The sequence below is a fragment of the Ailuropoda melanoleuca genome, chromosome 6 (assembly GCF_002007445.2).
Source record: "Ailuropoda melanoleuca isolate Jingjing chromosome 6, ASM200744v2, whole genome shotgun sequence".
NCBI classification, from domain to species: domain Eukaryota; kingdom Metazoa; phylum Chordata; class Mammalia; order Carnivora; family Ursidae; genus Ailuropoda; species Ailuropoda melanoleuca.
The window spans coordinates 115,477,405-115,578,844 of NC_048223.1; the positions used below are offsets into that span (position 1 = coordinate 115,477,405).

General features: G+C 36.8%; 1 protein-coding gene across 1 annotated transcript; it reads left to right on the top strand.

Annotated features, from left to right (window-relative positions):
- The first annotated feature begins 25,242 nt into the window (after positions 1–25,242).
- CCDC172 (coiled-coil domain containing 172) lies at positions 25,243–79,133 on the top strand. Its single transcript, XM_002917528.1, has 8 exons — positions 25,243–25,321; positions 25,492–25,577; positions 49,017–49,133; positions 50,265–50,430; positions 59,713–59,814; positions 60,174–60,276; positions 78,172–78,259; positions 79,098–79,133. Exons 1-8 carry the CDS (start codon positions 25,243–25,245, stop codon positions 79,131–79,133), a joined length of 777 nt encoding a protein of 258 aa, XP_002917574.1.
- The last annotated feature ends 22,307 nt before the right edge of the window (positions 79,134–101,440 follow it).

Sequence of the window (101,440 nt, forward strand, 5' to 3'; positions counted from 1 at the left end):
ACACACACACACACACACACACACACACGAGCTCTATACATGGTGCACTGAGAGCAACGGGAATCCTAGATCTCATTATGCCCAGGAAAGTACTGATTTGTGCCCACTGTCCCTGCATAATTATTAGAAGTTCTCCCCATCACTCCAACCACAGAGCCAGAACTTGGGGAATGGAGTGAGGAATCTGCCCAGGATGCAAAATTTAAGGGGCACCAAAAACTCAGGAACCAAAATAAATCACATTTTAAAGCAATCTTCTTAAAAACCTAAGTTAATACCAAAAAATCCATGGTTAACAAAACACCACCATTTTAAATAAAAGAAAGATCAGCATTACTGAGTTTTCCTTTTGCCTCGGGCTCCCATATGGCTCCACATGGCACTACTCAAAAGCCTCCCAGTTCAAACAATAAATTACACGGTTCCTTAATTGAGAGCACTTCATAAAATAATGGCTAATGCTCAGTAGCTGTTCCCGGAGGCCAAGTACTGCCCTATACTAATGTCGAGACGAGTACTGTGATTACCCTGTTCACCGTTGAGGACGCTGAGGCTTGGAAAGGTCAGGGATTTGTTTATGGTCACGCACCTAGGAGGCAGAGGGGCCACGTCTGGAGTCCAGAAGTCTAGCTGCAGGGTCCAAACCCTTACACTACACGGCTTGAGAAAGAGCGTAACGATTGCCACTGTGTTGAATGTTCCTGACGGTAATGAAGAGGGAGAGGGCAGTCTGGGAAAAGGAGGAGGAAGGGAAACAAAGTCTACCTCTTCGCAATGTGGCCTCAGCACGGCCCAGAATGCAGCTGTTTGCCGGCTGTAATTTAACCTTGGTGAGCCACTGCTTCCTGTCAAATGGAAAGATTAGATGCACGGATCTCTGAGGTCTCTTGCGTTCCAAATAATAGCCTTTCATTCCATGAATCCTCATTACTAGCTAGCATTTCTCTGGCACTCGCCAGTCTTCCAAAGCACTTTTTTTCTCCTTGTAGGTTCAATTTCCTCTGGGCTTTTCCCGGCCCTCCCTCCATATGTTTTTCCTGGTGGTTCTCATCGATGCTCGGGGCTTCCACGCTCACCTCTCTGTGGCTGCCTCCCAGGTGTTTATCTCCTCTCCATCCTCTCTCCCAACCACATTTCCAGATGTCTGCTCGACTCTTCTCCTCAATCTCAGGCCGGAAACTTCAAGTCAATGTGTCCAGAATGGAATTCGTCATCTCCTACTGCCCTGTTCTTCCCAGGGCTCCAGCCCTTGCCTCAGCTCTTGCCTCCCAACTCTGGCACTTGCTGAGACCTGACGGTTTGACCTCTGGCACATCTCCCCTGTTGCTCCCTTTCTTTCCATCCCAGCTGCCCACACCCCACTGAGCGCCTCACTGCCTTTCTCCTGGACAGCTCCTCCAGTCTGTCCTCATCCTCCTGTGCAAGAAGAATGGTGCTGGATAGACCCTCCCTGACCCTAAGGAGGACCCTGGCTCTCCTGTCCAACAGTAGTGGCCTCCCGGTATCTGCAGAGGGAGTCCAAATTCTGTTTTCATCATTAAGACCTGTCCTGCCTTGGGCACCTGGGTGGCTCAGTCAGTTAAGTGTCTGACATCAGCCCAGGTCATGATCTCAGGGTCCTGGGATCGAGCCCCGCAGTGGACTCCTTGCTCAGCTGGGAGTCTGTTTGTCCCTCTCCCTCTGCCCCTTCCCCCTGCTCATGCACACTCTCTCTCAAATAAATAAATAAAATCTTAAAAAAAAAAATCTGTCCTGCCACAGTTTGCCCCCGATCTGCTTTTCCAGTCCTGCCTTCCCCTTCTCTGTTCTAGATATTTTATAAGCCACATATACTGAACAACGTTTCCTGAATATGCTAAATATTTTCCTGCCTTTTGCTTATGTGATACCCTTTGCATAATGTTCTTCCCTCCATCTCTCTTTACTCACCCTTCATGATTCAATTCAAATGCCCCGTCCTTTATAAGTCTTCTCAAATCCCCAGGGCAGAGATAGTCCTCCCTCCAGTGAAAGTATGTGCAGCACTTTATCTGTATATCTCTGCAGGCGCTGGTCTCCTTCTACCTGGTCTTATAGTCTATACATTTGCTTTATACCCCAGCATACCAGAGGCCTTTTAGCTGCAAGGGTCATGTCTTTCATTTTTGCCACCCCCATCCCCACCATGGTGCCCATCACATCATCCCATAGGAGGTGCTTGATAAAAATGCAAGCACTCAAGTGTTTGGTGTAATTTTTAAAAAATTATCATGTCTGCAAAATAAAGGAATTGACCTACACTTTTGAGTGAGTGAAAGGACAGAATCCAGATTATCTCTGTCCCAGAGGGTAGCTATCCTCTCTGACGAGTGTTCCTCTCTGGCTGGCAGCAATCCTTCGGGGACAAGCTTGCCTGCCTGGCCAAAATCCCATATCCTTTCTAACACTTTGACAACCTCTCATCCCTTGTGAGGAACCTGAAATCTTTCTTCTTTCTGAAGACGCGTCGCGGATTCTTGGGGGGCAACTCTTTGACTTCTCTTCTCCTTGAGTGTGCGGAACTCAAGTGTTCCTTGAAAGGATCATTACTCAGCTATTTCAAACCCCAAACCTACCCCGCGTGTGCGGGTAGGGTGTGGGGGGAGTGTACTTGGGGAGGGGCAGAGAAGGGCTTTGAGTTAGACTGCTCTTTTGATTACTAACTAAAAACAGTGGTGACACTTAGAAATGGCTTAAGATAACTTTCCACACTACATTTATATTTGGCTAAGATCAAACACAAGAAATGAGTAAAGAATTTCTGATAGCAAAGTTCACTCATTCTTAATCTAACAGCTAAGAGACAACATTTTTTTTAAAAAAATGCATTTCCTGCTCGGGTTTGTCCTTGAACTAACAACTGATTATGGAATTTTAATTTAATATTACAGCATATGTTGTCTTTCTGAATTTAAAAATCCATGACTTGACTCCAAAACGTTTTCAAGTTCTGCAGAAGAATATTCTCACCAAACTAAGGTCATCAGTGGTATTATTTATAATAAATTTACAATTTCTGAAAAAAATGGAATCAATATATACAATTAATATTGCAAATAAACGTCAAAATGATATACTTCCCACCGTATAAATGAACCTTGTTTCACACATAAATGTGCTCTGTGGCAATGGTTCAAAATCCTTTTTCTTCAACAGTAAGCAGATTGAATGAAATAAAAAAATGATGTGCCAGGACTTAAAGGTACAAATGGTACAAATTTCAAATTATTGATTGCTGACTGTGCTTACAGACATCAAACAATACTTTTTCAGGCAGCTCTAATAGTCCACTTCAATGGAGGTATGATCTATTACAGGAAAATTGAAAATGTGAGAACTATTTGAGTGGTCAATGGTCATTTTAAATTATTAAGGTTTGGGGTTTTGTTTTGTTTTTAGGTTATAGAAAAAACAATGCAAACTAAGACAAATCTCATTAACTTCAAACCTTTCTTACCAAGCAGCTTTATTATAGTTTGAAAAGTACCAAGATACTCAGAATTCACTCTGTGTTAGAGGAAGTGCACAGCCGGACTGAATCCAACTGACATCCCTGAGTGGAAACCCTAGAAGGCCAAAGCAGTCACTCTGAGGGACCCGGATGTATTTATGCAGGCAAGAAATGTTACTGGGGACTAACCTCAGATGCATAGGTGACAATAGAGTGCTCTAATAGAGTCTGATTCTGAATGCTCTCAACCTGCCCACTCCTTTAAAATTGTCCTTGGGTAACGTCTTCTCAAGAGTAACAAATATACCATCACAATGAACTCGGTGGTCCTCTAGCCTTGCTCTTCAAGGGCTCTGCCCATAACCTGAAAACGAGAAGCAGATTTGTACATTAGAAAAATGTATTGGTCAGAACTCTTCCAGTTGTGGGGCGCCTGGGTAGCTCAGTCATTAAGCATCTGCCTTCGGCTAAGGGCGTGATCCCAGCATTCTGGTATCGAGCCCCACACCAGGCTCCTCTGCTGGGAGCCTGCTTCTTCCTCTCCCACTCCCCCTGCCTGTGTTCCCTCTCTCGCTGGCTGTCTCTCTGTCAAATAAATAAATAAAATCTTTAAAAAAAAAAAAGAACTCTTCCAGTCGCAAGTGAGAAAAAACAAACTCAAGCTAGCTTAGTCTAAAAGGATCATTTATTGTTGCATGCTATGGCGAGTTCAGATAAGGCTGGATCCAGGTGTTCAGATGATGTCATCAGGAATGTGTCTGTCTCTGTCTCTCGTCTGTGCTTCCTCTGCAAAGGATTTATTCCCATACTTGCTGTAACCGTGTGGAGATCCCTGACAGGCAGGGCTGCTGAGAGCAGGCGTGGCCTGGAGGAATCCTTTCTTCCGGCATTCTGGCAAGGATAAACTGGTTACAAATCTTTCCACTGGTTTGCATGGATCAGTACATGGAGGCCCAGAGCACTCTTCTGGCTCTCTTACCCCATAACGTGTACTATCTTCTCTCCTCCACACTCCCGTCGTCTCATCTCATTGGTCTAGTTCAGGGGCTTCCATGATGATTTCACAAGGTAAGAGGCTCCATCCGTCTCTGTCTTACTCTGTTTTTATTTCACATTCTCTCTTCCTCCCCTCCCCAACTCCCAACACCCCTCCCAACACATATCTAATTTTGAAACAGGACACCAACTGGTTCTGCCAAGGTAACTACCCCAACCGACCAATCGCTGTGCCCAGTGGAATGGAGTATTCTGATGAACCTAGGGCATGCCCAACCCCACTGGAAGCAGAGCAGCGTATCATGATGGACAGCCGCACCGACTCTAGGTGCATTTGGGGTAAGGGAAGCAGTCCCCAAAAGAAAGTGTTCTACCACATGCAAGTAAGAAACCAACTCCACCTCAACCATTGCAACCACTGAGAGAATCAGGACTTGTTGTTTTATGTGATTTTCTCTGATCTCAGTTTCTGATTCAGCTGACACCCATAAAGTCAGTTGAAATAAGTCCTATCCTCACCCAAAGCGTGTTGCTCAAACTCATTTGAGTGTACCTAGGCTTTAAAATGTAGACGTGGTGCTGGGCCATGGAGCAGTGAAGGTTGCCTTTACTAAGAGGAAATGGAGGCATTAACACGGGGAAAATTCTCTTCCTCTGGAATTTGGGTGAAGTGGTGTATTGGCCATTCTGGTGCAAACATGATCAAATAAAGATGTACTGTGCACCTCTACATACCAGGCATTATGGGGGCATATTGGTGGATTTTTTAAAAATTCCCTGCCTTCAGAACATTCACAGCTTTCAGGGGAACACAGAAAAGCAAAGAGCTAACTATAACACAAAGTGATTAATGTTATGGGAATGGTATAACGAAGTGTTACAAGAGCAAAGGGGAAGAGATGATTAATTTTTCTGGGGATGGAGGGAATGAGCAGTAATGAGGGAAGTGGGGAGAAAGGGATGTTGGTTGAGGTTTCCCGGGGGGAGGTGACATCTGACCTGAAGAATGAGAGGGAGTGTGATAGCTTAGAAGGGGGAGAACAGCATTTTAGGCAGAGGAAACACTAAAGGGAGGGAGGGGGAAATCAATCCGACATCTCTTTAATAGTTGCTGGCCGAGTTCCCACGGCTAGCGCAAGGGGGAGAATTGAAGCAATTATTGAGAAAACTGTCTCAATCTTTCCTTTTCTCCAGGCTGTGGAAATTTGGCCATTGCTGCCTTTTTTGTAAGAAAAAGAGTCTTGATTCCAGAGACCACACAATGTTAAGTGATGGAAGAATTATTTTTTCGATACGATAGAGAAAAACCAGAGCACCTGAGTTCAACTGGGGAAAACCAGACTTCCTAAGGAAGGAAAACAAAACCCTTTCTTCTCTGTCTCTCTGTCCCCCTCCTCTTCCCTCTTCCTTTTTCTTTGGAGGGAGGGAGGTGAGTGGAGGAGGGTTTTACTTCAAAGAGCAAATCCATTGAGCAAACACCATGTGTCCGCTGCATTTGATGCCTTGTGAGAGCTTAATAAATAGTTGTAGTAGGATGATGGTAATTATTCAAATAATTTTTCAAGAATTCCCTAACATCAAAATTAAAATAAAGTGCAACTCCAGGAATTGATTCCCACGCCCTCCCTTCCCTTATCCCATCTCCCAAAATGCCTGAGTAGCTTGTTAGCATTCAACACATCCTTTGAAGATTAAATAGCATTAAATTTTTGCCTTGCAAGGGAAGAGATTATGAATTTATGTGAAAACAAGTCTTTGGGAGGAATGTATGCAGAAATCTAAACAGGGATGAGATTTTGGCTTAAAGTCCACAAAATGCACCACAAACGAGCAGAAACTGACCAAACACACCTCAGTTCAAGGTTCAGCACCACTACTTATTAACTGTGTGACTCTGGACCCACGTCTTCATCTCTCTAGACCTCAGTTTTAAAATGGGAATAATGACAGTATCTATAGCATAGAGTTATTCTGAGCACGAAAGGGGATAATTCATGCAAAAATGCTTTACACAGTGCATGGCACATAGGGTTATCTTGAAATCAGCAGAGCAATGAATCACAAAAAATTGCCTTCTCAGTTGCTATTAACCACAAAAGTAGATATTATATCAAGATTCTAATCTGTTTGTCCTTTCATCGAGGTGTTATACTAACATGATTTGCAAACTGTCCTTAGGACATTAATCGGTGTTGGATATCACCAGAGGACCTTGGGATGATCTTCAGTGCTTTTTACCCTTCCTGAAAACCTTTCTGCCTGAGGAAAGCATTGAATTCTCTTCCCTGAATACCTTGGTCATTTGGTGCTATATGAGTTTGGCTGCAGAGAAGGGGCAGATCTTAAGTCATAGTCACACTGAGCTCCAAAGACCATGACACAAAGGCTTTCCCCCGTCCCACGTTCCCCTGTCCCCTCCTGTTCTCTGAAAATACATTTCAGAAACAACATGTCATTCCATCAAGTCTTGCAGTTTGCTAATATTTAACCTTTAAGCTTGAGCCCCATATTCTTTCTAAAAAAACAGAAGGTAGCATACATAAGCTTCTAATGGAAGTGTAGTATGGGTAAGACAAGTTGTCTATAGCTCAAAAGTGAGTGTGAACATTCTCTTTATGTTACACGTAAGAAGTAGGAATGTAATTCAGTGCTGCAAGTCTTCAACCCAATAAATAAATAAATAATAAATTAAAAAAATAATATATCTGCTTGTTGGACTCTTGACTTGGAATTGGTCTCTTACAAAGGAGCTAAAATATAAATTTGTGTGGAAACAGAAGTCATGGCAAAATTTTCACTTGGCTGCTTTGTCAATTAGACCTTTTTATACCTCGCTTCTATAGTTAACTGCTTCAAACACTATTATTCATCTTATTTAATATACAAGGACTAAAGTATGACTGATTACAGGTACCAAATTGAAAATAAACAGGTGGAAGACAGTGCTTAGGGCTATTCACTTTGGGGACAGACTTTCCCATGACTTTGCTCACAAACCTGCCATTTAAATTCATTTTTAGCTGGATACGTACGCCGAAGGGATGTGTCGACTGTTTGTGATTTATTGAAACAGCTGAACAGTTGCGAGATACAGCTTCTTGTGGTCATCTATCATTCCAAATGATGAGTAAGTACAAAAGGAAGATCTGATTTAGGAAAAGAGCTACGTGAAGTTGGGATAACAGGAATGGGCCGCACCATGGTTGTATTCAAAATAAAATCTGAGAAAAAAAGACTTAATAGGAAAATCACAATAGATACGTTACATTTGGCAAAATCAAACAAACATGACTTTGCAGAATGGGTAAAAACCATGATTCCTATTCATAATTAAATACTGGTTTCTTAGGTCAATTTTTCAAGTGACATTGTGATGGTCTTTGGCTATGCATACAATGACTTCTCGCCTGTCTTTAACAAGTGTGAGGTTGAGAAAATTTTTTAATTTGGGGGGTGCCTGGGTGGCACAGCGGTTAAGCGTCTGCCTTCGGCTCAGGGCTTGATCCCGGCGTTATGGGATCGAGCCCCACATCAGGCTCCTCCGCTGGGAGCCTGCTTCTTCCTCTCCCACTCCCCCTGCTTGTGTTCCCTCTCTGGCTGGCTGTCTCTATCTCTGTCAAATAAATAAATAAAATCTTTAAAAAAAAGAAAAAAAGAAAAATTTTTAATTTTTTAATGGAGAATTTTTTAAAGAAGCTATATACATCAAGGCTGCTCAGTTCAGAAAAAGTCAACCACAAGTGGGGGCTTTGAGTCTAGAACCAGTTCTTTTTTTTTTTTTTTTAACATTTTATTCATTTATTTGAGGGAGAGAGAGAGAGCGAGCACGAGTAGTGGGGGGGGGTGCAGAGGGACAGGGAGAAACAGACTCTCACCACGAAACATGGAGCTCTAGGCCTGGCTCAATCCCATAACCCTGAGATCATGACCTGAGCGGAAGGCAGGTGCTTAACCACCTAAGCAACCCAGATGCCCCCATTATGAGTATCTTAAAATCAATTAATTTAAAGAGAATTACAGCTCTTAATTCTGCTACAGTGCTTACACGTAGTCTTGCCTGGGAGCAGGGTGACATAAGACATTATTTCCAAAGGTAGCTATTGTCTTGAAAGTGAGATGGTGTTGTGCTATTTGTTTTGTAATCCTATTTTTATTCGCAGGCTGCGGAGACATAAGGAAATATTGGTCGCACTTAGAGGTCTGTGGGAATGAATGTGCATAGATGAGCCCACCAATGCATTTGTAAAAATGAGCATGTGTGTATGTGTGTGTGTGCACATGTATTATTAGCCTAATAGCTAATCCTGGGATTCTGGGACCAGGTAGCTTAAATTTGAATCCTACTTACCTCCTTATAACCTTGGCAAGTAACTTAATCTCAATCTTGCTGTGTCTCAGCTTCATTATCTGGAAAAGAAAAGAAGTATGGGTATGTTCGTACAGATTAAATGAGTTCTTCCCCAAAGTACTGAGAATGGTGTCTCTACATGTCGTAAGTCCCTAATACATGTTCATTATTTTTATTATCAGGAGGACCTATATTTTAAGCAAAATTATCAGAGGATTTACTTTGTTCGAAATATACATTCATGTCCTGTCTGCCTGGTGACCAATAGTTGATCAGAATGGTAACACAGACCAGGATCTCAACTTTTGGAAATCCTTGGCAAAAGAAAGCTGAGTGGCCTGTGGACAAGGTCTGGTAGCTACCTAAACAGAAGGCCATACCAGGCTTTGAACCACAAATTGTATTTTGTAGAACATCGTTGACCCTAACATGGTGAAGTATGCTTCATGAAGAAAGGGTCATGGACAGGAACGTTTGGGAACACTGTGTTCAACTCTATAAATCAGGTTTCTTCATGGCGGGATGTCTCAGAACCTTTACTAAACTACTGTGCATTCTGAGTCTCCAGGGGACTACAGAATACAATTTCTCAACCTATTTTCATACAGAATCATTGTTTCTGTCTTTTTTTAAGGAAAGCCTATGAAATCATGAGGAATATTAGGAATGCCTTAAAACACAGCTTGGGAAATACTTCTTTAATTAATTTTTCTCGAATTTAGATATTTTTGGCTGGTAAAGAACCCAAAGTACTCAACAAAATACTCTATTGATGAGGGGGAGTGTTCCATGGACTCTCCCACTGGAAGGTCTTGGGGTTGTCATTGTTGATAATGAGTTAATAATGGCTTGTCAGTGATTTAAAAGAACATCTCCCAAACCCTAGAGATTTCTGTGGAACATAGAACAACATGCACCATGAACACTAGACTCAAGTGCGATCTTTTGGGAATCCATTTGTACAATTTAGAGATGATGAGAATTTCTTTTTTATGGGTTAAAACAAAATTGCTAACTGCAGAGCAGAAGTCGGGTCAGACAGATGTACTGCTCTCAAGAATGTGCTGATGATGATTTGTATTTTATGGTAGCTGAAGAGTTTGAGCTGCTTGTTAATGAGATCAAGCACCATTACATATATTATTGACATCCTCAGAAACTGCAGATCTATTTTGAAAAATCTTTCTGCTACATTTGTTCAAAGCATTGTCTTTCTGTTAAAAGAATTCACCTGCACACTAAATTTCCTCCATAATATACTATAGATAGCTTAAAGAAATATTTCTCTCTATCTCTTTGTCTGCATTTGGAAGCTATGTATTTTCTTTGAGTTCCATTTCTTCTGAAAACTAGTTGTTGACAAATACGACTGTCACAATGATTGTAGGACTGAATTATCCTGTTGATTTCCTAATTCGTTGCTTGAATTGTAATGACTCAAAATAAAAGCAGTCTCTCTAAAATATTTTGTCATCTTACACGGTTTGAAAGATAAATGGTCTTAAACAAAATAGTTGCTGAAATTCTCTGCGAGGATGAAAGTTTTAGCATCAAGGTCTATATTCAAGATAATGTAGGTGGCAGGGGTTGCTCTTTTTAGGGGGTAGGTTTTTCTAATCCAAGCAGGGGGATTGAGTCAAGTCTAAAGTGAAGGAAAGAAGATGAAAGGAGATGCATTTCCAAGTCAAAAAGAGAACTGGAATGTGTATTAAAAAGAGTACAGGGTTTACGTCTAGATCTGAAGCCTTGGATAAATCAGGTAGCTGTCCAGGTGTCAATTTCCCTGTTTATGAAATGAAAGGAAAGGACATCAGTAATCTGGAAGATACAACACTTTTCTTTGGAAATTGGTATGGAAGGGGAGGAAAAGAAGGAAAAAATGGAGTTCAGCAAATTACTATAGAATTCTTTCCTTGTGTTAGGCATGGGGAAAAAGTCATGCTATTAGGCCTCATGATTATGTATTCTTTTGTCACCATTTTGCATGTAGATTAGCAATGGCTTTGTTTTGGGGATCACAGCGTTTCCAGACCCAACTCAATTTTCTGCCTTGAATTTTCTATGTTGCTGTTATATGCCTAGGATGTTTTTTCCCCCACTTCTCATTTGAAAGGCTTTCACTTACTATGCCTATAAGCTATGATATTTAAGGTTCAATGCCAGCAAAGTTTCAGGGAAAAGAGTGAGAAAATTATTTAAAAGGACTACTTTTTGATAATGGCAGTGTTTTGACAGTTTTTGACAGGCAATTTGGAATAATGCAACCTCCTGGATTACAGCCAACCTCTGAAATGGGCTGTAATTTAGAATGATGGCAGCTTCTATGACCTCTATATTGGAAAGTCACCGGAATTAAAAAAAAAAAATCTCCAAACAGTTTAGGTTCATGTTTGAAAATCTGGCTTAAGTGTTCTGACATCTACCCATTTTATTTAATGAAAAGATTTTCTTCTCTTATGCATAGCTCCAAATACTGATCCTAACCTGGGGAAAGATTTTTCTGCCTTTTGCCTTTTTGTATGTGGTAAAAATTGTTCTTCTCAGATTCCACTCTCAACCAGATCGTGAACGTTCTATTGAGCTGGCTGTGGGCACATCTGCCCCTTCTCCCTGCTGCGTGAAATCAGATCCACGTAGACATGGGGAATTGTACGATGCTGTCATCCTACAGGGAAGGAGGTCCTGGGCTGTTCCAGCTTCCAGCTTCCAGCTTCCGCCTTTAACAAAAAATGTGTTGTCTCAGGTTCTAAGTCAGGTCCTCAAGGCCCCCTTTGAAAAATAGATTCTGTTACCTCCTTAATTCCGAGAGTTAAATGCTTTTTAAAGAGTTGTATAAGTTTAATATGAGTGGGGAGTGCAGCGTCGGGTTTGTAACAGAACCGCCATTCTCCAAACATACCCATATATTCCAAAATTGCCAGTTGCAGGCCATAAAATATTTACATTATGGAGTAAATAATGTATGTTTAGTAAGAAATGATGAAATATTTACAGTTTTTCTGAAGATTCTGTATAGGTTTTCTCCTCGACCACAGCTATTTTTCTTGAAGCAGGCAAAATAGGCAAATTTCCGAGCTCAGAGAACAACATGGAAGCATCCAGGAAGGAAGAGAATGTTCTGAAGCACAAGTGGAAAAGTCTCCACGAGGAGAAGGAACAACAGCTGATCCCAGATATCAAGACACATATTTCATATTGGTTATAGGTCTAGGGAGGCATTAGCAAACACTTTTGGTATTTTTACCCTGGAACTGAAGAGTTGCTGGGCCCGGCTCATGTGACACGCTCTTTAGCCAGAGCCGTTGTATGGGAGTATTCTGAACCTCAGACATGGTAGGACCTTCCAAGCTTCCAAACCAACCCATCTTTAAAACCTCCCCCATACACTCCTTGACCCTGAGCATGATCCAGAAAACCCAATCACAGTGTCATCAATTCTCACTGCGTGTGTTTGAGGAAGAGCCTGACGAGCCCTTAACAGAAGTTTTCAACCAAAAACAGAGAGAGGCCGACAGAGAGATTTCCAGGCCTCTGCCCACCCTGAGAAATTCTGATAGGCTCACTCTCGTATAAGGCCTGGCAATCTTTATTTTTGAAAAGCTTCCCAGGTAATTCTGATGATCACCTGGGTTTGGGAACTACAGTAGAAAGAATAATGGCACCTGAAAATATCCACATCTCCATCCCTGGGACCCGTGGGTATTACCTTAAGTGGCAAAAGGGAGGTGACAGACGTAGTTAAATTAAGATCCTTAAAATAGGGGAGATTATCCTAGGTTATCCGATGGGCTGTAAATGTCATCATTTCTTTTCAGAGGGAGTCAGAAGGAGATTTGACAACAGAAAAGGCCAAGCGAGGGTGGAAGCAAGATGCTAGGCTGCTGGCTTTGAAGATGGAGGGAGGGGCCAGGAGCCAAGGAATGTATGAGGGCCCTGGAAGTGAAAAAAAGCTGGGAAAGATCCCTTCCCAGAGCCCCCAAAAGAAAGCAGCCCTGCTGACATCTTTTTATTTTTTTATATTTTTATTTTTTAATTTTTAAAAATATTTTATTTATTTGAGAGAGAGCGAGCGAACACATGAGAGAGAGCATGAGCAGGGGGAGGGCCAGAGGGAGAAGCAGATTCCCCGCTGAGCAGGGAGCCCAGTGTGGGGCTCCACCCTAGGACCCTGAGATCAAGACCTGAGCCCAAGACAGACACTTAACCAACTGAGCCGCTCAGGAGCCTCCGCTGACATCTTTTTAGCCCAGTGAAACAGATTTTGGACATTTGGCCTTTGGAATTGTAAAATAATAAATCTGTGTTGTCTTAAGCCACGATTTGAGTCATTTTTCCAGTAGCAGTTGGAAACTAGCACATGAACCATTGCCCTTAACCACCTCAGTTTTAGCAGTCCTCTGTTGCTAAACAATTCTTCAAGCCAGACCTTGGAGGCCCTACGATTTAACCTGTTTCCCAGCACAAATGCAACCTTGCCTCCAGAAAACACTGCCACTCCCCTTCCCATCTGTGGTGGGCAATTCCCTCAGAGTCATATGCCCTTGAGGATGTCATAGCTGCCCCAAAAGAGAAAAGGCATCAGTGTGGGACTGTGGCCAACAACTGCATCCCACAAGTTTGGACATCAAGCCACAAGAATTCATCATACCCCTCCTGCGTACTCAGCATTCTGTAGCTCCCGTGGGCAATTCAGAGAACCAGGAGAGGTCACTCCCTATTCTCGTGCTGAGTACACACATTGCAGAGTGATTGTGGACACTTAGGGTTGCATTTTCCAGGAATGTCAACACTGAGGCTCCCTTGGCTCCAAAGGATGTTGTCTCATTTTGGGATAAGAGAAATGCATCATGCCATTTAGGGGAAGAAGATGATATCAAAGCATGGGCTTCCCAGTTATATATACTTTGATTAAAAGACCTGGAAATCAAGTCATTTTTCCATAGGCTTAGACGCTCCATTAGCTGAGGGACACATTAACAAATTGTCTATGCAGCACTTGAAATGTAGCTCTGTTTTCCAAGGAGGGGGAGAATCTCTTTATTTTATCAGTATTTGCTCCTATCAGAACTCCTCACAGTGAAAGGGGGGGAAAAAAGATGGCAGCTGCGTAGAGCTGGGATAGCATCTTGTTTCTATGACAACCGTGTCTGCTCTGCTCCCAAGCTCCATCTGGTATTTTCAGGCCTAACAGCCAGGTAGCATCTAAATGCCTAGTGGGAAAAAAAAAAAAAAAAAAAAAAAAAAAGTATCGGTAGAGATTCTTCAGATCAGGCACAAATGAATACAGCAACACCATGTCCTTTCTGAGAAAAACAGTGAATTACTTCACCAGCAGCAGGGCATTATGAAGGCAAACCACTTAGTCCGTGGAACAGGCTCACTTCTATATTATGGACTAAGCAAGCACAACGTGCACATAAAATAAAGTGCTGTTGGGGCAGATGGGGACTTTTTCCTACAAGCGATCTAATGAGGCTCGCATGGGATGATTCCTTCCCTCCTCTCATGCTCCCTTCCCGTCCTGCTTTGCGGAGCTTCGTGTGCTTTAGGTAATACGGATGCAGCCGCTCTTACCAGCCTCACTGACCTTCCCTTCCGATTTTATCCTTGTTGATTATGTTCCCTGGTAGCTCTGCAGAATTTATGAGAAGCCGAATTTCAGTCCTCCTCCATGGGCACTCACTCACAGAAAAGCATGCTTTTAAAACAGCATAACATGACAGCTGGTTTTTACCTTCCCCTACCCTCGTATTGAACATAATCTAGTGAGGCACCTACTTTTTCTTCCTTTACAGTACCATCGTTAAAAACATTTTTACCAAGTCATAATTTATCTGAAATATGATGCATTGCAGCTTTATAGGTAGGTTGTCATGCAATACCTGGAACACCCTTATACTAAAAAATTACTCATTGTTTATCTGACATTCAAATTTAACTGGGCATCCTGTGTTTTTGTTTGCTAAATCTGGCAACCCTATTTATAGGCAGGAAGGCAGGCCTTTGCAATTCACCTGATCCCTTAAGCTTTGATACAGTGTATCTCAATGTTAGCACATCGAACTGAGTGTTGGTTTCCAACATTTCCTGGCTATTACAACAAACATTTAAATGTTGGTTGTTTACACCAAAAAGTTTATTTACACCAAAGTTTATTTACACCAAAGTTTTGCATACATTCATTTTTCTCTTTAATTTATTCAATGCAGAGTTCCTGGGCACCTGCGACTGGCCTGGCACTGTTCCAGAAGCTGGGAATCGGTGGTGCACAAAACAAACGGGTGCTTCCTCGTGAAGCCAACATTCTATTGTGGCTCCTGGCTTTGGTTTCGGGACATTTACTCCCATTGCATACAAGGCACTCTGATATACAAAGACCCCATCACACATGGTCCTGCCCCCAAAAGCAGCTAAACCATACTAGACTCATTGTCCCTTACTTTTCTTAAAATTTCCCCCAGCCTCAAGTCAACCCCAAGTCCTTCCATGAGCATTCAGTTCCCAGAGAAATTTAAACTGTCATTTTTCACTTCCTTTGCCCCTCAGTATCCCAGATTCAGAGAGAGCTGACCCTGGAAGAGGGGGCATTACCTGGTGTCACCCTGCCATCTGTTTCTAAAGTCCTCTCTTGTCCTCCCTGGGATCCATCCCCTTGAGGGTCCATGCTCTGTCCTTTTCCTCTCTTGAGCCCTCACAGGAGATTCAGACAGATGAATGGCATTTGCATTCTTCCTCTGTCATCCTCACTCCTTCTTCCCTTCTTCGTGTACTGCCCCAACTCTTTTCTCCTTTTAACAATTTCATCCATCTGATACTGTCCACTACTAAACCAGAGAGGAAAATTAAAAGTCTGACGTATTCCAGAAAGTTCTTGAGCTATGGACCTGGCGTAATTTTTTTTTTTCCTCTATGAGTCAGATTCTTCCCCTGTATCTCACATTTTGACTGTGACACACTCGGTTTTATTTTATGAGAAGTCTAGGTAGGGCATTATATACACTCAGGTATAATATTTAAAATGTACAACCACCACGGTAGACAAAATAATGGCCCCCAAAGATATTTGCATCGTCATCCCTGAAACCTGTGATTATGTCACCTTATGTGGCAAAAGTGACTTTCAAGATGTGATTAAGTGAAGGATTTTGAGGTGGTCTGAGAGCATCTTGACTTATCCAGGTGGGCCCAAAGGAATTACAAGCACCCTTATAAGAAAGTGGTAGGGATATCAGAGAAGTAGAGAAATATTAGGGGGCTACTGTGCTGGCTTGAAGATGGAGGAAGAAGGGGCAGGAGCCAAGGGATACAGGTAACTTCTCTAAGCCGGAAAAGGCAAGGAAACAAGCTAGGCTCTAGAGCTTCCAGAAGGACTGTGGATCCTTTGATTTTAGCCCAGTAAAACCCACTTTGGACTTTTAACCTCTGGAACTGTAAGATAACAAACTTGTATTGTTTTAAGCCACTAAAGTTGTGGTGATTTGTTATAGCATCAAGGAGACAACACACAGATAGACCCCGTCACTGAGAAATCAGAACAGACCCTGAGCAGGCTCCTTGAGGCTCTTTGCGAAGCTGAGTGTTACCTTTTGGTTGCCAGGCCATGGGAGATCTGGATAGCCGTGGAGTTGAGAGCGCCCGGTGGTGGCAGTTGGCCGTGGAGGACTGGGGTGGTGGTTATTTACCAACCACTGTGGGAGTATCTCAATATTTTTATAGTCCCAATGGGTGTACTAGTGGATTTCTGTTGTACACACACTTACACACAGCTAAATCTGGATGGATATAGAGTGGATTCTGGCATGACTCTTGAATTTTTCTTCCCTAAGGCCCTGATATCAACTCTTTTTTTTTTTTTAAAGATTCTATTTATTTATTTGACAGAGACAGAGACAGCCAGCGAGAGAGGGAACACAAGCAGGGGGAGTGGGAGAGGAAGAAGCAGGCTCACAGCAGAGGAGCCTGATGTGGGGCTCGATCCCACAACGCCGGGATCACGCCCTGAGCCGAAGGCAGACGCCCAACCGCTGTGCCACCCAGGCGCCCCCTGATATCAACTCTTAATCAAAGTGGCCATGGCAACAATTCTGATAGAATTCTATATTCATTTCTATGTGTCCCACACTGTGATTTTCCAGGGTGCCGACTGGGATGACTCTTTCTTCCTCAGGAGCTTTTAAAAACGAAATTCTTAATTGTTTGTTTGATCGTTTTTCCAGCTTACTATCTGCACTTTCCATCTCTAAGTATTGAGAGTTTCTTTTTTCCTTTCATCTCCCTTATTTCCTCTTTTCTTTAACCCTGCCTCTTCTCTCCCCATTTGAAAACAAGTGAAATAAGGGGAAAAGAGAGTCAGTGACTTGCTCAAGGTCACCTAGCTAGTCATCAGCCACCCTGAGCATTGGACCTGGGTCAACACCCCATCCAGTGATGTGAAGTCACACCTCCACAAAGGAACAGTGTTTAGGGGTCATCCTCTAATTCTTAAATTGCATCCATCTCCTACAGATCAGTCTATGGCCTTCTACTGCATTCTGAATGCAATCTGAACTGCTTCCATTCCTTTCAGGGTCCTCCGTGATGCAGTCCTGACCACTTCACCAACCCGGTCTGTGCAGTGATCCCACCAGTCCTCTCCATTCTCAGACACCAGTTCTGTTCCTGACATAGGATCTTCGGGGGAGCAGGAATGTGTTGTCTACACTTTCCAAAGCAGGTGCTTGCCCCATGCTGTTACATTTTACACTCAGACTTACTCTGTGTGCCTTGAGTTAATGAATGTGTGTACTTTGTTGCTTGTTGCCCTATAGGCTCCATGCATGCCGAGAGCTCATTCATCTTGTTTCCTGCTGTGGCAGAGCCTGGTACGCAGTAGTTCTTCAATGAACACTCTGTGGATGATGTTTGTGGTCATTCTTCGTGGCCTCACCACTCTCAAGGCACAGAATTCCTAAGCTATCTCATAAACCATCAACACAGGCTGCCAACTAGAGTTGGGGGGCCGAATAAAAGGAAACACAGAGTGTCTGGTCATTTATGTAAAATATCATAGTTGGCACTTAAAGGAAGTGGAAACTAGCTTTCTGACCTCTGCAGTAATCAGCTTAGACCGTGAAGCAGGAGATTTGAATCCCCTTATCTACTTCTAGATGAGAATATTATGTCTCATTTACAGTTACAGCCTTCTGGACTGAAATACCATATTTTATGAGTAATAGCATCTGTAAGTAAGATAAAAGACATCACAAAAGAAAATGAAAGCATTTAAAATACAACAATTACTGAAATAAAATCATCTTTGGGACATTCTTCTGACAAGTTCTCTTAGGGTTTATTAATTTCTTCTAAGAATATCACCATGAATCTTTTTTACGAGTGTTTGGATCCTGTGTGCACAATCTTTGCATTTATCCACTTGAGGCTAAGGCACAATAGAGTTCAGGATCTCAGCCTTTTCCTGCTTTCCTCTGCATTAACGTCTTGAAAAAGGAAACTGTAAAGGTAGATTGTGAAACAGTTTAAGAAACCTGTTCATGTACACGTTTCATAAGTAGAATAATGAGATATAGCAGGAACAGAATTACAAGACCAAGTTTCAAATGATGATGCATATGCAACTTCAGTAATTCTAATATTTGCAATATTTCCTTATTTGTTTCCAGATATTTAAATTCCTTTCACTCTGTATGCATTCCCTTCAATTCTCTTCCACAACTGCTTACTATTACCTATGAAATAATCAGCTTATTCTCTGTTTAAAATGTTTCTTACTGAGCTCTTTTATTTCAATGCTAATTAATTGTTTCCTTTAACCATCTTACAGAGTTTCCATATTCTATTATCAACACACCTGCAATGTCAAATAAAAGATAAGGTTTATGAGCCATGTAAACTATGATAAAACATTTTGAACTGTCTATGGCATCGTGAAGGGAAAATAATGACAGTGTCTGGCTTTTATAAGGTAATACTATTGTACTAAGGCCACTAAGTCATTTCAAACATTGGAAGCCTAAAGCAATTTTATCCTGATAAATGAGCAATTTAGCAAATTGTTTTAAGAAGAAAAAGGATTTACGATTCACTCTACCTGTATGTATATGTGAACATTACATTTTTTCAAACTTTCCAAAGAGTCGTAGAATAGTCATGTGAATAATTCATAGAAGGCAGTAGAAACATTAAAATACATCCCAAATTTCCAAATAGTCACTATGACTAATTTCCTGAAATTAATAGCAATCTTCATAAAAATTGTAATAAGAGAATATGTTAATTGTTGGCTTAAATTGGAACGTATTCGACAACTAGAGTCATTTATTTGCTGAGTTAACCATGTACTTATTAGGTAGGCAAAGACTATGTTAATGATGAAAACAAATAACTGGTAAGAAAAAAAACACCTTAAATTTCTCTTTTAATTCTTTCTATGTTATCCCAAGCAACTTAAATTTATTGTCATGAAAACTACAACTTCATACAACCAGAGTTCAAGGCCCTTGTTTATTCATCTTTGTAACTGAAGATTCTAACTTGCCTTAAATATAGTGTCCACCCAATAAATATTTATAAAATAAACAAATGAATTATATATGGTGAGGAAGAGTGGTTTCCAGGTTCTGTTTTGTTTTTGTTTTCTGGAGCTGACAGGCTAATCTCCTGGGTAGGGGCACCTGGGACAGCTTTCCTGGACCCTGTGCTGGGTTCCTAACTCTGACCAGTTGCACTACAGCTTTTTAATTCCAAAGAGTTTGCTATTTCATGACTCCTTATTGGAATGTTTTCATGCAATATATTTCACACAAGTTTGCTTTTCTCAATCAATAATTAAGAATTGACAGTTTACTTTCATTTCTATTATAGAAGTGTAAGACTGAAAATAAAATTGATACCTTTAAGTATTTATACATACATATGACTTTATCATATATATAGTGTGTATTTATATAGATAAATGCGTGTGTGTTTTCTCTATATGTACCTATATTTATCTACCTCTCTCTCTTTATCTATCTATCTATCTAACTACCTACCTATCTACCTAATCTCCTTAATGGAGAAGGGCCTCTACAGTAGGTGAATTGCCCCAGGCCAGCTCTGAACCCTAGCTGTTACACCCTTTCTTCAAACTCTTACTAAAAGTTCAATACAGAAAAAAGATAAAAGAGGAGTTCTTTTAACTGAAGTAGTTGAAAGTCACTGCTGAACAAAAAAGATCTTTCATTGGAGCAGAAGGAATTAAGAAGGAGTTCTAGACCCGGCTCTGTCATTAATTGCCTGTGCCTTGTCGGGGAAATCCATCAACCTCCACGGCCTCAGTGCTAACGTCTATTAAAAAAAAAAGGATTGTGCAAGATGTTTTCTAAAGTCTAAAACAAACACCAAACACTAAAATACTTTAAACACGAAAAATACTTTGATTGTATTCTAAATAATCAATCATTTAAGTTTTTTTTTTAATTTTAACTATTTCCTGCAACTTAACTTTTAAGATCTGTTATATGCACTGAATTGTGTCCCCCCACAAATACATTAAAGTCTTAAATCTCTGGTAGCTCAGAATGTGACCTTATTTGGAAATAGGGTTATTACAGATGTAATTATTTAATATGAGGTCATACTGGTGTATGGTACGTCTTTTATCCAATATGACTGGTCTCCCTATGAGAAGAAGGAAGAGAAAAAGAGGCAGAGACAGACTAAGAGAACTCCAAGGGACAATGGAGGTAGAGATTGGAGTGTTGCATCTACAAACCAAGGAACACCAAAAATTACCAGCAAGGACCAGCAGCTAGAAAGAGGTAAAGACCAGATTGTCCCTCAGAGGGCCCAGAAGGAGCCAACCCTGCCGACATCTTGATTTCAGACTTCTGGCCTCCTGAACTGTGAGAGAATAAATTTTTGTTGTTCTAAATCACTGAGTTGTGATATTTTTGTTATAGCAGCTCTAGGAAACTAATATAAATATTAGGAATTGAATATAATACTTAATATACAAATTTCTTCTTTAGTTTTACATGTTAAGTATACAGCTGGTTAAACAAACATTTACAAAGCATGATCCATTCTCAATTATTTTTCTTTCAATCACATTTGATTTTAATTGGTTATACATGGATTGAGTTACAAATCCAAATTCCATAAGTCCAAAAATGTCTTCCAAAAAGATATTAACTTGTTGGTGATAAGCATTTTTTTTTTTTTTTTTAGGAAATGTATCTGCTTTGAAATGAAACACAGCTGCTGAAACAGTCTTATTTTCTCCCGCTTCTAGTTTTTGGAGGCAGGAAATGAAGTGGTTAACGATCTGCCTTAAGATTTTATCAGGGTTTAAATCCTGATTCTGCTACCATATGTGACCATGGACAAGTTACTTAGTTCTCTCTGCCTCACGTCTCCAATTATAATGCGGAAAAAAATAAAAGCATTGAACTTATAAGTTTATTGGGTTGGTTAAGAGAATTAAGATGTGTCAAGGTCTCAGACCGTGGTTGGCATGTAGTAAGTCATTAATACATGTTAGTTGTTATTCTCTTCCTTTCTAGTGCTTCAAACCCACCGCCACAGGTTGGCTACACGGAGCAACACTGACAGGCCACTCACCTGCTGGAAAACATGACATGGTCCCCCATCATATATACGAAAATGTTAAAGACCGTCTAGATGTTGGCTTCATCTAACTTTCTGCCTTTTTTCTCCTTTACTCTCTATCTGTTGAAGTCACACCCTCCTTGAAAAGGTAGCTCATATTCTATCCCCTACCGGTAAGTCTTCCTGGTCACCTACGTCAGACTTATTCTTTCTCCTTCTGGCCATAGTCCCTTAACACAAGGGTGAAGCTCTTGTATACAGTCTGCTTAGGAGTTATTTGTGCATGCTATGTCCCATTTGATAGATGAAGACCTCCAGGAGGACAGGGCTTGTACCTTTCAATTTTGTAAACTCCATAGTACCTAGCAGAGATTTTTTATACTTAGTAGATACTCAATAAATGGTTGTTAAACTTGGTTGAACCTCTGTTTTGTTTTTCTTTTTGGCAGATGCCCTAAGAAAAACATAAAATAAATGAATTACTTTTCTTCTTTTCATTGCAATATATATGCCCTGGGCTAGTGGGTATTTGCAAGCCTGGTTTAGAACCTAGGGGAGTCATCAATCTAAGAATGGAGAGGAAATGCATTTTAAATCACAAGAGCAATATAGCCTTATGTAAGGCCTTCTAGCAAAGCAATTATCAATGGCTCAATAACCCAGGTGCTAGAGTTATTATGAACAAAAGTCTGAGGTTGAGAGACAATGAGTGATCTTAACTTTCATATTCCATAGGTATGCAATTCAATGAAACATGTACAGATGGAAAGTTTAGATCTGAGAATCATATGTGGGTATCATAATGCAAATAATTGGCTTTCTTTCTGAAGAACATCTGTTGAAACATCTGAAAGCAGTTGTTTATACTGATGCCAAAATGCTGAAAAATATAATAATTCTCCAATGAGGTTAGAAATATCCGGGGGAAGAAAAATAGTTTTTATGTAGTTCTGTTTTTATTAAATCCTGTTGTTGTTTCTCTAATATGGCACATAGGAGATGCTCAATAATATTTGTTGAATGAATGTTGAACGAATAGCAGAGACTCATTAAACAGTTGTTGAATGAATCGTTTTTTCAGACTTCTAAGATAACATTTTCAGAAAATGGTATGCCCTAGTTTTACCATGCCATCTACCATTTTTATTTGGCATAAATTGAAGAAATGCTACTCTTGCTCTGAATATTATAGAATGTAATCGGCATGTGTATCTATAAGAACAAATATCTTACTGAAGAAAATACATGAATAAAGCTAGTATAGAACAATAATATTTCAATATCTTAACATGTTACTTTTATTCATTATTATAAAACACTTTACATTTAGGGCACCTGGGTGGCTCAGTTGATTAAGCATCTGCCTTCAGTTCAGGTCATGATCCTGGGGTCCTGGAATGGAGCCTGCTTCTCCCTCTTCCTCTGTGCCCCCCCCCCCCAGCTCCTGCTCTCTCTGAAATAAATAAATAAAATCTAAACCAAAAAAACCCCACAACACTTAACATTTGAATTGTGGGCTTGCATAATCATGTTTGTTTCAACAAATAAAAGAAAAGGAAAAACCCTGCTAATGTCTATAGTGGTGATGCCTCTAAGAATTGAACTTGGGATTTAAAAGCATCAAAATATTCTGTGATATGAAGACTGCAGAAGATGAAGAAACCATATTTCTCCCCATAACCCCATTCGAGAATTTCCAGCAGTTCTCTCTTGCATACGCCTGTGTGAGTGAGGCGACTGGGCTCCCCAAAGGCTGCCCAAATTCCACTCGGCCAAGTTTTTAGTACAGAAAGAACATGTTAAATAATAAATGTGAGTTTGAGTGTAACTAATAAAATTGGAATGTTAAAGAGCAGTATGCTTTTGAAAAGCAGCCTCCTTGTGAGGATGCCCCCTGTGCAAGTCCACGGGAAATAATTCTGAAGGGAGTGATATTAATTAGTAATATAATTTATCTTCTGGAAGCCCTTTCCTTTGATAGTGCCGTGGCACAGTTCATAAGCTTCCAAACGAGTGCTCAAAGAAAATGGTTTAAACCACAATTTCAGTTTTGTTTTCCATCCTTGAACAGATAAAAGAGTCAAATTTATTTCAGTATATCTAAGTTTTACACTTGCATCACATGATGGAGGATTATGAAGATATAAAAGTGTATTTATGAAGAGTTTTCAATGAAATGGTAAAATGCTTATGATGTAATCAAAGGAAAACAGAGCAGTATCCAAAATTGAATTCATGGCCTCTGATCTCGGATTTCTTGGTTTCAGCTCTAGCTCTGACATATACTAGGTATGCCACCTTGGCAAGATACTTAACTGTTCTGTTCTCAGTTTTCTCATCTAATACTATGAAGGTAATAGTAAAAATCATTGTATTCAGAATAGTGCCCAGCATATATTCAGTAAGTACTATTAATTGTAATTATTACTACTACTTATTCACCATATTTTCAAGCTTGTAAAAGAAAAATGCAAGGTGGGGAGAGTTAGCTGGAAGATAGTAGTGAAAATGTTATTAGTACTTGCTTCTGAGTGGTATGTTTATGGGTAATTCTTTTCTATAGCATTACATTTTTCTGTATGTATTCTTTTGTAATACTGTTCAAAAATTAAGTTTTATGCATACATGGCTTAATGGAAACTGAGGTAGAAATTTGGAATAGGTTAAAACTTATAGCCCCAGATACTACAGCATTAATGAAATATTAATTAAGTCTCTTATACAGATGATGTGACAGAATTCACATTTACCTTCTTTCAATTCTAATACAATCTAACTAAAAATTATTTTTTAAAGTTTAGCCAATGTCAATTCTGCTTTCAGGAAAAAAGTCAAATGTTTATTATAATCTTACAATTTTGGCCTACTAAAACTAAAAATGCTTTATTTTTTAATTTAAAAATCCCATGCAAAAGTCCCAAAGGTGCCTTTCATGTTTAAGCTTTAATTAGCAACCGCTTTGGTCTCTGACACATATTGTGCAGATATTGAAGTGTTAATATTACTGAAGCTTGATTACAAAAGGCAATGATTAATTTTAAAGCAGACTAAAAAGATATGCCCTGATTACAAAGGAATGATTAAGGCTTAATGTCAGACATTGCACATTTATAGCAGTCTTTGCCACAGTCAAAGGATAAGACGTTGCAGTTTATATTTAGAATCATGAGTACTTAGTTCTTTACAATGTTGGGTGTTTGCGCCTCAGAGAAAGATCACCGAGTAAGTCCAAGTTAGGCCTTAAGACCTTTGGGGCCACATGGCCAAAGCAAAACACCTGAACGCACGCAGACTGGGCCCAACGAGACGCCGTAGTTCAGAGCCCACCAGGCAAGGCCAACCTCGAGGACGGACCTGCCGCAAGGTCTGCCCACGTTACTGTGAGCAAGTACGCATTGTGGGACAGAGGTTATGAGGACCTTCTCCCTAAAAAGAGAGGGGGTGGAGAGGAAAAGGCCAGCCGCACAGAGGGGTGCTGGCGGGGCGGCTCAGACGCCACGGCCCGGGGCCTCCATTTTTATTAGGCACCAGGACAAAAAGGAAACCCGAGAGGGCCCGGGTCCTTGAATGAGGGGAGCTGCGTTCAGCCAGGGAACGAAAGCAGAGTTTCTGTCCCAGGTGGAGCGAGGGTGCCAGGGGGGATAAACGGTTGTCCTTTGTTAGTGAACGGGGGAAACAAAGGCCGGGAGCCGGGCTGGCGCCCCGCTTCACGCGTCCTGAGCCGAGGCCGATCCGGGGAAAGCCCTGAACAGTCCTCCATCCGCCCTGTGCTTTCCAGGCTCCTGGGACTCCGCTCGCAGGTTTTGAAGGGCGTCAGCGGATCCGCGGGAGCCCGCCTGAGATGAGTTTAGAATCCTTGTTTCAGCACATCATCTTCTCGGAGCATCAGGCCGAGGAGAGTCGCCGCATGATCCGAGAAGGTCGGTGCCTCTGTCACCTGCTGGGGCCTCTGTCTCCCCGAGGTGGAGCTTGGAGCAAAAGGCAGCCCCCCAGGCGTGGTCACAGCAGGGAGGGGGCTCTGCTGGCCATGTGCACAGACATGGGGACTTTAGAAAGACAGAGGTGTTCAAGGATTTCATTTGTATTCCAGTAAGGTCAGAAATAAACAGATGTCGTGAAGAAATGAAGAAAGCAACAGAGGAGCTGAATGAAGAGAAAATCAAGTTGGAATCTAAGGTAGCTTGACCTGTAGAGCACGCCTATTCTCACTTGAAAAAAATCTATTCGAAGTTGGCTTTTTGAAGATATTTTACTATTTGACTAGTCCTTCAAGTAGGAAGCACACTACTGGGCTGGTTAGTGCAGTGCCATGTTGCTGGGTGATAGTTCAAACTTCAGGTCAGAGACACTCATTCTAATAGGCACTTGTCCTAAAGAAAACAGATTAAGTAATGAAGAATTGATTGTCCATGTTGTGCGATGGTTAACTTTTTAAAAGAGCCCGATGTCACTGGAAAAAAATAATTGTTCAATAAGTACTTGGTGCAGTGTATACATTTTGAATAGTAAATAATTTAAGAAGTGTACTGTGTTGATGTAACAGTTGGAATGTAACTTTCCAACGAGTGTCTGCCTTTTTTTTTTTTTTTTAATTCTCTACCTCATTTTGGACATATCTTTTATCCCAAAGTGTCATTTTTTCACTAGCATTTCTCTTTTCTGCATCATTTGAAAAGTTGTGTTATTTTAAATAGAAGCAAGGAAATCCGATGGCTTCTTGAAGGAGGATTTTGAAGGGTGGGTAGAATTCTGGAAAGGCAGAAATAAGTAATAGGAGAAAAGCATTTGGGGCAGAGAGAGGATATGAACAAAAGGGAAATATGCCCAAGGCGTATTGGGAGAGAAATCTAGTCAAAGCAGAGAGCTGATATCTGGGAATAGGAGGAAACCATTCCAGGCTTTTGATCAGGGAGTGTTGTGATCAAAGTGGTTTTAGGAAGATTTCTCTGAGCCCTGGGAGGAAGGGAGCTAAGAACATCATCCAAGTATGCCCTAATGAAGGCCTTGCCTATGGGGAAAGGGGGACGACAGTCATTCAAAAATATTTATTCAACACCTAGAGATAAACTAAGCAAGCCATGTGCAATGGGAAATCTGTTTGAGGAAGTCTGGTTGCTTAAAAAAATGTCTATTTTAACTTAGCTGTGAGGAATTTCTAGTTTTCTTTGTGAACAAAGTAATCATAGATCTCTTCTCTACCTGGTGAGCTTCTGCTCTTCCTTCAAGTCTTACTCAAATGTCACCTTTGAAGCCCTGCCTTGGACAGCTTGGAAAATTTTTTTACTATAGTTCAGGGTACCATGTTATAATTAAAGAAGAGTACTTATTTGCATTTATGTTTGTATCCCTCGCTGTTTTGGGAGCAACATATCTGGAATTTTTTTTCTTAAATCTTTTGTTTCCACAGCTTGTATCCAATGCCTAGCACCTAGTTTACTTCGGTGTTTAAATGAATTAATGAGTACTAATAGTAAGATAATAGGGAGAGTGCTTTTATAATAGATTTTTGGACTGTTACTCAGTGAGACCCTAGGTCCTGTTTTGCTTGTGAGTAGCAGATAAAGTAGCTGCTAACACTATAAGCTGATGGGAAGGGCAGAGCATTAAGAACGTCATGATGTAGCTTTCTTTTTCTTTAAAAAGAATTAAGATACTTTAAGGACTGGTAACTGGAAGCTAATAGAAGTAATAGGCAAAACATGCAATTAGGTAATGCTTAGCTGACACTTACTGAGCACTTACTGTATGCCGGGCAGTATTCTAAATGCTTCACCCATATTAACTCCTTTAACCCTGCCAGGAATCCTGTGATAAGGCACCTTTATTAATCTCCCTTTATGGGTGAAGAAACACAGAGGTTAAATGACTTGCCCATGATACATAATTAAAAACAATTAGGCTACCATAATGAAAGTAACAGTTGAGTAATGACAGCATATTTTATTAAAACAGATTTCACGAGTTCATCTTAGATTTTTTCTTCATGCAATCCACATATGATAATGTATCTGAAGCTTTTGCCATTAGTTTAGGGCAGTTTTTAAAAGGTTAGTTATGTAAGGTTTTTTTTTTTTTTTAAAGATTTTATTTATTTATTCGACAGAGGTAGAGACAGCCAGCGAGAGAGGGAACACAAGCAGGGGGAGTGGGAGAGGAAGAAGCAGGCTCATAGCAGAGGAGCCTGATGTGGGGCTCGATCGCATAACACCGGGATCACGCCCTGAGCCGAAGGCAGACTCTTTTTTTTTTTTTTTAAAGATTTTATTGATTTATTTGACAGAGATAGAGACAGTCAGTGAGAGAGGGAACACAAGCAGGGGGAGTGGGAGAGGAAGAAGCAGGCTCCCAGCAGAGGAGCCTGACGTGGGGCTCGATCCCGGAACGCCGGGATCACGCCCTGAGCCGAAGGCAGACTCTTAACCTCTGTGCCACCCAGGCATCCCTAGTTATGTAAGTTTTTATACAAAATGTATTTTTCCTGGGTTGGTGAAGATATTGACCTGACAGATAACAAATGTTAAAAAAAATTTGTTCTTCATATGTTCTCTTTGAAAAAAAATAGGTTTACTGTTTGTACTATTTTCTTTTTAGAAGCTTGTTTTGTTAAAAATGGAAATGTAATTTGTTGCTAAATACACATACATAAAAAATGTTGACTCAAATATTTATACTTGAGAAAAGACAGAGCAAATCCTTAACATTGTTTAGAAACATCTGCTGAAATTACTAATTAATATAGGCTCTTAAATGTGCATTGTTTTTTAATCGGCTCATATACATGGGTAATAGTGTGATTATATCTTACTAATAAAATTAACATATGAGGTTCACAGTTCGTATAATACTAATTTGTAATTGAAATAATTGGATTTATAATATAGTCAGAATGGTGTATGTGTGTGTATGTGTATGGATAAAGATTTTAAAAGGGGAACCACAATTATAATGTAAATGACTAATGAGAAGAACGGAAGAAGTAATCATAAATTGATTTCTTGTATCTTTTATTCTCAGAGTTAATTATATGTCTGCCAATAACAATGAAAATATATTTACTTGACTATTTGACTTGGCATTTATTGACCAATTTATCAAGTGGAAGCAGCATCGGGAGAAACTAGAACATAATTTGAGTAGGCCAGTGCTTGAGCTATTTGTACAGTGATACATTCAGACAATATTTGGGGCATTTATTTTGGAAGTTGCTTGTGGTTAAAAAATGTATTTAGGAAGTACAGTACTCATTTTTTTTTTTTCTGTTCTGTAAAACCCAGGTAGCATGTAATTAGAACTTGAATGATAGCATTTGCCTTTCAGGGCTCGATGAGTCCTTTAAAATATATGGTTGCAAAAGTCTCAGATTACGTAGTACGAGTACTTCATGAGTTGGAGAGCTACGGTATGGCTGGTTAGGTTTGGTAATATGAAGACAGAAAGACAAGACCATGCCCTGGATCTGCATTATGGCTTACCAATATACCTAAAGCTTCTGATAGTCAAGGAAAGGTTTTATAGTGTTGATGACAGAGCGAATCAAAATTAAGGACTCGTAGAACATTTGTAGTTTCTTCAAAGCATCTAAAATTTCTTTTTTTTTTTTCCTGTTTTAAAAATAGTATATAGTTAAAATTTGGGCATTTACTCTGTAAAGACATATTATGTGAAACCTAACCTAATGCCATACTGTCTTGAGAAGAAGTAAATGGAGGAAAGCTGTTTTGTTTAATTTTTCTTCTCCCAATTTTAACTTACTATATAAACATTATAACAATAATATAATAATACGGCATGAATTCTTTTAAAAGTTTGTTATATTGAAATAAACAAGTAACTTAAGGTGGCTTTTTTTACTTCAAAATGTTCACATTCCTTTTTTTTTTTTTTTTAGTTGATAAAAACCCTCCCAGTTAAGGGACCCTCCTAGTTAGGAACCCTCCCAGACCAGCAGGCAAAGTCTTATCTGTTAGTACTCCATTACCTAATTAGGGAAAGAACAAAATCACAAAATTGTTATCATGTATAATATTGAAATGGAGTTTTGTTATGGAGGTTTCTCTTTTTGTAAAAGTTGCATCAATAAAAATTTATATCCTTTTTTAATTTTATTAATTAAAAGGTTCTTAAAAACATAAATAAAAGGACATTATTTCTTTCCTCTAACATTGTTTAAATAGCAGTAAATGTGAATTATTTAATCTTAATTTTAGAAAGTAACATGAAATTCTGTTTATCACAATTTAACACATACCTACATTTAAGTTCATTTACTGTGACCAGGACTCTTTTAGGGGTAGTTACACTTAGTTGCTTGCATTCTCTCTGACTTTTTCACATGAAAGTCTTTTAAGCAAAATCCCTCCTGTCCTAAACACGTACAGCTGATTTTTTAAGAAAATTGTAGTATAGAATTTTGGTATATTGTCTCTTTTACATTCGCTTTGGTCATATGTACAATTCCATAGCCGGTCAATGTATTTCTGAGTCTGGAGTCCATTCTACAGAGGACTTTTCTTTTACACTCAAAGTACTTCATAGAGCTTTGGTGGATGTTTTCTTCACTCCCCAGTGCTACTTTCAGAACATTTCTCTACCTGCTTATGGTAGCTCATGCTGTGTTCGACCATCTTTTCCCTGCTCTTTTCTGTTATCCTACTGACTCACTGGGTACTCTCCCTTGCTCTTAGAATTTGGTACCTGGTCTCAGGTCCCAGTGTTCTCTTAATTTATTAGGATCTAGAGTCCACTTCTGTCTTCCTCCATTTGTACTTGCCTGTGTATTCATTTCCCTCTTTATTCTTAGATGTCATGGTTGTTGGTCATTCCATTCTTCTTCCTGACTCCTCTCTCCTTTTTTCTCACCCCCCTGGCAAGACTCCAACTCCAAGTGAACCAATTACTTGCTACTGTGTCAGCGCTTGCTACTGTGTCAGCACTCAGCACCCAATTCCAGGGGAGATTGGATCCAGGAATGTGAGCCTCGGCTTCAACTGAGACTTCCACACTGCCTGGAAACACTACTGCATTCCTTTCTCACTCTCTGAAATGACTATTTAAACCTTCACTTTTCTTCTACATTCTATTTTCTCTTCTGAACTATTTAACTCTCAGGCGGTAATTTTGCCTTTTGTATTAGAGAAAATAGAAACCATCCACCAGGAAATTTTTTATTTTCCCACCTGCCAAACTCCAAACCTGCCATTTTCTCCCCTTTCTTCCTGTTATGAAGGAGATGCCCTTCCTCCTGACAAAGGACAATTCTATCTATGCTTCAAATCACGTCATCTCCTGTATCATTATCATCATCATCATTATCGTTGTCATCGTTGTCCTCATTGTTATGCATATTAATGTGAAGGGGCGTATAGAGAGAAATTGAAGATTTAAAGACTAGATAGAAAAGATTATCGATAGTTAAAAGTCCCTGAGGAGGTAGAAGGAGGTTGGGTGGGATCCAGAGCGTAAGGTAAGAATTAGCCTTAGGCAAGAGAGGAGGGCTCCCTCTTCTGTTGTAGAGGCTGAGAGTAAGGGGCACCTGGGTGGCTGAGTCAGGTTAAGTGTCTGCCTTTGACTCAGGTCGTGATCCTGAGGTCCTGGGATCCAGCCCAGCACTGGGATCCCTGCTCAGCAGGGAGTCTGCTTCTCCCTCTCCTTCTGCTCTTCCTCCTGCAGGCGCTTTCTCCCTTGCTCTCTCAAATAAATAAATAAAACCTTTAAAAAAACATGAAAAGTAATAAGTAATATTGAGCAAACATTACTATATATCAGGCCTTACGCTAAACATTTTACAAACCTTAGCTCAATTAACTCTCAAAAAACCGTGTGAGATTGGTAGAATTATTCCCCCATTATTCATTTGAGAAAATTAAGACTCAGAGAAATTAAGTACCTTGCACGAGGTTGCATAAGTGGCAAGTAATAGATCTAAGATTTGAATGTATATGGGGTTAACTAGAGAGCCCTCACTTTTTTTTTTTTTTAAGATTTTGTTTATTTGAGAGAGACAGAAATAGAACAGGAGCAGGGGGAGGGGCAGAGGGAGAAACAGACTCCCTGCTGAGCAGGGAGCCTGATGCCAGGCTCCATCCCAGGACCCTGGGATCATGACCTGAGCTGAAGGTGGGCTCTTAACCGACTGAGCCATCCAGGCGCCCTGAGAGCCCTCACTCTTAACTGCTATAGTATACTGTAAAGAATGGAATAAGGAAAGGATGAGGATATAGGAAAGTTTGTAGACAGTGACAGGAAGCTAAAGGCATGGTTCACACTAAAAGCCACCTAGCTTTGTTCAACAATTTTGATGAGTATGTGTCATATGTGTTTAATGAAATTATTAATAAGAATATTTCATTTCTTTGTTCCTCTGCCTTTACAGTTGGGTGGCCTTATGCAAGCAAGGTAACACCACGAGTTTGCAGAAATTTCCCTGTAATGATAGGGGCTACTCATTAGTAAAGATCTATTTTAGTCAAACAGCAGGTTAGCCCCTGAGGGTTAAGAGTCCAGTCGGAAGTACCACCCCTTCCTTAGAGAGAAGGCTCTATCAGTTTAGGGTGCTTTTGTTTGCAAATAATAGAAATTCAGTTCAAAATGGCTTAAATAATACTGAGAAACGATTGACTTAAATATTTGAAAACCCAACCTTTGATTCAGCAGTTATATCAGTTGGAATTGCATCAGATTGCTTATAACAAAAATATAACCATGGTGGCTTTACCAAATAAGGGGTTATTTTTTTTTTCTGTGTAACAAAGTCTGAAGGTAGGAAATCCACGGCCATTTATTAAAATTGCTCAAGGAAATCTTGAAAGACCCCAGCACATTATTTCTGTTCCACTATCCTTAGCCATGTGGCTTTCATCCTTACAGTCGCAGTACTGCTCCATCCGCAGGTATCACATCTGAATTCCAGCTGGAAGAGGAGAGCATGAAAATCAAAAGACTTGTCATGTGGCTTTATCATTGTTTTGGTGGAAGGGAAGTCCTCTCCAAGGACTTAGTCCTGCATCTTAAGGATTAGAATTTTGTCACATGGTCAACCCTGGAAAACGGAGCCTGGGAACGTAAATACTTTTAACTGGATGCGTTATTGCTCTGAATAAAATTGGAATTTTGTTAATAAAGAAGAACGTCAGAATGCTGATTGCCCTTGTGTTCCCCTAAAAGTAGCTAACAACTCCTAGAGTCGCATGTTTTCTCCTTCTAAATCAGGGAGAGAGAGAAGCAAGTTTGTAGAAGCTTTCTCTGAAAAGCAAAGAAATTATCCTCATCGGATACCTTCTTCCATCTCGTATCCACAAATTGTAACATGTGACTATCCCTGAACCAATAACTGTGGTTAAAGGTAGTGAATTCTCCCAAATTCAGTGGGCTGTCTAGGAATGGTACAGGTTTCCAAAAACTAATAGTTAACCAAGGAAAGGAGGAATGCATGTTTGGGAGGCAACCAGTGTCTACAACAAATGTTTTAGTGGTTAAAGCCGGACTGACCATGTAGAGAGTCCTTGTCGTTGGTTGAAACATGTGAGGTTAATTATGTTTATCATTTCATCTTAGTATGATTTATCATATATGAAAGAATATAATGCAAGGTTTTCTCTTGTAAGTTACCCCTCAGTCAAGCAAGAGTTGTTTTATGTTGGAGTCCTTAAAAAGCCTTTATGTTGTTACATGCACTTAAAATTCCTTTATTTTGAACAAGAGCTCAATGATAGTTTGAGATGCTTGAAGGAATCACCTGATTGAACTGATTTTTAAAAAGTAGACAAAGACATTTAAGAGGTTTAGTTATTATTCCTGGGAGTATGACCTCAGAATTCTAAGCGCTGTTGTGAAAAAGCCACTTATTAACGACCCTCCCAAAAAATCCATACATCTCTAAAACATAATATTGTGATAAAAAGCAACTTATAGAAGGTACATACGTATGATACCATTTAAAAACACACACAACATCTATGAGGGATTATAAATATATAGTGAAATATAATGACATGCATGGAATGGTAAGTAGCAACATCAAGTAGTGATTATCTCTGATGGGGGTGGAAGATAAATGTAATCAGGGAAGGGTATATAGGGCACTTTAGCTGTACACGTAATGTTTAATTTCTTAAGCTGGGGGTGGGGACATAGCTGTTATGTGACTTTTAAAAATAAAGACACATGTTAAAAGTTACAAAGCAGTGTTTTTTAGTCTATTCAAAAAGTTATGCAACCATCACTAATTACAGAACATTTTCATCACCCCAAAAAGAAACCCTATGCACTTAGCAGTTCCCCTCCATTCCCCTCAAATCCCACCAGCCCTAGGTCACCACTAATCTACTCCTGTCTCCAGACATTGCATATAAGTGGAATCCTGTGATAGGTGGCCTTTTCTGACTGGCGTCTTTCACAGAGCATGTTTTCAAGGTTCATCCGTATTGCAGCATGTGTCGTTACTTCATTCCTTCCTACGGCTGAGTGATACTCCATTGTATGGATACCAGATTTGTTTATCCGTTCATCAGTTAATAGACATCGGGTTGTTTCCACTTTTTAGCTATTATGAATAATGTCACTATGAATATTTGTCTACAGTTTTTGTATGAACATATATTTTCAGTTTTCCTGGGTATTCCATCTAGGAGTGGAATTTCTGGGCTGTATGGTAAGGATGGGTTTAACTTTTTGAGGAAATGCAGACTGTTTGCCTAGCAGCGGCACCGTCTGACTTGCCACCAGCAGTACCTGAGGGCTCCAATTTCTCTATATCCTCACCAACACTTGTTATTTTCTGGTTTTGTATTTGTCTTGTTTTTATGTTATAGCCATCTTAGTGGGTGTGGGACAGTATCTGGTTTATACTTTGGTTTTGGTTTATATTTCAAGTTCCTTAATGACATTAATGCTGAACATGTTTTCAGGTGCTTGTTGGCCATTTGGCACATCTATTCTCAAGATGAGCTGCTTGATTAATGGTTGTGTGCATGGTTCCAATTCTTGTATTGGGGGGGCTGGTCTCTGAGAAGTAGTGATCTCTCTTCATGTTGATAGAAATGAAATGATTATATTTCTTAAATGAAGTGAAAAATATTACATATAGCATTTATTGAATTCCTTTTTCTCAACTTCGTTTTCATGATCTTAAGAAAATCCAAAGAATATTTCATGGTAATAGCAGTTTAGAACAAACTCTATAACAGTATGCCATAGCCTTTCTATTTGCAAGTGCTTATAAATCAAAAAAGTTGCATACTTCCTGGCTTGGGTCCACAAAGTGGAAAATCTACTTCACTGTTTCTAATTGTATAAAATCTACCACCAGTGTGCCTATTTCTTTCTTTTCTTCTTTTTTCTTCTCTTTTCCTTTCTCTTTTCTTTCTTTTTTCTCTTTAAAGAGCTACTCTAAGTAAATCGTTTAGCCTGAAATGTTAGAAATGTTCTCAACAGGATAAAAAAAAACAAAACAAAAACAAAACTGCTTTTCCAGGAACTGAGAGAAAGTTTCTCTAATTAAAGAACAGTAAGTTTGTGGCTCAGTATGCAGAAAGCATGAGATTACATTTAGTTTGCTAACCTCCTAAGACTATACAGCACAAAAGGTTGCCCTTTCAAAAGTTTGCCTTTTTGCGTTTTGTGATTTCTTAGAAAATCAATTAACCGTGTTCCTCATTTCTAAATATCTCCAATCGCACCTTGGATAATTATTCATTCAACATTCATCAGGCAACTTCTACATTGCACTGTGAATAATTGGAAATAAATTACGTAACGCCTTTCTACCTTAATTTGAGAGTTGGCATCAAACAGCTTCAAGTGTATACACTTAACTGTAAACTCAAAAGTCTTGATGTTTTCCTTTCTAAAAAATGTTTGTAATAACTTTTGATGTTTTCTGCGCAGTTCTAGAAAGAAAACCTTTTCATCTTTGTCACGAGTATTAGAGCATAAAAATAGGTGAGGCCACCAGGTGTCCTTAGAGTACAGCACTAGGCACTTTTGTGGGGGTAATCTATTTTTCTAAGGGTGTTTGCCTTTGCAGTGGGTTCTTTTGTTCTTGAATATGCCAACCATTCTTTGACATCAGGGCTTTTTGCACTTTCTGTCTGCACTGCCTGAAATGCTCCTTCCTTCAGCTAGGGGTATTTTATTTTGTGTACACTCTTTTCTTTTAGGTCTCTTAAAGCATTCCACTGGAATGTGAGACTTTACATCAAGACAGTCAGTCATATGCAAATCTTGAGGTTGGTTACCTGATGTTGCAGTTGCTGCTTCAGAGCTATGGTTGTTAAAGTGTAATCTGCAGCCATAGGTATCCCCAAGACTCTTTCAGGAGGTCTGTGGGGTCAAACTATTTTCTTGATGCACAGGCATAATTTGCCATTTTCGATGTGCTTGCATGCACAGTGATGGTAAGTAAAGGCAATGATGAGTAAAACTGTTAGTGCCTTAGCACAAAGCAAATCAGTAGCCCCCAGCTGTACTAGTAGTCATTGTATTCTTCCCTGCCATAAACTCCCAGTAAAAAACAAAACCTACCAGTTTCACCACATGCCTTGATTGTTTTCAGGTTGACCATTGTGTATCTGAGTTTTTAATACTGCATGGTGATGAAATGGGAAGTTCACATAAAGTACTTCTGTATTCCAGAGTACAGTGATTGTCTTAAGGGAGAGTACTTATGTGATTGAGTTACAAAATGAACTAGCTCTTTTTTTTTTTTCTGGAACACCATTTTTACTTGAATAACTGATAGGCTGTAGTTATTTAAACTTGAGTACTTGGGAAAATTTTCTCAAAAATGAGGTGACCCTGGCATTTCAAGGCAAACAACTGATAGTAGTAGTAGTATTTTGCGAATGATAATATTTAACCTTTCAAACAAAAGTTAGAATTTTGGAAGACCCCTATCTGTCACTATAAACTTGACAGTACTTTTCCCAATACTTAAAGATTTGTTTGGTGAGTTTATTGATGATATTAATGAATGTTATTTTTAAGTATAATATTATGAAATGTATCAATATTTGGAGGATCAGAATAGTTCAGTGAAGCACTATTTCCCAAATGACCAGCACATAATGTTACGAAACCATGCATGGGTAAAAGATCCTCAGAAAGCACAAGATAGTCCAACAGGGGGCGCCTGGGTAGCGCAGTCATGAGCGCCTGCCTTCGGCTCAGGGCGTGATCCCGGCGTTGTGGGATCGAGTCCCACATCGGGCTCTCCCACTGGGAGCCTGCTTCTTCCTCTCCCACTCCCCTGCTGTGTTCCCTCTCTCGCTGGCTGTCTCTCACATAAATAAATTTAAAAATCTTTAAAAAAAAAAAAGACCAACAGATTTTATTGTAACAGAAGGTGAAAAGTTCACTGAAATGGTTTCAGATTCCACATTGCAACTAACTAAGGACTGCCACTGGTTTAGTTTGGGTGCAGTATCCAGCACCCACAATCATTTGAAAAGGGTATTAAAAGATATTGTGTGAGGCCAGATTTTCTGCATATACTACAACCAAAAAACGTATTGCAAAAGATTGAATAAAGAAGCAGATGTGAGAATCCGGTTGTCTATTATTAAGTCAGACATTAAAAAGATTTGCAAAAAAAATGTAAATGCAACTCTTACTGTTTTTTTTTGGGGGGGGATACTATTTTTTCATAAATATATATTTTTAAACATGCAGTAAATTTACTGTTTTTTTTTTTTTTTTTTTTTAAGATTTTATTTATTTATGACAGAGAGAGACAACCAGTGAGAGAGGGAACACAAGCAGGGGGAATGGGAGAGGAAGAAGCAGGCTCACAGTGGAAGAGCCTGACGTGGGGCTTGATCCCACAACGCCGGGATCACGCCCTGAGCTGAAGGCAGACGCGTAACCGCTGTGCCACCCAGGCGCCCCTACTGTTGTTATTCTTAATGAATTAAATGTTTCTTAAAATTTGTTTCAGTATTTGATGCAGAAAATATTGATAGGTCTAGCTTACAAAAACAATCAAACAAAAATGTCTTCAGTAATTTTTTAAGACTATGAAGTCCTAAAGACAGAAAAGTCATGAGACCAAAAAGTTTGGTAATGGCTACTGGAGAGGATCCTCCCTGACCTCCAGTATATAAAATGTATCACCCCATCCCATCTCTCTCTATTCATGATCCTTTATTTTGTAACACTTACTGCCTCTTGACATATTTTATATTGATCTGTTTATATTTGTCTCCCCCCAATGGAATGTAAGCTCCACCAGGAATACAAATTTATCTAGTTTGTTCACTACTGTTATTCCCAGTATCTAGAACAGTGCTTGAATTGTAGTGGGTGTGTTAAATAAACATTACTGAGTGAATAAATTAAAACTTTTCTCATGGGATTCTGTTTTCTGTTCTCTTCTGTGAATACTGCTTGTTTCATCTGATGGCTTTCTTATGTAATGGTATATTTTCTTAGGAGCTTTAAATTTTTCTATTGTGAACTTATCTTCAGCAGGGCTTATGTTTTCTAGGGGTACCACATATTCCCTTGATAAAAAAGACATCCCTACGGAGCAGTTTCACCCCTGCTGCTGGGACCTTACAAATTTTACTTGTTCAGAACCAGTATTTATGTTAATTTCTGAGCTTAGGATTTCTGCAATACATAAATGAGAGATTTGTAAATCTCATATCCATGGACTGTTCAAGCTTGGGGTTGGAGCTTCTTGGGGATGACTCCTTCCACTCATGGCTTAATGGTGGCAGCTCATTTATATGCTGCTTCTCTAAACCAATGAATAGAGGTTTGTTATTCCACTTGCACAGCTGGCATAGACACTTCTCAATTCCTGATTTTATCCAGTGAGCCCAGTTCCAGCTCCCTCCAATCTTGACTTTTGGTCTTATGTAGGCATTTAAAACCCTAGCCCCTAACACCCATACCCAATCTCAAGGATATCCCTTGGGCTTAAATTCTAGCACACCATTTTTACCCTGAGTCACCTCTTTGTTTCTGGCACGACAATTTCCCATTCTTGCTTTCAGGCTGGCTATGTAAACGGTGTCTATTTTAAATGTAGTTCTATTTTATATAGCATTTCTCTATATTTGAGTAGAAAGTGGGTCCTTCCCACATTTGCTCAGACTGCCATATTAACCAGAATTCTTAACTTTAAAAATTTTTAATGCTTCAACTTCCTCATTCTTGGGTTCTTATTTCTTTTTTATCTTTTGGTCAATCTGTATAATTGTTCAGTAATTTTTCAGGGAAAATATGTGCATGATGGATTTTCTAAGCCATTAAGATCTTAATTTTCTTTCTATTGTTTTCACACTTGAATGAAAATTTGTAGAGAGAATTCTTGGCTCACACCTGTTCTCAGAGAACTCTGTAGATCTAACACTACTGATTTTTAAAAAGTTTTTATTTAAATTCCAGTTAGCTAACATACAGTGTAATATTAGTTTCAGGTATATGGTTTAGTGATTCAGTACTTACATATAACACCCAGTGATTGTCACAATAAGTGACACTACTGATTTTTGAAATTTATTAATGCAGAAGAGAAATATTGAAATCAGCCTGGTTTTTATTTTTTTATTTTTATTTTTAAGGATTTTATTTATTTATATGAGATAGAGCTCACGTGCGCGTACAAGTCGGGAAGGGGGGAAGGGGGGGAAGGCAGACGGAGAGGGAGAAGCAGACTGTCCCCGATGAGCAGGGAGTCTGATACGGGGCTCGATCCCAGGACCTGAGCTGAAGGCAGACACTTAACTGACTGAACCAGCCAGGCACCCCTCAGCCTGTTTTTTAAAAGTCCTTTTTAGGTAACCTGTTTTCATTTTTCTTCCCTGGTCGGTTGTGCAGATTTTTTTTATTCTTATAATTCCAAATGTGTTCACAGATGTACCTGTTAGTTTCGTCTAGACCATGGGTAAGCCTCCCATTTTAACCTCAACTATTACTTGTGATTTCTTTTTCAAGTACCCCTAATCCTTTTAAGATTAGATTTTTTTTTCTCTGTTCTCTGAACCTGTGATCTTCTCAGCAGCCTTGGAGAACTCTTTATACTTTATGTTACTGATTCCATCTTTTGCAGTGTTGGTTCTGTTATTTAATACTCTGTAAATTTAAAAGCTGTGCTGGGCTCTTACTTTTCTTTTTTATATTTCTTTCATTTCCTGTCTTCCTTTTTATCTCAAGTTGTTTTGTTTGTTTGTTTGTTTAATCTTACTGTCTTATGTCCTTACTTGCTCTTGTTTTGGGGGGGATATATATACCTTTGCATTCTCTTGAGGACATCACATAATTGATTAACAAAATTTATCTTTTTATACCCTGTAGCAGTAATATATTACAAAGATTTATAGTATTCTTTCTCTGTAAGCTTTTGGGTATTTCTTTTTTATCTTCCATTATGGTTTGTTTTTTTTTTTTTGGTGGGGTTTATGTTGTTGCCATATGAGAACTGTCCAGACTTACAGCTCGCCAACAGATACAGTATATATGTTGTTCTTTGTCCCATTCCTGTTTGCTCGATTTCTTAAAGAATGAACTGTCTTCTTAAAGCTAAAGCTGCTGGTTGACAAGTTGATGTGAATGTCCCCCTCCCAGTTTCTTGTAGTATACTTGACTGAGGTATGATCTTTTCATGCTCATGTGCCACGTTTCTTACTCTGAGGAGGAAAATGTATGTTTTAAAGAATCTGTGACATTTTATGGTTCTTCCATTAAATGCAGTACATGAAAAATCACTGCCTGCAGCATTCCATTGTTTTATATCCTGACGTTCTGTAGGAATGATGTAGTGATAGCTAAGATAAGGTACTGCCTCCTGAATTGTCAAATAGCATAGAAGTCACCTTATTTCAAAGTCTCTCCCCAGTGAGTCTTTCAGAGTAAGAAGTATCATTACACATGTTCTTGGCCCATCAGTATTTGTGGATTACTGCTCTTTCTCTAATCATATTAGTGTCTAGCTGAATCAGCAGTTCTTTGGAAATGGAAGTTTTATTTGAGGAAAAGGGGAAGAATAATTTTGGAGTATGGGGGTTATTTTGAGAAGTGAGATTTAGGTTGGCTAGAGATTTTGTAACACCAGACGGGTTCAAAAAAGGTGAATGGAAGAGGTCAAAAGCAAACTGGCTCCTTGCAGCTGTGCCTGTGATCTTGATGTTGCTCAGAAGAATATCTCATATAGCCTTTGGTACTTATGTGGTCTTATGAATTGTTATTGCCTGAATTAATATCTCAAGATAAGCTGAAAGGTTGCCTACCTCAGCTTCTTTGATTCAGTCTAGTTTCATGGCTTTAAATATAGTTCAGTTTTTCCTGGTTAAAATTCTAATTAATTCCTCCCCAGAGAAGACAGAAAAGAGGAAGGAATGGGACATATGTGACTGCCACTGTAGGAAAATGGATTAGATTGTTCCTCCAAAATGGTCTTTTTCTCTTCATTATGAGCTCCTCTTCCTCTCCATCTTTATTAGGAACACTTGCTTATGTTGCTACTAGAAGAGTGGGTTATATTATCAGGAAATATGTGGGCCTTCTATCATTATTTTTGATGAACACACAGCAGACTCTTTTTTTCTGAATTGAACTTGCTTTGTTTTAATTCTTCATAAAAGTAGTATGTGTTTATTGCAAATTATTCCAAAAACAGAAATAGGCCAAACACAGAATGAAAACTATCCATAGTTCCACTGTAGAGTTAATATTTTCGTAGGTCTTCTTTCAGAATTATTTAAGTGCATGTATTTTTTTCTGAAATGATTTGCTTTTTTTCCATTTACTGTATCCCACATATCTCAGCAGTTTTTAATGATTACATAGTATTCCACTCAATGGCTGTATCCTTTTAGTTAACTACTTTCCCATTGATAAATATTTACTATTACTATTAATAAATTACTATTATTAATGTCACTGTGATGACAATCTTGCACATGCATCTTGCTGCACTTAGTTTTTTTAAGATAAAGTCCTAGAAATCAAATTGCTCTATCAATAGTTATATACTGTTAAGGCTTTTGATAATTTCCAAATTGTCCTCCAGAAAAGTTGTTCCAGTTTATTTTCCTACAATTTCACCACTCATATAATTGAAATTATCAGTTCTTTTGGCAAATATAAGAAAAAGTGGCATCTTTTTATAGTTTTAATTTGAACTTTTTGTTTACTTAAATTTTAATTTTTTTCATTGATTGCTAATATTTATTATGTGTTTTACCAATTCATATCCTTTCTTTATATTTTTCTTATTGACATCTAGCTTTTATATGTTACAGATACTACCCTTTCTTTGTCATTTGTTGCAGATTTTATTATTTGTAGCTTGGTTTTTTATGACGTATTTTATCTAGTCAAAGTTTAGAATGTTTGTGTTGCTAGTATTTTTAGTATTTTTCTTAATTTGTTTGTCCCTGAAATCCATCTCAGGCTTGGGAAAGCCTACCCCACTCTAAGATTTTAAACAGTGTGTTTTTCCAGTACTTTTCCAGTGTTTTTTATTTTTTCTTTAATATCTTAAATAAAAATGACTCTTCCTCTGTTTTTGCCTGGGCAAATGTCACATGATCTTCATTGACCAAAAGCACCATCTTTATGATACAGTAATGCATATATATTTGTTTCTAGATAGTCTATACCCTTCTATTAATCTGTCTGTTTTGGCACCGGTATCATATTTACTTAATTACATTAGCTTCTAAATATCTTTGATTCTCTGGGAGGATAGTTTCTTTTTTAGAATTTTCCTGATTCTTTTCAGGTTTTTTGTTATTCTAGATAAATTTAAAATCATTTTGTCAAATTCTAACAAACAAAACAAAATTATTGGGGTTTTAATTCAGACTATACTACATTTATGTGATAATTTGGGAAAAATTGATGTATTTCCATCTCTGAATCTTAGCATTCAAGGACAAAGCATATCTTCCTATTTATTTGGATCTTTTATGTTCTTCAGTAGAGTTTTTTTATTTTTTTCCATAGGTCTCAGGTATTTTTTTAAGCTTATTTGTGTTTTCTTTATTTGGTTGCTGTTATGAATGAGATCTTTTCCATGCTTTTTTCTATTTATTGTTGGTAACTAGAAAAGATACTTAGCTTTTGGTATTTATTTGGTACTAACCTTTTTACTGAATTCTTTTTTTATTTCTTACAGTTTTTCAGTAGATTTATGTGGATTTACTAGGTATGTAACAATAGCATTTGCCTAAACAAATGAAAGAGAGTTGTGTACTAGTTTTTTTGATAATTGTATCTCTTATTCCTTTTTCTTGCCATATTGCGTTAATAAGAACTTTCAGAACAAACTTAAATAGCAGTGGTGTTATCTGGCATCCTAATAACCTTCAATGAAAAGATGAGAGATGAGCAAAGACTTGACTAAGGTAAAGGAATGAACCAGGGGGTATCTGGGAAAAGAGATTTCAGGCAGAGAGAACAGCCCGTACAAAGGTCATTAAGTAGGGAGTGCACCTGGTATGTCCGAGGAATAAAAAGGAGGCCAATGTGGCTGGAGAAAGTAAATGAAGAGGAGAGTAGTAGAAGATAAGGTTGGACAGTGAATAAGGGAGTGCAGATCAAGAAAAGTCTTATGAGCCATTGTAAGGATTAATATTTCCTGATATTGAAGCTTCCTGTATTAGGATTCCTGTGTCATAGTGAGTTTTCCTTTAAGTACTACATCTGGGTGTTACACACAGCTGATATATTGTGAATGCTACATCTGAGACTAATGATGTACTGTATGTTGGCTAATTGAATTTTTTTTTTTAAAGATTTTATTATTTATTCGACAGAGATAGAGACAGCCAGTGAGAGAGGGAACACAAGCAGGGAGAGTGGGAGAGGAAGAAGCAGGCTCATAGTGGAGGAGCCTGATGTGGGGCTCGATCCCATAACGCTGGGATCACGCCCTGAGCCGAAGGCAGACGCCTAACCGCTGTGCCACCCAGGCGCCCTGGCTAATTGAATTTGAATTAAAAAAGAAATATATTTATAAAAAATAGATCTTTTTCTTTTACAAAACCTTAATATCTGTTGTTGATACAACATTCATTGATGTACTCTAGCATTTAAAATGTCTTTTATTATAGTCATAACACATTCTTTCCCCCAATTGCCATGAGCTTACAAATGTGAAATCTACATAACTTTCTTATGTAAAGTTGCCTGTGCTGTTGGGTAGATCATTTAATCAGCAAAATGTCAGTTCCTAAAGTCTGAGAATATTTTAAACAACAGCAACCACAACAAAGAGTAGCTTTGTACTTTGCTTACTTGGACCTAAACATTAATTTAGAATCCTCAGTCATTTTCAGTTTTCAAGTTCTTCTGGTAGAAAAATACCAAAGGCACCCAGGCAGCAAGAGTAGTGAAGAGTCACAAATCATGGCTATGCTGAAAACTGACCTAGTTGACCAGATAAGTCAGCTCACTGGGAAAACTATAAGCTCTGTTGAAAAATCAAATATCCCAAGAGGAATAAAACAGGGAAAGAAAAAAAATCTTTATTGCTGAGGGAAGCAGAATTAACCAGAGTGTTGGCACTGCTATAAATTAAAATTTTCCAAAACAGCAATATTTTCTGACAAAGCTTGGCTATTTGATTCTAGAATATAACTTTAAGGCTGCATGCAAATATTTTCTCTTAGTTTGTAGTCAGAGGAAGAAGAGAGATGAGAAAGAAATTTGTATTACTACTTCTAGGAACCTTCTACCCTTTTGGTTGTCATAGCCCCTTGCTATAGGGTAACTTAGGATATAGAGTTAGTAGTCTCTAAAATGTTGATTTATTGAAAGATGTCCAAGCTACCATGCATATAAGATTAGTGCCTCAATTCAAACCTGACTGAGAAAGATGTGTTCAAAAATATTTTGGTAGGTGGTTCAAGATGGCAGCATAGGAATATCTGAACTCATCTCCCACGTACACACCAAATCTACAGCTATGTATGGAAAAATTCTCTCTGAAAAAGACCTGAAAACTGGCTGAAAAATTCATCCACAACAAAGGATAACAAACGGGGCCACACTGAGATGGGTGGGAGAGGCAGAGATGTAGTCTCACCAGAACCCCTTCTTACCTTTGCACAGCAACCCATAATTAGGAGGGAGCTCACAAATATGGAGCTTCTCCCTGAGAAACATACCAACGTCAGGCACACCTACCCTTGAGACTTACATGGAAGAAATGAACCCTCAAAACGTCTGGCTTTGAAAATCAGTGGTGCTTGTTACATCCATGAGATCCAAAGGGCTGTAGGGAACTAAGGTTCTGCTCTTAAAGGACTCGTGTGGAATCATTTGCCCCAGAACTAGTACAAAAACAGGAGTTTGAAAAGCACCTAGACTATGTATATGTGAAGGAGAAATGTATTTCCTAATCTTAAAGCATCTGCCAGAGGGACAGGGGCCTGTTGGGACTCTCTCTAGAGAGGGAGGCACAGGTGGGTGCCATTTTTGCGCTCTTCCTCCACCTTGTGCCATTTTGCTGGCTTGCTAGAACCGTTTTTGCACTCTCCCTTTGTCTTGCTAGCGCTGGCACATGCGCACAGTCAGCACTCTCCAGCTGCCCTGCTAACACCAGTGGATGTGCCCCACCCCTGAACTCTCCCACTGCCTTATTAAAGCTGGCGGGCATGCACAAAAAAAAATCTGATTTAAAAATGGGTAGAGTATCTGAATAAATATTTTTCCAAAGAAGACATACAGATGGCGAACAGGCACATGGAAATATGCTCAACATTACTAATTGTCAGGGAAATGCAAATCAATACCCCAATGTGATATCACCTCATATCTGTTAAGATGATTATAATCAAAAAGACAAGAAATAACAAGTGTTGGCAAGAATGTGGTGAAAAGGGAACCCTCTTGTGCTGTTGGTAGGAATGCAAATGGGGCAACTACTATGGAAAATGGTACAGAATTTCCTCAAAAAATTAAAAACAGAACTACCATATGATCCAGCAATTCCACTTCTGAGTATTTATCCAAAGAAAATGGGAGCACTAATTCGAAAAGATAAGTGTACCCTATGTTCATTGCAGCACTATTTATGGTAGCCAAGATATGGAAACAACCTGAGTATCCATCAGTGGATGAATGGATAAAGAAGAGGTAGGTAAATATATAATGGAATACTGCCACTCAGCCATAAAAAATGAAATCTTGCCATTTTCAATAAGATGGATGGACTTTGAGGGTATTATGCCAAGTGAAATAAATCAGATAAAGACAAATACCATATAATTTCACTTATATGTGGAATCTAAAAAAACAAAACATACAAACAAAGGAAAACCAAAATAATAGATACAGAGAATAGATTGGTGGTTACCAGTGGAGAAGAGTTTGGGGTTGGGCAAAATGGGTGCAGAGGATCAAAGGCTACAATCTTCCAGTTATAAAATAAGTAAGTCCTCAGGTCATAATACATAGCGTGGTGACCATAGTCAGTGATATTGAAAGTTGCTAAGAGAATAAATCTTAGAAAGTTCTCCTTACAAGAAAAAAAAAAGATTTTATAACTTTGGTGACAAATGGTAGCTAGACTTGCTGTGGTAATCATTTGGCAGAGTATGTAAATATCAAATCATTTTGTTGTACACTCAAAACTAATATGTTATGTGTCAATTTTAACCTTAGTTAAAATTATTTTTAAGTCTCAGTTTTACGTTTCTTCTAATATCTTTTCAATTCTGATCCCCACCCATCATTTTTATGACAAAAGAGATGTTTCTGATGATAATTTATTCTGTGAAATGACCTTGTCTTGTGATCATAACAATATGTTTGGGGTTATGTCTGGAAGTATTTTCCTAAATTTTACACATCAGTAGGTCTGGTTTTCAAACACAAGAGTGTGAAAAATAGCTTAAGGAATTGGTTCTGATAAGAGAAAGAACAAAAGGAATAATGAGAAACACATTCTGCAAATAGGTGGCCATGAAAAGCTATTTCACTTTTTAAGAGTAACAACTTACACTTGGCAGAGAGGAGCTGGGAAGATCCAAAAAGTCTTTGTCCTTTCAGTTTCCTTAAAATATGAAAGAACCCTATTAATAATAGACCCATGTAGCTTCTGCAACCCTAACTTACTGCTGTCTTCACCATGTGAATCATCGTATTGTGGGCATCTGCTCTTTTTAACCTTACTGACTTGAGATTTCTCAAACTCCTGCCTCTTTTTCTATTCTTTTCCCTTTACCTGCCAAGTCCGTTTTTTATTAAATGTGTCCATCACAGATCCTAAGTGAATTTAAAAATTAGTGTTACTGTAATTTTTCTGTAGTTATTGACCCTGGAACTTTTCTGGTTGATTTAAAGAGGAAAATGTGGAAATAAAAGACAAAGAATATAAGACAGAAAATGGGAATGATGAGGAGATGCAGGCCAATAATAATAAAAACAACAACAACAAAGAAGCAGAAAAGACCTCAAAATGATAATTCCCCATAGAAGTTTAGGGGAAGAGGAAAATTATAGATATACCTTTCTTATAAAGCTTTTGAGTAGCTCTGTACTTTTCATTTGGCATATATAGGTTTCATTTTTCAGATTATGGTAAAATATTCCAGTTAAATGACAACTTGTCTAATAGCTCTCTTTAATAATTATTTTCTTTTTTAGGAAAGAGGACATGAGTTCAGTGGTAATTTTAGGTCTTTGTTGGTGATAGCTGGAATGGGACACCTTAATTTTTTATTTCTTACCATAAGGCTTTTCTGAACCTGAATAATAAATTTGGTTATGTTTTATTTAAAAATTTCTTAGCCTGATAAGTACTGTTTTCTTCATTTTTGGGTTTTGATATAGGTCTTTCACATAGATCAGTGGTGGGAACAATTAGAATTCAGTAATTTTGATTCATACGTGACATGCCTTATTGGTTTAAACCAAATTTATCCAGCTCAATATTTGGTCTCAAAGGAGTTTGCAAGCATTCATGGTTGCTGTCCAGAATAGCAACTCTGAGAGCTAGGTATATACTGCAAGCAACCTTCTCTCATTGAGTTCTGGTAATTTTTCTCTCAAACTTATATACTTTCATCTTCTGCTTTTATCAGAGACTAAAGTCCCTTTTAGTTCCAGAAGTATCTCTATTACTTTGAAATAGTTCTAGTTCTAATTTAGGAGAAAGGAAGTCAGAAGAGCTGGATTTTAGTCCTGGGTTTGCCCATAATTAATTATATAATCTTTGTTAAGGAATTTCACTTTTCCAGAACTCATTTTATGCTCATTTATATAATAAATAATAAATAGCTCTGAAGTATTTTCTTATTCTAAAAAATGTGATAGAATTCATGATCATACTCTTGTTTGCTGTTGTTAACCATTTTCTATATGATTTCATAAATCTGGCCATATGTGTTCTAATTTCTGTCGTCTTAGACAGTAAAATAATTAACTGCCCCATTCTTCCTTCCCCCAACTTGAAAAGAATTTTCTGAGTTTCTTTGGTCATGAAAATTGCATCTTTCATCATTCTCTGTTGATGTCTTTCTCAAGATAGAGTTGATGAGAACAGCACCAAGTACTGAAGGTGTGAGCAGATGTGCCATGGTATTATATATATATATATGTATGCAAGACCGTATTTTCTGTTTTATTTCCATTACTTTTTTTCTGTTACTTTTTTAATGCCAACATTTCCAGGACTCTTTAGCCATATCATTTCAAAATATCTTTCAGGCCAACCCTTTGCCTCTGGACTAGACTATTCTTAAGCTCTTTACTATTCAATATCTTTTGGGACAGAGATTTCACACCCTGTCTCTCACCTTCAGGAAGTTCTTATGGCTAACATAAATCTTGCTTTCTGCAATTTAAATTGAACTTATTTCCTTTTTCTTTTCACTGTGGAGATGGGAACAGCCCCAAACTAAAAGTGATGCTTTCTTATGAGGGCCAGTACTGAATATAGAGGAAAGATTATTCCCAGTCTGGCATCAATTTTAGCTTTTATATATTAAAGCTTCCTGACTTTTCATTTCAATATTCGTGGTCTCAGGAGATGCTACTCTTTATGGCCCAAATGAAATAATGGTTACATATCCAATATTAATGTTTATTATGTCTTTTGCTAACTAGAACCAAATGAGGTACTAAAATAAAAAATGAGTTCTCAAAAGCATTTGAGGACTTTAGCAGATTTGTGTTTTTTTTAGTATAACTATAGCCATGGGACTGGGTTTTTGCCTATGGTTTGTAGATTTTATCTCATTTTATTAATCATACTGTATACATGTTTAATTCATCTATATCTTCCTTATAAGTGATGAGAATAGGAACTTGTTCTTTAACACATGCTGTCTTGAAGCAGAGTGTAATATGTGTAGTCAAAAAGCTTTTGATACCTAGGCTAAGAAATGTGTTAGGTATTGTAAAGAAAAAGGAAAACACATTTTCTGCCAGTGAGGGGCCTATAGTCTTATTGGGGGAAAAACTATAAAACTTGTGATGATAGAACACTTATAAAATAATATATGATAGTGCATATAAAGCAAGATGTTTAATGTGAATTTTATTTTGCATTTAAGGTTAGTACAGAAAATATCTTATACTATGCAGATATATTCTGTTAGCTAAGGTACCCTAAAATGTTTAACTAATTGTTTCATTCTGATTTCTTTTTTTTTCAATTTAAAGGTTCAGCAGTTTTCTGAAAAAACCTTCCTCTTACAGCTTTGGAAAATTCATGAAAATGCCTTAGAAAGACAGTGCAGTGAAATTACAAGCCAGAGGAATATGCTTCTCCAAACCTTTGTAAGCCTCCAGCCACTTAGAAATATCTATTTCACTAACTGTATTGAAAAGTATTTAAATATACTTAGGTGTACTTTTAGAAAATTATCTGTATGCATATTGGCAGATAGTCCTGTTCAAATATGGAAAAGTATTAAGTGCTATTTAAAACCAGTTGGTAGGGTAATATAGTTTGAAAGAATTCTATTGGCAGGGATGCAATATAGAAATTATTTGCAATTGTAATAAGCATTAAACAACCCAGTGAAACTGATTTGAATTGCTCAGGCTTTGAGACCTTGGTTTTAATGCTTTTGAAAGGCAGAGAGGTTCACACTTTAGGCATATTCATGGATCTTGGTGAAGTGATAGATTTTGTTTATCTTTTTATCTTAAGTCAGAACCAACAGACTCAGTAGTTTTAAATGACAGAGCCAGTTTAGGAATGTGACTTATAATTAATTGACATTTCAAAGAAAATACAGTTTAAAATATTAAAAATATTTATCTGAAGTCAGAACCAACAGACTTTGTGCTTATGCATGACATGGCCAGTTTCTTGTTCACAATTAGTTGATATTTCTTAGAAAAAATAGAAAAATACAGTTATATTTAGGTTCTATCATTGCTCAGAGTTTTGGGAAATTCTTATTTCTTCTTCATATTGATGTTTCATAAAATGTAAACTATCTTATAGCACTGAATTGGAAATAAATATATAATTTTACCTCCTTTGTATCTTAAAAGATTTCCTTGGATTTCTTTGTTTTTTCTATAGCAGTAATTCCTTTGAGTAATTCCTTTGGACATTTAATATTTTACTCAATTTTATATTGCAATGACAAAATGGCAGCTATGGCTGTAAGTTTAATACATAAATAAACACAGATATAATGATAAGTAGTAGAATTTCTATCTCAATACTCCCAAAACATTAAGGATGAAACTTTCATGTGGAAATAGTTGGTTATTAGTATGTAATAACTTCACTTTTTTATTAATATTGCTGGGGGAATAACACATTTTTGTGATAACACCAGGAAGTATAATTTTATATTTTTGTTGTTAATAATTCCAAATGATTGCATTTTAAATCACCAGAGAAAAATTACAATTAACACCTGTATTTAATCTTTTGTTTCTGTTTTTCAGGGGGCTACAAAGAAAAAAGTAACAGAGGAGGAAGAAAAATTTATTAAGGAAATTACAGACTTCAATAATGAGTATGAAGTAACAAAGAAAAGAAAGCTTTTGATAAAAGAAAATGTCAAGATGGAAATATCTGACTTAGAAAACCAGGCAAACATTTTGAAGAGAGGTATGAGTATATAGTCCCACCTCATTTATCTGTCATCAATGAAAATAACTTATTTTGAACAAATGAATTTTCCAGAAATTTAACATTTTCATAAGTAAATTGGCTATTCCATAGCTATTCTTTTACCTTTATCTTAATTATCCTAATGGAAATGTATCTTTTATTGTGAACAGTCTCAAGTTCTTTAGTAGTAGGTGTGACATGAGCATTTAGTCATTCATTCAATAAACAAATATCTATTACTCTCTGGTATGTGATAGGCATTGTTCTAGGTCATGGGAATATAAAACTAAAAAGTGGAGGAATCAAATATGTAAGCAGATATTTATAGTACAATGTGATAGAAGCTATAATAGGGGTAGGACTGGTGCAATGATCCCCATTTTACCATCAGTACAATTTAAACTAGGAAACAAGGTTACACAGTGGGGTGGGGAAAATTTCATTTCAGGAACCCTAGCCTGCAGGTTATTGCAATCTGTGATAAGATCCTGAACTAAAGAAATTGCCAAAGAGAAGAGAGGGCATATTAAAGAGATTTTTAAGAATAATGATAGGACTTTATCACTGATTAATGTGAATAAAAATAGAGAAAGTGAGGGATGAATTATAGTTTTCATATGTCAGAGATTGGGTAGAATATGGTACCAGGAGGAAGAGCAGAGGTAGAGAAGCCTGTTGGAACTATAGCCTTTTCTAGACAAAATGATTGAGTTTTATTTCAGGTATTTTTAGTAGGAGATGTCTATGGAATATACAGGGGAAGATGCCCAGGTGGCAGGGGAAGATTTGGTTGTGAAGCTGGTAGGAGAGTTCAGAGCTAGAGCATTAGGTTTGGGACTGAATCCAGAGGAGTTGGTGACATCATTCAGAGAAAACGTGTAGAAGGAACATAGATGAGGAGCAAAAACCAAAACCAGAAACTGGGAAAGCATTACATTTAGGGAAAGAAAGAAAAAGAATGGGACAGAGTAGTCAAAGAGGGCAAGAGGAGAATCAGCAGAGAGTAATATTTTAGAAACCAAAAGAAATATGTTTTCCTCAAATTAGTGGAAAACAAAATATGATATTAATTTGACAATCAGAAGATGTCAAGTGCAGTAGCATAGAGTAGTGCAGTAGAACAAGACTGGTAGTAATAGATTGGAGTCAGTGGGAGTTGAGGAAGTAGAGAATGAAAACATAAATGATATTAAATGGAAATTAGTTTTTAATGGAAGCCTTTCTAAAATGTACTGTTACTTTGATGCCTTTAGTAAATGGTGAATAATAAAAACATTTAACTTTTTTATTGACTTGGAGCTATCAGTATGAATAATTTATTGTTTTGCTTTGCATATGACAACTGCTATTTTAAGTATTATTCATCAGGCTTATACTATATAATGACCACCATCCTAAAGATTATGAATGCTAATGTCATGTTAATTTCATTTAAATCTTAATTTTACCATTTAATAGTTGTGTGATTTGGGGAAAGATGCTAAACTTTTCTTTGGTTCAGTTTCCCCATCTGTAAAGTTGGGGGTTAGTTGTAATGACCTTTACAAAGGTAGTTGTGAGGATTCAATGAAATAATGCTGAAGTACATAGAATGCTGCCTGCAACATAATTAAGCCCTCAAAAAATGTGGGGATTATACTTTTTAGTCTCATTTCATAGATGAAGGAAATAAGGTTCTCAGAGATAAATTACTTTGGCTAGAGAGTGTAGGACAGAGGCACGCAATCTGGAAAGCTTTAAAAAATATTATATGCTTGAATCTCATTCAAGACTTATTGAATCAGAATCTGTGGGAGAGGATAGGGAACATAACTTTTTAAAAAATCCCTTAGGTGATATTGATGTGTATTTTCAATAACAAGTTAGAATACAAAGTTACATAGGTACATACTTTAAAACTAACTTTCTGCAAAAAGTCATAGATATCACCACTTCAATCCAACTTAGTATTAGAAATTTTAGCCAAATCAATTAGGCAAGAAAAAGAAATAAAAACATCTACATTGGAAAGGAAAAAGTAAAATTGTCTCTGTCCCCAGATGATACGCTCTTATATATAGAACACCTAAGGATACCACAAAAAAACCCTGCTAGAACTAATAAATAAATGTAGCAAAGTTGCAGTATACAAAATCAACACACAAAAATAAGTTGCATTTCTATGTATGGGCAATAATTAGTGATTCAAAGAGGAAAAAATTTTTTAAATTCCATTTATAACAGTATCAAAAAGAATAAAATACTTAGGAATAAACTTAACCAAGGAGGTAAAAGACTTATACATTGAAAACTATATAAAACGTTGCTCAAAGAAATTAAAGAACACCCATGTAAGTGGAAAGACATCCCATGTTCATGGATTGGAAAACTTATTATTGTTAAGATGACATTATTACCCAAAATGATGTACAGATTCAGTGTAATCTCTATCAAAATCTTAACAGCATTGAGAAAACCCATCCCAAAATTCATATGAAATCCCAAAGGATCCCAAAGAGCCAAAACTATCTTGAAAAAGAAGAACAAAGTTGGAGGACTCACACGTCCTGATTTCAAAACTTACTAAAATGCCAAAGTAATCAAAACAGTGTGGTACTAGAATAAGGACAGACATATAGAAAATCAGGATAGAATAGAGAGCTCAAATATAAACCCTCATGTATGTGGTCAAATGATTTTTTTATAAGAGTGCCAAGACTATTCAATGGGAAAGGATAGTCTTTTCAAAAAATGGAGCTGGGAAAACTGCATACCACATACAAAAAAATGAAGTTGGACCCTTATCTTACACGATATACAAAAATTAGCTAAAAACAGATGAAAGTCTTAAACTTAAGAAGTAAATAAAGCTCTTAGAAGAAATCATATAGGAAACACTTCATATTAGATTTGGAGATGATTTCTTGGATATCAAAAACACAGGCAACAAAAGAAAAAATAGGTAAATTGTATTTCATTAAAATTAAGATCTTTTGTATATCAAAGGACACTGTCAAGACAGTAAAAACACAGCTCACAGAAAGAATGTGTTGTGTTTTTTATGGAAGAAAATATTTGCAAATCATATCTTTGATAAGGGATTAATATCCAGAGTATTTTTTAAGTAGTCTCTGCACCCAGTGGAGGGCTTCAACTCACAACCCCAAGATCAAGAGTCATATGCTCTACCAACTGAGCCAGCCAGGTGCTTCTAATGTCCAGAATATATGAAGAACTACAACTCAACACCAAAAAAATAACTCAGTTAAAAAATGGACAAAGGACTTGAATAAACATTTCTCCAAAGATATGGCCAATAAGCACATGAAAAGGTGTTCCACATCAGTAGTCATTGGAGAAATGGAAACCAAAACCACAAAGAGAGGGCACCTGGGTCGCTCAGTTGGTTAAGCATCTGCTCAGGTCATGATCCCGGAGTCCCAGGATTAAGCCCCACATCTGGTCCCTGCTCAGTGGAACGTCTGCTTCTCCCTCAGCCCCTCACTCTGCTCATGCTCTCTCTCTCTCTCTCTCTCTCTCTTTCTCTCAAATAAAATAAAATCTAAATAAAATATAACCCGCAAAGAAATACCACTTCACACCCATTAGAATGGCTATTATCAAAAAAAATCCAAAGTCTCCACAACATGACATTCACAATGTTCAGGATGTAATCCAAAATTACTTGACCCCTGAAGAATTGGTGAAATGTGACCTGGTGTCAAAAGAAAACCATGAGATGCCAAAAACACAGTGATCTAGATATTGGAATTATCAAATACCTTATAGCAGCTATTATTGAGCTATGCTCAGTGAGTTAAGGAAGATACACTTGCAAAAGATGAAAAGATAGTTAATCTCAGTGGAGAAATAGAAAGTGTAAAAAAAAAAAGAAAAAATATATTAGAACTGAAAAATACATTATCTGAAATAAAAATGTCACTGAATGAGCTTAATACCAGAATGGAACTGATAGAAGAGCCCATGAACATGAAGATAGATCAATAGAAATTATTCAATCTGAAAAAGAGAGGAAAAATTTTTTAAAAATTAAATGAAACAAAAAATTAGAAACTTAGGGACCTGGGGAACAATTTTAAAAGGTCTAACATTCAAGGAACTGGAGTCTTTGAAGGAAAAGAAAGAGAATTGACAGAAAATATATTTCAAGAAATCATGGCAGAAAATTTCTTAAATTTTCTAAAAGACATTAATTTGCAGATTCAAGATCAGCAAACCCAAATAGGAAAAATTCGAAAAAATCCATGCCTAGCCACTTAATAATAGTCAAACTATTAAAAAGCCAAAGAGAGAGAGAAAATCTTGAAAACAGGCAACAATAACCTTAATGACTATGCACCTGTCACTAGAAATTATAAAGTCAAGAAGACAGTGGAATAACATCTTGGAGGTGTTGAAAGAAAATTGTCCATATCCAGTGAGAATATCCTTCAAAAATTAAGTTTAAAAAAGACATTTTCAGATAAAAATTAAGGGAATCCATTGCCATCATGCCTGAATGACAAATTCTAAAGGAACTCCTCCATGTAGAAGCAAAATGATAACAGAGAGAAACTTGGATCGTGTTTAATGAAACAAAATAAACAGAGATGGCAAATATGTGGATATTTATAAATACCTATTTTTTCTCTTAACTTTAAAAGATAGCTATGATTGATTAAAGCAAATAATATATTGTCTTGTGGAATTTATAATGTATGCAGAGGCAATTTGTATATGCATACCATATGCATATATGACAGCTATCACATCAAGGACTGGAAAAGAGGATTGGTAAATGGATCTATACAATCCTATATAACTCTTAGAAAACCAGGAATAGAAGGGAACTTTCTCGACCAGATAAAGAACTTGTTTGAAAAGTCTACAGCTAATATTACACTTAATGGTGAAATATTGGATACTAATATTATTCGAAATGGTGATGTATTAAATACTTTCCCCACAAAGATTGAGAATAAGGCAAGGATGCCCATTCTTATCACTTCCATTCAGTACAGCTCTGGATGTTCTAGCCATTTTAGCCATTTCAATGAGACAAAATAAAATTGCCTCTATTTATAGATTACATGACTGTTTACATAGAAAATTATAAGGAATTTACAAAACAATTACTAAAATAGTAAGTCAATATGGTAAGGTTATAGGATACAAGGTATATATTTAAAAATCAGTTGAGGGGCACCTGGGTGGTTCAGTCGGTTAAGTGTCTGACCCTTGATTTTGGCTCAGGTCATGATCTCAGGTCTGCCCGGCATGGAGCTTGCTTAAGATTCTCTCTTTCCCTTTCCCTGTACCCCTCCCCCACCAACTCTCTTTCTCTAAAGAAAAAAAAAAAATCAGTTGAATTCTTATATACTAACAGCAAACAATAGAAAAATGGAATAAAAATACCATTTAAACATCATCAAAAAACAAAATAGAAACAAATTTAACAAAAGACATGAGGGACTTCTGCGCTGTAAACTACAGAGCATTGCTGAGAGAAATTAAGAAGACCTAAATAAATAGATCTATCATATTCATGAATTAGAAAATTCAATTTTGTTAATAGGTCAGTCCTCTTCAAATTGATCATAGGTTCAACAGAATCTCAGTAAAAATCCCATTAAGTTTTATTAAGCCTTGACAAGCTGATTCTAATACTTATATGGAAATGTAAATCACTTAGAACAGCCAACATTTTTTAAAAGTACAAAATTTAGGGATTTATACTCCCTGATTTAAAATTTGGCTAAAAAGCTATAGTAATCAAGATAATGTGTCCCTGGCTTAAAAATAGGCATATAGGTACCACTGGAATGAAAGAGTCCGGAAATAGTCTTATACATGTAGGGTCAATTGATTGTCAACAAAGCAAGGCATTCATAAATAGCAAGGCAATTCAGTGTGGAAAGGAAAGTCTTTTCAGTAAATGGTGCTGGAACAATTGGACATCCCTTGCAAAATGATGATTCTTAAATATTTCTTCACACCATAGTAAACATTAACTCAGAATGGACATATACCTAAACATTAAAGCTAACATCATGAAACTCCCAGAAGAAAACATAATAGGAAATCTTGGCCATCTTGGAGTAGGCAATGATTTCTTAGATGGGACACAGAAACATGAACCGTAAAAGAAAAAAAATACATTGTATTTCAAGTAAATTAAAAAAAAAACTATTAAGAAAATCAAAGACAAACCACAGACTTGGAGAAAATATTTCCAATATATATATCTGCTAGTGTACTGTTATCTAGAATATAATGAACCCTTACATCTTAATAATAAGAAACAACAAAACTGATTCTAAAAGGGGAAAAAGATTTGAACTTCACAAAAGGGCATATACTGATGACCAGTGAACATATGAAAAGATACTCAATATCTTTAGTCATCAGGAAAATATAAATTAAAACCACAATGTAATATACTGTACATGCATTTAATTAAATAAAAACATTGGTCATATCAAGTATTGGCAAGAATGTGGAGCATCTGAAATTCATATGGTAGTGATGGGAATATAAACTTAATGGTACATTAATTGTTTGGAAATTGTTTTGCAGTTTCTTAAAACATCAAACATACATTTACCATATGACCCAGCCATTCTACAACTGGATACACCAGAGAAGTGAAACTCTAGGGTCCACACTAAGTTTTTAGTAACTTCATTCACAGTAGCCAAAAACTGAACATAACTTAAATGTCCATTAAGAGGTAAATGGCTAAAAAAAATTGGTGTGCCCATGCAGTGAAATACTCAGAGATAAAAAATAACAAATCTGCTCACACACAGCATGGATGCATCTCAAAATGATATGGTGACTGAAAGAAGCTAGACACAAATAAAACATACTACATACAGTGCAAACTGTGTGTGACAGCAAGCAGGCAGGTGACAAGAAGTGGACCAGTGGTTGCCTGGGTCAGAACGAATGAATTGCAAAGGGGCAGAGGAAGCTTTTGGGATTGATAGAAATACACAGTTTCTTGACTGTGGTGGTGCTTTCACGAGTGTATGTGAAAGCCAAAACTCATTGAATTGTGTGTTGTTAAGTGGATGTACTTTATGTTAAATTATTCCTCAAAAAAAGTGGTAAAGAAGAAAGTCCTTGAGACCACAAATACTGTAGGAGCCCTCTATTTTGTATCATTTCTTCCAGAAATATGGATTTATTTTAATAGATTTGCTTCCATAGTACCTAGTACTGTTGGTCTTTGTACTTTCACAAAACCCATCCGTCTGAATGTATATAATAACATTTTCATATGAAACTTTAAACTCTGTAATGGCAGGACTTTGTTTTGTTTAATGCTCTGTCTCCAGTAGTATGAAAGAGATAATTATGAATCGATGACTGCTTCAAAAGGAGAAGTATAAAATGAGGTGAAAACATATAATAAGGAAACTTAACCTGGACTAGGAGTGAAGGAAGATCTCCCCTAACAAGTGACCTTCAGACTGAGGTCCGAGGGGGTGATAGGAATTAACCAAATGGCAGATTTGAGTATAAATGTCAGAAAGTTGGGTATAAAAGTCAAGAGCTCCGAGGGAGATTTGGGCTGGAACTGTTAAATTCGGGAGTCACCCAAGAAAAATATATTGAAAGAAGATAATAGGACCCTGAGGAATACCAGGATTTTCAAAGCAAGAAGAAGAAAAAGGCCAGTGAAGAGTGTGAAAGGTAGGCAGGACACATTACTGTGTGAGATGGAGATCACCTTTGGGAGAGTGTTTGAGGGAGTGATCAGCCCATGTTAAATTCTGCCAAATTGTCAACCACGAAGACTAAGAAGCAGTCATAGGAGGTCCCTCATGATCTTTAGGGAAAGCAACAGATAGAGGTAGGAAGTGAGGAAAGGCAGAGGCCAGGTTGTAATGGGTTGAGCAGTGAGAGCAGAAGAAATGGTGATCATAAGCGCCCACAAGGCCTTGAAGTGAAGTTTCTCTGGATGACGAAGTTCAGTAGCCCAGGGGGATATGAGGTCAGGGGAGGGCTTTTAGTGGGTCATGTATTATACTTTTTTCATTTCTGTCTTTTGAGACAGGAGATATTTGAACATATTAAATGATGATGAATCAGAGCCCATGGAGAAGTAGAGTTGAAAATTCAAGAGAGAAGTAAAGTTCCCAGAGAAGATAGGAAATGGTGCACAGGTGGAGGGACTGGTTGTGATTTCAGAAAACAAAACAAAATAAGAATAAAAATCAGGAAACAACCTACATGACCATCAATGGAGGCCTCTAATTGTCTGAGTATATATCCCTCTATACTTTTGTGACTATATTTGGGTGGTAAAATCTACTAATAAAACTGCTAGGTCAGAGGAAAATATTAAGAGACTTAATGCCAAATTAGACTCCTTAAAGCACTGAATTAATTAATTTTCCTACCAACTCTATAGGAGAGTGACTGTTTTCTTGTATTTTAGCCTATACCATTGCCAATCTAGGCATTAACACTGACTTTAATCTTTGCCAATCTGACAAGCAAAAATACTATTTTTATTGTTGACTTAATTCACATTTCTTTGATTTTGCATTATGTTGAATTTACTTCTCTGAATTTATTGATCACTTAAATTTCTTTTTATTTTCCTGTGAACAATCTGTTCATATTCTTTGTTCATCTTTCTACATTTTCGTTCTTACTGATTTATATGAGTTCTTTGTAAATTAAGGAAGTTAGCTAGTTATTTAGTGTCATGTGTTACAAATTTTGTGTCCTAATTTATTGTTTACCTTTTGAAAAATTAGGAGATGAATCTTAAGAGATGAATTAGAGTTTGTTGTGGGGATAAAGAGAGGAAAGATATTCTAGGTAGAAGCAGCAAAATCAGCAGTATTGTAGAAGTTTGCAGCCATAGAGAGTACTGTGCAATGTCATTTTAAATATGCTTTACTTATGAAGGATGAAGTTTTCTTATTATCTCATTGGGAAGCTTGTTTTACTAAGTGATGTTACATTATTTTGAATTCTCTCTAGGTAGTCTAACCATCAAGTAACTAATTCTTCTGTACCTCATTGTTGCTTAATGAATCCTGGCTAGTTTATTAGAAACAGTTTCTAGATGGCCAAAGGAAGCCTGTTTGGACTTAAAATTGACCGTATGAATTACTTTTAAGCCTTTTGGCTAAGATCAAGTATAATTTTGTTCTTACCAGTTTAAAGTTGACCATGTGCTGCTTAAATGTTTACTACACACAAAATAAGTTAATTGCTGACATATTCAAGGCAAAGCCTAACTGGTTAAAATATGGCTTTTATTTGTCTATTTGTTTCTAGAAGTGAAGTCAATGGAACATGATAGTGGCCAGTTACGTGAACTTCAAAAACAAAAGAGTGAATTAGCACAAGAATTACTTACTGTGCAGAGAAAACTTAAAGGTATTATCTTTATGAGCTAGTTTATTTTGCTGATGAATATAGTTACAAACACATAACAGGGTCATATTATTCTTTCAAATTGTACTAACCTATTGAAATACAGTGTTATTATTGGTATAAAGCAGAAATAGGCAGAACACTAAAATAAACAGTGTTAAGTCTGGTATTTTTAATGTCATGAATTTTGTCAAGATCTTTTTTGTGCCTTTAATTGCTATATTAAAGTAGAAAAATAAGAATCATGAGTGCATACATTTTATATAAAGCACCAAAAATTAGAGTATTGTTCTTATGAATGAATAAAGTTAACTCTTATGTTTATTTTTTTAAAGAATGTAAGCATTTTCTTAATTGTTTAGTTTTTGAAGATAAAAAGAATGAAGCAATTTGTACTACCAAATACCTAGAGGCAGAAAAAGTAAAAATCAATGAAAAGCCTCAAAATGATGCTGAATGCTTAAGGTAAGAATTCCCTATTATATTTTGGTATAAAATCTGGTAATTTTTCAAGTTGTCAAAGAGATTTCAGCATAAAGCTAACTGTGTAGGTTGTTTATTTTTTAAGTTCCAGATGAAGATGTTAACTCCTTTTCTGTGTATTGTGAAATGTGCTAATGAGAAAACGCTTCACTGGCTAAAAAGTGCTACATGTAAGTTTCACAGTGCGTTGGGTTGGTAATACTGAAATCAGTTTTTTCTTTTACCTCATGGACTCAGTGTTATTCACATTCCAATAGATTAAAACAAAGTATTGGTTCCACAACTCTCCTTTCTGTTATTCCTAACTTTTTTTTAAAAGATTGACTGATTGATTTAAGAGAGAGAGACAACATAGAGAGGCAGAGAGGGGGAGAAGCAGACTGCCCACCAACCAGGGAGTCCAATGTGAGCCTCGATTCCAGGAGTCTGGGATCCTGACCTGAGCGGAAGGCAGACACTTAACCAACTGAGACACCCAGGCGCCCCCTAACTTTGTTTTTAATGATTGAAATTGTTTATCGTTTTAGATTTCAGGGGGAAAAAATCACAACTTACTATTTTACTTGAAATTTATTACTATTTGTTTTATGCTGAAAGAATGAAATGTATTTTCTGTATGGGATGTTGAGCTGCTTTTTATGTATTTGGATAATGAAAGAAGGGCTGGTGTTTGAAACAACGTAGTCATACACACAAGGAGAAAACCTTCAGTTTGTTAATTTTACTATTGTTTATTAATAATTCAATGTTATATTTGCTGGCTTTATTTCAAAGAAGTTCATCTACATTCTGGGCTAAATATAAGGAATGAAGCCTCATTACTGAATCTATGAGAAGCAAATGAAGCCTTCTTTTACATAAATCATATAGAAATATGTCCACTAGAGCTGAACAAATGCTTCATATTAACAGTGTATTGCCTTAGGCCATAATTTTAGTAGATTGTGAGAAAATATTTGCAATTTAATTTTATGTTAAGTTTTATAAGCATGAAATATCAATCTCTTGGGTGATATGTGTGATGCAGAATGAGTTTCTGTAATGACAATCTGCTCATTGATTTTTTTACACTTTTAAAAATGATAATGCCCACTGGTATCATTATGGTTAGTAGTATAACAGCTTCTGATGTGAACTCCAGTTTTGTGGGTTTATCACTCAGTCGTAAAAATTTGCCCTGGGTTAAAATTAAACACACAAAGTCTGTTGGAGAGTGTTTTTTCCTTCACAGATGGTGACAGAGGAAATTTGAATAGAAAGAAACATTAGTCTATAGACATTGTCCATTTTTTACATTTTAGCAGTTATCAAATGAAATGCCAATATTTACCAGTTCCCACTTTAAATTATTTGGTATGTGTAGTTTAGTTTGCTTACTCGTATTTTCCATAAAAGTTATTTCAAGCATAAAGAACCAAGTCAAAGTACTGAATATAAAGATTTTAGGAAATACGGCCATAAGCCTTCTGATTAGTGCAATAACAAGGAGCTAATAATGGCAAGAGATGATATGACATTTATTCAACATCATGAAGGCCAAAATTAGGTTGGTTTTATCCCTAAATTTTGGAATATTCTTTTCCCTCTGTGTCTTCAAATGTATTCTGAATTCTGTTGCCTTTTTCTTAAATTTTCAGGTTTCACTGCTATTGGTATAGATGCCATTTTTATAGCAGGGTTTCTCAAAATTGGCACTGTTGACATTTTGGGCCAGGTTAGTCTTGGTTGCAAGAGGGCAGTCCTATGCAATTTAAAACATTTAGCAGCATCTCTGGCCTCTACCCACTAGATGCCAGTAGCACCTCCCACCCCCAGCTTTGACAACCACAAATGTCTCCAGACATTGCCAAATGTCCCCCGGGGAAGAGCGGTGGGCAAAATTGTCCCCAGTTGAGAGCCAGTTTTATTTTAAGGTTATTATAATTGTACTTCTACTTTTATTAAACTTTAACCAGTTAAGAAAGCAATTATAAAAAAATTAATATTAGTTTATTTCTATGAGTTTATTGTTTCTACTTTTAGTAACTAGAAAATTTCACACATATTTTATAGTGTCTATATTATTGGAATTCTTTCATAATGATTCTGTTTTTTAAATTAATCTGCCATGTTCAGATTATTTGTTGGGCTCAATCTTGATGCCATCCATTAGTGTAGAGAACCAGTACTTACATTCACAGTGGTTTAATGGTCTGCTTTAGGTAGTCATTTCCTGTTTATAAATACCAAGATGCTTATTTATTTAAAAGATTCTGTTTTGAAGAGTGTGGAATCTTTAATTAAACATGTTAAGGCAGCTAACTTGTAGAATATTGCTCTGGTTAACAGTCAAGTCGAAGGTTGGGTTAATTCATATGAAGCTCCCAGAAGGTTGTATAACTATGACTGATCTAGTTTTTTCATATAGTTCAGAGAGGGTGGAAATGATAAACCTTAGGTTCTAGTAAGCATAGAGGTTAATATTACAAACCCCTTAAAATCCCAGCTTTGTTATTTACTAGGTTAGTAACCTTGGACAAGCAATTTAACTTGTTTATTGGTTCCACATCTCCACATCTATAAAATGAGGTTCATAATAGCACCTTCCTCACAAGATTATAGTAAAAATTAAATGACTTGGGGTGCCTGGGTGGCGCAGTCGTTAAGCGTCTGCCTTCGGCTCAGGGCGTGATCCCAGCGTTCTGGGATCGAGTCCCACATCAGGCTCTTCCGCTGGGAGCCTGCTTCTTCCTCTCCCACTCTCCCTGCTTGTGTTCCCTCTCTCGCTGGCTATCTCTGTCAAATAAATAAATAAAATCTTAAAAAAAAATTAAATGACTTAATATATGTAAAGCCCTTAGAACAGTGCTTGGAACATAGTAAATGCTCTATAATTAGATATAATTATAATTCTATAAACACTTATGATTGCATTTTTATTTCATATTATCCATGAGGATTTCATGACTTTCAAGCTTCTTTCTTTTTTTTTTTTTTTTAAAGATTTTTTTTATTTATTTGACAGATAGAGACAGCCAGCGAGAGAGGGAACACAAGCAGGGGGAGTGGGAGAGGAAGAAGCAGGCTCATAGCAGAGGAGCCTGATGTGGGGCTCGATCCCATAACGCCGGGATCACGCCCTGAGCCGAAGGCAGACGCTTAACCGCTGTGCCACCCAGGCGCCCCTCAAGCTTCTTTCTCATTTTATCTTTTACCTGTCTTTTTTAATTTAAATTCAATTAATTAACATATAATATATTATTAGTTTCAGATGTAGAGTTCAGTGATTCATCAGTCTTATATAATACCCAGTGCTCATTACATCACATGCCCTCCTTAATGCCCATCACCCCAGTTACCCCCTCCAGCAGCCCTCAGTTTGTTTCCTATGATTAAGAGTCTCTTATGGTTTGTCTCCCTCTCTGCTTTCATCTTGGTTTATTTTTCCCTTCCTCCCTCATGATCCTGTTTTGTTTCTTAAGTTCCACATATGAGTGAGATCATATGATAATTGTCGTTCTGTGATTGACTTATTTCGCTCAGCATAATACCCTCTAGTTCCATCCATGTCATTGCAAATGGCAAAGTTTCATTTTTTTGATAGCTGAGTACTATTCCATTGTATATATATATACCACGTCTTCTTTATCTCTTCGTCTGTCATTGGACATCTGAGCTGTTTCCGTAAGTTGGGCTATTGTGAACATTGCTGCCATAAACTTTGGGGTGCAGGTGCCCCTTTGGTTCACTACATTTGTATCTTTGGGGTAAATACCTAGTAGAGCAATTGCTGGGTTGTAGAGTAGCTCTATTTTCAACTTTTTGAGGAACCTCCACACTGTTTTCCAGAGTGGCTGCACCAGCTTAAGTTCCCACCAACAGTGTAGGAGGGTTCCCCTTTCTCCGAATCCTCTCCAACATCTGTCATTTCCTTACTTCTTAATTTTAGCCATTCTGACTGGTGTGAGGTGGTATCTCATTGTGCTTTCAACTTGTATTTCTCTGATGCCAAGTGATGTTGAACATTTTTTCATGTGTCTGTTGGCCATTTTTATGTCTTCTTTGGAGAAATGTCTGTTTGTGTCTTCTGTTCATTTCTTGATTGGATTATTTGTTCTTTGGGTGTTGAGTTTGAAAAGTTCTTTATAGATTTAGAATACTAGCCCTTTATCTGATAAGACATTTGCAAATATCTTCTCCCGTTTTGTCAGTTGTCTTTTGGTTTTGCGGACTGTTTCCTTTGCTGTGCAAAAGCTTTTTTTCTTGTTGAAGTCCCAATAGTTCATTTTTGCCCTTGCCTCTGGAGACGTGTTTAGCCAGAAGTTGCTGCAGCTGAGGTCAAAGAGGTTGCTGCCTGTGTTCTCCTCTAGGATTTTGATAGATTCCTGTCTCACATTTAGGTCTTTCATCCATTTTGAGTCTATTTTTGTGTATGAGGTAAGGAAATGGTCCAGTTTCATTCTACTGCATGTGGCTGTCCAATTTTCCCAATATTGTTTGTTGAAAAGACTGTCTTTTTTCCGTCGGATATTCTTTCGTACTTTGTCGAAGATTAGTTGACCATAGAGTTGAGGGTCCATTTCTGGGTTGTCTGTTCTGTTCCATTGATCTATGTTCTGTTTTTCTGCCAGTATCATTCTGTCTTAATGATTACAGCTTTGTAATAGAGCTTAAAGTCTGGAATTGTGATGCCACCTGCTTTGGTTTTCTTTTTCAACATTCCTTTGGCTATTCAGAGTCTTTTCGGGTTCCATACACATTTTAGGATTATATGTTCCAGCTCTGTGAAAAAAGTTGATGGTATTTTGATAGAGATTACATTGACTGTAGAGATTGCTCTAGGAATCATAGACATTTTAATAATATTTGTTCTTCCAATCCATGAGCATGGAATGTTTTTCCATTTCTTTGTGTCTTCCTCAATTTCTTTCATGAGTGTTCTATACTTTTCTGAGTACAGATCCTTTGCCTCTTTGGTTAGGTTTATTCCTAGTTATCTTATGGGTTTTGGTGCAATCATAAATGGGATTGACTCCTTAATTTTTCTTTCTTCAGTCTCATTGTTAGCGTGTAGAAATGCAACTGATTTCTGTGCATTGATTTTATATCCTGAGAATTAGCAAATTCCTGTATGAGTTCTAGCAATTTGGAGTGGAGTCTCTTGGGTTTTCCACATACAGTATCATGTCATCTGTGAAAAGTGAGAGTTTGACCTCTTCTTTGCTGAATTGGATGCCATTTATTTATTTATTTATTTATTTATTTATTTTTGTTGTTGTTGTTTGATTGCTGAGTCTAGGACTTCTAGTACTACGTTGAACAACAGTGGTGATAGTAGACATCCCTGCCATGCTCCTGATCTTAGGGGAGAGGCTCTCAGTTTTTCCCCATTGAGAATGATATTTGCTGTGGGCTTTTTGTAGATGGCTTTTATAATATTGATGTATGTTCTCTCTATCCCTATGCTGTGAAGAGTTTTAATCAAGAATCTGGATGCTGTACTTTGTCAAATGTTTTTTCTGCATCTACTGAGAGGATCACATGATTCTTGTCCTTTCTTTTATTAATGTAGTGTATTACATTGATTGATTTGCTGATGTTGAACCACCCTGCAGCCCAGGAATAAATCCTACTTGGACGTGGTGAATAACCTTTTAATGTACTGTTGGGTCCTATTGGCTAGTACTTGGTGAGAATTTTTGTGTCTGTGTTCATCAGGGATATTGGTCTGTAATTCTCCTTTCTGCTGGGGTCTTTGTCTGGGTTTGGGATCAAGGTAATGCTGGCCTCATAGAAAGAGTTTGGAAGTTTTCTTTCTATTTTTTGAAATAGCTTCAGAAGAATAAGTATTAATTCTTCTTTAAATGCTTGGTAGAATTCCCCTGGGAAATCATCCAGTCGTGGACTTGGACTCTTGTTTATTGGGAGATTTTTGATTACTGCTTCAATTTCCTTGCTGGTTATGTGTCTGTTCAGGTTTTCTATTTCTTCCTGTTTCAGTTTTGGTAATTTATACATCTCTAGGAATGCATCCATTTCTTCCAGATTGCCTAATTTGTTGGCATATAGTTATGCATAATATGTTCTTATAATTGTTTGTATTTCTTTGATGTTGGTTGTGATCTCTTTCATTCATGATTTTATTTATCTGGTTCCTTTCTCTTTTCTTTTTGATGAGTCTGTTCAGGGGTTTAGTAATCTTATTAATTCTTTCAAAGAACCAGCTCCTGCTTTCATTGCTCTGTTCTACTGTTCTTTTGGTTTCTATTTCTTGACTTATGCTCTAAAGATTAGAGCTAATCTTTATTAATTCTCTTCTCATGCTGGATAGCCTTTATTTGCTGTTCTTTTTTCAGCTCCTTTAGGTGTAAGGTTAGGTTGTGTATTTGAGACCTTTCTTGTTTCTCGAGAAAGGCTTGTATTGCTATATACTTCCCTCTTAGGACTGCCTTTGCTACATCCCAAAGGTTTTGAACAGTTGCGTTTTTATTTTCATTTGTTTCCATGAATTTTTTTAATTCTTCTTTAATTTCCTGGTTGACCCATTCATTCTTTAGAAGAATGCTCTTTAACCTCCATGTATTTGAGTCCTCGCCAAATTTCCTCTTGTGATTGAGTTCAAGTTTCAAAGTGTTGTGGTCTGAAAATGCGCAGGGAATGATCCCAAACTTCTGGTACCAGTTGAGATCTGATTTGTGACCCTGTATGTGATCTAATCTGGAGAATATTCCATGTGCACTCAAGAAGAATGTGTATTCTGTTGCTTTAGGATGGGATGTTCTGAATATATCTGTGAAGTCCATCTGGCCCAGTGTGTCATTCAAAGCCCTTGTTTCCTTGTTGATCTTCTGCTTAGATGATCTGTCCATTGCAGTGAGTGGGGTGTTAAAGTTCCCTACTATTATTGTATTATTATCAATGTGTTTGTTTAATTTTATTATTGAATGGTTTATATAATTGGTTTCTCCCATGTTAGGAGCATAAATATTTACAGTGGTTAGATCTTCTTGTTGGATTATGATATAATTTCTTTAGTTACGATATCGTGTCCTTTCTCGTTTCTTATTAGTCTTTGGTTTGAAATCTATCCCAGCTTCTTTTGATGTCCATGAACATGATAAATGCTTTTCTACCCCCTCACTTCAATCTGAAGTTGTCTTTGGGTCTAAAATGAGTCTTTTGCAGACAGCATATCGATGGGTCTTGGTTTTTATCCAATCTGATACCCTTTGTCTTTTGATTGGGTCATTTAGCCCATTTACATTCAGAGTAACTTTTGAAAGATCTGAATTTACGGCTGTTGTATTACCTGTAAATTCACTGTTTCTGTATATTGTCTCATTCCTTTCTGGTCTATGTTACCTGTCTCTTAAATGCAGGGGCTCCCTAAAGATCAATCATTGAATCTTCTTTCTTTATGCTCTTTATGGGCTTCTTCATATGCTCTAATGGTTTTAGTTATCACATATAGATAATTTCCAAATATTTGTCCCAAATCCCTCTTTCCTAAGCTCCAGTCCTGAATTCCCAACAGTTTAATATAAACATAGATCTGAAGTGATGTTGCCCTGATTAAATAAGCAAAAAAGCAAAACAAAAAACTTATCAGAGGTTCAAAGGTCTTGTCTAGGCCAAACCACCCCGAACATGCCCAATCTTGTCTAATCTCAGAAGCTAAGCAGTGTCGGACCTGGTTAATACTTGGATGGGAGAATTCAAAGGTCTTCACAATCTGTGCCCTTCCGCTAACCCCAGCATTCTATCACATATCTTAAACTGCTAGTGCATCAGAATACTATTTATGGAATTCTGAATATGCCATAGGACCTCATACTTCTTTCTTTCTTCTCTATGCACAAAAATCTAACTTAGTCCTTAAGGCCCAGCTGGCATGTCATGTTTTATGGGTTTTGCTCAAATCTAAAACGTAGCAGGCATTTTTGATGTATTTACAAATCTTTTCATTCGCATCCCACCCTAATCCATCACCAAGTTTTGTTGCTTTTGCCTGCAAAATATTTCCTGAATCCTTCCAATTCTCTCTCCCCATTGCTAACATCCTAGTTCTAGTCACCACCCTCTCTCACCCAGATCACAGTAACAATCTCTCTTCTTCTCCCCATTCCTTAACTTTTGCACTGGCCAATCCATTGTAAATTGAATCATTTCACTGAAATCATTCAATGGTTTCATAACGAGCATAATAAAACCTAACATCCTTAGTACGGCCCTATCAAAGTATGGCCTCTGACCACCTCCCTTGATGTTATTTTCAGTTGTGGTCCCTTCTTCAGTCTGTTCCCCCAAGCACTCCAAGCTTTTTTCCACTTAAGGACCTTCCTTCTCTTCAAATTATCTGTTAGCCACTCTGCCTGCCTATCTCCTACCTATGTGGAACATACCCTATTCTTTAGATCTCAATTGAAATGTTTCCTCAGAGAAGACTCTCTTACCCTGTGATCTAAATTTATTTTTATTCTTTTTATAACACCTTATTTTTTTTCCTTTATAGCACAGATTCTATTTTGTAATTACAAACTTACATGCTTTATTTTGTTAGTATCTGTCTCTGCCATGTGCTCAACAAGAGGAGAGATCTTGTCCACTTGGTTTACCATTGTATCCTCATGGTCTAAGACATTGGTACAGAGCTTGGCATATAGTAGATGTTAAATAAATGAATGAATGAATGAATGTAATAAATTATGAAAGCTTTCCTCTACTGTTCCTTTCTCTGTGTTCATAGAGCATATGCTTAAAATTCTATGATAGTTATGTGTGTCAATCTATCCTGCTCAGCTGGGAATTCCCTCTACTTCCTGTTCATTTTTCTATCAGTCTCACATATAGCACAATAAAGGGCACATGGTGTTCAATAAATATTTGTTCCAGTGACTGAGTCTACATATAATTTTATTTTCACTATAAAGAAGGTATGAGTCCACATATTTTCAATGTTATTTGCAAAGATGTGGTATATTCACACCACTGGAAGAGCCTGATGGAATTCTTTTTCCACTCCTGATTTTTTCTTCCATGTGGAAAAAAGTTTATAGTTGTAATCCTCCCAGCCTTTCCCCAACACCCTCCTTTCTTTTTGGAAGGTGGGGAGGAGTGACTCAATCTGACTGGTGAGTTGGGAAGGGTAAACTGGGCCCCTGCCCTTTTTAGAAGCTGGCCTGCCTTAGAGAGTGTATGTTCCTCTCTGCTCCTCTACCCCTTAAGTTTTACAGTGCTAGGAATCCAGAAGAGAAAGCTTTTTGCATCCAATTGTACCCATAATGGTATACGTTAAGTTAGTCTAATTTTGGGGTTCAATATTAGTAAGCCCCTTTGCTTGCAGACACAAGCCACATTCTCCAGTAACTGCTATATTAGTAGTAAATGTGATACTTTCTGCTTTCCTTATTTCTCAGTTGGGCAGAATTCAGGCAGGAAAGAAGAGTGTTATATATTGGGCCCTTTCAAACTCCCAACGCCTATTATTTTTGTATTATTGCCCAACACCAGGGTCACCAAAATACAACTCTTGATCGTGAGTTTTTATTTGCTCCTAATAGTGACATACCAGACAACTTGAAACATTTCAGGCATTTTCCTTACCCATGAATCTTCTTTCTAGAATGCTTTTACATTTTTTATAACCAGTATTTGTGCCTGTTTAATACAACAGGAAGTTTATTTCAGAAATGAAGCTGCAAAGTCAACAGCATGGGATTTTTCCTTCTAAACATTTGAAGATAGTGTGGTTTTGTGAAGGGATATTTGCAATGGGACTGCGCAAAAGTTAATACGCACCTTCTACTGAGAGACTCTAAATGCCTTTGTATGAAGTAGTAAATCAGTGCTGTTGCCTTTTCAGTGACAAAGTCATCCAGTTACGTTGGTTGTAGAGGTCACATTGATGGTCCTTCGATTTATAAGAAGGCATAAATACATGATGGTATTCAAACACTCAACCTCTCTAAAAGATACACAGATAAATATGTATATTTACACACATTTATATATTTTTTATTTTACCAGATGTATATATAGGTGTTTTTAAATTATGAGACTAGGCTATGTTGACTGAATCCAAAATTCAAACACTATGAAAATGTAAAACATCAAACTCTCCTCTCTTACCACCTTATTCCAGAAATCCCCTGTGTAACCATTGCTAAAAGTTTGACATGTATCTTTTCAGTTTATATATCTGTGCGGGCGTGTGTGCACACATACATGCCGTGTGTGTGTGTGTGTGTGTGTGTGTGTGTGCTTAGCATAAAATGGAATCAGACTTACTGGTCTGTAATTTGCTTTATTACTTAGTAAAATATTCTAGAAATTTCCCATGTTAGTTTGTGCTGATCAACTTCATTCTTTTTTAACAACAATGTATGGAAATGCCATACCGATGTAGCCTTTCTCTCACTGACGGATTGTAATAGTTTCTAAATTTTCATAGTTGAAAACATTTTATACATATATCTTTAAATACTTGTGGGAATGTTTCTATAACATTATTTAGAATAAGCATTATTTAGTAGAGTAATAAGAATTGTTATCAAGGCTGCACTGAGGAAACAATGCACAAGTACTTTGCAGTACTCTGTACTATCAACAAGAATGAACTCAATGTGGCAAAGTGTAATAAGATCTCAGCATTAAAGTTTAGAAAATAGTAGTCAAATAATTATATACCTGTAGCCAATCCATGCCATCCCTCTCTTTTTTTAACATTTATAAAATATGAAAATCCCCATTTAATTCCAGGATTATTCTTAGCTATGTATTTCGTTGACTATTTCTGTTGACTCTGCATCTTTTCTAATAAGACTTCATCATTTATTCACTAACAAAAGTGTCTCTATAGCATTGATTATGTAGCCTTCAAGCTAATAGAGATCTCCTGTTTTGTGAATTCTTGGCACATACTGTAGTTTTAAAGCTTCTAAGTAAATACAAGGGAAATTTTGATGACTGAATCGATTATTTTAAACATTATATTCTGATGTAAATGTGACTATTTGTAAATGTCCCTAAACTTTGAAATGATTTTGTTTATTGTAGAAGCCATGTACAGTGTTAAAGTAATCATTTTCAAAAATCACTCGTGTCTTTAATAGAAAACAGTTTGGGTTTTTTTTTTTTTCCATTTTCATAAGTTTACCTTTACAAGCTACCCCTTTGGTATGGGGTTAGGAAGGTGAGCGTAAATACGTGGTTAAAGAAGATGCTTAATTCAGCTCACCCAGGATTTGAAATAATGGAGGTGCTGGCAGGGCCCATCCCTTTTTTACGTCCTTCTTAGCAGATCTCTCTGGTTCAGCCTGACACACCTGTGAAGGTTCTGACCTGTCTGCTGGTGAACTGAGGGAAAGCATAATTAGAACACTGAAATTCCATTTTCATGCATTCAATTTTTTTTTAAAGATTTTATTTATTTATTCTACAGAGCTAGAGACAGCCAGCAAGAGAGGGAACACAAGCAGGGGGAGTGGGAGAGGAAGAAGCAGGCTCATAGTGGAAGAGCCTGATGTGGGGATCGATCCCATAACTCCGGGATCACGCCCTGAGCCGAAGGCAGATGCTTAACTGCTATGCCACCCAGGCGCCCCCATGCATTCAATTTTTATACCTACTTTCAGAAATAAATTGTATATGAAAGAGGATGACCTGTATGTCTTCCAAAATAGTGTTTGTGTTTAAATTTCACTAAAATAATTTTCATATGAATTAATATAGAGAAAGAATATTAAGAAAGTCAAGCCATGGAAACACTAGCAAAAAGTAGAAAGAACTACTTACTAAACCTCTGGTGTGATTAAGGAAACCAAAAAGGATAAAATTAATACACTTAACATATAAGATTTAAAATTCCATGTGTCAAAGAAGTTCAGCATCATGGAATGATAAACTGGGAGAAATTTATAGTAGTTATGACAAAGGATAGCATCTTGCCAAGTTGGTAAAAAAATCAGTCAGAAAACACTAAAATCAATAGTTTTCATTCATGTATTTATCCAACAAATATGCACTGAATGCATACTTTGTATCCTACGCTATATAAGTTAGTAGGGATACCAAGACAAAAAGTCAAATGGTGAATCAGTTATACTGTTTATCAATTAAATGCAAATTAAAACGACTGAATATCATTTTTCTATCAAATTTTGAAAGACATTCTTAAATGACCATACCAAAATTGGCAAGGGTGTGGTACAAAGATAATTCATACATTGCTGAGGCAGTATACATTACATATATTTTAAATGCAATTTGATGTACATAAATCACCGTAAACAGCTTAAAAATGTTTATGTCGTTTAACCTAAAAATTACACTTACGAGCTCTATCCGAGGGAAAATAATTCTAAGTAACAGAGGAAACTTTATGCACAAAGGTGTTCTTGAAATGTTATTTATGGTAGAAAAAATGATAGGAACAACTTAATTGCTATACCGTAAATGAATAATTAAGTTAATTCTGGTGTGGCCTCTTGGACTACTACATATTTCTCTTATATGGCATTAATTGGCATGTGCAATTAACTGAGGACAATGTAAGTGATAACATTAAGCACACACACAAAAAAACCTAAGAAATAAAATTACATAATCACCATTATATGGAAGCAAAATACCACGATGAAATATACCTAAATTTGAGTTTGTGTACTAGGACTTCGGGTGAAATTTTTCCTTCTTTCCACTGAAATAGTACTTGTGTACAGTTCTATAGCCAAAGAGTGTTCTTTTAGTAAAGGCTTTTCTATAGCACTTAGAAATAACTGAAAAAAATTGGAATGTGCAGGAAATCATAAAATATGCGGAACGTAAGTTTGAAAAACTAACTAGAAGTTGGCCTATCCTCATCATTATTTGATGATTCAGAGAAAGGTGACAATAACCAATGCAAACTGCCCTGAGTTATTGTGCAGCAGGTGAAGGAAGTCCTTCTTAACTTCTGTAGGCAGTCTATGCACTGAAGCACGAGATCTGCTTACCATTATATAGCTTTGGCTAGCTGCAAATGTATTAATATTCATACCATTATTATCTAGCCTCTTTTAAAGCTAGCAACAGCAATTTTTTCTTTAAGTGCAGATCTAAATTCTACAGCTTGATTATATGCTGAATAGTGAAATACTTCCTATAATTCGCTCTAAATGCCCTCCTTAATTTCAGTAGTCACTCATTCTCACGGTTAGCTAACTGAAAGGAAAAGTGGTCAACCGCCCAGTTCTGATGGCATGAAAAATATTACAGAACCTGCTGTTCATTTAAAATGAAAAGGGGAGGAGCAAGTATGGATGGTATGGTGGAAGAAAGATCGCTACCATTTTATTTGAAAAGATAAATACATTCAGATGAAGCGTGAAGTACATTTTATAGCTCTCCACAGTACATTGTAATTCTCCGTTTAACTTTCCATTCACTCTTTAAAAATATTCATTACAAGTCTTTTTATGCTTGTGTAAATATCTAATGCTCAAAATTAATAACTTGTTCTATCTTTCCTACTTGAGCATTCCTTCAGAATTCCTATTTACTATTAAAGTCATAAAAGTTCAGAACACAGTGAAGTTCACATATATAAGGTATTATTTCCTCCTCCATCCCTACAATTATTATATTTTTCTTCCCTAACTATGTGTAAGTTGTAAAGTATAATAATATAAAGAGCATCTGTGAACTAAACTAGACTTAAAACCAATAGCTTGCATAACCATGGGCTCCTCCTTTATTCCATACCTTTCCTTCCAGATGTATTGCTGTCCTACATTGTGTTTCATTTTCTTGTGTGTGTGTGTGTGTGTGTGTGTGTGTGTGATATTGCATTTAGTCCATTTACCTATATATAATTTTCTTTGTTACATTGTGATTTATTTAAATTTATGCCGTATATTTACGTATATGATCTGTCTGCATTTTGGTTATTTTTGTTTATTTTTTTAGTTATGTAAAAATGGTATGATATCGTTTTGGATTGTTTCTAAAACTCATCCATGTTATTGAGTGTAGATGTATGAATATATTACAGTTTTTTTCCTTTTAATGCACATTTGGATTGTTTCTAGTTTTTTTCACAAACAACGCTCTTGTGATTTTCCTGATGTACATGTTTAAGAGTTTAGGTTATGTGCCTGGTAGAATTGGTGTGTATAAGGCAAATGAATTTTGAACTTTACTAGATGACAAACTGTTTTCCAAAGTGATTAAGCCAATTTATATTTACATTAGCAAATTATAAAATTTCCCATTGATCTCCATCTTATACAGTACTTTATTTTTAGACTAACTGAAACTCTTGCCAGTCTTATGGATATAAGATGGTATTTTGTGGTCTGAATCTGTATTGCCCTGACTACCCATGAGGCTGAGCTTCTTTCCATCTATTTATAGACTATGTGTTTCTTTTTCTGTAAAATGTCTCATAATTATTTTGCAACTGGGTTGTTTGGGTATTTGTATTTTATTGATTTCCGTAAGTTTTTTAATAATTCTGGATTTTGTTTGTTACATGTTGACGAGCTCTTCTCCCAATTTATGAAGCTTTTTGTTTTTGTTTTGATTTTTGGAGTTCTTCATACTGTTGTGCTTTAGTAGAGTTCCTACTTTTACTATGGTTGAAATTATGAGTCATTTCTTGTTAAAGTCAGCATTTTTGTGCCTTGTTCAAGAATTCTTTACCTACCTAAGATCAGAAAGATGGTGTCCTGTATTTTCTCTAATAATTTGTAAGGTTTGCCTTTCATATTTGTCTTTAGTTTATATGGTATTGATTTTGTTTATATGTACAACAAGATCCATTTTCATTTTTTTTTGTACGTGGATAACCAATTGTCCCAGCAACATTTATTGAATGGTTTCTTCTTCCTGTAGTGATCTACAATGTCACATCTTGTATGAAAAATAAAAATAATAATAATAGATCATGGATATAATTCATATTCTATTTTCTGTTTTGTTTCATTGGTCAGTTCATTTCTGCTCAGAACTGCCTTAATTACTACTAAATGCATATTATTCCATTTTAACTATTTAATTACTGTTACTTTATAATGAGTCATGATACAAGGTGGGACACCCCCCTTTGTCTTTTTTTTTTTTTTTGTCTTCTCAAGAGTATATTTTCTATACTTGGCCCTTTGCTTTTTATATACATTTCTGAATCAGTTTATCATGTCCATGAAAATCCTTTGTGATTTTGGTTATAATTGCACTTATTATTATAGTTACTTTTGAGAGACTTTGTATCTTTATGAAACTGAGACTTCCTGTCTATGAACTTAGGATATCTCAATTTGTCTTTTTAAATATCTTTTAATAAAACTTTGTAATTTTTCTGTTTATTGATCTTGCACATCTTTGGTAAGTTTTAATTTTAGGTACCTTGTAGTTTTAGATGATGTTGTAAATGGTGTGTTTATTTTAAATGATATGTTCTAATTGTTTATTGCTGGTGGATGAAAATATAACAGACTTTTATATGTTGACTTTATGGCCACTATCTTTGCTAAACTCTGTTTCTTAAAAAGAATTATTATAGAAGATTTAAAGCACGTACAAAGGTAAAAAAGAAAAATGTAATGAATTGTATGTACTCATCATTCATCTTGAACAGTTATCAGTTTATGGCCAATCTTGTTTCATCTCTATCTCTACTTGTTTTTCTGCTGTATTACTTGAAGCAAATCATTTATATCATGTAATTATCTTATTATGTCTCTAAAAAATAAGAACTTTTAAAAAACATAACTAGAATCCATTATTACACATAAAATAATTAACAGCAAATAACTGATATCATCAACTATCCAATGTTCACATCTACAGTTTATAGGTGTCTGTCTTTGTTTGTCCGAATTAAGTTCAAATTAGGTCTACACATGATAATCAGCTGATAAGTCTTTTAAATCTCTTTTATCTTGAAGATCCCCCTTCTTTCTTTTTTTTTTAAACTCGTGATTTATTTGTTGAGGAAATTAAATTTTTTATCCTATAGAGTTTCCCTCGATTTGGATGTAGTTGATTATGTCCCCATTGTAGGGTTAAACATGTTTGTTTGACTTAGGTATTTTTTGTAAATTGGTAATTGGATCTAAAAGCTTGATCAAATTTAGGTTGAATTTTTTTGGCAAAGCTATGTTATAGATGGTGGTGTTTTTCCATCAGGAGGCCTAGTGCCTCTTGTTTTTGGGGTGTTAGTGGCCATCAGTGCTCAGGTCCTGGTGACTTTCTAATTTTTTAAAATATTTTTTTCTGTGACCTAAACTAAATTATGCTTCAGAAGCAAACAACACTAAAGTGTCAATGATTTACAATGATTATTTATTTCTTGCTCACACTACATACATTTTCATTGGGAGTTAGCCACACTTCTCATCTTCATTCTGCAACCAAGTGTGAAGAGAGCGGCCTTTGTGGCACATAGCCATATCCTTGTCAATACTTGGAATTCCTTGTTTTCCATTTTAGCTATCCTGATGGTTGTGTAATAGCATTTCATTGTGTTTTTCTTTTGTATTTCCTTGATAACTAATGAAATTGAGCACCTTTTCATATTTTTGTTAACCATTGTATATCTTTCATGAATAATAATCTGGTAGAGGTTTGTGTGTTGGGGGGGTATGCCCATTTTCCATTGTGTTGTCTTTTTCTTATTGACTTGTAATTCTTCATGTATTATGGACATAATCTACTGTTTATTGTCTCTGCTGACTTTTACTCGTGGTGGCTTGCCTTCTTGGGTGCTTGGTGATCTCTGATTGTGAGCCCATGGTTTCCTCTTGACCTGTGCAAAGCCTGTAGGTCTAAATATGTTAAACTTTCCTTTGGAAAGATTTTCTTTTGCTTCCGAGGGAATGCCACTGACCTAGAACCCCTTTCAGACTTCCCTTAAGGGTTGGAGCTCAGCAGAGGTTTAAGTCAGTCTCTTCCCTTCACCTTGTGGCTGGCCCGACCAGCTTAGGTTTGAGGTCAGTGTTGCTCCTTCAGGCCAGCCTCCTCCACCTTGCTGTCCTAGCGCTCCAGCTGCCCTAGCACTCTACCTCTCCAGCCACAGCTCGTGGCTTTTGCTGAAATTTTTCTTTTTGGAAGGAAAATTAGTCCTGATGCTAGAAATAGAAGACTGTTTTATCACTATTTTTTATATTAAATATAGACATAAAATATTTTTTTAAATTTCTGAATATTCAAAGGATGAAAGACCTAACTGGAAGAAAGAAATATTGATATTGCTTTCTCACTCTAAAATTAAAATACATTTTAATTACATAGGTGTACTATAAAGTTAATGTTTAATTTTAGTTCAAGAAGAAATCTCAGGGGCGCCTGGGTGGCACAGCGGTTAAGCGTCTGCCTTCGGCTCAGGGCATTGTGGGATCGAGCCCCACGTCAGGCTCCCCTGCTATGAGCCTGCTTCTTCCTCTCCCTCTCCCCTTGCTTGTGTTCCCTCTCTCGCTGGCTGTCTCTATCTCTGTCGAATAAATAAATAAAATCTTAAAAAAAAAAAAAGAAGAAATCTCAGAGGTCATTTTTTCCTGTAATTAAAATTTTTCAGGTGAAGTTCAGAGAGGCTAAATGATTTTGCAAAGGTTTTTCAGCTTATTAGTGGCCAGTGCTAAAGCAGAGCGCTTCAGACAGTACTGTATTTTTCCCACTAAACTATGTTGCTCTTTTAATTAACCTAAAATTGTCTATTATTTATTTACTCTGCCTTGTTTTCTTTATGGAAGCTTTTTACTTCTTCAGAATTTTATACAGTCTTTATAGAAGTATAGAGAATTAAAATTTCTTTCCAAATTCTTTAGTGTTAACTTAAAATTCTGATGATAGAAGCTGCAAATCTGCTACTATCCATGTAATAAAAAAAAAAAACTCATAGGGTGAATTTTTCCTTGAAAACAGACTTAAAAAGGAATTAGAACTTTATAAGGAAGATGACATGCAAAGTGCTTGGGAAGCTCTCCACGCAGAAATAGAAGTTTTGGAGTCGGTAAGCCGCCTCTGATTCTTTAACTTCTGTTCAGCATTAGTTTCCCTACTGGCAAGAATATGTTTGCTGGGATACATATCACTGGACTAGTGGTTTGCCCTTCACATGGATTTTCACTAGAAACAAAAAATAAAACAGCAACAACAAACAAAACCAAGGTCAGGATATAAATCCGAGAAATGTTTTGAGTTCCTGGAGAGTTAGGTGCTACATAAAGCAAATTATATTCAAAGAGAATATGTACAATTTCAAACTAAGTTAAAAAAAAAATCCAAACCTGACCTCACAACATTTTCTCGACTGAAACAGTTTTTAGAGGATTAATGCACTGAAGGAATTTAACTATCATAATGCTTAAAAGCTTTTTGTTTTTGATGGGCATAAATTATACTTTTATTATATTTGATCCTAAAACTTTCTTATTACAGATTTTTATGGTCTCAAGAACTTTGGATTCAATTATTAGAAACTTATTTTCGGATTGTGTGGGAGCACTTTAAATTGCTTTTAACCTCTTACTTTGGTTGTTTATAAAATGAATGCAGTATTTGCCATGCTCCATTTTAATGGAAGACATATATAGCTAGTTTTAAAATACATTAAAATGTAATTTTAATTTAGTACATTACATTTTGTTTCTTATTTATTTTCTGTAAACATTTCTTGTTTGAAATGTTCCAATAGCTTATGTCAGGGTTTATATTTTTTTAAAAAACTTTCAAAAATAAAATTTAGAAATGCCCAGTTATTGTTGTGTTAAATTTACATTAACTTTATGGAATTCCTTCATTAGGAATTTAATTTTTGTCATGAATAATTACTGTATTTTTCTTTTCAGACATTGGCACAGAAGGATCTTCAGGAAAACAAATAAGTTGTAGAGAGTTGACCAAAGCTATCCAAGGTTTGATGAAAGCATCTTAGCATCAAATCTTTGTGACAGATACATGAACGGTACCCATTACAATAGATTTTTGTGGAAAACGTGAGTCCAGAATGTTCAAAGTTGTTGATATCTAGAATTGGTATACCAGCACTTTAAAAATGTAATTTTTTGTCTTCTTACTTGCTGGAACTTTAAAGTTCCTTATGGGGTTTGATTTTGTTTCTAAGGGAAGAAAAAAGGACAGATAGATACTGTGGTCTCCAGCTTCTTATCTCCCCTGACCCTTGAGCTGATCTGTACTTTCTGATGTTGTTCATTTTTTGTTGCGGTTTACCTTGAGTCCAATCAAACACTGGGAGAGAGAAATGATCAGATTATTGACCCAGTTTCGTCCCTGCCATTTCCACCAACAAGGGTATTCACTTTCATTTTAATCCTTCTCTCATCGGAAGATGTCTGTTGACAGAGGTCCTCAGAGGCCTTTCATCTGCAAAAGCCAGTTTTCTCCTCTTTTCTCTAGATGTGTCTGTGGAGTTGTCTGGGGCGCCTGCAACCTTTGCCAGTCTTTGTGCCTGGCAGTTTTCTTTCTGATACCAGTGTCGGTAGAATGAAATAAGCCATCCACTTGGGGATGTACATAATCTGAGGGGCCTCAAGATTCATTTTTTGCTGAAACATGGCAACTAAAACTCACGTTTGAATCAAACTTGGTATTTCCACCAAATCTGCAACATCACATAGCTTTCTGTGATTCACCATCCTGTCTAGGAATATAGGTGTATTTTCACTATTTTCTAAAAAAGTGTATTGAAACTGTCCAACAAGGCCCTAAATTGTGGTGGGTGGGGGGAGGGAGACAAAACCTGTTTGAGGATATATTTCAAAGTACTGAGTACAAAATGTTAGAATCATGTTTTCTTTTGTGGTTATAGTTGAATGAGTTTAACATCAACTATGAAATATTTACACACGTCTTCTCTCTACTGATGATAAGGTGGTCTAGTTTCAGGGCAAGGCTTATTTTGGTATAGCTTTCCGTATATGTTGTTTTATACTCTTATTTTTTAAAAATTAGTAAAGTTAGGGGCGCCTGGGTGGCACAGCGGTTAAGCATCTGCCTTCAGCTCAGGGCGTGATCCCAGCGTTCTGGGATCGAGCCCCACATCAGGCTCCTCTGCTATGAGCCTGCTTCTTCCTCTCCCACTCCCCCTGCTTGTGTTCCCTCTCTCGCTGGCTGTCTCTATCTCTGTTGAATAAATAAATAAAAATCTTTAAAAAAAAAAAAAAAAATAAAAATTAGTAAAGTTAAAACTCTCCTTAGAGATGGGTAGCAATTGCCATCTGTTTAAATAATTTGCATTTTCAGAAGTGATTTCTCATTTTGATTCCTTAAATATTTGATGGTAAATTACTTGTACCTAAGAAGAAAAAATTGATGGTACCAGGGAATTACATTCTATTTTATATGCAAATATGGAGTAGGAAGTGGTTATTGGGATTAGTCATGACTTCAGTTCTGTCTTATTTTAGTCCATTTATCTAAATTCTAAGTCTCATGAATATCTACTTATTAAATGTGTATTATATTATCAATATGCAGATTGAGTTTACACATAAGGCCTTTTTCACTTACCAGTAATTTTTGTTCGTTATTGGTTTTGTAGCTAAACATTAATGTGAACTACAGATCTGCCACATATTTGCATAACTAACATGCAATGACATATATGCAGAATAAACTCTTTACTGTTACAACTATCTTTTCATGTATGTATCATATAGGCTATTAGGATTAAATACTCAGTAATGGGATCAGGAATCACATGAACTGGGGCGCCTGGGTGGCGCAGTCATTAAGCGTCTGCCTTCGGCTCGGGGCGTGATCCCGGCGTTATGGGATCGAGCCCCACATCAGGCTCCTTCGCTATGAGCCTGCTTCTTCCTCTCCCACTCCCCCTGCTTGTGTCCCCTCTCTCACTGGCTGTCTCTATCTCTGTCAAATGAATAAATAAAATCTTAAAAAAAAAAAGGATTCACATGAACTGAATTTGGGGAAAAAATGGAAGATTTAGTATTTTCATTATTTTAAAATGCATGTTTTAAAACTTAAACTAATTTTCAAACAATCAAATATATGATTATTTTAGCACTATGTGATAGAGTGCTATAAAGCACTACCCATGTGATACCAAGTCAAAATAACTGGGACTACTAGAATCAATGTAACCAAAGGAACAGGTTCACTGAACAAAGGAAATACAACAATCAATAGAAATCACAGTGTACTAAACTAAACTGCACTGTCAGTGTAATATATCAGCAGTAGATTTGGTCCATTTTTAATTTTTTTAAGATAGTATTCATAAACCTCTTAAATAGGAAAAATAACTGAAATTTCTGGGTAAAAATGTGTCTCAGACTGACTATAATTATTCAGGAAGCAAGACTTCAGCTATACAGAAAGACAGTTTTTAAATGAATGCACATTCATTAAGCAAATAATTCACTAAATTTTCCTTATACTTAGTTATAGCCAAGGCTCAAACTAACCCAGAGTAAGAGTGTTCCAGGGTTCTGGGCACACCACAATAGTTCTTTACTGTGACAGAAGTTCTTTCAGAAGCAACTTCCCAATCCTCAGCTCTCCGTTGGGGATAATATGAGGATGTATAGATAGTTTGCTGCATATTTTTCCTGCTGATTAATGGCGCTATTTGGCTAGGGGAAAAACAGCAACAAAATTATAGGATGCGGAGCGTGACCACTAGACTAGAAATTCCTTTCTTCCTTCCCTGGCTTAATTATTGAAATGGAAGGAAAAATCAAAGAAGAGTTTTAAGGTATATTCAATCAGTAAGATTTCTATACTACTCACTGTTTTGTCAATAGTAGTGTTTTCTCTTATAAAAGAAACAAAAATTGAGGAGTACTTTGTCTGCCTGTCTTTTTCCTCCTTGAACCCTGAAAAAACATGATGAGATTGTTAAAAGTCCAAGATAAGGTTGAAGTCATATAATTATAATGAATTGGAATCTAGAAATGTCTTAAAAGAGAGGCAGTTGGGATTGGTAATTTATTGTGGGGTGGAGATTATGCTGTGAAAAATCTGCAGTCTCTCACCAGAAGGGTAATTCAGCTGGCTGGCTGCAGACGGACTGATAGCATGCACGGAACAGGCCCTGTTCTAAGCGAACACTGAGGACAAAGTCCCTTTCTATTTCATACCAATCAATCATACATAACTGTGTCACGTTATTATGAATAAGTCATTTATTTGCAGTCCAGAAAACAGTAGCAGTTCAGTGACATGATTAGAAATAAATAGATGATTTTTAATCCTGGGTGTACGAGGGTAAGGTGTTCTGTCATTCAAATATTTATTTATAGCATAACATTTGAAATTTGAAGTTGTTCAATGTTCTAAAAAATATCTTAATATTTGAAACAAATCTTTTTTAGGTCAACTTTTATGTTTCTTCTTGACTCTTCTCTCCTTTGTCATCCTGAAAAACTGAAGTGAAGCAAATACATTTGCCTTTCAGAGTCTAGTTCAGAACATTTTCTGTCAAGGGAATTTTTTTCAGGATGTGAACTAAAAAAATGAAAAATATTTTTTGTCATTAGCCTGAAGCAGGGATTAAGTCTTTGAGTTTTGTAGCCCTTTTATCTTAAGACAGCAGACTTTTTTTTTTAATGGAAGAATGGTGAAGATGAAGTTATCTTTGAAAATGTTAGTGATTAGAATGTACAGTTATTATAAATGTACGTTTATACTTTCTAAACATTATATTTTCAAGTTAAGTAAGTTTTTGTCCGGCCTCCTAATGATCTAATCATCATGCCTGAAGAAGCTTTAATTTTTTATTTATTTTACTGACATTTGGCCAAAAAGACAATATTGAGACAGCACTGACTAATACATGAAAGAAATAATATAATCATTTTCCCTGTTCTATAAGGGAGTATGGGGATTTCATTTGTTTATCTGTTGTTGTTCATTATACTGATGGTCATATTCATTAAACATGAGGAAACATTTTGCAGGGTAATGATAGTTGTAAGAACATATTTACTTTGATTGGAGGAAAAAAAAACGAAGCATTACAAAGAAAGCCATGACTGATGGTGAAATGTTCTCCTAGCTGCTGCTATGAAAAGTATCAAGAGCAAAGCTGTCAGAACTGAAAGCTTATTTAAACAACTGCTTTTGATACATAGCACATTTATCTTTAAAAGACCTTTATGAAATTGACAGCACCAGAATTCAAATGTCTGGGAAAATAAAGAGTAAGTAAAAATAGTGAAATTAATAACAATGACTGATATAAGTAGCTGTGCAAAACAAGGCCCATAGAGGGGAGAGAAAGGATTTTCTTTCTTTCTTACAACCAGAAAAGCTATACTACTCTATTAATTCTAATTATTTTCATACTTGTAATAAATTGTCATCCTAATTAGTTGGTAAATAAAATCTTGTTAAAATAAAATCCTCTTAATCTACATTTAATAGATGCAAATACAATTACTAATGAATATTTCTGGATATGGCTTTGTGATTGCTGAGAGAAAGTATTTGCAAATTCACATCACCATTAAATGAGGGTGGTTGTGGATGGTTTTTGTGGACTTTAGACAAGGAAGCTTCTGGTTGGGAATAGGTGACATGGGAGTAATCCTAAGGGCAGTGTAATGTCAGCTTTAAAATCTGTTGTCAATTAAAATTCGTAAAATATCAAGGTTATATTTATAAAAACAATTGTATCCAATAAAATCAAAGCTCTTTATTGAGATTCTAGTTGGAGACTAAGCATAGATCCCAGTGTTTGCAGGAAGAACGGAGATTTTGATTGATGATCTGATTTGTGTGAGGTCACAGAAGGCAGTGGGTCTCTTTATTAACAGTTTAAATGCTTGGGCTTCAGTTCCAACAACCTTAAAAATACATTGCTTTTGAACATTTGCTTATAATAAAGTCTTATACAACAGGTAAATAGAAGATAAGAGAAATTTGAGAATCATTTAAATCACCCTTTGATACCAGAAAACATGATCAATCAGAATCAGTACGTTTAAATCATTAACTAAGAATATCTTTTACTCTCCATGAAGAGGAAAGGGCAAATCAGTACAAAACAGACTCAACTCAAGTATTATTGAAAGTTCACCTCCTGGGTATCTCCTGAAATTAATACCTATTCATCCCTCTTTATTACACTTTCTACAGATGTATTTTTTTCAGTGTTACCCTGAAGGTCATTGATAATTTAAGATGATAACCTAAGGGATGGCACCTTCTTAAAATATCAAATAATAAGAGTTATATTCATTTTTCAGTACTTGCTAAGGCAGGATTGTGAACTAATAGAAAACTCCAGAAAGATCAACATGTAAAAGAATCTCTGATTAACCTGAAATTAGTACTCTTGTTCATTTCTTTCTTTTCCCCTTCTATTCCATCACCTTCCTTCCATCCATTCTTCCATCCATCCATCCATCCATCCACCCATCCATCCATCCATCCATCCTCCCGTCCTGGCTCCTGGCTGCCTCTCAGAATTCATATCATGCCACTCTTCTCCTTGAAAATTCCTCTCCAGTCACACTGGTTTTTCTGCTCTCCAAATAAGCCAGACTCGCTCTGGCCTTGGGATCATTTCGGAAACTGTTTCTTCTGCTCCTCGTCCTGATCTCTGTACAGCTGTCTGCTCTGTCATTCAAGTGTCAACTGAAATGTCACCTCCTCAGAAAAGCCCTCCTTTAAACAGTCACGTGGTCACATTATCACACACTCAAGTTTAATGCTCTTCATACTACTAGTCATTTCTGATATCCTCCTTGTTTGTTTCCTTTTTCTGTTTCTAACCACTGAAGCACAAGTCCCCATGAAAGCAGGGGTATTGTTTGTCTTATACACCACTTTTTTTTTTCTCAAAGCCTGGAACGGTGTTCAATAAATGTATGCTGAAATATGGCTTGAATTAACTTGTTTATTTAACCCATATTTATTAATTGAGAATTTAAGTGTAAATTATTGATTCTCTAGTTAAAGAGACTGAGTTCACCTATTGTTGATTCTTTCTTGGTTGAATTACTCTGTTCCCTCATTTTTTACTCTTTCTGAGACTGTTTACTTAGCTAAAAACTATCAGTAATAATGTTTGCTAATTTCAGAACCTATCTTTGTAGAACAACCAATAAAAGCATTGAAAGGAGGCTAGAAGAAAACAATGATCCCATATCCCATCATGGAAAAAGTTTGTGGGTCTCTCAATGTTTACTTACAGCCCTCTATTATCAAGCTGTTGATTGGCAGGTAATGGCTTTGAATGCTTACTTTCCACCAGCTACTAGAATAGGAAGTGAAAATTGTAAGTTGCTTGCAAGCTCTGAATGTGCATTAGAGAAGCTTAAAAGCATTATTTCTCCATGGTAATAGAAAATTTTGAAATGCATTTGCTTCTGACTATGATTTATTCGGTGTTTCTGGTCTGAAATACAAAGTTTGACCAAACCTGTTTTTATTCAGCACCATATTTAGAAAAATGTATGAGTGCCATCTGCTGGATTTCTTTGGTACCACCTTGAACAAGATGAGAGAAAAAAGGAAGTTTGGGAATGACAAATCCTTATAAACAAGTGATCCTTCCTTCCTTTTTCCTTTCTTTCCTTCTTTTATTCCCTTCTTCCCCATTTATGTAAATATAAATTTTAAATTTCTATATATAATTTCCAATCGTTCCATATATAATTTTCAAATATGATACCAATCTTCAAATTAGTATCACATGCATCCAAGCGAAAATATAAAGTTCAAGGGATGTAAAAGTGAAATTTTAGTAATATAACTGTTTCTACTTTTGCTAATGTTAAAAGAACCTAATTGGTTTAATCAAGACATTTTCTTTATTTTTGAATTAAAAAATATAAGACTTTTGTTCTGAGAGCACATGGAAAGTCGGTGTAAAATCAGATTTTTGATTATACAACTTCTGAGTTTGTTAACCTTGATTATTTAGTGTTTGTCTTTAGTGTTCAAAGATTTGCTCATGAATTGTTGGTCCATCAAATGAAGTGAAGTCATTCTACTTAAGATCTTTGGCATTTGACCTGCCAAGCACCGTTAATCACCAGATAGTGTTTTCTTTAAAGCTTTACTTTAAAATTCCTATCTCCTTATCATTTATCATCTACAGAATTCATGTTGATGAATTTTCTAGCACAGTTTTTTCTAGCGCAATTCTGTTGATGAAAGGAAATAGGGGTAAATCTCTGTTGACTCCAAGAATAGCCTAATAGTTGAATGTTTGACAGTATTTCGTGTGTCTAATCCATCACCAAATCTTGTTGTTTCTACCTTCAAAATACATGCAGAATCTGTGAGCTCTTGTCATCACAGCATGGCTACCACGCTGGCGTAGTCTCCCTGATACTTGCTGCCTTTCTTTTCTGCTTTATTTGTCTCTTAGCACTTATCCTATTTTTTTCTTATTTATAAATTTTGTCACATTCACCACCTTTCAGACTAGAATATAAGCATCATGAAATTGCCTCTTTCATTGCTATCTCCCGGTGTGTAGAACAGTGCCCGACACATAGCATGTATTCAAATAGCTTCTTTCTTAAATGAATGGCTTTACTTTGAGTGATTTTCCTCTTTCTCAAATAAAATATTTTATAAATGATTTAGTAGGAATATATTCTTGGTGCTTCTGTCAACTCCAAATTATAATGTCCAAGTAAGTACAATCACTGTTGTTTGCATGCATGCAGATTGACTATATATCTCTACTTTTTACGGTGAAAAATGAGCCCCTACTAAACGAGAAATCATAGTTGTGCTATGGGACCAAAGGTGACTAAGATGTGATCCTTTTGCCTACAGAACTTGCACTTCTACCTGAGGATTGCTAAGGGGTTGTGGTGAATGACGCAACAATGCAGACTCAGAGCTGCTAGATTTGTTCTTCAGTGCAACAGGAGCTGGGTTTCATTTTGTTGCATGTTGCTGATTTTTCTGAGGGGCATCAGTTACACTTGGCAGTGATTCTTGAGGAGTTCGGTGTTTTTCCTGATCTGTGAATACTTGACTTGTGTGTGTGTTGGTGTTAGAGTCCAAATTCAGAATTCCATTTTTGATCTCTCATGCTAGGTGCTTTACATAAACCAGCTCTAACCTTCACCACTATCTTAAAAAATGGGAATGTTGGTGATTGTTTTATAGCCAAGAAACCAGAGGCTGCCAGCCTAAGCAAATTACCAAGATAATGCAGTGACAGTTTCCAAGCAGGTTTGAACCGAGGACTACCTAAATGCAGTCCTCTCTAATAAATGCCATCTTTCCCAATTCAGACTACATAGGTACTAATTTACCTGGGTTTAGAAATGCAACAAAGAGACTTTTTTTTCACGGATGCAGAGAGCAGTTAATTAGGTACCAAGGATGCTTAAACTTCTCCAGTGGTGGCCAAGGCTTCCTCCTTTCCAGCAAGCTTGTAGGTCATTGGAGTAAGAATATTCCTTCCTTTCGGATACTGCACAAGTGTTTTCCTTCTCTGCCAAGTGTCTCCTCGTACCATCAGGCAAATTGAGGATGCCATCTGTGCCCCACTGAACCTTTACTGGATGTGCATTATAGTATTATCCAGCAGTGGAATAATTATTAGCCTCCTCTAGATTGTGAACTATAGGAGAGCAAGAATTTTCATTTATCTTTGCATTTTGAGCTCGTATCAAAGAGCCTTGCATGTTGCAGGTACCCACTAAATGTGGAAGACTTGATGTATGTGATTAACTTCCACTTTACATGCTTAGTGGGTTGATTAAGTTTTATAGATTGGCCTGGAACCTAATCATCTTCAGTAATGTTGGTGAGAGAAGGTGATTGCTAAGATTTAGACAACCTACTTCTCCTGAAACTAATATTACACTATATGCTAACTAACTGGGATTTAAATAAAAACTTGAAACAAACAAACGAATAAATAAACAAAAGACGTGATATTAACATTTGAACACTAGGTACATACAGTTATTTCTTTCTCAAATTCTCGTTCTGGTGATGTCTCCCCCCGCCAAAAAAAAAATTCAAGTTTGCTCTCAGTACAACCAATTACCATTTGCCATTCACAGTCACACCTTGATATTGTTAAAAGGGAAGTTGGGGATACTCACTACTATGGGTACATTTTTAAAGGAATGGAGGAAGCATCTAGAAAAAAATAGCTGATGACTGACTACCAGAAGAATTAATGTATGCATACAAACCAGTGGAGGAAGTTCTTCTTAGGGAAGGACGTTTGGTTAATCCATTCTACAAGTGTAGAAAGCAGCAGAGTTGGCCGTACTACAACAGTATTATGCAATGATGATGTGCAAAACAGACTACTTACACATGTTTAATTCAGTTCTGATTTCTGTTTTCATAAAACCTCGTTAATTAAGCTTAACTGGGAATACACTTATTTGAAACTGAAAAATGGAGTCAGTTTTTGTTCTAACAAAAAGAAGTGACAGTTTTATTTTTATTTTTACTAGGCACACTGTTAAGTGAAGGTTGACTGGCTTGCTTGAGAGAGTAAGACTGACAATGAGTTTACATACATGGGCATGTCAGTTGTATTAGTTTCCCATTGCTGCTGTGACAAATTATCACAAATTGAGTGGCTTAAAACAACACACATTTGTTGTCTTACAGTTCTGGAGGTGAGAAGTGTGATGTGGGTTTCACTGCACTGAAAGCAAGATGTTGTCAGAGTTGCATTCCGTTTGGAGGCTCTAGGATAGAATCTGTAGATTCTTGCCTTCTCTAGCTTCTGGGGGCAGCTTGCATTCTTTGGCATGAGGCCCCTTCCTCCATCTTACTCCCTGCAGCCCATTAAGCCAGGTTGTTCTCATGTTGAGTCTCTCTGGTCTCCCTCTTCTGCCCTCCTCTTCAACTTATAAGGACCTTGTCATTTTGAGGCCCACCTGGACAATCCAGGCTTATCTCCGCATCTCGAGGTCAGCTAATTAACAGACTTCACTCCATCTACAACCTTAGTTTCTCTTTGCCATGTAACTTACATATTCACAGGTTTTGGAGATTAGGATGTGGACCTCTTTGGAAGGGGGTATTACTCTGCCTAGCACATCAATGAACTATTAGTGCTCTCTGAGACAGGCTAAGCTGTCTTCTCAGTTGTGGAGCACATTTTGTGTTTGGTTTCCTAGCAAGTCCTTTTAAATTGAATGAAAAATTCAGTATTAGTTAATGACATTTTGCTTTTTATGATTCTGTAGCCCAGCTCCTGGCCTGCAATAAAGTGAAAACATTATGTAGTTGAGCGATTTCTCCCCTTCCCAGCAAAGTGGGTCCCGTAGTCCTATAACAAAGCTGTTTCATGGGCAGTTCTAAGCAGTTTTTCCTTCATCTCCTTCATCTCCTTCTTGCCCTAAATGTTAACATCTTTGCCTTTCCTGAGTTTCTTCCAGACACATTTTTATATTTTTTTTCTCTTATTTTCCACTTCTACTCTTGTTGCCCACTTTTATCTTATTTATCTGTTTTACTGGGTTACTTTCACTCATGGATACTTAAAGAAGTTCAGTCCCGTTTTTTTATTTTAAAATGTGATCATTAGCCCCTCACTGAATCTCTCTTCTCCTGTAAAAATCTTCATTTGGAAGACTCCTCAAAGAGCACAAAACTTCAGAGTGACCTTTATAAACTAAAGCTAAAATATCCACCCTCAAAGTATCCTTCGGGAAAACCGCTTTGTCGGTTCACATGTGTAGAATCTGCTTTTATTTAAAAAGACAGAAAATATTGCAGAGTAATGATAAGGAACAAAGTCTGTGCGTCTCTGAAGGGTTTCCTGTCCTGTTGATTTCCCTTGGCAGAAGTCTGTCTAGTGACTTACCAGACATGTCTATGATAATCTTGAATGAACTTGTTCTTGTGTATTATTCACAGAGCTATTAAATATATTAAAACCATCTTCAGTTTAATGACTATTTCTTAAAGTTTTGCTCTGGTGGATGTTGTGTGGGTCACACCCACACAAAATAAGATGTGATCTTAATTTGTTTAAAAAAACCCTTAAATTCAAGTACACTGTGTTGCCTTATGAAATCAGCTTTGGTTTTGTGTTCAAAATAAATATTTTTATTTGCTTTTAACTCACCCAATTTCAAAAATGGTCATGCAGTGGCTTTAGAATTCCATTCTGGCTTTGCCCTTCCCATTTGGCCTTGGGTGAGTTACCTAACTCTTCTGGAATTCAGTTACCTAACTGGTAATAAAAGAGTAAAATAATATCCATTGTGTTGGGTTGTTGTAAAGATTCTATAAGACAGAGTATATAAAGGGACTAGCATAATTCTGACATTGTGTATATAAATCCTAGTCATTTTAGCTGTTGTTGGGCAGAAGACAGTATGGAACAGATAGTGTAACTTGGCATGGTATTAATGTTCATAGTGTTGTTCTCTGTATGCAAAGAGGAACTTTCTTGTTCACATACTTGGACATCTTGTTTGAGTCACCAGAATTTCATATGTGTGGCTTGTATCCCAGACCCATGACACACTTGGCTGTGGGAGAGGTGCGGTCTGAAGCTGTGAAAGAGACCATCCTATGCAAACATAGTTTACCTCTTTTGCCAAGTCTGAAAGAACTGAGCTGACCTGTCTAGCAGAACTCTTGGGGATTATTCAATTTGCTTTTGTTGTTTTTATGTCCTGAGATGTAATTTGTCTGGGAATATCATTTGTTGGATACTAAAGACTTTTCTAACTTCCAGTTGAGGGCAGCAGATTGAACACAAACTTTCACCTCTGCTTCTTTCCCCAAACTCTACGAATATGATAGTAAGATTTTTTTTGAAAGCCTAAAGGACAAAGAGAAATGTTGTAGAAGAGTTGATAGTTGTGTGATTTTGGAAGCTGGGAGTAGATGGACGATTGGGAGGTGACTCAGCAAACTTGAGAAAGTGGATCCCAAACTGGCAGAAAGAAAGATGGGACCCGTCTTGATTTGCCCCTAAAGAATTCTCAAAACACTTGGAAACTGGCAGTACTATGTACCTCTGGAAGTGGAAGTGAAGGTGGGGTTGAAAACACAGGGATTGGTTGGATGTGTGTTTAAGAAACACTGAGATCTTCAGGCCCTATTCCCCATTCAGGCTGGGAACAGCCCCCTCCCAGCTCTGGCAGAAGATTTTAGGCTTATTTTCTGGAAACTATAAAACAGAAGGTCTCTGGGCAGAAGGTACCAGGCACTGTTGAGGATAGAGTATAATTACTGAAAACGTGGGATTAAGAAATGCTTGCATTCTAAATGTTGTAAGCCCAACACTTTAAACTAGGCCTTGATTTGGACAATGACATTTGTATTCTCTAGGCCAGCCAGTATTCTCAATGTATGATCCCAGCATAAGCAGCATCAATATCATCTAGGAACTTGTTAGATATGCAAATTTTAGGGCTCTGTCTCAGAGACTCTATAAGTGGGGCCCAGCAATCTATGTTTTATTAACAAGATGTCTGGGTGAGTCTGATGTACACTCAAGTTTGAGAACCATACCACTCCAAACAAAAGATTGGAATATCCTCTGAGGAATTTCACAAGTTCAACAGAAAAGACTTAAGGAAAGAAATTTTTCAGTGAAACAGTCCAGCCAGATGACCCCAGCATGAAACTCACAGTTGATAAGTACCACCCATGTGTCCAGAAATTTAACTTAATTTAATTTAATTTAATTGTTTTTTGAAAGAGAGACAGAGAGCAAGAGTGCAAGTGGGGGTGAGGGAGGAATAAAGGGAGAGGGAGAGAGAGAATCCTAAGCAAGCTCCACACCTAGCACAAAGCCCGAAGCAAGGCTGGATCTCACAACTCTGAGATCATGACCTAAGCCAAAATCAAGAGTCAGATGCTTAACTGACTGAGTCACCCATGCACCCCAAAGAAATTTTAAAACATTTTACAGCCTCATTCTTAAATAGAAGCAGTCAATATCCACAAGACATGCCTTTAACAAGAAGAGGACCTATCCAAACAAATAGGGGAAAAGCAACTTGGAAGAGGTTACTCAGGGAGATGAAAGCTTTTAAAAAGTCATTGATATTCTCAGAGAGATGTGAGAAGATATTTGCCATTACAAGATGCAAAATAAATGAAATTTAAAATGTTAGCAAGAGCATTTTTTTTTAAAATGAAAGAGTGAAAAGATAAAGTTGAGGAAATTTCCCAGAAAGTAGAGCAAAAAAACAAAAGAGGAAAAATAGGAAAGAAAGATAAGAGTCAAGAATCGGTTCATTTTGTTCAGTATCTGAATAATAGGAGTTTGGAAAGAGAGCAGAAAAAGCAGAGAAATTTTTCAAGAATTAAAAGACCTGAGTTTTTAGATTGAAAGAACCCATTAAGGGCGTAGTGGAATCATTAACCCTGCTGTCCAACTGACATCATCACAAAATTTCAGAATTTGAAGGACAAAGATGAGATCGTAGGAAGTTGCAAAGTGAAAAATAGGTCACCTCTAAGGGATCAGGAGTCAGAATGCTTTGAACTTAACAGCAATACTTGGATGACTGATCTAACAATTGGTTTACCAATTCGCGAGAGAGGTAATGAGAATCTTATAGATATGGGGAAGATAAATCCCAGGATCACAGCTGTGCACCAGTCCTGGAAAGCAACCAGTCCAAATGAAAATAGCCTCCAGAGAGGTGTTCCCAAAATGGAATTGCTACAATACCTGATATATTGGAAATATTGAGAGGAATTTTAAACAGTTCAGATAGAGTTTCAGTCAGTGATAAGTACATGGAAAATTAAGCAAATAAAACAAACCACAAGAATATCATTAACTCCAGAGAAAACAAAAAGTTGTGCAAGGAAGGATAAGTCATACTAATCATAATACTAGATAGCTCAGCTGTGGATATTTTGATAATCATAGTAGTGTAAACACTGACTATTGATCTAACTAAAAGTATAACACAATGTTGGAAGGATAGGAGTGGGAAGAAGGGTGTTTGTGATGGTGGCAGATGTTATGTGAGAAAGAAGACTAAATTCATATCTTTCACGTGGGAAATCAGTAGATAGTGCCAAAACTAAAAAAATCAGCAGCAGCAGCATGTTAGTGACATGAAGGCAAATTAAAAATGAACAGCCAAAAGAGTTGAAATTATTAGTTGGGACCACAGGTGATGGGAAGAAAAGGGGAGCAGGCATGGAGATATTGATAGTCTACAGTAATAAAAGTAATTTTTGTAAAACTCTATTTTGGAAAGTTTGCTTTGTTTATTAACCATAACTCTAAACATGGCATGCAAAGTAGATCTTTATTTTAATTTAAATCATAAGTACAGTGGTGAGCTAGTAAACCAGATCACTGAGGCAGTGGGGGTGGGAGGAGCCCTGATTTGTAATGTGTGTTTTAAAGGCTTCTATCATGGCTAATTTCAAGATAACAATAGCTTAACAGCTGGTTCACAAAGTTCCTAAAATTTAATAATCGACTCATACAAGGCAGTATAAATCAGCTTATAAAGACTTCAATAAAAGTACATGTTTCTGGGGCGCCTGGGTGGCACAGCGGTTAAGCGTCTGCCTTCAGCTCAGGGCATGATCCCGGCGTTATGGGATCGAGCCCCACATCAGGCTCCTCCGCTATGAGCCTGCTTCTTCCTCTCCCACTCCCCCTGCTTGTGTTCCCTCTCTCGCTGGCTATCTCTATCTCTGTCAAATAAATAAATAAAATAAATCTTAAAAAAAAAAAAAAAGTACATGTTTCTGCTTTTTTTTTTAAAGGAAAAAAGTCCTCTCTGGCTTGCATAAAAGTGTAGTGTTGTTATGCAAAACATATTTTTCTTCGTAGTTGTTTTTTCTTTAAATTTAAATCACTTTTTGAGATGTAAATTTTTATGCAATAAAGTGCACAGATTTTAAGTGGATTTTGGTAAATTTTGACAAAAGTAAACACCCATGTAATAATTATGCAAAACAGGGGATAGAACAATTTCATTTATAGTTATTGATTGGATGGAATTAGTAATTTTAATAGTATTGGATATTAGGTATGGGGCCTTAATAGATGGGACTATAGAATTCAGACCATGTAATCCACCATGGGATGTCCTTTATTTTTTTCCAAGCAAAAATTTAATAACTGGCAAAATTTTGGACCTATTAAATGGAGAAGCAGTGAGATGATCAACCCTTTATTAATTAGGTTTTATAAAATAAGTTTCTATCTTTGAAAGCTCTGTTTTAATGTACATTGGAGCAAATTAATGAATTTAACTGGGAATCCATGAGGTCTCATCTATTAAGCCAGTTTATAAGTGCCAAAAGCCTACTTTAATTTTCATTTATTTTTCACTCTGTTAGAGCATCTCTATGGGATATTTTAGGGAAATGGGTTCTATGACTATAGGAAATTTAGTCAAGGCTGCAGTTAAAGTGAGGCATACTCATTTTCCCCTTATATTTAGTTACCTTCTTAAGATTATAGGGAGCATGATGTTTACATTTAGTGGGATCTCCAGGTTAATGAAAATTTTGAGCACTAGTATTAAGCCTATAAACCTCTGTCAATTAGAGCATTTCAGAAAATGCTGAAGTTAATTTAGAACCTAGGTTATAGAGATACAAAAGCCTATTGGTGCCCTATTGGTATTTTTGTTATATAAATTGTTTAGCATATAAATTTTGGATTTCCAATTAAGAAAAAGAAAGGTGTTCCAGATAGAAGACTGTCTAAAGCAGAGCTATGTTTGAGTTATGTTAGGAAACAGAAAGGAGGTTTCATGTGTGTAGAAAAGTTGCAATATTAAAATTACATGAGACAGGTTGAGAAGATCTACTTCAACAGATGTGTAATTTGATCATGCAGAAAAGGTAGTAAAATCACGTCATCATAAGTTGGCAGCTAGTCATAATGTATGCTGTTTGAATATAGCACAGATTGTGCAAATCTTCTGGTTATACATTAAGAATAGGAATTGTTTCCTGGTGCATGTCAGGAGGAATGACATCATAATGGTTGGTGTAAGGATTGATTCTAATAGCTGAACGTTTGTACACATTTTAATAGTTATTTATTAAGTGCTGAATAAGTTGAGACACTTTTACTAGTTAAAGATCAGATATCCAACCCAAACTAGCTTCAAAAAACAAAGATGGAGTGTGTGGTTTTGCTTAAGTAGTTAAGTCCCGGAATACATATTGGCCTTCCTGCACAGCTGGATCTAAGGGTTTTAACAAAGTAATTAGACCAGTCTCATCTCTCCACCTCTAGGTCCATTTTTCAGTCTTCCAGCTTCATCTTCAGGTAAACTCTGCCCACATGGTGTCAAAGATGGCTACTAGCAGCTTCAGGCTTTTATCATCAGTGTAGCTATCCCCCGTGGAAAGAGTGTTCCTCCTCTATTAGTTCTAGCAGGTCTCTGAACTGGCTCTCATTGGCCTGCATGGACAAGGTCCCTGTGCCTGAACCACTCTCTCTGATTCCGATTGGCCAGGCCAGGCTGATGGGGTGGGGCAGAGAATGAGGTCAGCTGAATGCAAACCACTGGGAAAAGACAAGCATATTTCTCCAGAAGAAAGTGGGAGTGTTGTTACCACAAGGAGGAAGAATGAATGCTGGGCATTACCAGCTAAAGTACTTTATCTATTCCAAGCACTCTGAATGTCCGGTTATTCTTCAAGGTTTGGTTCAGGTGTCATTTTATCTATAAAGCTTTTCTGGGCCGTTTGCAATATAGGCAAAAATGATCAGCCCTTTAACTCTCGTTTAACTTTTACATATACCTATGTTATGAAACATAATTTTGGCTCAGTTATAATTAATCATTTTGTCTTTCTTTTTCCTCCAGGCTCTTTGAGGGCAGAGACTATATTTCATCTTTGTTTGAATCCCATTTATTCATTCATTTAGTCAGCAAATATTTATAGAGTATGATGTACCAGACATGATGCTAATGCTGGCAAGATGGTGGAGTTCAATATACACATTGTCCCTACACTAACAAAGCTTATTTTAATGGGGAAGAGAAAGAAATTACAAAGTATGTGTTAAATTTCATGATACAAGTGTTAAGAGCACCGTGGTAATAGACATGGAAGGAATGGAGGAGTTAGCATGATGAAGGGTGATGTGGAGATGGGAGGTGACTGTTTCAGGAACAGGGGCGGGCCTGTACGAAGGCCTCGAGGTAAGAGATGATACCGTGAGTGTTCAAGGAACTGAATCTCATATAGTATAGAAACAGCACGGGCCAGATCTTGGAATGCATTATTAAGCTGTTTCACCTGCTTGGAATCTACTTTAAGGACAATAGACAAGGAGTTTCAAGAAGAAGAATATGACCATATTTACATTGAATCATTCTTTCCTACTACAGTATGGGTAAGAAATTGAAGAAGAACAAGATTGAAAGCAGGGAGGTTGGAGACTGTTGTAGTAGGAGGAGGTAAAAATTGATAGCAGCTTGGACCAAAGTCATTGTAGAGAAGATGGGGACGAGACAGATTTGGGGAAAATTTAAGCCCTAGAATTAAAAGAACTTCATGTTTGGTTGCATAGAACAAAGTAGAAATAAGTGAAGAAGACAGAAGACTCCAACATGACTTCCAGGTTTCTAGCTTGAATACTAGGTTGCTTGGGAGTGCTGTTTATTGAGATAGTGTGTTGTGGGGCCAAAGCATGTGGAAGGGAGTTAAAGGGGAAATGATGAGTTCCAGTTTGATGCCAATGAATATGAGGTATCTGTGTGATATCTAAGGGGAGAAACCCAGGGACAATTGGATATATGATCTGTCATCCAAGAGAGAGATTGGGGTTAGAAATAATGATTTGTTGTCCACATATACACAATAATTGAAGTCTTGGAGATGAGTAAAATGACCCGGGGAGAGTGAGCAGACTTAGAAGAAGGCCTATGACAGACTCTGGAGGAACTACCAAAATTTAATGGGGAGGTAGAGGAGGAGCCAGCAAAGAACAGTGAGGATTTCCCGAAGAGTTAGGAGCAGGAACAGGTGAGTGACACTGAGGAAGCGTAGGAACGGCGCTTCAAGGAAGGAAGGGATGGGCAAGTGTTTCAAATGCTGTCAAGAAAGGTAGGGATTTAAACATGTCCATACTACCTAGCACAGCACTTGGTTTCATTCATTAATTTATTTGTCAAATAAATGTTTATTAAACATCAATGATTGGGGTGCCTGAGTGGCTCGGTCGGTTAAGCATCTGCCTTCAGTTCAGATCATAATCCCAGGGTCCTGGGATGGAGCCCCGAGCTAGGATCCCTGCTCAGTGCGGGGTCCACTTCTCCCTTTCCCTCTGACTCTTTCCCCTGCTCATGCTCTCGCTCTCTCTGTCTCTCTCTCTTTCTCTCATATGAATAAATAATCTTTAAAAAAAATTAATAATCATGCCAGGCTCAGTGCTCTACTAGAACATATAAGAGTGGGAAAACACTTTTAATAAGTGGTTAATAGATGCTTGTTGAATAAACGAGTCATCAAATGAATTGTTTTTGTTAAAAATTTAGATGAGGTTGCTTGCAGATAGGATAAAATTTATAAGGACACACATCATTGTAAGGCTAATATTCACCCAGCTTTCTACTTTTCCTAGTGGCTGAACAATCTCAGTGACAGAAATTTGGTTCAGGCTTAATTAATCTGGGCCAAAGGAAGATATCAATGTTAGGTAAAGGACTTCTTAGTAGAGCATACAGCAGTAATTAGAGTCTCTCACTTGAAAAGCCTTATTTCCAAGTGTAGTTAACTGTCAGTTTTCACACTCTCTCGATTTTCTCATGGAAACTACCACTTTTTTCATCTAGGTTCACATAGAGCCTGTGATTCTTTTTTAAAAGTGTCCTTCTTATCTAATAACACCTGCAGAAATTGTTTATATCATTGAAGGCTGTCAGATCAAGCTGAGCAAGATAGTCCACTAAAATCTTTTCCAGTGGCAGAAGGTGCACAGGGGATACGGCAAATTACATCAACATTTCTTCATTTCTTATCCAAGGTATGTTATTTCTCATCCATGGAGCATGAGACAGAGACTACGAGGCTGACGACACCCGTCACACCTGTGTCCCACTGTCTGAGGACATTTTGTTCTCCAGGATGAGTCATAAGAAGTTAAGTTATTTTCTGATGCTTGTCATGCAAAATGGTATCAATGTTGTAGTGTCAGTTGTATTATATTAATTGAAATGCAATTTCCTGTAGAAGTTTTAAATTTAGCTAGTTTATTACAGAATGTGGGAGTAGGAAAGCAGTAGTTCTCCATGATTGTTCTGTTGGGGGAGAAATCTGATGTAAGTCAGAAGTGTAGAGAAAATCAAGCGTTTAGCTTCCTAATGACCTTTAGTAATACGGGAAGCAAGGTAGGCTCCTAACATCAACCATTCACATGACAGGATTAGTAACAATAGTTCTGTGCATTGGATATCTGCTATGCACTGTGCCAAACACTTTATAAACATTCATCTATTCCTAACACTTAAAAAACACCCAACACACATGCGCACAGACACATGCACACACAAAACTGGGAGAACAAATTTGCAACAGTTGATGAGTGTTAATATGAATAATGCAGAAAGAACTTCAAAAATTAATAAAAAAAAGAAAAATGGGCAAGGGATATGAATAATTACTAGAGAAAGATATAGAGGCCACTATTTATACAAAAAGATGCTTAAACTCATTTGTAATTAAATGTAAACAAAAACAAGATAAATTTCTTTAGGAAATTGGCAAAGATTAAACAAGAAGATGATGAAAAAGCATACTTTTACATTACAATATTTTTGGAGACCCTATCAACATTTTAATTTCATGGTTTATAACCTAGCAGGTACTACTAGATACCAGCATGGGTTATGTGATGTTTGTAAATAAGAATACACCATTGTTTGTAGTTTTGAAAAATTTGGAAATGACTTAAATACAGAATTAAGAGAATATTATGCAACTACCAAAAATTGAGGAATATTAATATTATCACTTTTGGAAAATGTCGATATATTGTTAAGCAAAAAAAGCAATATAGACAATACAGGACAATAACATTTTAAAAACCTGTAATGTGATACTTTGGAAGAACGTAGAATTGATACACCTGAACAAATGTAATCAAAAAGAGAGGAAACACAAGTTACTGATATCTGGAGTACAAGAGGGGACCCCAATACAGATTCTGTAGACATTATAAGAATAATATGAGTATTACAAACTTCTTTATGCCAATTAATTTTGCAACATAAAATAAACAACCTTCTAGACATACATAAATTACCAAAACTTACATAATAATAGAGCATCCAAATAACCCCATATCTATTAAATAAATTGAATTTGTAATCATAAACCTTCCTACAAAGAAAACAACAGTGCCAGTTATCTTCATTAGTGAATTCTACCAGACACTGGAGGAAGAAATAAAACCAGTCTACACAAATTCTTTCATAAGATGGAATAGGCGACAATACTTCTTACTTCATTTTATGAGGCTAGAATAACCCGGAGACCTAATGATGATATTACAAGAAAAGTAAATTATAGATCAATAACTCTCATGAACATAACACAAAAATTGTAACAACCTGGTAATATACACAAGGGATAATTTATCATAGTGAAGTGGGGTTTATTCCACAAATATAAGGTTGATTTAACACTTGAAAACCAAGTCAATAGAATACACCACTTAACAGAATAAAGGAAAACAACTCATAATAGATGCAGAAAAAGCATTTGGCAAAGTTCAGTACTCCATCATGATGAAATCTCTCAGCAAACCAGGATGAGAGACTACTCAGTTCAGTAAAGGCATTACAAAACAACCTACAGTTCACATCAAACTTAATGGTGAAATGTTAAATCCTTTCCTCTGAGATTAGAAACAGGGCAAGGATGTTTGCTTTCACCATTTGTATTCAGCTGTGTAGTAGAGGTTCTTGCTGGTGCATTGAGGCAAGAAGAAGAAACAAAAGACATCTAAATTGGAAGAAAGTTGTAAAATTCTCATTATTCACAGACAACATCAGTGAGTATTTAAAAAATTCTATGGAATTATCCAAAAGTATAGTAGAACTAACAAGTTAATTTAGCATGAACACAAGATACACAGGCAATATTTAAAAATCGTATTCTGTATACAAGCAAGAGCAATTTAAAATTAAATTTCAAAAGATATTAAATATGAATGCATCAAAAAACATCAAATACTTTGGAAAATACCTTCAGATATCTTACAAAAGATGTGCAAGACTTCTACATTGAAAAGTATGAAATATTACTTAGAGAAATTACACAATGCCTAAATAAATGGAGAGATATGTTCATGGATTGGAAGGCTCATTAACATCTGGATGTCAGTTCTCTCCAAATAAGTCTGTACACTCAATGAAATCCCTATTAAAATACCAGGAGGATTTTGTGAAGAAATATACAACCTGATTCTAAAATTTACATAGAAATACAAAGGACCCAGAATATCCAAAACAATCTTGAAAAAAAAAGCACAATTGGTAAAATTACACTGCCTGATTTCAAAACTTACTCCTTAAAGCTTAGATTAAGATACTGTGGTATTCACATAAAGATAAACATATAGATCAAAAGATCAGAATAGAGCGGCTAGAAATTGTCTTACATATATATATATGATCAGTTCATTTTTTGCCACTGTATCAAGGTAATCCAGTGGGGCAAAGGACAGTTGTTTTAAACAAATATCCCATATGGATATCCATATGGAAAAAAATACACGTAAACCCCTCTCTTACTACATACACAAAACTTAATTTGAAATGGATTATAGACTGAAATGTAAAACCTAGAACCTGGAACCTTGTAGAAAGAAAACATAGGTGAATATCTTAGCCACTTTGGGATAGGCAGAATTTTTTGGATAGGGCACAAAAAGTGCTAACCATTACAAAACAAAAAACAAAAAAACAAAACAAAAAAAACCCCTACGCTTGTTTTCATCAAAATTAAAAATTCCTGTCATCAAAAGGTGTTATTTAAAAAATAAAAAGACAAGCTATAGATTGGGAAAGATACTTGTAGCTCATAACTCTGACAGAACTTGAATCCAGCATATAAAAAGAATTCCTGTAAGTTAATATTAAAAATTAACCAAGAAAAAAAATGATAAGCCAGACTTCATTAAAATAACAAACTGCTCTGTGAAAAACAATCCCAAGAGAGTGAGAAGACAAGCCACAGACTGGGAGAAAATATTTGCAAAATAAACATCTATTAAATATATAAAATATACAGA

Bases quoted from the DNA above. Each gene is read 5' to 3' on its own strand.
- CCDC172 (XM_002917528.1), top strand. From the start codon at position 25,243: ATGAGTTTAGAATCCTTGTTTCAGCACATCATCTTCTCGGAGCATCAG. The intron at 49,134-50,264 runs GTAAGCCTCCAG...TCTGTTTTTCAG, and splicing joins ATATGCTTCTCCAAACCTTT to GGGGCTACAAAGAAAAAAGT. The intron at 59,815-60,173 runs GTATTATCTTTA...TTAATTGTTTAG, and splicing joins TGTGCAGAGAAAACTTAAAG to TTTTTGAAGATAAAAAGAAT.